The 144,179-nt window shown below is 36.3% G+C and overlaps 1 protein-coding gene across 1 annotated transcript; it reads left to right on the top strand.

Moving 5' to 3' along the window:
* The first annotated feature begins 135,239 nt into the window (after window positions 1-135,239).
* LOC128549232 (ribosome-binding protein 1-like) lies at window positions 135,240-136,121 on the top strand. Its single transcript, XM_053525752.1, has one exon. It carries the CDS (start codon window positions 135,481-135,483, stop codon window positions 135,868-135,870), a length of 390 nt encoding a protein of 129 aa, XP_053381727.1. The 5' UTR covers window positions 135,240-135,480; the 3' UTR covers window positions 135,871-136,121.
* Window positions 136,122-144,179: the final 8,058 nt, after the last annotated feature.

Raw genomic sequence — 144,179 nt, forward strand, 5'->3', positions numbered from 1 at the left:
TGTCCGGTCCTAACTTTGGTTCAATTTCAAACAATTTGACACAAATAATAAGCATGGATAGACAATGTGTCGTCATGCGCAACAACCAGGTCCCTAGCTCAAAGGTCAAGGTCACAGTCCTTGGTTGAACTTAGCCAATTTTCACTATATATATGCTGATAATGTGGTCTTGTGACCGGTCCATAACTATGACATGCATGGTCCGATTTCAAAATAATTTGACATAAATAATAAGCATGGATAGAACTATGTGTCGTGCACAAAAACCAGGTCCCTAGGTCTAAGGTCAAGGTCACACTTAAGAGGCGAAAGGTCACATACAAGAATGACTTTGTCTTGAGCATTTCTTCTTCATGCATGGAGGGATTTTGATGTAAGCTGCCTCAGTTGTATACCCTCATGAGAGAATGTCATGTGCAAGAACCAGGTCCCTAGTTTAGAATTACTTCCCTTTGTCATTACTATAAATAGCTTATATTGTAACTTTCTTATTACTGTAAGGATTTTTGTGTGGACTATGATTTTGTTTTTTTTTGTTTTGTTGTTTTAAGATTACCTTCCCTTTGTTGTTACTATTAATAACTTATGCATGTGACCTTTCTCATGTTGCAGGGGCATCCGTGTCTATGACACATTTCTAGTTTTACTTAGTTATGTATGATGGACTGAAGCACAGACAGAGTATAGCAAAGAACAATATTCTTTTCAACATTGATGTGGATAGAAATACAACAACATCATTCTTGATATCTTTCCAAGATCATTTCATTTAAGTATTCTTGTTTTCTTTTAAATTGTGTCCTTATGCAGATATCAACAACAAATGACCACAGTGCTTTTACACAATAACTCGCTGTTATATTGCTGTTCTTTTGGTTAAGTAGGCAGTACACCAACTTACTTGTTTTGCAATATATGCTGGCACCGTTATGCCTTCCTGTATCCGAAGGTTCAGAACTTGTTGTCTGTTGAGGTTTGATACCTCTTCCTGATATTCTTTCGGTTCAGTGTTGCTGCTATACCTATCAGGGTAAGGAAAGCTGCCGATGCTGCTACTGCTTTGGCTTCAAGTCTGGGCCTGTCCCCACAGTGGACCTTGACAGGCTTCTGGCCCATCCCCACAAAGGTCCATGTCAGGCCTCTGGCCCATCCCCACAGTGGACCAAGTCAGGCTTCTTGCCCATCCGCACAGTTGACCATGTCAGGCTTCTGGCCCATCCCCACAGTGGACCATGTCAGGCTTCTGGCCCATCCCCACAGTGGACCATGACAGGCTTCTGGCCCATCCCCACAGTGGACCATGTCAGGCTACTGGCCCATCCCCACAGTGGACCATGTCAGGCTTCTGGCCCATCCCCACAGTGGACCATGTCAGGCTTCTGGCCCATCCCCACAGTGGACCATGTCAGGCTTCTGGCCCATTCCCACAGTGGACCATGTCAGGCATTTGGCCCATCCCCACAGTGGACCATGTCAGGCTACTGGCCCATCCCCACAGTGGACCATGTCAGGCTTCTGGCCCATCCCCACAGTGGACCATGTCAGGCTACTGGCCCATTCCCACAGTGGACCATGTCAGGCTACTGGCCCATCCCCACAGTGGACCATGTCAGGCTTCTAGCCCATCCCCACAGTGTACCATGTCAGGCTTCTGGCCCATCCCCACATTGGACCATGTCAGGCTTCTGGCCCATCCCCACAGTGGGAGTTGGACCATGTCAGGCTTCAGGGTCATCCCCACAGTGGACCATGACAGGGTTCTGGCCCATCCCGAAAGTGGACCATGTCCGGCTTCTGGCCCATCCCCACAGTGGACTATGTCATCCCCACAGTGGACCATGTCGGGCTTCTGGCCCATCCCCGCAGTGGACTTTGTCATCCCCACAGTGGACCATGTCAGACTTCTGGCCCGTCCCAACAGTGGACCATGTCATCCCCACAGTGGACCATGTCAGGCTTCTGAAAGGCAGTAGGCAGATGCGGGAGTAGTATCTGTAAAAATAAACCTAAATTACAATGACTCATGTGTACCTGTTTTTTTTTCCCCAAGGTTTTCTTTAGTATAAATTTCCTGTTAGTATATTATACGCCAGACGGACAAAAGTGGGTTTCCTATTTCTTAGTATTAGTTTCCATTGGCTGACTCCCCTGATATTCGTAAAGTGCGACTCCTCCAAAAGACAAGTAAGATTTTTTCATGAAGTTTGAAACGCGTGTTTTAAAGTTAGGCTCACGCTTAAGCTGTGTGTAATATCTGCTTAATACGAATACATTGTCATCTGTAGGTTGTGGTTCTAGTGGTTCATAGTATACCTTACCGCTGGCTCTTTGTTTCATGCTATATTTGTCATTTTTGTATTCCACATTTCTTAATTACAGTACTCTTCCAGTACAAAAGAAGGTTTGACAGTGTTACCTTTCGAGCTGTCCCAAACACAAATATCATCAAAGAATTGACATTTCTTGTTTGTTTCAATATTTGATATGTTTCGCGTGATATCAACTAACATGTAACAGTTTGATTTATCCCCTGGTGGGACTTTTTCATGCCCGTGTTCTATATTTTTAATCAATTCAAAACATTCTGCTGCATTGTTCCACTTATTTGAAGGCTTTACATTTTTCGGAGTCGGAAGAATTACATTGTAGAATGTCTTTTTTTTCACTTTCATCAAGTGTATTCGTTTGTGTTTCATTTTCGGCAAAGGTTTCATTCACAGAGACATTTTCATCAACTGTTGATGGGGTGCTTATTTCAGACTGATATGCCATAGTTTCATTTTCAATGGGAGATTCAGTTTCATTCTCAAGTTCAGTATCAATGTATTTTATCGGAAATTCGGTTTCATTTTCAAGTTCAGTGTCATTTTCATTTTCATGGGTACTGTTCATTTCAACGTGTGTTACATTTGTCGTTTCCTTTATATACAACTGTTTGGTTTTCGTGACTTTCATTTCATTTCCTTCTTGGTCAAATACACAGAATGATGTTGTACATTTCCTGCTTGTTGTAACGGGTGTACTGATATTTGAAGGTTTGAACATTTCATTAGTAATTTACAATGCAACACGGGAACGAAATGATTTGGCATCCAAATTGCGCTTTGTCTGGGTCCCATCCTAGACCAGAGTATTGTCAATGGTTCCTTACTTTCAGTCTCATCTAACAGAAACATCTTAGTCAACGCTCCCGGTGCAGTATCTGAAGTTCCATTTATAGATGGGTACAGAGTTTAAATTGGATTTCCGATTACAGCCAAGAGAGCCATCACAGTCCAAATGCAGGAATACGCACCGTCTGTTCAACATGATTGAAGAGATTCCTCATAGTCCGGAGAATGATTTATGAGTTTGTGGTAATCGGCATGCAACGTGTACTTATCAGCGTGTATTGCCATTTCTAATGAAGTTCTTAATCTCAGTTTGGTTGTCAAATCTTCGTTGCCAGTAAGTGCTATTGATAATGAATTGAAAAGACAGATTCCATTTCCTGTTGTCAACGACAGAACACCAGAAGTGCTTAAACTACATTTGTTCATAATTTCCTCAGCATTTCTGTCTATTTTGATGAATTCAGAAGGAATGGTAGAATTACTGAAGTACTTGAATGCACCAATATACTGTTTCTCACGCCTGGCTGTGAATGCCAACAACTTAACACCATGACTGGATGACCACCGTGGAGAAGATAAAAGTGCAATTTTTATTTGAATTGAAACATAACATCATAATATTATGTGTAATACATTAATCTTAACATCTTTGTGAAAGCATGGTATATTTTACGGAAAACTGCGATGTTTTAGAAATTGGCTGTCTTTTTCATTGAATTCAGTTAATTACAGTAATGTAATAAATAAAAAATATTTTTATCAATTTTGCTCTATAAGATACTTTAACCTATTACCAAATAAACAAATCAAAAACATTTTTCAAAACTGTCTGCATAAATTTTATCTTAACACTACCGTCCAAACAGTGTATATTTAGCGGAAAACTGCAATGTTTTAGAAATTCGCCCTCGTTTTCATTAAAATTCAGTTTACTACTGTTGCATAATTAGTAAAGATATTTATGTCTCCCCCAGGAGACATATTGTTTTTGCCCTGTCCGTCCGTCCTTCCGTCCGTCCGTCCGTACGTCACACTTCATTTCCGAGCAATAACTGGAGAACCATTTGACCTAGAACCTTCAAACTTCATAGGGTTGTAGGGCTGCTGGAGTAGACGACCCCTATTGTTTTTGGGGTCACTCCGTCAAAGGTCAAGGTCACAGGGGCCTGAACATTGAAAACCATTTCCGATCAATAACTAGAGAACCACTTGACCCAAAATGTTGAAACTTCATAGGATGATTGCTCATGAAGAGTAGATGACCCCTATTGATTTTGGGGTCACTCCATCTAAGGTCAAGGTCACAGGGGCCTGAACATTGAAAACCATTTCCGATCAATAACTAGAGAACCACTTGACCCAGAATGTTAAAACTTCATAGGATGATTGATCATGAAGAGTAGATGACCCCTATTGATTTTGGGGTCACTCCGTCAAAGGTCAAGGTCACAGGGGCCTGAACATTGAAAACCATTTCCGATCAATAACTAGAGAACCACTTGACCCCGAATGTTGAAACTTCATAGGATGATTGGTCATGAAGAGCAGATGAACCCTATTGATTTTGGGGTCACTCTGTCAAAGGTCAAGGTTTACAGGGGCCTGAACATTGAAAACCATTTCCGATCAATAACTAGAGAACCACTTGACCCCGAATGTTGAAACTTCATAGGATGATTGGTCATGAAGAGTAGATGAACCCTATTGATTTTGGGGTCACTCTGTCAAAGGTCAAGGTCACAGGGGCCTGAACATTGAAAACTATTTCCGATCAATAACTAGAGAACCACTTGACCCCGAATGTTGAAACTTCATAGGATGATTGGTCATAAAGAGTAATTGACCCCTATTGATTTTGGGGTCACTCCATCAAAGGTCAAGGTCACAGGGGCCTGAACATGGAAAACCATTTCCGATCAATAACTAGAGAACCACTTGACCCAGAATGTTGAAACTTCATAGGATGATTGTACATGCAAAGTAGATGACCCCTATCGATTTTGGGGTAACTCCATTAAAGGTCAAGGTCACAGGGGCCTGAACATTGAAAACCATTTCCAGTCAATAACTTGAGAACCACTTGACCCAGAATGTTGAAACTTCATAGGATGATTGGTCATGCAGAGTAGATGACCCCTAACGATTTTGGGGTCACTCTGTGAAAGGTCAAGGTCACAGGGGCCCGAACATTGAAAACCATTTCCGGTCAGTAACTTGAGAACCACTTGACCCAGAATGATGAAACTTCATAGGATGATTGGTCATGCAGAGTAGATGACCCCTAACGATTTTAGGGTCACTCTCTTAAAGGTCAAGGCCACAGGGGCCTGAACATGGAAAACCATTTCCAATCAATAACTTGAGAACCTCTCGACCCAGAATGTTGAAACTTCATAAGATGATTGTTCATGCAGAGTAAATGACCCCTATTGTTTTTGGGGCCACTCCGTTAAAGGTCAAGGTCACAGGGGCCTGAACATTGATAACCAGTTCTGATCAATAACTTGATAACCACTTGACCCAGAATGTTGAAACTTCATAGGATGATTGAACATGCAGAGTAGATGACCCCTATTGATTTTGGGGTCAGTCTGTTAAAGGTCAAGGTCACAGTGGCCTGTTCATGTAAAATCATTTTTTGGAAATAACTTGAGAACCACTTGACCTACAATGTTGAAACTTAATAGGATGGTTGGACATGCAGAGTAGATGATCCCTATTTATTTTGAGGTCACTTGATCAAAGGTCAAGGTCACAGGAGCCTGAACAGTGACTTGAGAACCACTAGGCCAAGAGTGTTGAAATTTAGCGGGATGACTGGACATGCCAAGTAGATGATCCCTATTGCAGCCAACCATCAGTGTCTCTTTGATTTTTGCTCCTGACCCCTATTGACTTCTTGCCTATAGGACTTTGCATTGGGGGAGACATGCGCTTTTTTACAAAAGCATTTTCTAGTTTTATCAAATTTGCATTACAGTATAAGACACTCTAACCTTTGTCAAATAAACAAATCAAAAATATTTTCCAAAATAGCAAACAGTGCAGATCTTGATCATGATATTGTGCAGACCTTGATCATGATATTGTGGGTAATATAACAAAATCTGGCTTTTTTTAGCTCACCTGAGCACAAAGTGCTCAAGGTGAGCTTTTGTGATTGCCCTGTGTCCGGCGGCGTCCATCATCATCGTCAGTCATCAACAATTTGACTGTTAACACTCTAAGAGGTCACAATTTTGGCCCAATCTTAATGAAACTTGGTCAGAATGTTACCCTCAATAAAATCTTGGACCAGTTTGATATTGCGTTATCTGGGGTCAAAAACTAGGTCACCAGGTCAAATCGAAGGAAAAGCTTGTTAACACTCAAGAGGTCACAATTTTGGCCCAATCTTAATGAAACTTGGTCAGAATGTTACCCTTAATAAAATCTTGGACGAGTTTGATATTGGGTCATCTGGGATCAAAAACTAGGTCACCAGGTCAAATCAAAGGAAAAGCTTGTTAACACTGTAGAGGCCGCATTTATGACTATATCTTCATGCAACTTGGTCAGAATGTTAACCTTGATGATCGTTAGGTCAAGTTTAAAATTTGTGTCAGGTTGGATCAAAAACTAGGTCACCAGGTCAAGCTAGTTAACACTCTATAAGCTACATTTATGACCATATCTTAATGAAAGTTAGTCAGAATGTCAATCTTGATGATCTTTAGGTCAGTTTTAAATCAGGGCTAGGTGAGGTGAAAAACTAGGTCACCGGGTCAAATCAAAAGAAACACTCTAGAGGCCACATTTATAACTGTATCTTCATAAACTTGGTCAGAATGTTAACCTTGATGATCTTTAGGTCAAGTTCTAATCTGGGTCAAGTGGGGTCAAAAACTAGGTCACCAAGTTAAATCAAAGGAAAGGCTAGTTAACACTCTAGAGGTCACATTTATAACCATATCTTAATAAAACTTGGTCAGAATGGTAATCTTGAAGATCTTTAGGTCAGATCTTCAATCTGGGTCAGGTGGAGTCAAAAACTAGGTCACCCGGTTAAATCAAAGGTAAAGCTTGTTAACAATCTAGAGGTCAAATTTATGACTTTATTGTAATGAAACTTGGTCAAAATGTTAATCTTGATGATCTTTAGGCCAAATTTGAATCTGGGTCATATTGGGTGAAAAGGTGAATAGGTCACCAGGTCAAATCAAAGGAAAAGCTTGTTAACACTGTAGAGGCCGCATTTATGACTATATCTTCATGCAACTTGGTCAGAATGTCAGCCTTGATGATCGTTAGATCAAGATTAAAATCTGGGTCAGGTTGGGTATAAAACTAGGTCACCAGGTCAAATATAAAGCTAGTTAACACTCTATAAGCTACATTTATGACTGTATCTTAACGAAACTTGGTCAGAATGTTAATCTTGATGATCTTTAGGTCAAGTTTAAATCTGTGTCAGGTGGGGTCAAAACTAGGTCACCAGGTCAAATCAAAGGAAAAGCTTGTTTTCACTCTAGAAGCCACATTTATAACTATATCTTCATGAAACTTGGTCAGAATGTTAATCTTGATGATGTTCAGGCCAAGTTCAAATCTGGGTTATGTGGGGTCAAAAACTAGGTCACTAGAATAAACAAATCAAAAATGTTTTTCATAACTGTCTGCATAAATTTTATCTTAACATTACCGTCGCAAGCAGTGTATATTTTACGGAAAACTGCAATGTTTTAGATATTTGCCGGCTTTTTCATTAAAATTCAGTTTATTACTGTGATGTTATTAGTAATTTGTTTTTATCAAATTTGCTTTATAACATACTCTAACCTATTTCCAAATTAAGGAGTCAAAAATAGTTTTCATGAACTGAAGAGAAAGGAATTCTTACAAACTGGACAAACTCCGTCCTTGTAATACCTAATAGACTGTTAGGATCCGTGCAATGGGGATACCCATCGGTACCTGACTGTGGAGCCTAAGCCCTGTCATGCCATACCTACTTGCCGAGACACTAAAACAAATGCAGTTCTTTCGAGATACGTGTATATTAAAATATTTTTTAAAAATCTCGAAAGTGTTGCATTTGAGAATGTCTTCCCCCTGGATCCAGCATAAATCCAGTCTAAGCAGAATATGGCGGACAGAGTTTTTATGCTGTGTTGACTTAAAATAATTGTTTATATTTACCTGCATCATGCGGGATAACTCTTTTGTTTCATTGTATGACGATGTCCAAAGATCTAAAGCAAAACAGTTGTTGCATGTATAATTTATGCTAGAGTTCTCAAAGAGATCAAACTCCTGTGATGACAATTTTCCACATCTTGAATGAAACTACTGATAACATGAATTGCATTGAATGCAGTCAACTTTACTGTTCAATCTACAATTTCCACATGGCCAAACGGCAGATCTTTTGCTTACAGACTAATTTTGCGGTTTTTTTTGGAGTCATTTTGATATCACTCAAATTAGCAATAAATGTATGCAATGAAATAGTATGTAGCACAATGAGTGTACAACTAAATATAGGGCGTTGCTCGGAAATCGCAACATTTTATAACATTTCATATAAATGTTGAGTGCAAGTAAGTAACGAGTTAAAGTATTTTGTCAGTTTGATTTAATATATCAAAAGTTGCCCTTTGTATTTGTGGATTATAAAAGGTGATCAGTTAGGGAAAGACACTTCAGTTGATTATTTAGATTAAAGGGTTGTTAATTCAATCAATTGTTGATTATACTGCTATTTCTCAAATCGGCACTCGGGCATCATTATAGATAATTATCGGCCAAACACGTGGTGTTAATTCATGATAACGTGTTAAACAGCAGCCATCACATAGATAATTGGCGTAACACATGTTGCTGATAAGATGCCGGCATTTTGGCACTTAAAAAAAAAGCAAAGGTGAGAAGTTTGATTGATTGTTATAATTATGTAATATAACAGTTCCTTTGATTTAGCCGCCTGTTAATTTCTGAATATTTTTTAAATTTTTCAGACAAAAAAATAGTTTTAAAAATGAAATACACTATTAATATGTTATTTTTACCATTGTAAATTGTATTGTAATATTTTATCTTTATCATTATTATTATTATTATTATTATTTACCAGATTTTTATAGCACTGTTTTCATCTATAAAATAAACGTTCTAAAGCGCTGTACGAACTACATATCACAGAATGATATGGACATACAAATCAACACAAAAAATATATCAACAATAAAAGGTATTTAGCCTGAATTAGGTTTTACTCTACATTTTAATTGTACTAGGTATTTTAAAGAACAATAAACAATAGGAAATAATTTCCATTGCGAAGCTTGTTTTTCAGTGCAAAGAGTTTCAATAGACCTTGAAGAAAAAGTGAGTTTTCTATGATCATTTGATCATAAGCATAAGTCAGTTTGGCATTATTGCTGATCCATTATTTATACAACATTTTCAATATTTTACGAAACTTGCATTAATGCAGTTTATCAAAGTCATAAGGGATATAATTCAATTTGGTATAATTTTTAATCTATGGTAGTTACCTCCCATGGTGCGATTATCAAACCGATCTACATTATTTTCTTTTTTCACTTACCTGTACCAGGAAGGTCTAATACGTCTGTACCTAAGTTCTCCATGATCTTACTTGGGTTATTTTGATTTTAATTAAAGGTATTCTATTCAAAAATACGTTTAAAACTTTATTTTTGGTGTCTTGGGGGTAGTCTTGGGGTGTCTTGGGGTAATATGTTACAGTTAATATATATAATTTGGCATGGTCTAGACTTTTAGGAGTGCAAAAAGGGAAATAAATCTGTCATCAGAACAGTTATGAATCATGGTATGGAAACTTGTTACATGATTCTTAAGCCTGTTTAAAGTTTCGAAGGTATATCTATGTCAGTTATCTATCCGAACACCAGTGTTAAATGTGACATGTCTAAATGCTTCTTTCGACTTTTGAAATTTGTCTTTTATTTCATGTTAATTATTATTATAGTGACAAATGCAAGTCTAAATATATATTTAGAGATTTTCTTAAAGAACTGATTTTAATCATGATACTGGGCATGGATATAGACTGGCTATATTCACAATTTTAGAAGTAAAATTTAAAAAATCAATCATAGTCAAGAAGTAGTGATTTAAACCACAGGATTTATTCTGTGGTGAAAAAAAATAGTATTTTATAACTTTGAAAATAAACAATGTATGTACATTTCATGAAGAAATTTCACATGCGAAAAGGAGTTCTTAGTCAGTGTGTTAAGTCCGCACAGAGATTTACTTTTCATGCCAATACATATGAAAAAAAAGTTTAACTTAAGGTAAAGAAGGCGTAATGAGTGGGAATTTCAAAAACAAGTTGCATCCTTGATAAACTTGTTTAAATAATTGCAAAAGCTAATATCCACACGATGTAAATTATTTAAAAGATCAAATGCACACTTTCTACTGCAAAATTACATTTAAGTACATCCCTATTTGGTTGTGATGTTGCCGTTTTTTACCACTTTTTTTTATGGCGATTAATTTTGTTTTTGGGCGTCCATTTATTATTATAATTATTATTATTATACCAGATTTATAAAGCGCCCTTTTCATGATAAACACATTCAAAAGCATTTGACATATAGCAAACGCAGCCACACAAAATTCATCCTCTAGTACAGACACATAGCGATCTGACCAGAGGGAACAGATAGAGAGAAATCCTTTTTAGATACAGACTTGTCCGGCTAACTTAGTCTAACTCTTTGCGAATAGACAGTCTGGTTCTTTAACTTGCCTTGTATATAGCACTGATACACCCAAAGCCTTCTTTCCTGAGAAGAACCAGTACAGGCCTCTAAGTTAGGTGGGAGACACTCAAGTGCATCTCAACAATTTCCAGTGCCTGGACTGGGATTGGAACCCCAGACCTCTGGATTGACTGTCAAGCGTGTTACCACTAGACCACCCATTTAATTCTACAAAACTTATTTTTTCATTTAATATAACATGCCTGTTGAGACCAATACGGTAAATAATAAATTATTAATATGCACTATGACTATTCGGGGAAGGAATGCTTACTTTATGCAAAAATCATGCCAAAATCTTTCAATGAAATTATTGTTTTCAAGTGGTATGACTAAGTAGTGTGCAAAAACTGGAATTCATGTTACACACAAAAAGGCGTAATGAAAAAATGATACTAATTATTAAACATTTTACTGCTCGTTCTCTCTTCCATAGATTTTTTCTTTTTCTGAAAATGTTTCTAAAATGTTTTTGAATAGAATAAGATTATACAGTTAAGTTCATTTTCCTGGAAGTTGGGTGCTCGTTTTTCAAACAAGTTCACATTATCTCTTTGTATACATAGGATATATTTGCAGTCCTTATTGAACAGCTTTTTGCATTATTAATTGGTTTTAATCTGTTTCAACTGTTTTATAAATAGTTAAATACAATTATTTTCCCCTGAATTGGGAGATGTTAGTTCAAGCCTGACTAGCTACAGCATTCTATGAAGTGGGAAAGTTGTCCTTTTTTTATGGAGGGTATTATTATTATTATACCAGATTTATATCTACTCAGTACCTACAAAGACAGGTTGTGTAAGCAGACAGCTGTGACAAATTTAAGGTTATTGAGAATTAGAATTAACCCAACACAAATAAATTAATCTTTTTGCAATAACCTATTTATTTCATGTCCATACACTTATAAAGTCTGACGAGAACTTCATTTCGTTTTGACTGTGCATATTTCGACCAACTTAAAAGTCAGAATTAGCCGGTAATAATTATGCCTTCCTTTGAAGAAGGTGGGGTATATTGTTTTGCAGCCGTCAGTCGGTTTGTATGCTGGTTGGTCGGTCTGTCTGTCCATAGACCAATCCGTTTCCGGATAATAACTCAAGAACGCTTTGGCCTAGAATCATGAAAGTTGATAGGGATGTTGGTCATGACCAGCAGATGACCGCTATTGTTTTTGAGTTCAGTAGGTCAAAGTCACAGTGACCCAGAACACTTGAACAGTTTCCGGACAATAACTCGCGAATGCTTTAGCCTATAGGATCATAAAAGTTGATAGGGAAGTTGGTCATGACCAGCAGATGACCCCTTTAGATTTTGAGATCAGTGGATTAAAGGTCAAGGTCACAGTGACCCAGAAAGGTTAAACTGTTTCCGAACGATAACTTGAGAACATTTAGGCCTAGTGAAAGTTGATAAGAGGTTTGTCATGAACAGCAGATGACTTCTCTTGATTTTGAGGTCAATAGGTCAAAGGTCAAGTTCAAAGTGAAATGGAACAATTAAACTATTTCCAGACGATAATTTGAGAACACTTGGGGGTAGTATCACGAAACTTTATAGGAATGTTGATCATGACCAGCAGATGACCTCTATTGATTTTGAGATAAAGGTCAAGGTCACTGTGAACAGGATCAGTTAAACCATTTCCAGATGATAACTTGAGAATGATTGAGCCTAAGCTGACGAATCTTAATAGGGAGGTTGATCATGACCAGCAGATGAACCCTAATGATTTTGTGGTCAGTAGGTCAAAGGTCAAGGTCATGTTGACCCAGAACAGTAGAACAGTGCACAGTGACCAAATCATTTCAGTTCCTTGTGCAAGCACTGAATGCATCAAAGGGGGCATTTTGTGTTCTATGAGCTCTTATTGTTTGCTTTTGGGTTTTACGTCTATTTTTGTCAACATTTTAGTTTTTACAAGCACTAAACTCTTTTCCCAGGGTAACTTACAACTGTCCCATTAAAAAATATTAGTCACAGATAAAGTGACTGTACCAGACACCAAACCTATGACCTATGACAGGCAAACACTCCAACCAGCGTGTCATTCGGTCCGATATGAAGGGTGGGGGTAATTTTTGATCGGATAAATTAGAAATGAGACTATTTTCTAAGGGTCAGTTGTATTTGAAGTTTTCAAAACAGGAATGATTCTAAAATCTGAATTGTACATATTTGTTAACCATGGTTTAAAATGTTCATTTAAAAAGATGAAAACATTGTGGAAATGGCTGTATATGATGATGTTCAGAATACTTTTACCCTGGCCTGATTGTTTTTTTTTGTGTTAAAAAGGTACTGTAAGTGTATTAATATTAGCGGAGTACTAATTTTTGCGCTATAAGGGGGATCGGGCATGCGCTAATTCATGTCTAGCACTAAAATTAGACTGAAATGAAAGGCTTTCCTTATAAAAAGTAACATTTATCGTATTGAAAATATGGTAATTACAGTGCAATAGAACACTTAAACCTGTTTGATCATTAGTGCAAAAATCATTTATTTTTAGCGCACATGAGCCAAAGGCTCATGGTGAGCTTTTGCGACCACTCAATGTCCGTCGTCAGTCGTCCGTCCGTCAACATTTTCTAAAAAAAAATTTCTTCTTGTAAACCATTTGGCACATTTACACCAAACATCACAGGAATGATCCTTGGATGGCCCCGTTTCAAAATTGTTCAAAGAATTGAATTCCATGCAGAAATCTGGTTGCCATGGCAACTAAAAGGAAAAACTTTAAAAATCTTCTTCTCAAAAACCAGAAGCCCTAGAGCTTAGATATTTGGTGTGAAGCATTGCCTAATGGACCTCCACCAAATTTGTTCAAACCATGACCCTGAGGTTAAAATTGACCCCGCCCCAGGGGTCACTTGATTTTACATAGGAAAATCTTAAAAAATCTTCTTCTCAAAAACCAGAAGCCCTAGAGCTTAGATATTTGACATGTAGCATTGCCTAGTGGACCTCTACTGAAGTTATTCAAATCATGACCCTAGGATCAAAATTGACCTCGCCCCAGGGGTCACTTGATTTTACATAGGAAAATCTTCAAAAATTTTCTAAAAATAAACCAGAAGGCCTAGAGCTTAGATATTTCACATGTAGCATTGCCTAGTGGACTTCTACAAAATTTGTTCAAATCATGACCCCCAGGGGGTCAAATTGACCCCGCCCCAGGGGTCACTTGATTTTACATAGGAAAATCTTAAAAAAAATTCTAAAAATAAACCTGAAGGCCTAGAGCTTAGATATTTCACGTGTAGCATTGCCTAGTGGACCGCTACAAAATTTATTCAAATCATGACCCCCAGGGTCAAAATTGACCCCGCTCCTGGGGTCACTTGATTTTACATAGGAAGATCTTCAAAAAATTTCTAAAAATAAACCAGAAGGCCTAGATCTTAGATATTTGACATGTAGCATTGCCTAGTAGACTTCTACAAAATTTGTTCAAATCATGACCCCACCCTTGGTCAAATTGACCCCGCCCCATGGGGTTACTTGACTGTACATAGAAAAATCTTCAAAATTTTCTAAAAATAAACCAGAAGGCCTAGAGCTTAGATATTTCACATGTAGCATTGCCTAGAGGACCTCTACAAAATTTGTTCAAATCTTGACCCCCCCAGGGTCAAATTGTCCCAGCCCTAGGGGTTACTTGATTGTACATAGGGAAATCTTCATAAATTTGCTAAAAATAAACCAGAAGACCTAGATCTTAGATATTTGATATGTAACATTGCCTAGTAGACTTCTACAAGCTTTGTTCAAATCATGACCCCTGGGATAAAATTGGCTTCACCCCAGGGGTTACTTGATTGTACATAGAGAAATCTTCATAAATTTGCTAAAAATAAACCAGAAGGCCTAGATCTTAGATATTTGATATGTAACATTGCCTAGTAGACTTCTACAAGCTTTGTTCAAATCATGACCCCTGGGTAAAATTGGCCCCGCCCCAGGGGTTACTTGATTGTACATCGGAAAATCTTCCAAAAAATCTCTAAAAATCATCAGTTTGACATTTGAAACATGTAGCTCATATTACTTAGGTTAGCGATCCAGGGTCATCATGACCCTCTTGTTAAATTAAGTTACATTTTTTCGCCATTGTTCATAAACATGGTGTATAACACCTTCGGAGTAGATCGCCAGTTTTTCTTGTCGCGCTAATAACGAGTCTCGCCATAACATTTTACTGCTTTGAAAATCAAGTGTGAATTTGAAAACAAACAATTATCATCATTTTGCACTGTATACATGTACAAATTTACAGTATACAGATTAACACTGATGTAAACAAATGTAGATTTTATGTCATGCTGTAGGCCTATGCATGTTTATTTGCAGGCCAGTTCGATTTCATTATGAATACCAGTCAGTCGCCAGCCATTTAGTATTGTAGAGTTTTTCACACTCTGATGGGCAGTTATAAGCCAGATTGCGTGAATAGGCTTCATTCGCCATTCCATATTACATCGGAAATTGGTGTTTCAGATACCGTAAATTGGTTATTGTACCCCCCGACAGCAAAGTTGTTAGGGGGGTATACTGGTTTCAGGTTGTCTGTCTGTCTGTCTCTGTCTGTCTGTTCGTTCGTAGACACAATCTTGTGCACACCATCTCTCCTCATCCCCTTGACACAGTTTAATGAAACTTCACACAAGTGATCACTAACAACAGTAGTAGTGCATGGGGCATGTTAGGTTCTTTCAGAAAAAAAAAATTGCAGAGTTACGGGACTTTGTTTTTTGTTACTATACTATATACATAGACACAATCTTGTGCGCACCATCTCTCCTCATTCCCTTGACACTGTTAATGAAACTTCACACAAGTGATCACTAACAACAGAAGTTGTGCATGGGACATGTTAGGTTCTTTCAGAAAAAAAAAATGCAGAGTTACCGGACTTTGTTTTTTGTTACTATACTATATACATAGACACAATCTTGTGTGCACCAACTCTCCTCATCCCCTTGACACAATTTAATGAAACTTCACACAAGTGATCAGTAACAACAGTAGTAGTGCATGGAACATGTTAGGTTCTTTCAGAAAAAAAAATGCAGAGTTACGGGACTTTGTTTTTTGTTACTATACTATATACATAGACACAATCTTGTTCATACCATCTCTCCTCATCCCCTTGACACAATTTAATGAAACTTCACACAAGTGATTAGTAACAACAGTAGTTGTGCATGGGACATGTTAGGTTCTTTCAGAAAAAAAATTTGCAGAGTTACGGGAATTTGTTTTTTGTTACTATACTATATACATAGACACAACATTGTGCGCACCATCTCTCCTCATCCCCTTGACACAATTTAATGAAACTTCACACAAGTGATCAGTAACAACAGTAGTTGTGCATGGGGCATGTTAGGTTCTTTCAACGACAAAAATTGCAGAGTTATGGGACTTTGTTTCTTGTTAACATACTATGTACATACAGTCTGAATATGCAATCTTGTGCGCGCCTAATCTTCTGAACCCTTGCACACAATTTAATGAAACTTCACACAAGTGATCAGTACCAATCCTAGTTGTGCATGGTGCATGTTACGTTCTTTTAGATAAATATTCTGCATAGTTATGGGACTTTGTTTTTTGTTACTATATTGTATACATACAGTCCACATAACTATGCAATCTTGTGTGCATCAAATTGCAATGTACTGTGTCAGTGCATGCGGGGGGTACATTCATCACCTTTAGTGATAGCTCTAGTTTTAGCACTGCTGATACTGTGCTAATACAAGTACCCGGTAATAAGTTGAAAATACTCAATTTAAGGCGTTTGCGCTAAAATTTAGCTGCGCTAATATAAGTACAGTATGCTTGTATTATTTTCATGTACGAAACAATGAGACAACAAATATGATTAAAATAAAAAGTATGAATTTAGCAATTAAAAACAAAACACAAAAGCCTGTTGTTATCTCTAACCCCTCCCGTTTCCAGGGGCATAGGGACGATTTGAGCATTGGGGCAGTGGAGGGGGTGTCCCCCTCCTATGAACGGGGTCCGGGATGGCCCCGGGAAAATTTTGCATATAGCTAGAGTAAATGGTGCAATCTGGCGACTTCTTGGACTGCTCAGTATCTGTTGAACATACTCGGGTTTTTTTTCGAGTTTTCACCACTATTTACAGTTTATTATGTTTAAACACTGTAATGGCGGTACAATGTTAGATATGGACAATGTCTTGCCAGGGTAAAACCAGTAATGTCTAAGTAGGGGATCGAGCACAAGACCCTGACTTAAAGGGGTAATCCAATTCTTATAGCATTTTAGTCATTAAATGGCATTATAAAGGTAAAATGCAGTTCACTGGTTTCTTTGAACCATTGAGGATTGAATAAACGGAGTTCAGGGTTCTTTTTACCAAATGATTGATTTGGAAATGCAAAATTGCGAGGCTGATTGGCCTTTTATATTTTTATCTTGAAGCTGTAATACTTGTTAATTTAAGTAGATCTGTAAAATCTATGAGGATTTTTCTATATTTTATATAGGGATTTTTCTAGACCTCCAAAAAGGGCAGGGAGCTGCTAAAAAGGGGCAGGTGCATTTTGCGCGTTGCGCAACTTTATCTACAATGATCTTAAGGCAGATGTCCATGGTTGTAGATAATGCAATACAGAACTTAACAGTTTATGGTATTTTAAATCTAGAAGACTTGAAAGACAAAATAAATGCAAACATAAAACAAACTGCATGTATTTATTAAGATAAGCATGTTAAATATACAGCCATTATACATTCATTATAATACTGAACATATACAAACTTACAAATGTTTTTTTCCTTCTTTTTTCCAGAACAGTAGCCTCACTAATGCAATATAATAGACAACCATTATACATTCATTTATGATTACAATACTGAACATATTATAGAAACATAAAAATGTTTTGTTTTTTCAAGAACTATAGCCTCACTAATGCAATTCTTAAATGAAAAGATGCATATACATGTAAATCAGCATTTGTTTCAGTTCTGAAACATTGTATATCATAATTATATAGTACTGAGCTTATTAGTATTTCTACCTGATTACCAGCTTCTCCTTTAAATGATTAAATTAATATATTAGAGTAAATTTACTCATAACTACCACGGAGATAGATTCATTATTGAGCACTACAATGGTATTCCCTGATACTCAGATTCTTCTGGGTTTTTTTCCATGCCACCTTTTAACTTAATTATTATCTTTATTTCCTCCATAACTGAAGAGCATTTACATGATAAATATATAAGTACAGGAAAGGAACACATTATAAACACAATATAAATACGAACATTTGTCATAAATAACTATAAATGTAACGTAGTATTATAGTTACAATATACATACAAGTGCATTTGTCATGAGAAACAACAATATGGATATCAATATAATATATATAACCGATTAAAACCAACCAGATGAAAAAAAAAAAATAAAATAGCACACAGAATAAGCCTTAATCGAAACGAAACATTAAGACGACTTGGATGTGCAATGAAATTTAATCTCAAAAGTAGTTGATGATAACATCGCAGTCTTACGTATGATACGAAAGTGTAAGATCGCTAATGTTTCATGCTTAATACAAAAAGTAAGATAAAAAATGGTATATTTTAGTGACATATTAAATTATAAGAATAACCATCAACAAAATCACATAGCAAACATGTAATATAATTTGAGTAAAAATCAGATTGCGGTGTGAACAGCTATACAATAATTGGTCTATAAAGAACAGAACTTCTCATAGGCATGTATAGTTTTCTTGTTACAACACTTTTAAGTAATTGCTAAATGAGTCTGCAACAGTTTATAACTACATACAATTTGATGTCATGTTGTGAACACTAGTCAGGAAGACTTTAAAGCACGATACTCTGACTTTGTCGTCAAGATCAAAAGAAGACAAGAGGACCATGATGGTCCTGAATCGCTCACTTCTTCCCACATGACCCAGTTTTGAGTATGACATCGTTTTTTCTATTATTTGACATAGTGACCTAGTTTTTGAGCTCATGTGACCCAGTTCTGAACTTGACCTAGATATTATCAAGATAAAAAATCTGACCAATTTTCATGAAGATCCATTGAAAAATATGGTCTCTAGAGAGGTCACAAGGTTTTTCTATTATTTGACCTATTGACCAAGTTTTCGAAGGTACGTGACCCTGTTTTGAACTTTACATAGATATCATCAAGGTGAACATTCTCACTAATTTTCATGAAGATCTCATGAAAAATATGGCCTCTAGAGAGGTCACAAGGTTTTTCTATTTTTATACCTACTGGCCTAGTTTTTGACCGCACGTGACCCAGTTTCGAAACTGACCTAGATATCATCAAGGTGAATATTCAGATCAATTTTCATGAAGATCCATTGAAAAATATGGCCTCTAGAGAGGTCAAAAGATTTTAATAATTTTAGACCTACTGACCTAGTTTTTGATAGCAGTTGACCCAGTTTCAAACTTGACCTAGATATCATCAAGATGAACATTCAGACCAACTTTCATACAGATCCCATGAAAAGTATGGCCTCTAGAGAGGTCACAAGGATTTTTTATTATTTGACCTACTGACCTAGTTTTTTAAGGCACATGACCCAGTTTCAAACTTGACCTAGATATCATCAAGGTGAACATTCTGACCAATTTTTATGGAGATCCATTCACAAGTATGGCCTCTAGAGAGGTCACAAGGTTTTTCTATTTTTAGACCTACTGACATAGTTTTTGACCGCACATGACCCTGTTTCGAACTTGACCTAGATATCATCAAGATGAACATTCAGACCAATTTTCATACAGATCCCATGAAAAATATGGCCTTTAGAGAGGTCACAAGGTTTTTCTATTATTTGACCTACTGACCTAGTTTTTGATGGCACGTGACCCACTTTCAAACTTAACCTAGATATCATCAAGATGAACATTCTGACCAACTTTCATACAGATCCCATGAAAAATATGGTCTCTAGAGAGGTCACAAGGTTTTTCTATTATTTGACCTACTGACCTAGTTTTTGATGGCACGTGACCCACTTTCGAACTTGACCTAGATATCATCAAGATGAACATTTTGACCAATTTTCATGAAGATCTCATGAAATATATGGCCTCTAGAGAGGTCACAAGGTTTTTCTATTTTTAGCCCTACTGACCTAGTTTTTGACCGCATGTGACCCAGTTTCGAACTTGACCTAGATATCATCAAGATGAACGTTCAGACCAACTTTCATACAGATCCCATGAAAAATATGGCCTTTAGAGAGGTCACAAGGTTTTTCTATTATTTGACCTACTGACCTAGTTTTTGATGGCACGTGACCCAGTTTCGAACTTGACCTAGATATTATCAAGGTGAACATTCTGACCAATTTTCATGAAGATCTTGTGAAATATATGGCCTCTAGAGAGGTCACAAGGTTTTTCTATTTTTAGACCTACTGACCTAGTTTTTGATGGAACGTGACCCAGTTTCTAACTTGACCTAGATATCATCAAGCTGAACATTCTGACCAATTTTCATGAAGATCTTGTGAAATATATGGCCTCTAGAGAGGTCACAAGGTTTTTCTATTTTTAGACCTACTGACCTAGTTTTTGACGGCACGTGACCCAGTTTCGAACTTGACCTAGATATCATCAAGATGAACATTCTGACCAACTTTCATAAAGATCCCATGAAAAATGTGACCTCTAGAGTGGTCACAAGCAAAAGTTTACGGACGGACGCACGGACGGACGACGGACACCGCACGATCACAAAAGCTCACCTTGTCACTTTGTGACAGGTGAGCTAAAAAACCGCTGAACATTTCTAGCAATTGTAACTCTGGCGAAAGGTTACACAGTACTTCAAATTGTTTTACCCCTAACAGCTTTGACAGGTTTACCCATAATACTGCTCTTGAACTGTCTTTTTTCTTGCAGAATAATGCAATATGCAGAGCAATGGTTTCTGTAAGTAAGTCACAATTTACGCACTTTACTTCGTAATTTCTAGAAAAAAACTTACAAAGCAGTTAAATGCTGAGGCACATTGTATCTGATATGATTTGAACTGGCGACTAAACCTCCATAGAATACATGACTCATAATTATTTCGAATGTACTTGGAAAAAACCTGACAGACTGGCATCGCATAAAATTCTATGTTGCCAGTTGAATTCCACGATTTTATGAACGGCTGATTTTACACCTTTTTTCCACGCATGAGATGATGGAATAATTCCGGTGTGCATATAGCTTCTCAAGTAAGCGCTTAATCCGTAGCGCCCTAGTATTCTATATATGTCTGGGACAAAGCCCGACACTTTTCTTGGTTCCAACATATAGGACGTTAGTCTCGAGGCAAATACTTGTTTTATCTTAAATTTTGTATTTAGGCGACACAACAAACCAAAGAAAAGAAGTTTCCTCTTATCAATAATTGTGCTTATCGGGTATATGCCGAGACTACTTAAGATAATATCGGTTCTTGAACTTGTCGGTACGCTTTGAATATATTTGATGCATTGGCAATGGGTCCGTTCCAAGGGAGCTAATTGTGTATTTGTAATGTCACTCCATAATTCGCTCCCATACAATGCCCGCGGTAATACAACAGTTTTTCATATATTTTCTTAGATGTTAGTGGGTTTAGTCCATGTTTTTGTATCCCATACTCCACAGTGCTATAGAAAGTTTTACGAAGTTTTGTACAACTTTCGTCTATGTTTTCGTTTAAAAATAGCAATTTATTATACAACACTCCCAGATGTAAATAACGCTCAGTTTCATTAATTTCACTGTTTCCAAGTTTCCATACATGCGATATTTTACTTTTATCATTGAAAACAACAACCTTGCACTTGTCTGCATTGTATAAATAACGTTCATTTTGTCCTTTCAAAATCAAGGTATTTCTTATTTCTATGAATCATGAGAAGCTGATGGACTGTTGTAACATCCAATCTATTTCTAATGTCTGTTTTTGTGTGATTCACCTCAGAGAATACTCTCTCAACTTCTGCTGTGCTTACCGGTAGTACAACAGCAGCAATGCAGATTTTCTCCAGATTGTCACATGAATTTCCAGTGAAATGTCTTACTTTGGGAAACACTTTCATGAGCTTTGATGGTCCACCGATTTCATTTTGTTCAACATTTGACACTGCATTTTTCAAAGTATCCCATTCCTGAACAACATTGTCTGGGTCCATTCCAAAGTGTTCTGCAAGGGACATTACTTCATCATTGCTGTAAAATGTTGAGGCATCCTCCATGTTGTCAATGACATCAGACGATTCAAGTCTTACTTCAATATGTTCAATTAAATTGTTCAGGAACTCATGTTCAGCTGTTTTTACAGATTCTACTTGTTTCTCACTTGGTTCAATTCCATTTTCAGTCAAGATTTTTCTAGCTTTCTTCATACTGATTCCCTCAATGTCTTTTAGTTTATTGAGTGCACTTACGGTTGCCTCCTTTCTTGGTTTCACTACAGACAGATCAATGTCATTTTTCTCAAAAGTCATGGCCAGTGTTGTCAAGGGTTTAAGAGCATCACAGAGAAAGTGAATGATGTGCACAGATTCATATGACTTAAGTTTCTTTGCTAGTCCATTAGCACTAGGACCACTACCTACATGCACTCTGTCATTTCCTGTCTCAATAGCATTCTCTAGATCCATGATCACTGCTTGATAGGTGTCTCTCAACGAGATGACAGCATCCTGATGTGACAGCCACCGTGTGTGTGCTATCTGTTTCACTTTTAGCTCACCAGAGCACAAAGTGCTCAAGGTGAGCTATTGTGACCGGTCATTGTCCGGCGTCTGTCAGCGTCCGGCGTCCGTCTTGCCTCGTCCGTCAACATTTGCTTTGTGAACATTCTAGAGACCACATTTTTGACCCAATCTTTATGAAACTTGGTCAGAATGTTTGTCTTGATGATTTCTAGGTCAGCTTCGAAACTGGGTCATGTAGGGTCAAAAACTAGGTCAGTAGGTCTGATCAAAGGAAAAGCTTGTGAACACTCTAGAGACCACATTTTTGACCCAATCTTTATGAAACTTGGTCAGAATGTTAATCTTGATGAACTCTAGGTCAGGTTCGAAACTGGGTCATGTGGGGTAGAAAACTAGGTCAGTAGGTCAGATCAAAGGAAAAGGTTGTGAACACTCTAGAGACCACATTTTTGGCCTAATCTTTATGAAACTTTGTCAGAATGTTAGTCTTGATGATCTCTAGGTCAAGTTCGAAACTGGGTCATGTGAGGTCAAAAACTAGGTCATTGGTTAGCAGTGGAAAAGCTTGTTAACACTGTAGAGGTCACAGTTGTGACCCAATATTTATGAAAGTTAGAAAGTTTGGCTTGATGATTTCTAGGTCAAGTTTCAATCTGGGTTATGTGGGGTCAAAAACTAGATCAGTAGGCCAGATCAACTCTGGTGAGCGATGTATAGGGCCATCATAGCCCTCTTGTTTGGTACCAGTGTCATCTAGCAGCTTCTGAATACATTCAAGGGAACTGCTCCTAATACTAGAAGAGTGGTAATATTTGAAGATGTGACTGAGCAAGTCATCTGTGTCTCTCATCATTTTTATAGACTCGAAACTGTCTTTGGCTGCTACGGCTAGATGATGGTTATGACAGTTACATCCATCAGAGGCATATGCGACAAACTTATCTACACTCAAGTCCTCAATTACAGTCTTTGTCTCATTGAATATTGTTTCTGCTTTCCCATCAGGCACTCTCACGTCTTTAAGATAATCAATACAAGCTTCCCCACTGTCCTTATCAATGTATTTGACACAGAATGCAAGATGTTTCTTATTGGAAATGTCACTAGTCTCATCATTCATAATGGCATAGTCTGGACTTTCCTTTACCCTTTCATGGAGAGTTTCTTCTATGTCCTCAACCATACTGTCCATGAGTTCTTGAGCAGTGGTATTGCTGGTGTATGTGGCACTTTTACCTTGTTGGAGATACTGAAGATCAGGGCACTGAAGTTCTTTAGTAGCAAAATTAACTTTCTTCTGGTTGTGCTGTTGAAGTTGTCTGAACTAGTGGACTGCTTTCACTAAAAGAAAAATGAGTATGTTAAGTGCTTTGGTATTAAAATTATCTATGACAAGTCAAATATTTTATCCATTCACACACCTTTCCTACACAGTTTTTCATTTAGTAGCGTATTTTATGGTAGCCAGCCTTTCTGTACTTTCAGTACTTTGATTTAATTTTGGTTGCCGTCGTAAATGAATGAAATTATATCATGGCATCAATCGATTTGGTAAAAACTTTCGAGATTTTATTGACAACATATGTTTATAAATGTGTGAGAAATACATAAATACATTTCTTGTAATATGAAAGGTACTGCCAAAATAGAGAAACTGACAGTTTTCTGTTGTGTATCTTTTGTAACTGACGGGCGGACGGACCGACTATACATAAAGTCAAATTTAAATGATGTGCAAAGTCTTCATATTGCCTTCCGTGAATTTTGCGTTGAATTTAGTCATTATGATTGGTGCTTTTGATTTTCAAACAATACGTTTAAGTGTCAAAAATATTTAATTTATTAATATATTTTATGTAAAGACATCTAAAGATCCCGATTTGCGTTTGTGTTTTACTCAAGATATTCCTTTGTCGGCAGAATTTGAGACACAACATTAATTGCGATTTTGGCAGTAAGCAATTTAAAATGATTAACTTTCATTAACTAAATTAATGTATTGCCTAGAGTCTGCGGGGCGTGAAAATACAGCGACCTTGGTCGTTGCGGATTATCGATTTTGTACAATATCCTGTCACCAAGGTGATCTAGCAAGGTGTCAGCGGTATGACAAGATTCTGTGTACATATCAGTTGCCGATGCTCTTCATGATAAATGGAAGACCGCTGTATTTACTTTCAATTATATTTTCTAGCCTTTTCAAAAAATTACGAGTTTGGCATTTCGCCCCTCCTTGAAATATTGGGGCGGCAGGTGCTGCCCCTGCCGCCCCACCTCCTGCGCCCTTAATTTCTAAATTTTTTATACCCCCTACAAAACGAAGTTTGGAGGAGGGGGGGTATATAGGAGTGAGCTTGTTGGTCGGTCTGTCGGTCCATCGGTCACAGTGACCCTGAACAGTTAAACAGTTTCCAGATGATAACTTGAGAACGCTTGGGCCTAGGAGTTTTGGTACACAGGTGTAACATCATAAAATACAGGTCAAGTTCAACTTTGTAGTCAGTAGGTCAAAGGTCAAGGTCACAGTGACCCTGAACAGTTAAACAATTTCCGGATGATAACTTGAGAACACTTGGGCCTAGGATCATAAATTTTGGTACACAGGTGTAACATCATAAATACAGGTAAAGTTCGACTTTGTAGACAGTAGGTCAAAGGTCAAGGTCACAGTGACCCTGAACAGTTAAACGATTTCTGGATGATAACTTGAGAACACTTGGGCCTAGGATCATAAATTTTGGAACACAGGTGTAACATCATAAAATACAGGTCAGTTTCGACTTTGAGATTAGTAGGTCAAAGGACAAGGTCATGATGACTCTGAAGAGTTAAACGGTTTCTAGATAACCTGAGAACACTTGGGCCTAGGATCATAAATTTTGATACACAGGTGTAACATGATAAAATACAAATCAAGTTTAACTTTGAGATAAGTAGGTCAAGGTCACAATGACACAAAATAGTTAAATGGTTTCCAGATGATAACTTAAGAACGCTTGGGCCTAGAATCATGAAAATTGAAAGGGAGGGTGGTCATGACCAGCAGATGACCCCTAATGATTTTAAGGTGAGATCACAGGTCAAGGTCACAGTGACCCGGAAAATTTTTAATGGTTTTCGGACAATACCTTCAGAATGCTTGGGCCTAGGATCACAAAACTTAATAGGGAGGTTGGTAATGACCAGCAGATGACCCCTATTGATTCAAGAGTTCAAAAGGTCAAAGGTCAGAGTGACCCAGAACATTTAAACTGTTTTCGTACAATAACTTGAAAACTCTTAGGTCGAGGATCATGAAACTTCATAGGGAGGTTAATCATGACCAGCAGATGACCCCTATTGATTTTGAGGTCAGTAGGTCAAAGATCAAGCAAGTTTGGCTTTGGCATTGGCTTAGTTATGTGACAAGGCCATATTGTGGGGTATAATTCGTCACTCCTGTGACTAGTTTCATTTTTTGTGTCATTTTAAAACAGACTCTAAGCCATAAATTTTGATGAACATGGGTTCTAAATTTTTGTGTAAAAGTTTGGAAACGGCACCAATCTTTTATATTTTATACTTAAGTTCATTCAAATCACCCGGTTTTGTTTCAAGCTTAAGTTGAAAATGATGGTGATTAAGCAGCTATATCCAGCTATAATACTCTCGTTATTCCAATTTGAAAAAATAAACATGCTGATTAAAATGGTGGAAGTTAGGTATGAATATGGTCAAATCCTGACAAAAGATTATCCATATTTTTACTAACATAAATGAATATATATCATTTTTGGACTTCTAGCTTTGATGGAAAAGAATATATCAGAAATTATATTCAAAGTAGGCAGTAGTTTTTTGGAGAACAGAACAAAACAGACGTTATATTAATCCCCCACCACAAGTGGTAGGGGGTTATAGGAATGGTCTCCGTCCATCCTTCCGTAACACTTTCCTGTCTGCTCCGTATCTCCTAAACCCCTTGAAGGATTTTCATGAATCTTGGGTCAAATGATAACCTTATCAAGACGATGTGCAGAGCTCATGAGCCAGCCATGTCAGTTCAAGGTCAAGGTCACAACTCAAGGTCAAAGGTTTGAGCCTTCCTTTCGTGTCCGCTCTGTATCTCTTAAACCCCTTGAAGGATAATCATGAAACTTGAATCAAATGATCACCTCATCAAGACAATGTGCAGAACCCATGAGTCAACCATGTTGGCTCAAGGTCAAGGTCACAGCTCAAGGTCAAAGGTTTGAGCCTTCCATTTTGTGTCCGCTTTGTATCTCCTAAACCCCTTAAAGGATTTTCATCAAACTTGGGTCAAATGATCACCTCATCAAGATGATGTGCAGAATTGATGAGTAAGCCATGCCGGCTCAAGGTCAAGGTCATAACTTAGAGTCAAAGGTTTGAGCCTTCCATTTTGTGTCCATTCTGTATCTCCTAAACTCCTTGAAGGATTTACATTAAACTTGGCTCAAATGATCATCTCATCAAGAACTCACGAGTCAGCCATGTCAACTCAAGGTCAAGGTCACAACTCAAGGTCAAAGGTTTGAGCTCTGTATCTCCTAAACCCCTTTTAGGATTTTCATGAAACTTGGGTCAAATGATCACCTCATCTTGACGATGTGCAGAATTCATGGGTCAACCATGTCAGTTCAAGGTCAAGGTCACAGCTCAAGGTCAAAGGTTTACCCTTTCACTATCCATACCAGTGGCGGGGGATTTAGCTGTCTTTCAGACTGCCTTGTTTATATCTAACTTGGACATTTTGAGTCAGCCTTACATTAAATAAAATCATACATGCACACAATAATGAAATAAATAATAACAAATAGTAACAAATAAAATAATGCAAACAATAAGTCTATCAACTATTGCAATGATTTCAATTAATTTGATCTTAGCATAAAGGCTATTTTTTACAAAACAAAGCCAATTTATTAATTAGTAATTACTTTTGATTTATACTTGGATGTTGATGGTAATATTTAGGATTATTATACCTCACTATTACCAAAAAAAGAGATATTTTGACTATAAGAAACATTTTCAATTTTTTTGACACGTGACCAAGCGAAAGTGACTGTCAGGTCATGTGACCGCACTGATATTTTGAATGTCATATAAGGGCAAATAACTGCTTCAATTGTTTAGCCTAATGATTGTCTCCCTTGTACACAATGTCATATTGTAATGACGTCACTCTTCAATGTGTACACAGGTGATTACCGCGCTCAAGATGAAACTATTGAATGAAATGAAATGAAAACATTTTAAAAACTTTTTATGTGCTTAATTTTGTTTGGTATAATAAAATAAATATCATATGACAGCGTGGGTGACACTGATATTGTCAACCCTCGAAACAAAATGTCCCCACTTGGCTTTCGCCTCGGATGACATTCTGCCATCGGGTTGACAATATAATTGACACATGCTGCCAAATAATATTTATATAATATATTGTGCTCCTAATAAGGCATAAATTGGTCATATTAACGGTGTTGCATTTAGTATACATTTTCTATCATTTCTGTCTATGTATGTTTCAAACATTTCCAGGCAGACATGCTCCAACCTCCCTAACAGGAGTGTTTACCCACTTCCGTACTTAACCCCCCTCGGCTGGCCAATGCCACCTGCACTCTGAACTGGTGCCGCTCCCCCCACCCAAATGAAATACTTCTGGTACCAGGTCTGTTATACATACATTTCCTATTTTTAAAACAATAACTGACATCTGAGATATTCTTATACTGTTTTATAATCTCAAATCTCTTAATGCAGCTTTTAAATTTAGTGAATAAATAAATTCTGAATTGACGGTTGGTTCTAATTTTACTCTAATAGAAAGAAAATTGCATCTAAAACTCTTTTTCCACTAGCATTAAACAACTCTACATTTACAAGAGATGTCTGAAAAGTATTTGTTGTGTTTTAAGGTTTTTGTGTTGGCAGGGCAAAAACACGACAAATAAAGTATTTGTTTTCGTGTCAGCTGGGTGAAAACATGACAAATAAAGGATGACAATACAACATATTTATACCTGCCAACATGAAAACTCGACTGATAGATCTTTCGTGTCAGCCCCCTCTAAACGTCGAGTATTTCACTAAAAATGTGTTGTTTTCACCCTGCTGATACAATAACACTAAACATGAAAACTCGACATAAATGTGTGGCCCTGGGGCTGTGTTTTTAGTGCTCTGTGCTTCTGAGAAATCTACCCTTACCTATTATCTTTTATTGGGTTTTTGTGTTGTCCTGTTTTCGCCCCACTAACATACCAACACGAAATGGCAGAAATCAGCCACCATAGTGAGAACTGTGAAATGCAGAAGTTTCCTTATGTTTCATAGTAAGAAATGAAAAATAAGAAATGTAAAATGTGTCATTAACATTTCTCACTCCACACTTCTTTTTTTGTGTCGAAAGCAAGAAGTATGAAGTGAGAAATTCTCACTTTTCATTTCATAGTTCCTATTATGTTTCGTATAAAAAGAAGTGAGAAATCAGAAATTTAGTGGAATGGGAAAATTGAAATGTGAAGTCAGCATCAGGCTTTCGTAAATTTTCAAATATTTACATTTATTTCTCAGTCCAAACATTTACAAAAAAGATAGTGTCTTGTGTGTACTCTTTCGTTATCCTAAAAGAAATAACACCTAATGGATTTAGATGATAATTAATGTGAAATGACATGCTTTCTTGGGCACTTAATTTCATAGTTTGGGACAGAATGGCTTTCTCATGGGGACTTCTAAATTTGACAAGAGCTCGTTGAACACGAAATGCCCACCTTGATGCATTCAGTAATTGCACAAGGAACAGAAATTATATGCTCACTGTAAACAAACGTTCTACCATTCTGGTTTAATCTGACCTTGACCTTTAAGCTATTAACCTAACAAGAGATTACAGAGTGATCTTGACGCCATCCACTGAGTCATTTTTGAATGTTCCAAATTTCAAGACTAGCTCAAGGTCAAAATCAAGGTCAAATTTCATTTCGGTACAAAACAATGTGTATGTGGTCCAAATTTGAAAGCTGTGGCTTGAGAAATGTGGAAGTAGGTCACTAGATCAATTTCAAGGTCAAATTTCATTTCGGTAGACAGAACTGTGCATGTGCTTCAAATTTGGAGGCTGTAGCTTGAGAAATGTGAAAGTAGGTAATAGGTAAAAATCAATGTCAAATTTCAATTCAGAACACAAAAATATGCATGCGGTCCATTTAATTTGAAGCCTGTAGCTTCAGAAATGTGAAAGAAGGTCACTAGGTCAATCTCAAGATCAAAGTTCATTTCGGTACACAAAACTATGCATGTGGTTCAAATTTGAAGGCTGTAGCTTGAGAAATGTGAAAGTTGGTCACTAGGTCAATCACAAGATCAAAGTTCATTTCAGTACACAAAACTATGCCTGTGGTTCAAATTTGAAGGCTTGAGGAATAAGAAAGTAGGTCACTAGGTCAAAATCAAGGTCAAATTTTATTTCGGAACAAAATGCATGTGGTCCAAATTTGAAGGCTGTAGCTATAGAAATGTGAAAGTAGGTCACTAGGTCAAGATCAAGGTCAAATCATGTCAAGGTTCATCTTGCCACTCAAAACTATCCATGTGGTCCAAATTTGAATGATGCAAGTTATGGACATGAAGATTCTAAGTTTTTTCTCTATATAAGTCTATATGAACCATGTGACCCCTAGGGCGGCCCAAATTTGACCCTAGAGGGATAATTTGAACAAACTTGGTAGAGAACCACTAGATGATGCTAAATTACAAAATATCAAAGTCATAGTCTTTGTGGTTTAGACAAGAGGATTTTCAAATTTTCCCTATATAAGTCTACGTAAACCATGTGACCCCCAGGGCGGAGCCATATTTGACCCTAGGGGAATAATTTGAACAATCTTAGTAGAGGACCACCAGATGATGTCATATACAAAATATCAAAGCCCTAGGCCCTGTGGTTTTGGACAAGAGGTTTTTCAAATTTTTTTCCTATATAAGTCTATATAAACCATGTGACCCCTGGGGTGGGGCCATATTTGACACTAGAGAAATAATCTGAACAAACTTGGTAGAGGACCGCTTGATTTCGCTACATACCAAATATCAAAGCCCTAGGCCCTACGGTTTTGGACAAGAAGATCAGAAACCGTTTAACTGTTCCTGGCCAATGTGACCTTGACCTTTGACCTCAGAATCAATAGGGGTCATCTTCTGGTCATGGCCAACCTAACTATCAATTTTCCTGACACTAGGCCCAAGCGTTCTTGAGTTATCATCCAGAAACCGTTTAACTGTTCAGGGTCACTGTGACCTTGACCTTTAACATACTGACCTCAAAATCAATAGGGGTCATCTGCTGGTCAAGACCAACTTCCCTATCAACTTTCATGATCCTAGGCCCAAGTGTTCTTGAGTTATCATCTGGAAACCATTTTACTATTCAGGGTCACTGTGACCTTGACCTTTGACATACAGACCTCAAAATCAATAGGGGTCATCTGCAAGAGATGACCAACCTCCCTATCAACTTTCATGATCCTAGGCCCAAGCGTTCTTGAGTTATCATCCGGAAACGGATTGGTCTACATTCCGACCGACATCTGCAAAACAATATACCCATCCTTCTTCGAAGGGGGTCATAAAAATTAAATGAATGGGAATTTTACTTGGTCTTTGGGATTAAATTTTGTTGATCGGCTCAATCCACAAAAACTAGTCGCACACAGATATTATATAAATTCGCAATATTGAATATTTCATTTTGAGCGTGTCTTTAGAAACTGACTCACCAGGGAAAATAATAAAATTCACCAGGATTGTGTTTTTTAAGTATTTTCTCAGAAAACAAATTAATTAACGTAATTGGGATAGCAAGGGGATGTAGACACTTACTGAAAAAGTCCCCAAATGTATCATTGATTAGAATCGCAAAAGCATACGGCCTTTTGTTGTCATAATATTGGTTGTTTATACATGATAATTATTTATTTTAGAGCACCGAGTAGTTGAGGATGGAAAGCAATGGGGTGAGGCGCAGGTATATTTGTCTTTCGTATTTTTCTTGCCAGTTTAAAATTGCATTAACATAAAAACATAAGAACACAGGAAAACTAAAAGAGGAAACACAGCAACGACTAACAATATATTGATTCAAAATGTTATTTAAGTATTACGCTTTGTGGTAATAGTGCCTTTGTAAAAATATTTTCTTAAGTGTACATTTTAGTAATGCATCTGAAATACTTTGCATATACGACCATTTTGAATATGTTCTCTGTATTGGTCAGGTGAGATAGTAGACGTGGGTGTACTGACTCAAGGATGAAGTGCCCTTGTTCTATCTTATCTTAGTGGATTTCAGTCTAGCAATAAAGTAGTTTCTATTAGATATTATGAACAGGTGTCTGTTAGATATGAATTGGTACAAGTAGTCATGTATTCAGTATATATCAGCTTGACTATTCGAAGATTAGTCTAGCTATTCTACTCACCCTGGCATCTACGTTACACCTTGGTTAAAGTTTTGCATGCTAGTACATATCGCTATCATTTTAAGGCATATAGCTATGAAACTTATTTTTTATGCCCCCGAAGGGAGGCATATAGTTTTTGAACCATCTGTCAGTCTGTCCGCAATTTTCGTGTCCGGTCCATATCTTTGTCATCCATGGATGGATTTTCAAATAACTTGGCATGAATGTGTACCACAGTAAGACGATGTATCGCGCACAAGACCCAGGTCCGTAGCTCAAAGGTCAAGGTCACACTTAGACGTTAAAGGATAGTGCATTGATGGTCGTGTCCGGTCCATATCTTTGTCATCGATGGATGGATTTTCAAATAACTTGGCATGAATGTGTACCACAGTAAGACGATGTGTCGCGCACAAGACCCAGGTCTGTAGCTCAAAGGTCAAGGTCACACTTAGACGTTAAAGGTTCTTTTTTCATGATAGTGCATTCGTGTCCGGTCCATATCTTTGTCATCCATGGATGGATTTTCAAATAACTTGGCATGAAAGTGTACCACAGTAAGACGACGTGTAGCGCACAAGACCCAGGTCCGTAGCTCATAAGTCAAGTTCACACTTAGATGTTAAAGGTCATATTTCATGATAGTGCAATGATGGGCATGTCCGGTCCATATCTTTGTCATTCATGCATGGATTTTAAAATAACTACGCATGAATGTGTGGCACAGTAAGACGACATGTCGCGCGCAAAACCCAGGTCCTTAGGTCAAAGGTCCTAAACTCTAACATCGGCCATAACTATTCATTCAAAGTGCCATCGGGGGCATGTGCATGCACATGTCATCCTATGGAGACAGCTCTTGTTCTTCTGCTAGGTCAAATACCAATCTAACTGGGTCAAGTCCCATAACTCTGATATGTATTTTGGCCAAATTATGCCCCCTTGTTTACTTTGAAAATCCTGGTTAAAGTTTTACATGCAAGTTACTATCTCCAAAACTAATGCAGATATTAAATTGAAACTTCACATGTGTCTTCGGGGTTATAAAACTAGATTATAGCATCAAGTCCAATAACTCTGACATGCATTTTGGCCAAATTATGCCCCCTTTTGGACTTAGAAAATTTTGGGTGCTTGTGAGTACATACAGCTATTACTTAAAGGCATATAGATTTGAAACTTATTTTTTCCATTTTACTAGATCAGTTATCAACCTCACTGGGTCAAGTCCTATAACTCTGATATGTATCTTGGGAAAATTATGCCCCCTTTTGGACTTAGAAAATTCTGGTTAAAGTTTTGCATGCAAGTTACAATCGGCAAAACAAACGCAGATATTAAATTAAAACCAAGTGCCTTCGGGGTTATAACACTAGTTGATTGCATCAAGTCCTATAACTCTGACATGCATTTTGGCCAAGTTGTGTCCCCTTTTGAACTAAAAGCTTCTGGTTAAAGTTTTGCATGCAAGTTACTATCTCTAAAACTAATGCAGATACAGGATTGAAACTCTATAGATTTAAAGGTATATATATATATATCTATAGATATTTCAACATTTAGGATAACATTCCTGCTTCTGGGACAATGATTCTAATAGTCGAGCACTGGCTGTCTTACTAACAGTTCTTGTTTTTGTATTTTTTTAAGCTTTGAATTTATGAGAAATATTGTGATATGATGACTGTTTGAAAAGGCAGATATAATGATAACAGCTTAATAGTAAAAAAATATATATAATGTAAAAATTAATCTCGAAGGAATATAAAGATTAATTATTTCATTGGTCTTTTTACAGAAATATTGCGAAGATCTTGGCAAACATATAGCAGACATCAAGTCATAGGTGGAGGAAACATTTTAGAGAGATACGTTTATCATGTTGTGTTGTTTTATCAACTAAGTAGTTTCAAACATTATTGAGTTCATTGCTAGAACAATTCTGCGAAACATTCCAAATGGGAACATGTTTAGGATAGATGCAAACGGGAGGATCAAACTGTGTACACAGGTCCAATGTCACATTGAAACTAGCACAACTTAATGTATGTGGTCACTTCTCTCCCCCGGGGAAGAAACTGACTGGAGAAAAAAACTGATTGTTACACCGGTTCAATGTCACATTGAAACTAGCACAACTTAATGTATGTGGCTGGACAAGACAATAATCAATTAAGGGTTAAGGACTTGGACACTTTCTAATAAATTTGTCTCCTCCAAGAGTGAAAAATAAACCACTCAGAAATAAATATTTAATTAAAAATACCATCAAAGTACATACTTATTTTGTAAAGTCGAATTTTCAATACTTGTTTCGTAGAATGGTGATTTTTGCTCTAAATAGAATTACGTACCCTGTTATATACATATTAAAGCTATTTTTTTTTTATACAACCTTGTTCCCCTCGTGTATCAAAACCATATTTGGCCAGCATATGAAAATAATAATTATACACATTTTCTGTAAATATTGTGTTGATGCAAGGGGTGGAACAGTACCTTTAAACAAAAAATATAACTACAGGGTGTTCCCAAATGTAAACTAACCAATACTTTTTATATTTATTTTAAATAATTTGATAGTCACATATTTTTACATCTGTTTGTAACTCAAATAACATACAAATGTTTTCAAAGCGCGTAAATAGGTATGTTATGCAAACATGTATGGTAGTGAGAGAAGCAAATACTGTGAAATCATTATTATTTGTTGGGTTGAATTTTCATTGAATTTGACTTATCCTGGTGGTTTTTTGCAGTAGATTGGTAAATGTCCCTGCATGAAACACACCGGACAATCTGCTGCATGCCCTCTTCGCTACGCGCATCATGCTCCACTAGCGATGAGGAAGTTATTTGTTTTCCAGTTATTTTTATTTATTTTTTAATTTTTATATATTTTTCTTTTCTTTATTTGTTTCATCTTTTTCTGTGCGTTTATAATTATTTCTTTGAGACACATACTTAATGTCACACACATTCATTACTTCATGTTCTTCCCATTGTGAAAACTAAAATGATGATTATTCTATGTTGCGGACTAGTCCTAAACACCATAATAAAGAGGCAATATGTGCACACCAGTTAACCTGATCCTGATTATATTCTATCATCAGAAATAATGTTTGGCATTGATATGCCTGTGATGCATAGGTCAAGAACAGTAGCTTCTTGACAGGTCATATCAGTGACTGTTTCACATTCAGTATGATGCCATACAAATGATGTGTAAAGTCGCTTTCTGTGCAGATGACATATACAAATACGGCTAGACTTGAAAACGAACTAAAAGGTGCAGCGGAGCTAAGACTGGAAAAAGATATACAACAGGAAAAATCCTAAATTATACTGTCCTTTGTTTAGGGTCAAAAGTGGGTTTGGGGTATAAATGTAACGTAATGTAGTATTATGAGAAAAACAGGTCGATAACCGTTAAAATTTATTCAGTCGAAAGAAGGTTTTCATCATCATGTTGGTTTTCATTCAAATTCTCTGTGTGGATTTTACATGTAACTATATTAATGGGAACTTTTAATTCAAATTAAATATCACATTGTCGCTTTGGCGTCATTTTAATGAAAACATCGACTTAAATGTTAAGCTGTCTCCCCAAAATTGTACATCGCTATGGAAATATGGTAAGCCACAAGCAACTTGATGCATACTGACTGAACAGAATAGCTTTCGAAAACAGTCTGACAAACATGAAATCACGTTTCATCAAAAATATACAAAAAATGTTTCATATAATTATAGTGTATTCCCATTTCAATTAAGAAATGAAATATTTTTTTTTGCAAAATGAATAACAGAATAGGATAGACAAATCCATGAAACGCGTCATTCATGTTTAATTTGCCGATCCTATTCTGTCACTCATTTCGCATGAACACTGGAAAAATAAGGTTTGATTTCTTATATTTACATTTTATTTCTATTCAATTTGTAAACAAGACTATATTATAAACTGCACAGATTTTGTTCCATCTGACATTAAAATCAGCTTCCCAGCCATTCTGTTCACCAGATGGAACACCTGCGACATCATCTAAGGAACGTTCTCCCAGACTACGAGAACGTCGTCAAAGAAGCAGCCCATTATCACTTAGCAGCATTGATGTAACTTTCGCGCATTTCTTTTTGCTGTTCATAGGAAATGAACGTCATAATTTTCAATGGAAAAGAACAGGGTGAAAGTAAATATTGCATGTTTTACATTTGTGACAAAAATATATACTGAATATTCCAAAAAGTAAAAATGTTTATACTTTTTCATAACTGCTTTAATAACATAACGTTAGTTTTTATAATATCCCCATCAGTATGTTAATATAATGAAATCACTACCAGAAAGTCAAATCTGCTTATAATAAATTATCTGAATAAATGAAAATGTAGTAACATATTTATTTCACAACCCTATAGATTTAATCAATTGATTGCTTTTCCTTCTCTCACACGACGATACAACAGACACCAGCTTTGCACTGGGTGATTTAAATGCATTTGCGGTCTCTTAAGTATATAATGCAACATCCGAAACCTATGCTCTAAATACGCCATATTACTTTTGCATGATCCGATTCCTGGAATTGCTTCCCTTTAAGAAAAAAATATATATTATGTTTTATACAGAATCTACAGTGTAAAATCACAGATTGCCCATCACAATATAAATGAAAATGTTGCAAGCTCTTTTTGATTGAGCCTGTTTGTGGACGGTATTGGAAATGCACACAGTGCGGCCAACACACATTGCGTTTTGATATCGTGCACTCGGAGAAAATGTCCCAAGTAAGGCGACATTTTGCCTAAACTTAATGTTATCTTTTGACATTCCACACAGAAGGCCAATATATGAAATGATGATTTTTATGTTCCAGTGTGTATTTTCTCGTACATCTCCCCTATCTCTTGTTCAATTTTGTATTAATAAAATAAGGTCTTCCATTTCAGGCTAAACAAAATATCCACAGATTCCATACATCAATATAAACGTAGATGGTATCCTTAAGCTTCATTCCAATCTTGAGGTGAATAAAGCTGCTGGATCCTGATTTGATCAAGCTATTGTTTTGCAAGAACTGAGGGACTGACTGCCGATGTTTTTGTATCATCTTTCAAAAATCGCAATCTACTGGTTATCTTCTATCACACTGAACCATTATTCTAAAATTGTGCTAACAGTTTGATACAAGAAGATTTTCTGAGTTTCTACTATATACATAATAGGGAAAAGTGACCACACACCCTGGCTGCCATGTTCTTTGATGAATCAGAATAATTTGAACAATCTTGGTAAAGGACCATTTGTGTAAAATTATTTTAAAATCGGGCCAGCAGTTTTACACAAGATTTTTAATGTTTTAGGGAAAAGTGACCACATCCCCTGGCAGCCATGTTTTTTGATGAATCGGTAGAATTTGAACAATTTTGGTAATGGGTCACACATGGACCATTTGAGTAAAATTATTTTGAAATCGGGCCAACAGTTTCACACAAGCAGATTTTTAAATTTTCTACTAAATACATATAAGGGAGAAGTGTGTTTTTCAATGAATCGAAATAATTTGAACAACTGACAGACTGCGCGAATGCACAGGTGGTCTGCATCCATGCTGGTCGCAAAGCCACTATATTGGTTTTCTCATGGCGTGGCTCATTTGTGTCATGCGTAATCAAATTCATGGGACATAAAAAGGTGAATATTATTTTTTATTATAAATGGTTACATGCTTTTCAGTACAGTCTTGATGCACTATGTTTACTAGGTAAATATCTGTTATTTATATGGGAATGGAATACTGTCTGTATGTGAAAAATGTACAATTTCAAAATTGTACATCTTTGAGATAATTAGTGTTGTACAACAAAAACTACCGTCTGTAGAGGGCCTTAAAGAGTTTCTAATAGATTTAATATTCTATTATAAATTTTATGAACCAGTCTAAGTGTATAATAGCCAATTATGTTCAGTGTAAATATGAAAGTTGTTTTTTTTGGTAAACATTCATATGGGCAATTTAATTGGGAAACACTATTTTAAATATTTGCACAACTTCTGTAACAAAATAGATACTGAAGCCTGGCCAGCTGCAAGCTTACAATAATAGGCATTAAGTGGTTGAATATAGTTTGACATAATTTTGTTATATAACAAAAATATGAAACATGATCTATTGTTATCTTTAACGCCTCTATAATGCTAATGCACCCTATGTAATGCTAATTTAACCCTTAGCCTGCTAAATTTCTAAATGGACTGGTCTTTCATTCAATTTGGGCATGCCATTTATCATTTGAAGGGGTGTGTCACTGAAAATTTACTGACTGAATAGCGAACAGTGCAGACCATGATCAGACTGCACAGATGTGCAGGCTGATCTTGGTCTGCACTGGTCGCAAAGGCAGAGTCACTTGCCGCCAGCAGGCTAAGGGTTAATGCATTATTTTGAAAATTATGTGTAATGCTAAGGCTAACTTAATGCCAATTTTTCCCTTAAGTGATGCTAAATTAATGCATTATTTTTGCAAGTAATGATTAACAACCCTGTTTCATGTATTTGTTTTTTAAATTTGGCAAGATATCTTAAAATGTTCTTTTTTTTTTTTACAGGTTAATGTCCAGAGTTGATTTAAGTGGCTGCATCAACAATAATAGTCTTTACACATCTTACACTCTGGAGACAAAAGATAAGGGGCTGGATCCTTGTTGCACACTAAGAGAATTCACAGAAACAATCCAGGTTTTATTCCCTCATGTCACTAGACGGTGAGTTAAGTGTAAGGATAAGACTGTATCCACAATATATGATGGCATTAACATTAAACCTCTGAACCACCTGAGCTTCAAGCGGGAACTTCCACTTGATTTAGAAACATTAATGGAACTTTTGCCTACTGACTGTTTAACTGAAAAGCTGAATAATGACTCGGTGTGCTGTAAGCTTGAAACAAACTATTTATCAAATGGCAATGGTGTAGTAAAAACAATACAGCTTAACTGTGATAATACCTTCAGTGTTAGCATAGCCAATAAAACTGTGGATTTACAGTCAATTGGAATTGACAATACATTTCCTAGCACAAAGGATGGTATTTCTTGTACATTTAAATGTGTTGAAAAGATCCGACTATGCATTGGGGTACCTGTTACTACAAATACTGTCTGCACTAGATTTCACATTCTTGAACAATTTAGTGACAAAACTACTGGAATTAGTTCTAGGCGCCTGAGATCTGTAATGTGTTCACGTGTTGTGAAATTTAACGCTGTTTCTCAGACATGCCTCACATGTCAACGGATGACAAATAAATTGAAAACCTCTGAAGCTAATAAAGAAAACTGTACTAGTTCTGGCAAGCAAGATCAAGGACAGAAATCCTTAATTACAAAGACTAATATTAAACAATTAATTCCGAATGCACCAGACAACCTAATAGAGTTATTATTGAGCCAATTCCACAATGTTGGAGTTCATCCAAAAGGACGCCGGTGGAGCAAGGAAGTCATGAATTCTTGTTTACAAATCTACACAAGGAGCCAGTAGTTTACAGGCAAATAAGAAACAGCAAGCTGCTAGTATTGCCATCACCTTCATTTTTACTTACATACAAAAACAAAGTGAAACACAATGTTGGCTTTCATGATGAGATTTTCAGGTAATTATATTACTATAATCAGAGAATAGGGCTTTAGTTATGTGCGTCTGATTTAACTGAATACACAGGAGCCTGAAATTCTATACTATAATGCTCCAAAATGGCTAAATATGAAACTGAGGTCAGTTTTATATTTAGCCAATTTTGGAGCATTCTAATAGAATTTCAGGCTCCTGTGCTAAATTCCTAATTTTACTATGTTATTCAGTATGTATCTCCATATGCAGGGAGATATGAGCCATGCCCATGAGAAAACCAACATAGTGGGTTTTGCGACCAGCATGGATCCAGACCAGCCTGCGCATCCGCGCAGTCTGGTCAGGATCCGTGCTGGTCGCTAATGGTTTCTCTAATAACAATTGTCTTTGAAAGCGAACAGCATGGATCCTGACCAGACTGCACGGATGTGCAGGCTGTTCTGGATCCATGCTGGTCGCAAACCCACTATGTTGGTTTTCTCATGGCACGGCTCAATTATATTGATTTTGTTTCATTCCCATTCACTTTCCATAAAAACAAATTTTCACTGCAAAAATTTTTTGCCTGCAAAAATTCTTTTCAATTTAACAAGTCACCTCTTTGTACTTTGCCCAGATAATGCTTATCCATTCAGCATTTCATACAAAAGAAATGGTATGGGGAGACTTATGCTTTTATTAAAATCAATCTCTAGTTGGTTTGATGACTATGACTTTAACCTAGTGAACCCAGATGAATAGGTCATCTATCCATAACACTAATGTGCCTGTGAAGTTTAAAAAGAAAAAAAAACATTACAAAAAAGTATTGAATAACAGCAAAAAAAAAATCAGTGCATTTTCATTTTCATAATCTGTTTTGCTTAATGTAAGCATTTATAATTTCAGGTGGATGCATGCAGAAGCACGACGTCTTGAGTTGCCAGAACAAGCAATGGTGGGTGGGATTGTCATCGATGAGATGGCAATCCAGCAAAATATAGAAGTGGCAAACAATGGGGACATTATAGAATTAGTAGGGTTTGAGGTGTGGGAGAGGAAGGGAACATGTGTGCTACACTGAGAAAGGGACATCAAGAAAATTCACTTGGTACTCATATTTTACAGTTCATTTTTTTGGAAATATCTGGTTTTAGATTTCCATTTGCTCACTTTGTATCGACAAATGTACAAGCATATGACTTACACAGGCTTTTCTGGGAGGCAGTCAGCTGGCTTAAAATGTATGGCTTCACAGCAAGATATGTTAGTCTCGATGGGGCACAAACAAACAGAACATTTATGAACATGAACCTAGGCAAAAACCCATCTTCCATGATATGTGAAAATCCATCTCTATATGATCCAAGCTTAGTGTTTATTATGGATCCTTCTCATGTTATAAAAAAAGGAGAAATAACATATTAAAAAGTGGAATAACTAAATCTTCTTACAAGACTTCTGACTCTCTCCTGATGGTTCCATGATACAGTGGCAAATGTGGATAAATGCCTTCCAGTGGGACAGGTCTAATGCCACTTCAGATTCACAACAAGCTAAACAAATGAGCATCTGTTTCAAGCTCACAATCCAAAATGCGAAATAAGTTGGCTGAAGATGTGTTAAACTCTGAAATGTTAAATTTAATGTTGATTTATAGAGGCACTCTGTCAAACTCTAGTGCTTTAGACGGGGCCATTGAGATACTGAAAAGAACTTCCAAGATGATAGCAATCTTCAGGACAAGTCGCCTGTGCTTTCAGCAGATGACAATAGATTAAAGGACCTATTAGAAATAAGTGAATGGTTTGATAACTGGTCGGATTGTGTTAAAAATGAAAAAGAGAAAAACAAAATGCTGCTTTCAAGCCAGTGTCTTGAGGATATTAAGTCCTGCCTTATTGGTTTTTGTGAACTTTGTAAAGTACTGTTTGTTAAGAAAAGACACCAGGATTATTCCTGCTATGATAATTCTGACATTATTGAAAATCACTTTTGTCAGCATCGGGCTACATTCAATGGAGCAAATGCAAATCCCACAGCTTTGCAGTATAGAAGAAACTTAAACTCTATTATTCTAGGTCAAAATCTTGTGTCACAAAAAGCAATGCTGGTAATATGACAATAAAATCACCTCAGTTATCATTCACATCTACATGTAATGCCAGAGTTAAACGCCCACTGCCAGATTCATCAAGCTCTAAGGAATATACTCGTTTAAAGGTTATCAGAATGTAATTCAGGTTATTAGTTTACCTAACAGTTTATTGCAACTCACCCTGATATGTTTGTACAACAGTTGAAATCATCAGCAGGTTCTACATATGGCATTGTCAAGTAGCCCTTGATTTCATCTGGTTGAGGAATGCACACTTTTGGTGTAAAATTAATCACACGCAATCCATCACTGCTTCGAACTCTTCCCATTGCAACACCAAGTTGCCTGGTCTGAACATCTGCTGGCAGTCTACTTAACCTGATTAAATAACAACAGCAACAAACAATGGTAAGGCAACTTACATTTTCAAACACATGATAATGTGCTTCAACTGTAGGTTCTAAAAAGACCTGCATGGACCTCATAAGGATACACAGACATTGAACAAAGATTTAACACTTAATTATTCTGAGTGTAGGTTACAAGATTTAGTGGTCCTCGAAATGAGTTTTCAACTTATGGGTGAGTATATACGGTATTAATATATGAGCCATGCCATGTGAAAACCAACATAGTGGCTTTGCGACCAGCATGGATCCAGACCAGCATGCGCATCCACGCAGTCTGGTCAGGATCCATGCTGTTCGCTAACAGCTTCTCTATTAACTATAGGTTTTGAAAGCGAACAGCATGGATCCTGCCAGACTGCGCGGATGCGCAGGCTGGTCTGGATCCATGTTGGTCACACACCCACTATGTTGGTTTTCCCATGGCATGGCTCATATAATATTGTATTTGGTCTCCAAGTTTAAAGTAACAGTCTACCACCTATTCCTATTTTATAGCATGTACCAAAGTCTGCTGTCAACAGATGTGACACAAGTTTATATTCCCTGTGTACAATGTACAAGGCTGCCCAGGAGACAGGTGTAAAAGCCATTTCAAGCATTAAAAACATATCAAAAGTTTCTAAAACTACAAACCTGTCTAAAGTCATTCCTTGGGCTTTATGAACTGTTAGTGCATACGCCAACAACAACGGAACTTGTTCCCTTTTGGCTAGCACCCTGTTCTGTGTTGGGCTGAATACTGAAAAAAAAATCAAATACAGCATTCTTTTAACGTCACATATTATTAAAACTCTTTAGCATAAAACAAGGGCGGATCCCAAGGGGGGGGAGGTGTCAAGATATACACATTCATGTTCAGTGAGATTTTCTGTGATTTACCATATAACTTGAAAATTATGAAGTATAAAAGTATAGGGCCCATCCCTCTCTGCTGGATCTGCCAATGCAAAAAGAGGAAAGACAAGCAAGGTTAATTATTCTGTTTCTTCTACACTGACAAAATATTCTAATGTCAGTCAGCCATTTAAATATTGAATTAAACTAATATTTATAAAACTAGACAGGAGTTGTCAATAATTATGAACAATATGTCTGCTTTTTATTTATGGTATTTTACTTGGCTCAACAGTCTCAGGTTAACATGGCTCACTACATGTCTGTGGATCCTGCTTCAATCTCCAGTAAAACAAGCCCTGATAAACTTCAGTTCATTCCCTCACTCTCCTAATTAATATTTGATAGAAAAGAGTATATTTGCATTTCTATCAAAAATGAATATAGGAAGGTAGATTTTTTGTACTGTTAGTTAATATATGCAATGTTACATATGAAATATATATATGTATTACTGTAGATACATTTGTATTACATTGTTATTAAATTATATTATGTTTTATGTGTTGTACTGTAATATATGTGATATTACATTGTCATTGTACAGCCAATTAAGAGTGTAACAGAAAAAGGTTATCATACCTGAAAAAGTTACCTTTCCAATTGTGGATGTGCTTTTCAGAGTTGGAAAGTAAACTTGTGGTCCCTCTGCAGAAAAGCTAGTAACATAACCTTGAAGTCCATTAAACAGCTTATCTGAAAGGTTTCTTATAAGAACAACTGGAACAGTTTTCTTTCAGCCATAATTTTTTTGGTGCCGTCATCTCATGGAGATATTTGCTTTCTCCAGTGTCCACTGACAAATATTCCTTTAATGTCCCTGATTGTTGTTCAATCCTTGACCTATTATAACTGTTCACCAAATCATTTGTTGAATACAAATTTGTACTGTCCTGTGAATTTTTGAGAGGCCTTTCTAGACTTTTTATGTAATCAATTGTTTTCTTGTCAATGTTTCCCCCAACTGACACTTTTTGAATTGCACTTATTATGACTGGATCTGTTTGACGAACAACTTCCACTAAAGTTAGTTTATGCAGTTTCATAAAAGTTGGGCTAAAAAAACAATATTCTCCATTGTCATTATACATTTTATTGGGCACTGGTGAAAGCTGAAAAAAATCTCCAGAAACAATTAACTGTAGCCCACCTAAAAACTTACTAACATCTCTTAACTGAGTAACTATAGATACAAGTTGCTCAAACAGTTTTTTGCTTAACATAGATACTTCATCAATTATAAGCACATCTGTTGATCTGATGCGATGCAATGCGCCTTCATTTGCAACAGTATATTCACAATTTCACTAGAACTGTAGCGCCCATCATTAATGCCGCTCCACCTGTGTAAGGTGCAGGCATTATCAAAGTTGGTACATGCTATGCCAGTTGTGCAGGGTAATGGCAACAGATTTACCCAACGCAGTTAGTCGATGATAAACTCTTTAATCGTATAGGTTTGCCTGTACCTGCTGGCCCATTTATGAACAGATTGTGGCCTGTTATCGCCAGATTAACTGCCTCTTCCTGCAGTTTGTTTAGCATTTTTGCAGATCAAATTTTACTGTTTACATGCACAATATACAGTGATATATGGTACCAAAAATAAATCATCGCACATTTCGGAAGAAAACAGGGGTTATGAAAAAAGACAAGGTTCAATATCAACTGTCTCTTTGTGAAATCTTTTAACCGAAGTCGCTAAATAAACTGAAAAAATTCATCAGTGGATTGTGAAGGATTAATAAACGGCGTCCCACGTCGTGGACTTGTTTCATTTTACCACGCGCCAATAAACAGGTCGGGGGTCAGTATATAGTTGATTTACTACAGCCCAATGAAAACCGAGCCGTTACAAAATTGACGCGGAACATTTATAAGGTCATCGACCCTTGAAAAAGGAACATTGGCGGACAAGAGACAATTTTTAGCGACCGTTTAAGTGAAAACACAAGTGGAACAAATAATAATATGTTATAATGCACAAAAGTAATGCTTCAATACCAAACTTAATATTATTCGATTACTTGGTTAAATGGGTATATGGCTTGCGTCGTAAATGGTGAATTTATACGCCCAGAAGATCGATGTGGAAAATAAATAAAAACCAAACAGTACATCAGTGATGTTCCGCGCTGAGATAGGAAAGAAAAAAAAACCTTGTTAGAGGAATAGTAATTATAGAGAAAAAAAATTTTTTGATGGTGTGGATGTTTCTTTTTTTAGGTCTACGATACTGCTACATGTGACTGAATCTGCCAGAATCAACTTTTTTTTAAACGGTTTTTTTGACTCTTACTCAGTAGAATCCGTATGCACAGACAATTAAAAAGAAGACTTGTGACTTGGTGCCAGACAAAATTACAACAGTCTCAGCATAATGTTTGTTACATATTAAAGTTTATAAAGCCCTGATCATGTTATAAAAATATAGCAGTGCCTGAAAGTGATGATTAAGAATAGGTAAACACATCTATTGTCGCTTCAGCCACTTCTAATTCTACATGTAATGTAAAAATCAGTCGTACATAAAACTTCTACAGGCCTAAATATTGTTTTTACTTGGAAGAGACAGTTTTTTCCAAAGCTTTCGTGTTAAATTGCATACTGTGCAATGGCCATATTTCTGGATTCCTCACCATTTGTACTTGTTCTTGGCGTGACTCAAAAACATTAGTAAAATAAATAAACTTTCGATTACATTCTGTTTTGAAAAGCTTGCCAGAAGTCAAAACGGATTACTCCTTTTTAAGAAGTCTTTGCTAAAACGTAACTACGCTAACTGCCCAGGACATTTACTCACATTTCAGCCTTTTTTAGTATTTTGTTCAGTTTACAAGATCAACCACTGAGGATTGTTGCTTGATGCAATGACCTAAACAGTGAATGAATGATTTTCCAGAGGAACGGTCTATACACAACAAGCTGTATTTTATGGGGGTTTGTTAAAGTTCTTCAACATCTTTTACACTTCTATACTTGCTATTATAAGAAGATAAGACATTAATAGCATAATAAACTAAAATGGATCTATTTCATTCATAAAATTTTAAGGGAGAATATTGATTTGATTATAGGACCATTCAACAATAGGTGTATATATAGAAACGGAAATAAGTACATGACTACAATAATTGAATATCTCCTGTATGTATTTTTTAATATTTTCAAAATTATTTTTACAGTATTGGTGTTACATTAAGTTTGATTGCATGCAACAAATGATGAATTGTAGTCTAGTCTCATGTAGGAATCTTAGCTAGTTTATGTATTATGAAAAGACTAACTTTTTCTGCATGAATCTGTAAGATTCGGGAGGGAGTTATAACTTATCAATCGCTTAGGTCCGCTGTTAACAAAAAGACTCTTCTTAAGCTTAAAAAGTATGCTTTTCTTTACAGTCTTATATTCTGTAACCTTGTACTATCCTTATTAAATGACGTCTTCTAATGTTTGATGAAATTTTGTTTTGCAGAGATGAAAAGAACTATGAATTGAAAGGTAAATGGGAAATGAAACAGAAGAAATAATGTTCTACTGATCATCCAGCTGAAATCATTGCTGTGGTGTGGAATAGAGAAGTGCATGTCACTAACTCTGATATTGAGCAAATAACTCCATATTGCACAAATAATGTCATTTTCCTGCCCTCATGACCTGAAAAAAGTTAAAAATTCTAGTTAAATTACAAATGGTTCAAGAAAAAGTTAAACCTTAGTCAACTGGAGAAAATATTGGTTATTTAAAAGTAGTTTTTGTGTCTGACAGCTGTGAAGTGTTTGAGAAGATCTAATCTTAATGTGTCTAACAATACAGAATTTAACAAAATTTTCCAAAAAACTGATGACAATGAAATATTTAAAGAAATGCTGTTGAATGAATCTAGTGTTTCAACTACAAACTGTGGACATTAAAGCACAACATTTGGAGGAAAATTACAATAAAAAAACTGCCTTTCCGGTGAGTGTAGGAAGGATTTTTCCAGAAATGCAGAAAATACCAAGATAGCAGGAGAAAATAATTTGTTTACTGGCTGAATATAATATATTTTATTTCAAGAATAATCAGGTAATCCATGGTTATAATTGTGTTTTAAAGATATTTTACACTGACATGACTTTTTGCAGAAATAGCTATTTTTTTGCAAAAACTTGTGAGGTTGCCATGGAACACAAATTTGACTTCTTAAATTTAGATTTGTTGATCTGTAGACAGCGCCATGTTGTTTCTTGATATTATGCTAATCAGACTATGTTCTGCAAGAGAAAAATCTTTTATGTGTAACCATCAACAAAACATGTCATACAACAAATCTGTTATTAAAATGGCAGGATGTAAGGCAATAAGGGCAATCAGAAAATATTGTAGTTCTGAAAGACAAGAAGTATTATATAAATGTTTGTTTGTTTTTATAAAATGATAATAATTGACCATTTGTGGTTGTGTTAAAAAAACAAATGTATACTGAACAGAAGATGACTACTGAATGTCTGATTCTTTCTGGAAAAATTTACAAAAAACTACTCTTTTAAGAAATAGTGTATTGTGCCATGGTACATAATTTAAACTTTTAAATATTTGGATATCATCATATGTAAACAACATCTTCGTTTATGTTAATATGTTTAAGCTTGTATTAGGTTAGTGAATATATTGTCATATGTAAATAATTGCCCTCAAAAAAGCACATGTTATTACACAAGCCTTGCCTTTTTAAAATGGCAATAGTATGTAACTGAGAGGGGGGGGGGGGAGTTGTTGTTATCTGAAAAATTATGTATTCCTCAAACATATTACATTAATTTCACGGAATGATTTTGTCTACTCTCTTACTTTTAAATAGGGAACAGAGCTTTTGATGTAAATATATGGAAAACAAATTCCGATATCAATTATTACAAAGAAATTGCCAAAAATGTGAGTATTTTTGTAAGAAAATACCACTTGGCCATGGTAATGTTACGTATTTTTGTAAGGAAAATAACAACATCGTTGCATGCGAATGATTCATGATCAGTAATCTAAGTCTTTTGAATGAAATTTTAAGCAAACCACATGAAATAACAGTCTAATAATTATTATTTTTTCTGCATGATATTCTTCACTGTTAATAGAAAGGTCTATATAATAAGAGTTGAAATGCCTAGTTTTGATGTTGTCTAATTTGATATCAATCATTCTGTATCTTGTCAAAAGAAGGTCATTTCAAAACAGTTGTCTGGTAAAACTGTTAGGTCACAATAGAAAAATTCGAACAAAAAGTTAAGTGTATTTTTTTTTATTTAATTCTATGTAATTTATGCCAGATTTCATCTCAAAAAAACTGTTTTAAAAAGAGGTTTTTAAACAACAGTGGTTGCTATAGAAGAAACGATTTTTAGAACATAAATATTTTTATACTACATGAAAGCGAGACAAAAAAGAAATACATCCCATTAATGGATGATTTGGCTTTTGTTTTTATCATGTATTTATTTGATATATTAAATATGGTTGTCAGTATTAAGCATATACTGCCTCAATTTTGATACAGTTAGACAAAAACATGGGTGTCAAAAAGTGGGTAAATTCTCCATGACAACGAATGATGTTTGTTGTCAAATTGAAGATTTTTACTCAGAACGGGTCAATGTGTCGGATTAGCCCAAAACCCCATTTTTGACCCAAAATGCATTTGGACCCAAAAATAACCATGCTCTGTCACATATTTTTATAGCCCTTTTTTCCTATGTTAGCGTATTACAAAAGCGCTGGAACTTTACGTCAGTAAACAGGACGTTACGTCCCCCCATGACGTTACAAAACAGAAACAACGTAATAAGTTCCGATTTAGTTTTATCAATCTGCAGTATAGTTAAACGGTTATGTTTGTCCGTAAGTAAAAGGACATTTTTTGAATGGAGAAATATGTTATAAGGAACCACGAAAAACTTCAAGGTATGGTATTGGATTTAGTCAAAACATATGATACTACACAAATCTTCTGTACAGATTGTTTGTAGTTTCATCATACGTCATTTACTGCCGAGAGATGGAGTTTTCCCGCACGGTTCAAATCACCAGAATAATAAAGATCTCATTGTTTAACAATCGGATAGAAATATCGGTCCCCGAGGGCACTCGCATCGAGGCAGAAGAACGAGGCTGCCAGAGTTACCGCCCAAGAGGCTCAGGTCTGTTTCTGTTATATTTCGAGTCCAGAGCATAACTTCAAACCGTTCAAAATAATTGCTTCAAATCGGCATTATGAATAGGGGCGATAGATGATGTACAGGGCCACATGACATGATGGTAGGTCAACGTTCAATATCACAACTTAGTTCAAATGGCAAAAGCGGTGCCTTTGTTTTTTGTTTCCGATCACAACTTCAAAATTTCAAGTATTGCTTTAACTTAGGATATAGCATAGGTAATTAATAAGACGATTGGAGGCAGTGTGACATCCACACCACTATCCTCACATATACTTTTAGGTCCCGTCTCCCATCACACAAACAAAACCAACACACCAGTCACCGCCGCCACTCAAAGCACAAACTGTCCACATTGCACACTTCTGACTCACACACCCCCAAAAAGTAGGTTCTTATATTTTATGCCCGGAGAAAATTATAGTAGACTCCAGTAGAATAATAGGAAAAGAGACCGAAACCTTTGCCAAGTAGGGTATATAAAGGTTTTTGCATTCTCTGTCTGATATGGGTAAATATGGGAAATTTTAAAACACGCATTTAACATGATCACTGAAATTCAAAGATTCAGCTGATATAAAACATGTAAGGCAAATATGGTGATATTTCTTAGAACTCTTATTTGATGATAAATGAACTTTCATAATAAGGAACTGTAGAATTACATCACGATAGTTTCAAAATGTTTGCACTTGCCATACATTAATTCTAGACGTTTCATCTGAGGACAGAGGTTTCAATCATAATTGATTCAAAATATGTCAATTCAATTGTTTCTTTAGTTTTTAAAACTACTTTTACTCCATTTACCTGTGTTCCATTCTGCAAAAACCTAAAATAAACAAATTAATTCCTTAATTCATTTAAAGTAACATATTATTGATGTAAAATTGAAACAATGTGAAAACTTCGTGTTCATTTTCTAACGTTCCTGCCAAGTATGCGTTTTTTTATGTGTAAAAATAAATGAAAAATGTCAATGCTTTTCGCAAAAATAGCCATTGTAGCATACATAACACGAACTGGGTTCTTACCCTTTCTTTTCCTTTGAATAATTAAGCAGAAGCCAGTACAGAACTTTTCGTAATTAAAACGTGAACACATTAGAACGTATTGCATGTTAACAAAAGTTAGTTAAAACTATTGAAAGGTACAAAGATCTTTACTTGGTTGAAAAGCGCATCAAAACTTCATCAACTATGTATTTGCTACATGATAGATGCGTGTATGAATTAACAGGTTGGCTTTCTCTTAATATATTTATATGAGACATTCCTTTTTTTCAGTAAAGTATTTATTTAATTCAAGTTGCATGGCCATTAGGAAATGTACATACGTAAACGGGTAACGTAATATTTTTTACCAGAATTGCACTGTGACATACCCTTAACATATACATCTACTAGATAGGACTTCTTGTATCTGCACATTATTAAGTCTGAAATGAAAAACATGAATATATTGTTCATAAACAACTTTTAAAAGACTAATTTTATTCATGTGAAAATAAGCATGAATAATTGATATTAAAGGACAGGAGACTGGTGAAGTGGAAAAGACTTTCCAGATATAAGTTCTATAACCGTAAACTGTACGATGTCGAGTTGGATTGAAATTCTTATTCATGCTAAGATGTTGTTTCATGACCAATTTGCATAACCGGTAAGCTGATGGTGCTCCTTTAGAGCAGGAGGAAGATATATGGAATTGAATTGTCATTCTTGATTAATTGAGTAAAATGATGAGAAAATATGTGTAGGCAAAGGTTACTAAATTACCATATACACAATTGTGCACAAATTCAGTTTGTGCTGTGCCCTCTCGAAGTTTTTACATCAATGATCATATTCAAACGATCCAATGGATACTGTGAATAATGTTTACTTCAAAGATGATAACTCAACGATGAACTTGAAAAATATAATAGCTTTTTTTTTAAACAAACCCGATCTTGAGATATACTCCTTTATACTGAAAATGCAGGAACTCCAGTTAGTCTGCAATTTAGCAATTATGGTCAATAAATGTACAAAGCTATTTTTTCTATCCACTTAAAATTTAATGGTTTGGCAGTACATATAATTGAAAAAATGTCTTAACCTATTTTTGATTCAACATTACATGTAATCTAGTAAATTGAGGTTTTATCCTTCCACGATCAATCTCTCATTTTCAAAGTGACTTTATTAAACTATTGACTATACTTGATATTCATGAAATATTAAACTTTGTTTCGTATTTGGCTGAAATTGCAATAGTGAGAGAAAGCACGTTGTTCTAAATTTGCGATTACAATTTAAACAAAAGATATGCAGAGTTGGTTTTGGGAGTTTTAAAGATATTTGCCAAATTCAAACCTGGCATAAGAAGATGTGTTATAATAGCTGTTCTAAACCGGAAACAAATGTGCTAACTTTCAATTAAGGTCATAGCATTGTTAATTCTGTGTTAGTTTTTTTCTCAATATCTTCAGCTCACAACTATCATGATCCAGTTGTAACGAACTGAGAGTTAAAAAGTTAGTTTAAAGGGACATGATGTCTGTAAAACTGACAATAACATTATATACATCTATACTATGCCTTTTAGTCTGTTGTCATTGTCCAGATATCATTGATATACTATGTCATATATTGCACAAAACTGCATTTGGATATAAGGAGGTAATGTAAATGGTACAGCGTCGTTCTGCTGTACCTTGAATGTCACCAAACTAAAAAAATTATGAAAATAGGAAAAGTCACCTGCTATTCATAATTCAGTGTGTAAGTTTTCATAGATATATTTCTTAAACAAATATATTTAGTACAAAAATATCTTTCAAAAAAAAATTTCTTTTGTCACAGTGGTATCGAAAGTAACCGTAACTGATAAATATGAAGCAAAAAGTATTTATGGCAGCTATTATACGTTTCTCTTTTGGTGCAGTGAGTCTCCAGTTTATATGTGTTTAAAATGTTTACACGGTGGAACAGCTAAATAGGACAAATAAAGAGCTTAATTACAAGGACAGGGCCCAGTCGGTTTGAGACAGACTCGAGCTGAAAACTGCTACATGTATGAGGAGGGCCTTTCCGGATTAGATTGTTTGCTTCATAGAAGAGAATTTGAGAAGTACGAAGTGATTAAATTTGAATTCAATTACGTTTGGATCATGTGGACTGGTTCAATTTGATTTGTATTTAAAACAGTAAGAGAGGATGATTTAATACGCATTATCATTGGGAACACTAAATTCATGTTTGCAGACTACGTTGTACCCATTTAAATTTACTAGGGGTAGGGGAAGGACAAAGATGAATGTTAATGTCTCCGTATTTCTGACATTTCTTCCTAATGATATGGATATCATTGCTTGCCTTATATGTGTGTATGTTCGAAAACACACAAAGCGGGCATCGGTAATATTCAATTCTGTGTAATGTCAAGTTCATGTATGTAATTTGGTAACGTATATATATGTGCATGTACGGAGTATGAACACTACAGCGTCAAACATGAGTTTAAGAGTTTAAATAAAGTTCTTGTTAACGACATAGTCATATTGCGCTTGTGCTGTGTTTTCATATTTTTTCATTTTGAGTTGTAGAGGGTTGTTGTTGTAGGTGATTCTTGTGTAATATCTGTTTGTTACATATTAATTGGTTTCTTTTCTTCTAAACTAATTTAATTTCAAGTGCCTTGTATATACAAGAAAATTCTATGCAATACAAACAGCACCTTTATCAGTTACTAAGCAATTCAACTGCAATAACAATATAGTGTTATAGGTTCTGATGTTCTATAATAGGAAAAATGCCAAGGATCTCCGAGCGAAAGTTAATGCGATACTGTGATACTGTGAATGCCCCAACAAATCTAATTGAACAGCATAAAGCAACAGAACTTGAATAACCCCACTACAAAGAATTTCATATTTTTGGCAGGTAAATAGTAGTATTGACATTTGCGATGGCGGCCGTTCGAATTTTTCTTAAATTAAAAAGCTCCCAAAATGTCATCCGGTGGATTCTATTACTGAAGTCAAAAAACAGGAGGAACTGCAAAATACCTTGTGTATACCCTATCACAAGGTTTCAGCAGTTCAACTTCTACGGACTATAGTTGGATTGTGATAGTCGAAATTAAGCAGTACAACAATGCACGTAACCCTCAACATACAAATAACTCCCCATCCTGACCAATTACTTCATTTATTGTATGCCTAGTCTTCCAATCACATCTGCGTACAAAACACCCAAACCAAACCAAACCGAGACATAAAACACCCTCAGCACCCCCCCTACACCCCTCGACACACATCCCGAAAAATGTTCTTTAAATTTTACTTCTTCTTCCTCCTTTAATCTAACGATATTGCCCCGCTTTGCGTAGCTACCGTATTAATAACAAAAACATATTAATAAACAAATAACATAACTAGTATATTATATGGTGGCTTATTTCTGACATTTACGTTCTGGATGTATGTAACGCAAAACATTGATAGCGTTCCCGAGGTAACTGATGCATTGTTTCATCATAATTTAACACACTCTTAGCATCAAAGCGGAGGCAGAGTTATCAGCGACGCTGACAGTAGTAGCCCGAATGATCTGCTTGATTAGAGCCACCTTTTACGGGTAACGGGAATTGGTAATTCTACAAAGTGATGAATTTGACGAACATTCGCGGCGGAAGTTAGCAAGGCGCAATTGCGGCTAGGAAGAAGTTTCTCTACATGAGGACGAGAAACGTCATTCTGACCGCTCAAATTGTTATTACAATCGACGTTATGGCACATTTGAAGGGTAAAAAAATGGTCGCGTACGACTTATCTCTTAAATGCCTTCGTCAAAAACAATTTAACGAAAAACGATATTTCAGGGAAACTGTTTGACACTATGATTTTGTTAATTACAAAGTGGATGGCGCTGGTGGCCGGACTTGGCTAGAGAACATGTGTGTTGTGTAATATTGTCGTCGAGCGGATTGAGGAAAACTCAGGTGATCGATCTAGAGACCATCATGACCTATGTGTTTGCAGAAAAATATTATATTCGAACGCTTTCGTATGGCATCTTATCCTGTGCGCTCAAAATCGTATACTCCGAGTGCACAATTATTTCGATCGCACAACTGTTTTTATTCTCGAGAGCACACATCTTTCTCGAGCGAACGAAATATTTATCTCGGCGCACGAACAATTTTTTTTTTTTTTTTATGTAGAGTGCTAGAGATAAATTAATCTAAAAATGTGTCCCTAAACATACCACATATAAAAAGGACAGCAAAAGTATTTTTCAACTTATACTAAGGGGTTTCGTTTTGTTCAGAAACCCATCTTCATCTAATATGAGGGGTTGCAAGACACGCGAGAATGTCATACTACCCTGAACCGAAATCGTAGTAAAGGCCTTAAATTAATTCAACAAGTTCTGTCAGGATCCGCGTCTAGGCCAACCCTGTCAAATTTCAATCATTAACGTATGTATAGTGTAGAACCATTAAAAAGCAAAACATGTAGTTCCGAACAGTATGCCATTTTTAAAAGATTAACGATACACGGTGGTGCGGAAATAACGGGGGCCACACTTATACATGTCATATTTTTTATTAGAGTATATTCCTCATAATTCGATTTGTCTAGAATCCCATTGTGCAGCCAAGAAGAATATTTGAGCATATATATAATGTAATACACGCAATTGCCTAACATAACTTCTGGAATGGAAGTGTTGCACTATCCTCCCCAGAAAAATTTGTGAACAGTCTGTTGAGGATATCTAGTGGCGACTATAAAGCTTGCAAACAAGAAAACAGAGTAACCGACAACCATATTATCAGGGGTAACCATCTATAATAACAATATTCAGCCCTTGTACGCACCCCAACCCCTTTCTTTCCTCCCCCCCCCCCCCCCCCCACCACACCACCGCCCAAACTCTCCTGCAGAAATACAACAATGCCTAACAAATAAGGGGTAAACACTTCATTGAATAAACAAAGGACAAGAAAGTAAAGTGAAATGAAATAAAGAAATTTCATAACTAAACTCTTTTATTACATGATTTCCTGAATTCATCGAAATAATAGTGTGACGATTTATTAGTATAGTGACAGTGAAAATATCAAGTAAAAAAAAAAAAAAAAAAAAAAAAAAAACAACTCCAGCAGTTATAATGTCTCGGCCCATTACTCAATTGGTTCACAAAGCTAACCTATACATGTAGAAATAATTATTATTTGAACAAGATAACAGTAGTTGCAGCCTGATCTAAATCAGAAGATTTTTTTATACAGCTCTGATGCGCCAAGGACTTAATAAGTGGACAAGATAATGTATAGGCTACTAGCCGCTAGACGACTAGGATGATAAACTTCACGACGACAGGGGTGAAAGGAATGAAAAAATGGATGTTAGGTAAAGGAACTCTTCATAAAAGCCCTCCCCCAGGCCTATTTTGATTTGATATTCATTTTACACATAATTGTCTTAAATTGTACCAAATAACAATCTACATTTTTTAAGTAGGGTTGAAGGTGACAAGGGATAACCCCTAGGTCACAGGAGATGAAAATCTGGAAACAAACTCAGCAAAAACATGAACACATCAGTTTTGACCTAATAACAAGTTTAGACCCAGGTTCGAGCCTCTGTGTCATCACTATACCCTTACTACATAGTCGACTCATATGGCTCATAGCCTACTGTTCAAAATCCAATCTGGGTAGATGGATACCATCTGATGGTCCAGGGATCATATTAATAAAAATTATGGAGAAGAAATGTTGGAGTCAAAACAGCTTATTTTTATCAATTATTGGACGGTTTTCAACCCGAGTTGGATGCCTGTGACCCGGGGTATATACTACTATGTAACTTCTAAGTAGGTCTAGTCCTTGTAATCGAATAATATCAAGTTTGAGTATTTGCATACACAATAAGGTCATTGGCAGGTCCTATAAGGTCACCGGGTATTGTGGGAATGAACTGGAAAATACGTCAAATTGATCAGTTTCTGTACGGCTTTAGACCCGGTTTGAACCCCTGGACCATGAATAGTACATAATTTATATGATCGTGTGAAGTATAGGTCCTAGTGAAAGATTGACACCACGTTCAGGTCCCTAGTGTAGCCAGAAGAGTCAGGCAGGTTGTAGAAGGTCACAGGCAGTGTTAGAACTTTGAAAATCTGCTTATTTGACCCACGTCGGAAGGTTTTCGTAAAGTCCGGTATCGATTGATGCCATGTACGATCCCATCGGATAGACGTTTTGGGTTTGGGGTGAGTTCGAGGGCTCTAATCTGCGGTACCTACCCTATACCATATCTAGATATGTGGTAGATGGTCTAAGCTACTTACAAGTCAATATGATGAAATCAGAGCTCAGACAGTATCAGAAATTACCAACCTTGTTATAGCAGTTAGGGTGCGCCAAGAATAAGTGGCCCGGCCGGAGGAGCGAGAGACGTCCCCCATGGTGTTGTTGGAACTTAGTGAAGATTGTATTTTTGTTTTCAGGACTGCCTTGATGCCTGCGAAAAATTCATATTTTGAGAATATTACGAACGAACTGACCTCATGACTTGACCCCTAGCCGACCGAGGTTCGACCTGACCTTGCACTGTTTCTCGAAGTAAGAGTACTGGCTTTTCCTCTTTGCATTATTTAAAATCAAGAATTCAAGTTATGAAGATATAGTTCTCTGAAACGGCCACCCTTCTATTAGTATATGAAGAAATATGCATATTTTCACCAAAAATGGTACATTTTAGACGGTCCCCCCGACGAAACCTTGGCGGTTAAAAAGCTATTAATTACATATAGTTTAGACATGTTTAGATTTTTTATAAAAGATATTTAATTCAAAGAGCTTGTGTTGGAACATCGACAATATTTTGAAGGTTAATGAAAAACACGAACTTTTTCCGTATGGAAAGTACAGAAATACATGCTCTTTTACCCTAAATTACGTACATATACGGACGAACAGATGTCTTTTGTGTCACAAAACGTCAGGAGATTTATAAAGCGATAAGTCTTGAAAATCTGATATGACTAGAAAATGCGAAACGTTATTTTATGTGAAATATAGTACCGTCGGAATTTAGTGCGTGTTTCAACCAGCCAGAGGACTGTCATAGAAATGTGTTTTCGGTGTATTGGATTAATAATACCAAAGAAGATTTATATCGATAATTTGTCCAGGAATTATAATCCCAAGCGACAGGCTGCGAAAATGCGAGTGGTTACTATTCTCGCAACTATGTCTAGGGATTTCCAATTTCACGATGCGAGGTTTTTAAAAAGGGACAAGCGAAATAAGAAGATAATTGTCGCCCTCTTACCTCGCGAGGATTGTTAATATATCGCATGTAAGTATGTTTTCGGACAAGGCGACCAGCGACGATATTATTCGCGTTGTCGCGTGTTGGCGAAGAAGGTGTGAGTGACAAATTTAAGGGCCCACCGACGAACAGGATCGTAAAGAATGGGGACTTTTCTAACAAGGGTATTTACCTGTAAGTAAGGAGTTGTTAAGAAAGTGAGGGGTGCCTCGGATGGTTTATTTATGTGATCAGCATACCGCTAATCTTGTAATAACATGCGGTGTATCTATTGTTCAATATAATCAATGTTCAATTAGTGTGTGCCTGTGTGTACAACCTTTGCCGAAAGGTCATACCAAATGTAAATTAACACAGTTCAATTTACAATTCGACAAAAACAACACGTGAAAACATGTTGGCTTCAGTATAAATACTTTGGTAATAATTTGAGTGTAAATACCTGGTGACCAACAATGTTTTTTTTGGTTTTTTTTTTTTTTTGTCTAAACTGACTTCTGTATCTAGCGAAACTCGTACCTGGTGTTCTAAATATTATCCTTACACACGGTGATTGGGGCTTTAAAAAAAGTTTCAAATAGAATGTAACAAACTTGCATCATTAAAGAAATAAATGAACAACGTCATGCTAAAGAATATAAGATTCTTTCACTGGTTATAGGTGCAGATGAGAATTTCCGGCCTCGAGGGTAACTGTTTAGGCGGTAACGAGGTTCCTACCGAGTTACCGCCTAAACAGTTACCCGAGAGCCGGATATTCCCATCTGCACCTATAACCAGTGACAGAATCTTTTTCTTGCATACCGATATCAAGATATAAAATAAAAATAAAATCAGTTGAACGGCTTTTCTTATCGCAGCGTATTTAAACAAAGCACGGGAAATCAACGTCCGTAAACACGAAAGACGTCATGACGTTTCAAAGACAAATAACAATGTTTAGTTCCGGTTTTGTTTTATCAGTTCCAGCGTAACGTTATGAATTTTTGATAAAATAACGTGTTTTGAATCGAGAAATATACTATCAGGAAAAAAGAGGAACTGTCAAGGTATTGGGTTTTTACTCCGTTTTTCGAAATAAAATATAAATAACTACATAAATCTTCTACATATATATAGTTCGTAATACGTCATTTAAAGCACGAGAGTCATCTTACACCCCGGGGTGTAAGATGGATTTTTCCAGCACCGGTAAAAATACCGGAAATCCCCGTCTGGTATGCAAGAATAAAGTATATCTAACGTATTGACGTATGTCCGGTCGTCTGATCCGCAGACAGGTTCAATGTCGTTGGCGCAGTGAACATGAGAAATTTAGTCACAAATGACGCGGAGAGGATCAGTGGTGGGCTGAGCAGTGGTAACCGGATGTGTTGTGATAGTTGTTGGCTGTGTAGTGGTAATCTTGGCAGTAGTGACTTTTGTTGCCATTAATCCTGTTAATAGGTATTTTATATGAAGACTAAACAACTGGTGTTCAGTAAGTGTTCAATTTTGAAAACAAAGTACTTAAATGGGACATCTCTCTTTCAGACATACAATTACGAGAAGAAAAATGCAGATGTCAAGAACTACTGACAAACATTATTGAATTGGGCTAAAGAATCAACATAAAGAATACCTTTTCATTCTGTTGATTCATTCTGTTAAATTCGAATGTATTTACTGAAAGTAGACAACACGGACGGAATAAGTGGCAAAGGAACAAAGCTGGGATTCGTCTAGGAACAGTCAGCACAAAACACCCCTTGGTTGTTTATATAAGTTGAGCACGTCATTTTTAATCCCCATCATATTCGAAGAAACGTTCCGTAAAACCATCGTGTTGGCTTCCTCACACGAAGAACTCAACACCCCGAGTGAGGCTCGAATCCACATCAGGGAGAAGCTAGTGATCTGAAGTCAGCGACCTTAACCACTCGGCCACGGAGGCCCTCATAGTAAAAGTGTCTTTACACGGCATTCAAATTTTTTTTTGTTGGATTTAACGTCGCACCGACACATGATAAGTCATATGGCGACTTTCCAGCTTTAATGGTGGAGGAAGACCCCAGGGGCCCCTCCCTGCACTATTTCATCACGATCGAGCACCTGGGTAGAACCACCGACATTCCGTAAGCCAGCTGGATGGCTTCCTCACATGAAGCATTCAACGCCCCGAGTGAGGCTCGAACCCACATCGATGAGGGGCAAGTGATTTGAAGTCAGCAACCTTAACCACTCGGCCACGGAGGCCCCCCGGCAGTCAAATTAGAAACTGGGAAGGAGTGGACATATAGCATTCCGTGCATCTCAAAGGGAATGTTTTAGATATGTAAAAGTGTTGTATTTTCATCATAATATAAGAAATGAAATAAGAAAATTGGCGTATCATCAAATCTTACGGTGTTTCTAAATAACATCCATTTAAAAATTAGACTGTGATACCGTTTAGCAAACTGATTTAAATTTCAATTGAATTTAAATACCAGATCATATTTTTAATAATTACACTTACTGAACCTTTTGGGTAGCCTCTAGCAAATCTGAATCATTAAGTAATATACATCACATAAGATTTACAATACTTAAGTAAAAGTCATGTCTCTTGACGTAGACTTTTTGTATAGATAATAAAATTATTTATTCAGATTTTTCAGTGTATTATTGAATTGGACTGAAATATATCTTAATATGATTTTAATGTGAAAATATCTAATGTCAAATATCTTTAATACTCAACAAACAATATTAAAAAAATCTCACTTTAAAATCATAGGAAAACATAAAATAAATCCATGTTTGTTTAACAGGCTTTTGTTTTGTTTGGGAAAAATAAAACCTCGTTCCCAATCAAATTTTTTTACCATTTAGGTTTAACAGAAAAAAAAATTTTTGAACGACATATACCAACAAATAAATTCTATAAATTTAATCCGTTATGATAGTTCGAAAAGATATTCTTGTGAAATGAAGTTATAAGGGCACAAAAACAAATTTTTTATTTGATTTTAAAAATAATTCACAACAAAATGATTTAAAGAATGTGTTTGGGGAAATTTTTTTTTTTTGGAAAATAACTATATTTCTCTTACCAAAGAAGCACCGTCCTTCTCCAGCGTTATGCGGGGGTACTGCTACCACTGGCTTTTGAAAAAGTAGCTTTTAACCGAAAACATATTAGAGATTTATGTTTTTGAATTTTTAAAGGGGTGTAAGTATGAAAAAATTTTTGGTTATTGATATTTTTAAAAGGGTTTTTTTTTATGGAAGAACACTTTTGCTTATGTACGTTCCATAAAATGTCAACCCAGCCAGCTGTAAGATAAAAATGTAATTACAGATCTGATGAGAAAAGCGCCATTTCTACAAATATTTTTTGGTGTTTTTTACGACTGTGTTGTCTTAAAGGTTATTAAAATAATTATCTTGATCATGCACCATTTTAAAGAAAACAAAAATCGTTAGGGTAGTCCTGTTCTTTGGGGACCCGGGACATATTCCATGCTATACTGCTGAAACTAAAGTTATTACCAACTGCATTTAAAAAAAACTGCATTCCCCGAAACGTAATTCCGTTTAATAAATGCATACAAAAAAACCCTTAAAATTTGTTAAAAATAGAAGTTAATATTTTTTTATTTAAATAATGTGTACATTTTCGAAAACAAGAATATTGAGAACTTCATTTTAAACATAAAAACAATTATTTTTTTGTATTTCAAAAAAAAAATAAAACCCCGTAAAAGCACGATTTTAGCGGGGAAAAAATTTCTTAAATTTTGAAGTTTTGGTATGTTCCGAGGTTACTATTCCTAAATTGTAAAAAAATGGAAATCCTACTTAAATTTGAATTATACTAATAAAAAATATTTACCGATGTTTAATTTTCGTGAGATAAAGGGCATCGCGAATATACAAAATTGCAAAAAAATCTATTTTAATTTTAAACTTTTATTAATACATTTATGTCCCGGGGTCAAAAAATTTTAAATGTTTTTTATTTTTAAATTTGTATTTTTTTACCAAACCGGACAGATCTTGCCTAAATTTAGAGGTTTGTATCGGAAAATTATTTCTATCTCTCGTCTCATTAAGGGTATCCTGTCGAATCTCATCTTGCTTTTACTGGAAAATTTTTGTATTTGCCTTTCGTTTTACACGCCCATTGTTCTCGTATGTTCATGTAATCAGAGAATTTCTGAATTTGTTCGTCGCCTGGTTTTAAAAAAGGTTCCTTTCAGTTTCACCACACACTTCATCCAGTTAAATTTTAATTAGTCCCGTATACAATCTCCGTCTATACCAGGACCGTACGAAAAATAGACACAATCTGATCATCGTTCTTTTTCTTCTCAATGAAATTTCCCGGGCCTTTTAGAGCATTGTCGCAAATAAGTACAGGTTTCGTCAGAACGTTTTTGTTTCTTTCGCAGACTGAGTTGATGTGATTGTTATAGCCCCTGTTGTTGGCATTATTATTATCTCTCAACCAAGACGGTGATCGTGATTAAGGCTGGTGTCTAATGATTATATTTGGTTCTGTTTAAAAGTTTTCACACTGAAATTCCCTAATCCTACATTTAAAAGTCAGGTCATCCTTTATTTTGGTAAAATTCTGTCCCCTGCTGGGGAAGACAGTTCATTTTCCCAAAAAATTTACGTAGCAATATTTTATCTAGTCAAAGAAAAAAATACTATTGTCATAAAAGGGTTGGATTTAGTTTTAGTGATTACTTCGACTGCGTCCTGCTTTGAAAGCAATATGACTTCTTAAAACCCTTTACAAAAAGGGTTATTTGAGTGAAAAATAGAAATCTGGTTCAAAAGTTCATTAGTTTTCTACTATGCCCTTTATTCATAAAACGTTTTTATTCTTTAAACACTGTTGCTGTTGACGTCATACCCTTGCAAAATTTTTATTCTTTGTTTTTAGTTATTCTCTACTCAGGCAGAAGTAAGTAAAATAATTTTGACACATTTATAACTTTTTATCCTTTTCCCGGTATAATTTTTTTATAGAGTATAAATATTTTCAGTCCAAAGACGTTTTCGTTTTCGTCTAAATATATATTTTTGCCCCTTACATTTTTTTGAAATTTTAGAAAGCAAAGATGTGTTTTTTCATGCGCCACGTCTCATTTGTGCCCGATGTTCCAGAATAACTCTTCTAGATTTAAGACTCCTTTTAGTCCATCAATAAGGGCAACGACCAAAGAACGTTTGACACGTTAATGAATTTCAAATAATGTTTACAAATCAGCATGTGCAGATCTCTCAATCTTGGGCAAATATCTCAAAAACAAGCACATGGACCTAAACATTTTTATTTATCATATTACATAATATGTTTATTAACGACTGTGCGAAGTTTCATTAAAATCGGCATTTCTATTCGCGAAGGTGTTATCAAAATTGTGATTTTCCCATAGACTCCCATTTTGAATACTTTTGTAAAGTCCAATCCTACTCAAATAGCAACCCGGAGTGCTTACTGAGATTTAATAACAAACGACAGTTTCGTTTGTGTAGAAGACCCTTGGAACCTTTTTTACGACCTCACAAAAGAATGCAAGTTTTCTTACATAGTTAAAAAAAGGAACCAACGCTGACAAGGAAGAGGATTTTAAAAAACCCCCGTCTTTGGGCCCCCAGACCAAGGGGAAACCCTACCTATCAGTCCTAAAAGAAAACTCCTACTTTTTGATACGCCTATATCACGCTTTTCCCAAACCTTTTTCATTTAACACACTTCGGCTCTCTTTTTTTTTTTAATTTTTTCCCTCTGATTTAAAATGGGAAAAAGTGGCCTCTAAGATTAAACCCGTGTGCTTCTCTGATTTGACCTACCTAACTAATTTTTTATTAAAAAACCTATTTTCCTTCGCTGGAGTAAATAAAGGAAAAATTATTACCAAGTTTTAGAGTGCAATCCCAAAATTAGATCTAATAGGGGTGTACAAGGTTTATTAATTTTAAACCAAATGACCGGGTTTTTTTACCTGACGAAAATTTTTAGCGTAAAAAGACCTGTTTTTTGTTCAAAATAAAAGTCATAGCAAATCAAAATTTTCAAAACCCGTAACAAGTTGATTTTTTTACCGTAATTTCATTTTTCGCTGTAAAATGACTATAAAAAACGTTCGAACATGCAAATTAGAATCAACTGTAAAACATCTTAAAGCTGTAAAAATGAAAATGTTACAGCTTTAAATTTAAATATGGCTAAAAGTTACAGCTGTAAAGTTTATAGGTGATGAAATAGGGGGCATTATTTTAGGGGAAGAAAGCAAGGGTAAAAAAAAGTTTTAGAATAAATTGTGATTCCACAGAAGTGGAAGCTATTATTATAAAAAGCAAAATAAATGATATATAACGAAAAGAACAATATGAAATATGTTTACAGTATTGAAATTGAAAAATTCAAGAGTTGCAAAGTATAAACTATGTAAAATATCTCGTTTATAGAAAAAATCTTTGCGAAAATATATTAAACATTTTGTATTTTCTTTTAAAATCATTGCTTCAAATATATTGTAAAAAAATAATGTCTGTGCTTACACGCCTTGTACTTATATTAGATTTTAAAAAATTCACTTTCTCCATAACAGTATAATTCCAAAATTTGGACGATGTGGTGTCTCTCTGAATTTCATTTATATCCAGCCTAAATGCTTTTAAAAAGGGCTAACATACTCTTTTCCCCCAAATTATTTTTCAGTGAAAAAATTTTTTTAGAAGGCAATTAAAAAAAGCTGTAACTTTTATCTTTAAATTTTTTTCAGCTGTATTTTTGAACCTAAAATATTTACCCTTAAAATGCAACTGCTTTTTTTGTCATTTTCCACTTAAAGTCTTTAGAAATCCCGTGTTTTAAAAAAAAATTTTTTTCAGAGTTTCAGGTGTAATTTCGTAACGAAAATAGTAACCCGGGGTTTTTGTTTAATTTCTATGTTTGACATAGTAACCTGGTTTTTTTACCCCAAATTATCCTTTCCAATTATCACACATTGTATAATAGTATAAATACAACTTTTGTGAGACAAATTTAAAGGAAAATTGCATCTAGAAGTATTTTTTTATGCTTTTTCCTAGAACAGTGTTGGATTTTTTCAGGAAAAATCAAACAAAACCCGTCTTCACGTAGGTCTTGTAGAAAATGTTGGTTGGATTGTTTTAACAATGTTTTTTCTGGGAGTTGCCCTATCTTTTACCAAAAATTCAGTATCTAACTTGTCCGAGATTTGTATATCTTCAAATATTCAGGCCGTAGACTAGACCGAACATTGGACTTCTTAAGTGTAAACAGGCCAATTGTTGCAGATGGCACAAAGGTACCAGGCAGTCACAAACCACATAACAAAACAACAATGCAAAAGGAATCAGCAACAAAAAAAAAACATTAAAACGTTAATTCAAATTTTTTAAAAATTTGAGGAACTACCTATTTTTATCGCTTACAACTGTCCCCCTTCAACGGGCCTTTTGCGTATACAATCTAATAAAAAGTAAACAAATAATTTTAAATCACAGAACGTACATGTAGTCAGTGACGAGATTGATATCTGATTCAAATCGGGGAAAGGGAGCAGGTAGAAACCTTCGACGTCCGGACGGCCAAAGACAACAGCCATCAAGAAAAAAGTCCCGTTAATTTAAGGGTTATTTCATCGGGGTGCTCGCTTAACGTGCGTGGGTTTTGCCCCTCGATCAGGAAATCTCGGCACGAGTTCTTTCATTCTTTGCAAAAACTCTCGGGAAAAAAATGTCACGATGGATATTTACAAAATTCTGCAGCCCAACAAAAAAAGGAGCGCGTTCGAAAAATCCAAGAAACTGCTTAAGTTTACCCTGAATTTTTAAATAAATTGAATAAACGTTTTCGAATTAATAACAGGTGATAGACGGGGTTCCTTTTTTGACACAACGGGAAATGTTCAAACCGGGGGATGGGCCCCCAAAAAAGCCCAAAGGCCATTTTTGCCAAACGTATGGGAAAGTGAAGAAGGTATTTTATGCTTTTTTTCCATGAACGGACCTGCTATACAAGTACCTGTTCCCAAAGTAAGAGTGTAACTGCCAAATTTACAAAACCGTTGTTCAAAGGGAACTAAAACAGATACTTTAAAGTACGTTTGACCCAAATGGAAATAAAGTACATTTCACTTCTTCATGACAACGCATCCTCACATAAGGCTCAGATTGTAAAAGATTATTTGAGCAAAAAAAAAAAAGATTCGAGATTTTGAACATCCAGCCTACTCGCCAGACTTGGCACCGTGTGATTTATTTTTTGTTCCCAACGAATAAATGTCTCCTGGGAGACGCTATGCTTCGCGGAAAGCCCTTGGATCACTATTTGCCAGTATATGAGACTTATACCAATTGAAGACTACCAAAACTGTTTCCCATAACTGGATAAAAAGACTAAACTTGTGTGTAAATTTCGAGAGGAGAATAGTTCGAAGGAATGAATAAATTTTGTTGTAAATCATTGAATAAAAGTAATAATACGATGAGTTGCATTATTTTGAAACACCCCTTACCTTAAAATTGTAATCCGTATCATTCCGTACCAATCCCACGGTTCAGGTACGGATCGATTCGGTTACTACGTTTCTACCCGTGGCTAGGGGTAGCTATCTGCGCCGTATGTGTGATGAGGTAATAAAATACCTTTTGAGCGTAGAACGCAACCAAACGTCTTTTGTAGCCAAACTGTTACACATGTTACAGCTCATTTCTAAATTTGGCCGAAAAACGTCTTCAGTAGTGTTATTAGATGTAACAAGGATGTTACAGGATGTTACATGTTGTTACTTACGTTACGCGTGTCTAAGAAGAGGCGGCTTTTTGTAGTCAAAATGTTGCACATGTTACCACCTCAATTTTAAAAAAATTGACCGAAAAAAAACGTCTTTATTAATTTTATTAGAGGTAACAAGGATGTTACAAAGATGTTATATGTAAAGTTACTTATGTACACTGTCTAAGAAGAGGCGTCCTTTTGTAGTCCCAAAAAGTTACACATGTTACACCTCATTTCTTAAACTTGGGCGAAATACGTCTTAAGTAGGTAGTGTTTTTAAAATGTAACAAGAATGTTACAAGGATGTTACTGGATGTTACTTATGTCACGTGTGTCTGGAAGAGGGTCATTCTGTAGTCAAAATGTTACCATGTTACACCTCATTTCTTAAATTTGGCCGAAATACGTCTTAAAAGGTGTGTTAATATAGATGTAACAAGGATGTTTACAAGGGTGTTACATGGATGTTTCTTATGTTACAAAGTGTCTGAGAAGAGCGTCCTTTGTGCCAAATATTACACATGTTACACCTCATTGCTTAAATTTGGGCCCAAAAACGTCTTTATTATGTTATATAGAGGTAACAAGGATGTTACAAGGATGTTACATCGATGTTACTTATGTTACAGGTGTCTGAAAAGAGGCGTCTATTTGTAAACAAAAAATTACACATGTTACACCTCATTGCTTAATTTGGGCCCAAAAAAGTCCCTTTTTTAATTTATATAGATGTAACAAGGATGTTACAAGGATGTTCACCAATGTTACTTATGTTACAGGTGTCTGAAAGAGGCGTCTATTTTTAGTCAAAATGTTACACATGTTACACCTCATTTCTTAAATTTGGCCGAAAAACGTCTAAAGTAGTGTTATATAGATGTAACAAGGATGTTACATGGATGTTACATGGATTTTACATGGATGTTACTTAATTTACATGTGTCTGAGAGGAGGCATCATTTTGTAGCCAAAATGTTACACATGTTACACCTCATTGCTTAAATTTGGTCGAAAACGCCTTTATTAATGTTATATAGAGGTAACAAGGATGTTACAATGATTTTAACATGTATGTTACTTATGTTACGTGGTGTCTAAGAAGAAGCGTCCTTTTTTAGTCAAAAAGTTACCCATGTTACACCTCATTTCTTAAATTTGGTCGAAATGCGTCTTAAGAAGGTAGTGTTATATAGATGTAACAAGGATGTTACATGGATGTTACTTATGTCACGTGTGTCTGAGAAGAGGCGTGTTATTCTAGTCAAAGTGTTACACATGTTACACCTCATTTCTTAAATTTGGCCGAAATACGTCTTAAGTTTTGTGTTATATAGATGTAACAAGGATGTTACAAGGATGTTACATTGATGCTACTTATGTTACATGTGTCTGAGAAGAGGCGTCATTTTGTAGCCAAAATGTTACACATGTTACACCTCATTGCTTCAATTTGGCCGAAAAACGTCTTTATTATTGTTGTATAGAGGTAACAAAGATGTTACAATGATGTTACATGTATGTTACCTATGTTACGCGTGTCTAAGAAGAAGCGTCCTTTTGTAGTCAAAATGTTACAAAAGTTACACCTCATTTCTTAAATTTGGCCGAAGAACGTCTTTTTTAATGTTATATAGAGGTAACAAGGATGTTACAAGGATGTTACACGGATGTTACTTATGTTACATGTGTCTGAAAAGAGGCATCAATTTGTAGTCAAAATGTTACACATGTTACACCTCATTTCTTACATTTGGCCGAAATATGTCTTCAGTAGTGTTATATAGTGTAACAAGAATGTAAAAAAGGATGTTTTCATGTATGTTACTTATGTTACGTGTGTCTAAGAAGAGGCGTCTTTTTGTAGCAATTTAACTTAAAAAAATGTTACACCTCATTTTTACATTTGGCCGAAATACGTCTTCAGTAGTGTTTATATGATGTAACAAGAATGTTCAAGGATGTTACATGGATGTTACTTATGTCACGTGTGTCTGAGAAGGGCGTCATTCTGTAGTCAAATGTTACACATGTTACCCTCATTTCTTAATTGTCGAAATCGTCTAAAAAGGTAGTTTATAGATGTAACAAGGATTACAAAGGATTTTACTTATTTACATGTGCGAAGAGGTCATTTTAGCCAAATATACACTGTTACACCCTTTTCTTAAATTTGGCCGAAAAACGTCTTTATTAATGTTTAATGAGGTAACAAGGATGTTACAAGGATGTTACATCGATGTTAATTATGTTACAGGTGTCTGAAAAGAGGGTCTATTTGTAGTCAAAATGTTACACATGTTACACCTCATTTCTTAAATTTGGCCGAAATACGTCTTAAGTAGTGTTATATAGATGTAACAAGGATGTTACAAGGATGTTTGATGGATGTTACTTATGTTACATGTGTCTGAAAAGAGGCGTCTATTTGTAGTCAAAATGTTACACATGTTACATCTCATTTCCTATATTTGGCCGAAAAACGTCTTAAGTAGTGTTATATAGATGTAACAAGGATGTTACATGGATGTTACTTATGTTACATGTGTCTGAGAGGAGGCATCATTTTGTAGCCAAAATGTTACACATGTTAGACCTCATTGCTTAAATTTGGTGAAAAACGCCTTATTAATGTTATATAGAGGTAACAAGGATGTTACAATGATGTAACATGTATGTTACTTATGTTACGGGGTGTCTAAGAAGAAGCGTCCTTTTGTAGTCAAAATGTTACACCTTTTTACAAACCTCATTTCTTAATTTGGTTTGAAGTACGTCTTAAGTGGTAGTGTTTTTAAAAGATGTAACAAGGATGTTACATGGATGTTACTTTGTTTCATGTGTCTGAGAAGAGCGTGTTTTTCTAGTCAAAATGTTACCATGTTACACCTCTTTCTTAAATTGGCCGAAATACGTCTTAAGGGAGTGTTATACAGATGTAACAAGGATGTTACAAGGATGTTTTCATGGATGTTACTTATGTTACATGGGGTCTGAAAAAGGGGCGTCATTTTGTAGCCAAATTTACACATGTTACAAACCCCTTGCTTCATTTGGCCGAAAAAAACGTCTTTTTTTTTGTTGTATAGAGGTAACAAAGATGTTACATGATGTTACATGTATGTTACCTATGTTACGCGTGTCTAAGAAGAAGCGTCCTTTTGTAGTCAAAATGTTACACATGTTACACCTCATTTCTTAAATTTGGCCGAAGAACGTCTTTTTTAATGTTATATAGAGGTAACAAAGATGTTACAAGGATGTTACACGGATGTTACTTATGTTACATGTATCTGAAAAGAGGCATCTATTTGTAGTCAAAATGTTACACATGTTACACCTCATTTCTGACATTTGGCCGAAATACGTCTTCAGTGTGTTATATAGATGTAACAAGAATGTAAAAGGATGTTCATGTATGTTACTTATGTTACGTGTGGGCTAAGAAGAGGCGTCTTTTTGTAGCCATAATGTTACACCCTGTTACACCTCATTTCTTAAATTTTGGCCGAATAGTCTTCAGTAGTGTTAAGATGTAACAAGGATGTTCACAGGATTTAAAATGGGTGTTACTTATGTTACTGTGTCCTGAGAAGAGGCTCTTTTTGTAGTCGAATGTTACGCTGTTACACCTCATTTCTTAATTTTGGGCCCAAAAAACGTCTTTATTGATGTTATGTAGATGTAACAAGGATGTTCAAGGATGTTACATGGCTGTTACTTATGTTAACATGTGTCTGAAAGGAGGCGTCTATTTGTACTCAAAAAGTTACACAAAGTTTACAACCTCATTTCTTTAAAATTTTGGCCGAAATACGTCTTCAGTAGTGTTTATAGATGTACAAGGGTGTTACAAGGATGTTAAAATGTGTGTTACTTATGTTACGCGTGTCTAAGAAGAGGCGGCTTTTGTAGTCAAATGTTACACATTACACCTCATATTTTAAATTTGGCCGAAAATCGTCTTTATTAATGTTATATAGAGGTAACAAGGATGTTACAAGGATGTTACATGGGTGTTACTTATGTTACGTGTGTCTGAGAAGGAGCGTCTTTTTGTAGTCCATTTCTTAAATCAATCAGAAGTGGGGCATTAAAAGATATTACATGATCTTTATTTATGTTACTTAATGTTACGATTTGTTACTTGAAGTTATGCTTGTAACAAATGCAAAGTATGTCACGAAATTGCGCCAACTTTGTGCTCTAGGTGTTCATAAGTATTTGTAGTAGATGCAGGTGGCGCTCCATATAACTCATTAAAGTGCGCGTACATATCGTCTATAGTAAGATTGATTGGATCCCTATTATTCTGTCTATATTGCGATTCGACGTCTTCCAAAATTACTTAGGACTGGACTTTGCTAGTTTTGAGACGCGTTTGTCATCACTTCGCTGAAAAAGTTTTTTTTTTCTGTTTTCGCTTGATATTATTATACTTAAATAATAATTTCTTGCCTTATTAAACTCCAGACGGGCATTATAGCATTCTCGGTTAAACCATTTCCTTTTCATTTTCGACAGATTATTATCCGGTCTGTTTATTTTTCTAGTTTTCCCATTTAGAGCGTTTTCCTGCATATGTATAAGAGGTGAATAATTCAATCGACTGATCAATGGTAGCCGCGTGCAACATATCCGATATTTGATCAAGTAGTACCTTTTGCTGTAATAAATTGTTTCTTAATAAATCAATACGCGCAATATCCCATGATAGGCTATATATAATTCTTGGTTGTTATCATTATTATCACTATAAAAATAGGCGTTCCTTACTTTTTTAAAGCAAATATGAAGAACTGGACCGAATTTCGTGGGTTTGATTATATGAATACGTAATTATATCGCTTTCTTTGATGCTTAACAATTTCAACTGTTGCGTCCATATTTTTAAATAATTGAACGCCTACTTTTTATCACTTAGAGAACCGTTACTATTAAAAAAGTTTTTTGTTTTGGGGGCTGTTGTATAAGCGCTTCCCATGCGTATCAATCTTGGTTTTTAAATTTATCGGGGAAGGTATCCTATAAGCTACAGATCATTATCATTGTCAAAAATCATCATATGTAAAAAAAAATCGACTCATTTGGTCCCCAATTAAAAAAAACTTTACCTTGAATTCTATATTTCTCTATTTCTATTTAATTGCTCGAACATATTTTTTTTCATTGCGGTTAATTTATTTTTGAATCATGGGGGGTATAAGTGAAAACAATAAACACGTCGTGTCAAAATTAAACATAAATTTTACCAAAAAATACCACATTGCTTTTTTTCTATAAAGTAAATTTTTTTGCACACAGTTCCTTTTTGTAATAGACGTTATTCCCCAGAAAACGCCCCCCCTCCCGTGTTTAGCCGTTTTATTTCCATGAAATGATAGGCTTATAGCCTTGAAATTTAGATAAAAATATGTTTTTTTGATACCCCAAGTTTCTTTAAAATTTTTGTCATGTTGTTTTATTAATCCAAAAATCGGGGTTGCAATCTCTCAACAAGTCCGTTTACTTTCTAGGATATTAAGTCCAGTTGTTCTTTCGCGACCCTCCCTATGAATGGCACTTGCTTGTGGTGGGTTGTATTCATTATCGTTTATGAACAATTTTTCTCCAATGAATTTAACCTTTTTCCTTTCTGCTTTTCCGACTGTAAAATAGGACAAGTAAAAAATCGAGAGAATTGTAGCGCTTTAAGCTCTAAGCCTTATGGTTTGTAGAAAAAGTCCAATTTTGACCTGGGCCATAATTAAAAGGGTAAGGTAAAGGTCCTTTTTAGAAATGTTGTGGAGACACGATTTAAAATTACGGCCTTTCCGGTCTATTCTTTTTTCCTCAAGGGGATCCAACCGCCCCCCTCACTAAGACCGGGAAGGTTAGCTAAACGTACAAAAAAACTGTTTTTTTTATACATAAAAATTTTGATGGTGTGTTTTTTTGTGTGTTTAGATTTTAGCCGAAAAAGAACAGGCTGAAAAGAAAAATTTTTGGGCCAGCTGAGCGGGGTGGGGGTGGTGTTTCGGGGGCCTGCCTCCCTGGAATTTTTTTTAATTCAGCGCTTCATTTCCTGCATTCTGGGGCATTTAGGAATTTAAGGACACCTTTTCCCCTGCAATTTTATATACAAAATACTCCTTATTTTCAATTTTTTAAGGGCTAACCTGTTAAAATGTGGAAAAAATAAAAATTAAGTTTTCTTAAAGGTAAAATTTTAGTTTCTTCGCTAATTTAAAATTAATATGAATTACGTCGAGGTCGTATTAGAGCTGCCACATCCTTTGAATGCAATCCTATGTTTCTTTTTTGAAAAACCGTTTTTCCTTTTCTTCTTTCCTTTCTTAATTTTTTTTTTCCCGGGGGGGGGGGGGGGGGGGGGGGGGGGGGGGGGGGAGGGTCCGGTCAAAGGTCACAATGCTCATCTTATCACTGTGTGACGGGGAAGCTAAAAAAGTAAGCAAAAATGAAGGGTAGGGAAAAAACAGAAAGTGTGAAAGCAATTTATTTTGTAACAAAGGGGCGTGTCTTAAAAAAGTTGTTTTTTGCACTTTTAAACTTTCCGTTTTTTTACATGAATTTTGTTTACTTACTAGGTTTGTTTCTTTTCACATAAAGCATCATAAGGGGGATTATGTCGCATCATTAGGGTTTTAATTTTTTGAAGTAAATCCTGCGATAGTTTCACTACATTTTTTCATTCAAGTTTTGGTTTTATGCTGTTTGTTCAGTGCTCAAGAGCTTTCAAGACAAAACAATGAAAAAAATTAGCAGATTCCGCAAAATAATATTTCATTCCCCACCAACGTATTCCTGTATTATATCCCTTGATGTATCCTTAACGAATTACTTTTACAAAAAAATATAGAAATGAAAGCTGTTGTTTGTTTCCTAATTCTTACTTCATGGAATAAAAAAAGTGCGCAATATTATTTTTCTTATCCATATAAATCGTTCCCATTTAAAAAACGGTTGAATATATAAATTTTAAAAATTACCTAAAAAAAAATTTCCAAAATAGTGTATGCAAAAGTTTTAGAATCTATAATTAACGCGTAAATACGACCCCTAAAAAAAAATTTGGTCGTTTTCGGTGACACAGAAAAACCTGGGTGAAGAATTTTTTTTCTTCGATAACCCAATCAATTACCCGCTACGCATACTTCAACATGCTGGGGGTGCGAGTATAAAAAAAAAAAAAGGGAACTGTAAGAAAAGGAAAATGTTTGGGAATTTGGGGGAATTATTATAAAAATATGCTGGGCAAAGGCGACCAGGTTTCTGGTACCCGCTACTTAATTCAGTTTTATATTTCGAATAAAGAAAACACTACGTATTCAGTTGAATGCAGACCAACATTTGAAAATTTTAGAAAGATTTTGAACATTAAAACGAGTTTACATATGAATAGAAACCTTGATGCTTTTTTTCCATATATGGCAATTGAAATAGTAAACTATCAACTGCATTGACATAATATAATATCTAGATATAGAGCTAACCATATTTTTAAAAATGTACGAATAATTTCTGTGTTAAAGATTGTATTTCACGCTCTTATTGTGTTGATTAATTCAAACCTTATGGCTGTTTTCTAAACCTTTTTGGTAATAACTGAGAATTAAATCGGTTGCATTTTAACGGAAACTCAAAATCACTAAAATGTAAAGACAATGAAGATATTGATTTATCAGTTCAGCTTCATATTTCTACGGAATACCAGCAACCAAATGAAGTTAATAAGGACCGCAATTTGTTTTTGTGCAATATATAGCGTTAAATTCAGCGTCGTATTGACACAACGTAAATATGTACCAGTTTTGTGCGTAACATCACAGGTGATTAAAGGTTACTTGCTGGTCGTGTTAGAATTCTAAAATAAATCTATGCATCACATGTAGCTTTCAACAACACATGCATTCATCTAACAGGTGTCGTTTAAGACAGTGTGGAATTCTGTGCGATATTTTTTTTTTTATCTTTTCTATTATACTTAGAAAGGAAAGTGATGGTGGTCGTAAGTAACCTGTTTAGATTCGCGAACAGATTCGCTTTAGCTAAGAAAAATATTGATAAAGTTATCTGGCTATCTAGTTAATGTTTGCGATTTCCCCCCTAGTATTAAAAAAGATAAATATAATTAAGATTCAAGTTTTCACATAACTATGTGCTAAACGCGAACAAATTGGTGTTATCAGTTACTCTAGCATAAAACTGCAGTTCTTGTAGCTTTTCCGGGGTGTTTAAACAGGAGAGAAAACGTGTGTTAACAGGATGATTCTCGCGCTCACGTGCTGTTATAACACCTTTTTATATATGCGCGTTCCGTGGCAAAGCGTAAACGTCATTCGGCCCAAAAATGGATAATTCAAAACGAAATGACGTTAACGTAAAAAAAAACAACTCAGACATTCCCGCACAGTTCGTGGAAAATTATGACGTTGAGTGACATTGTATTCATTTATCATTTTTACGCGTTTTATGCTAGAATAGCGTTAGCGCATGTTCATTTGGTGTTATAACATCTGCTCTAACGGGCTCGGGCACCAACCAATCCCTCGGGATTCTGCAGATGTTATAACACGAAAAAACATGCGTTATCCCTACATTGAACAATCGGATACCATTTGGAAGCCAAGGGGATGGAAGGACTGGTTGACGGTCCAATTCCTATATGCCCCCTCCTTCCCGAGGGTGGGGAGGGAGCAAAAAACACGGACTACCTAATATTCTTTTTATTTGGCTTTTACGGCGCACCAACACAATATAGGTTATATGGCACCAAACAGGACTACAAATTTTGGTTTCACATCTCATTTACATCGAAATAAAAACGAGGTATGGAATCAAAATTTGCATACCTGCTGGAATCACAGAGTTACAGCAAAACCAAGTGTTAAGACCCTATTAGTCGCCTCTTACGATCATGCAAGGTAATAAAAAAGTTGTTCTAGGCAGGTCTAAACGCTTACAGAAAAACCTGCAAACTGTTTGTATGGATGGGACATTCAGTCAGATGTCATAAGTAGGGTATGAACCTGAAATGAAAAAAAAAAATCTCCCAAACAGCTGCATCTTGCGGACATATTGACACCGATTTCTTTGATGAAATCGGCTGCAGTTTATAGTCCATCAATAGTTAGGAATTTGTAAGGCCCCAACAGCTGTAATACATAGCGCAACTCTTCCATTATTTTGAACAATGGTTCCTCTTTAGCAGTCTAAAAAATTGACAGAAACAGAAAAATGCTCATAATTTTATGCAGTATTAAGTATAAAAATGCTATGAGCAAGTGTCATGATAGTGCTAGATTGCTCGACCCTTTTCCCCCGTCACATACAGGTATAAACTGTGAAGGATTTCCTGTGATCTAATTCTGGACTCAGATGGTTCAGCTTCTTCATCTCATCAAAGAACATTCTGACAAGTTTCATAAAGATAATGCGTGATGACATTTAAGATGATCCAGTTTTGAACTTCATCTTTTAAGAATGAATCTATGATGTAACCTAGTGTCATCTGCATCGGTAGGCATTCTTCATTAATTGTTCGAGCAACCTAGTTTTAAACCAAAATTGACAAAATTTTCATCTTGACCTTAATTTCGTAGACAAGAGGCCTAAGTCTTTCAATTGAAGAGGTTCTTGACCTTTAAAACTTGCTCCTAAAAGAGGCCAAGCGGAACCATTTGAACAAATGTGAGATGAACATTCAAGGATGCTGTAACAGACCAATACCGCAAACATGGCGGAAAGGTTATTTGATATGTGAAGCAGCTTTTTCAAGTATAACTAAAAATAGTAAGTACATAAATTGGATGACTATATTCATATTTTCATGCAGTTGTTGCATTTTTGCTTGAAATGAGGACAAAGAATTTTTTCTTTGTTTTGGGTTTAACGCCGTTTTTCAACAGTATTTCAGTCATGTAACGACGGGCAATTAATCTAACCAGTGTTCCTGGATTCTGTACCTGTACAAACCTGTTCTCCGCAAGTAACTGCCAACTTCCCCACATGAATCAGAGGTGGAGGGCTAATGATTTCAGACACAATGTCGTTTATCAGTCATGGAGAACATACGCCCTGCCCGAGGATCGAACTCACGACCCCACGATCAGTAAACAAAAGCTCTACCTACTGATCAGAAATGTTTCTAGGTCAAATGAAGTGCAATTGGAGATTAATAATACAGCCTTACTTTTGCTTAGAGACAGGAATCATAAGAATACGCAATATAGAAAATGTATTTAGTTCTGGAAACAATGTTTGGACAATATAGACAAAAGGAAATCATGGTCTTATTATGCTAAGTACCGGAGAGAAATCGAAATTTAGGAACTTAGGAGGGTCACACAAACAATTCAGATTAGATCTCATATCAATAGGATAAACAAGAGCTTCATCAAGCGGGGCAATATACAATAAGACAAGAGGGCAAGGTGGCCCTACACCGCTCACCTGAGAACGATGGTCAACAAAGATAACTGTGCATAAAAATGTTAACAACTGCTTTCTAGATAAAGTGGAGATCTCAAACTCAAAGCAAACATTATGAGCATGTTTCATAACGACTGAACTTGAAATGTGGCCTCTTAGAGTATTCACTAGGTTTCAATTTGATTTGTCCGGGTGACCTAGTTTTTGACCCCCAGAAAACCCATTTTCGAAACCGACCGAGATATCCCAAGACAAACATTCTTACAAGTTCTCATGATAATAGGGCTTAAAATATGGCTTCTACAGTATACACAAGGTTTTTCTTTGAATTGATTGGGTGACATAGTTTTTGATCCTAGATGTCCCAGTTTTGAACTCGACCGAAAAGTTATCAGTGGAAACATTATGACATGTTTTCACATCAATTGGACTTAAAATGTAACCTCTAGGATGTTCACAAGGTTTTTCTTTGGTTTGAGAGAGTGACATAGTTTTTGACCCCAGATGACCAGTTTGGAGCTCGACCGAGATATCATCAAGACAAACATTCTAACAATTTCCCTTGACAAATGGACACAAAATGTGGCTTTTATTGTGTTCACAAGGTTTTCTTTTGATTTGACTGGGTGACCTAGTTTCTGACCCCTGATGACCCAGTTTCAAACCCATCCAAGAAATCACCAAGGCAAACATCATGATTAAGTTTCATGACAATCGGACTTAAAATGTGACCTCTAGTGTTCATAAGGCTTTTCTATGATTTGACCTAGTGACCTATTTTTGACCCTAGATGACCCAGTTTTGAACTCGACCGAGAAACTATCAATAGAAACAATATGACATGTTCTAACAACTAGTGTGAAGGACAATTGGTCCACGTTTCATGATAATGTGATAATGTGGCCTCTAGAGTGGTCACAAGCTAAAATGTTGATGACAAACGACACGACAGACGCCTGGCAAATGTTAATTACAACAGCTCACCTTGAGCACTTCGTGCTCAGGTGAGCTAAAAAGCAGGTTGGGGCAGGGTGACAGGATAGGAAAGGGCAAGAAGGCAGTGTTTGGGAGTGGGCCGGGTGCTGTTTATATGTAGATTGTTGTAGTCTGCACATTGCCTCCTCGTCACCTGCCTATATTCCAAGTTTCAAGTCAATACCTTTAATATTCTTAGGTTATGCTTTGGAATGAAATATGGATAGATTTGACCTTGACCTTTGACCCACCACCCTAATTCATGCACTTTGCACATTGTCTCATCACCATCTACCTACATTCCAAGTTTGAAGTCTATAACTTGAATGGATAGTTAGTTATGCATAGTGGACAGATTTTACCTTAGAGTTCAAATTGTGACCTTAATTTTGAACCTACAGACCTAGTTCATGTTCTCTGCACATCATCTCTTCACTGCCTAACTGCATGCTAAATTTGAAGTCAATACCTTGAATGGTTAATACGTTATGTCCTGGACACAAATTATGACAGACAGATTTGACCTTTGAGCTCAATTTGTGACATTGACCTTTGATCTACAGACCCACTTTATGTGCTCTGCAATAGTATCTTTGCCACCTACTTTGTGATCACCCCTCGTACATTCAAGCTTGAAGTCAATACCTTTTATGGTTATTTAGTTAGCTCGGGACACAAAATATGATGGAGTTTTGAGCTTTTAGCTCGATTGTGGCACTGACCTTTGACCTACAGAGCCTGTTCAAGCGCTCTGCTCATTGTCTTATCACCATCTACCTATATGCCAAGTTTAAAGTCAATATCTTTGTTGGTTATAAAGTTATAATCTGGATATGAATAAAAGCGATGGACAGATGACAGACAAATGCAAACGCCATCACATAATTCGTCCAATTTTTTTAAACGGGCGTGAAAATGCCTCTATTGTTAGAATAATGCAAAACAAGAGGGCCATAAAGGCCCTGTATCGATCACCTGACCTATTGACCTAAAGATCATCAAGATTAACATTCTGACCAAGTTTCATTAAGATATGGTCATAAATGTGGCCTCTTAAGTGTTAACTAGCTTTTCTTCTGATTTGATCCGGTGACCTACTTTATGACCCCACATGACCCAGATTCGATCTTGACCTAAAGATCATCAAGATTAACATTCTGACTAAGTTTCATGAAGATACAGTCATAAGTGTGGCCTCTAGAGTGTTAAAAAGCTTTACCTTTGATCTGACCTAGTCACCTAGTTTTTGACCCCACCTGACCCAGATTTGAACTTGACCTAAAGATCATCAAGATTAACACTCTGACCAAGTTTCATTAAGATGTTATCATAAATGTGGCCTCTACAGTGTTAACTAGCTTTTCCTTTGATTTGATCTAGTGACCTAGTATTTGATTCTACATGACCAAGATTCAAACTTGAACTTGAGATCATCCAAAATTAACATTCTGACTAAGTTTCATGAAGATACAGTCATAAATGTGGCCTCTAAAGTGTTAACAAGTTTTTTCTTTGATTTGACCTAATGACCTAGTTTTTGATCCAAGATGACCTAATATCGAATTTATCCAAGATTTTATTGAGAGTAACATTTTGACCAAGTTTCATTAAGATTGGTCCAAAATTGTGACCTCTATAGAGTTAACAAGCTTTTTCTTTGATTTGACCTGGTGACCTAGTTTTTGAACCCAGATGACCCAATATCAAACTCGTCCAAGATTTTAAAGAGGGTAACATTCTGAACAAGTTTCATCAAGATTTGGCCAAACTTGTGACCTCTAGAGTGTTAACAAGCTTGTTCTTTGATTTGACTTGGTGACCTAGTCTTTGACCCCAGATGACCCAATATGGAATTCGTCCAAGATTTTATTGAAGGTAACATTCTGACCAAGTTTCATTAGGATTAGGCCAAAATTGTGACCTCTGTAGTGTTTCAGGTGAGCTAAAAACAAAAACATTAGGCTGGTGTGGCAGGCACCTGGGTAGAACCACCTACCTTCCTCAAGACAGCAGGGTCATCATATGGAAGAACTTCACACCCCAAGCCAGGTTTGAACCTAGTGAGGGGCAAGTTATCCTACGTTGGTTTAATCCCTGTACCATATCCGTACACTCATATTCGGGAATCATCAGTTGTGTACGGAGATTTGCGGGAAAGTATAGATTTCACTCTGTATTTTAGATGCATTTTCGTCCAGTAAATATGAAGTTTCTCTTTCGCACTTCCAAACATAGGATAAAAAGTGATTTTGATTCATCTGAAATTTTGGAAGGTGGTCAGTTTTGTGTAAATTAATACTATGCTCTGTTTTCTTGGCTATACTGAACATGTATATAATGAATACTTTCATTTTCTGATAGATCTACTCAAACTCGTCATTCAAGTTTGCTAGTAAGTTTCGAGAGTACAGGGACCAGCGGCTGTATATGAAAACAACAGCTGTCGGAGGACAGCAACGCTCGACTATTCAACAGCCTTGTCAATTGAATGAATACAAAAGTCGATAAAAAGGGGCATAATTTTGTAAAAATGGGAAAAAGGGTTATGGAACCTTCACAGAGCTTATCAGCTCATAAAGTGAACACGTGTGTTAAGTTTCAATCCTTTCCCATAAGTGGATACTGAAATACCAGCTTACATACAAAAACTTAACCAAAAACTGCTAAGTCGAAAAAGGGGCATAATTTTGAAAAAATTGCAAAGTAGAGTTATGGGACCTACACAGTGCATGTCAGATCATGACAGCGAACAAGTGTGTGAAGTTTCAATCCATTCCCATTAATGGGTACTGAGATACCAGCTTACATACAAAACCTTAACCAAGAATTTCTAAGTCGAAAAAGGGGCATAATTTTGACAAAAATGCAAAGTAGAGTTATGGGATCTACACAGGGCATGTCAGATCATGACAGTGAACAAGTGTGTGAAGATTCAATCCATTCCCATAAGTGGGTACTGAGATACCAGCTTACATACAAAACCTTACCCAAGAATTTCTAAGTCGAAAAGGGGACAATATTTTGTAAAAGAGCAAAATAGAGTTATGGAACCTGTCCAATGTAGGTCAGTTTATCATAGTGAATAAGTGTGTGAAGTTTCAATCCATTCCCACAAGTGGTTACTGAGATACCAGCTTACATACAAAACCTTAACCAAGAATTTCTAAGTCGAAAAGGGGACATAATTTTGTAAAAATGCAAAATAGAGTTATGGAACCTGTGCAATGTAGGTCAGTTTATCACAGTGAATAAGTGTGTGAAGTTTCAATCCATTCCCACAAGTGGTTACTGAGATACCAGCTTACATACAAAACCTTAACCAAGAATTTCTAAGTCGAAAAAGGGGCATAATTTTGTAAAAAAGCAAAACAGAGTTATGGAACCTGTGCAATGCAGGTCAGTTTATCATAGTGAATAAGTGTGTGAAGTTTCAATCCATTCCCACAAGTGGTTACTGAGATACCAGCTTACATACAAAACCTTAACCAAATCGGGACGCGGACGCGGACGCCGACGCATGGGTGAGTCCAATAGCTCTACTATTCTTTGAATAGTCGAAAATACTCCTAGATCGATCATTTTTCGCCAGAAAAATCTAAGTACATGTATGTACTACATTGTACAGGTGTTGTTAAATATTGCACAAGGAATTTTGGATGTTTTGGAATGCACTACACTTAAACGTAATTTAAAATTCTGGAGATAGAATACATCTATTTAAATACAGACTGTGAAAACCATTCTTTCCTTCATTCTTCGTACACAAATGATGTTAAACGAATACGAATGTATATTACGGGTAGAAACAGTCTTTGAAGTCAGCAAGCTTCACAACTCGGCTATTGAGGTTACTAAAATTAAGTACAGAAATAACTAAACAAAGATGATTTCAACAAATTTTATTTTAATACAATAAAATCACTGTACTTCTACAAATAAACAATCACATTTGTTAACACAATCATATCATAACAGAAAAAGTATGAGTGAATCAAAAATAGAACAATAGCAAAAAAGCGGGAATAATACAAAAACAGTTCATAAAATCGCTGCTCTTCTACAAACAAGAGCTGGTAAAACACGAAATGCCCCCCTTAGATGCATTCAGTAATTGCACAAGGAACATAAATTATTTGGTCACTGTCTACAAAAGTTCTACTGTTCTGGGTCAATGTGACCTTGACCTTTGACCTACTGATCTCTATAGGGGTCATCTGCTGTTCATTATCAACTTCCCTATTAAGTTTCTTGATCCTAGGCCTAAGCATTCTCAACTTATCGTCCAGAAACAGTTTAACTGTTCCAGGTCACTGTGACTTTGACCTTTGGCCTACTGACCTCAAAATCAACAGGGGTCATCTGCAGGTCACGACTAACAACCCTGTAATCTTTCATGATCCCAGGGCCAAACGGTCTTGAGTTAATATCAGGAAACCGTTTAACTGTTCTGGGTCACTGCGACCTTGACCTTTGACCTAAAAAATGCACAAGGGTCATCTGCTGATCATGATCAACTTCCCTATCAAGTTTCATGTTCCTAGGCCCGAGCCCTCTCGAGTTATCGCGGAAATGTTTAAATTTTCCGAGTCACTGTGACATAGGGGTTATCTGCTGGTCATGAATAACCTTATCAATTTTCATGGTCCTAGGCCCAAGCAATCTTGAATTATTATCCTGAAACAGTTTAACGGAAACGATGAATTATTATCCAGAAACAGTTTAACTGTTCCGGGTAACTGTGACCTTGACCTTTGACCTACTGACCTCAAAATCAAAAACATCTGCTGGTCATAACCAACCTCCCTATCTATATTCATGATCCTAGGCTAAAGCCTTCTCGAGTTATCATCCGGAAACCCGTTTAACTGTTCTTGGTCACTGTGACCTTGATCTGTGACCTACTGATCTCAAAATCAATAGGGGTCATCTGCTAGTTATGACCAACCTCCCTATCAACTTTCATTATCCTAGGCCTATAGCGTTCTTGAGTTATCATCCAGAAACGGATTGTTCTATATACCGACTGACCAACAGACCGACATCTGCAAAACATTATAACCCTCCTTCTTCTAAGGGATAATAATAATTAAACAACAACATTTCTTTACACAATCATATAATAACAGAAAAATATAACTTCTGTATAAATCTACAAAAATATATACGAGTGAATAAAAATAGTGCAACAGTAAAAAGTGGGAATAATACAAAAACAGTTGATAGAATCTTTAAAGGAAATGTAAAAAAATTCCAATCTAAAAAGTCCTTTATCATTATACAGTATATCCTCTCTAGAGCGGCCTTCTCTTAAGTAAACACCTCTCTATAACAACATCATCAAAATTTCCCTAAGCTAAAAATACTATTAAATTCATCTCTCCAGAGCAACAACCTCTACATAACAGTCAATATTTTTATCTCCCAAAGGGTGTTGCTCTACAGAGGTTGCAGTGTATTTACATCTTGACAAATAGTATAATTATATATTATTCTTACAAAGGTGACAATATTACAAGAAAATGATTTTAAAAGTCACAAAAAATGAATATAATAAAATACTTGCTTTTACTCCTCTGGTTTCAGTAACTTAGCAATATTTTTAATACTATATTGATCAAAATATTGGAATTTCCTTAAAAAAATGATGGCCACTCGACCAAATATATAAATAAATTCAAGTACCCCTGGCTATTTAAACATATCTGTCTTGAAAGACTTATTCTAGTTACCTAGAAACAAGGTCCAAGATGATCAACCAGATTTTATTAGGAAAAACATCCTGAAAATGTTTCAATCAAGTAATTACAGAAATAAGGAGAAAAATGAGGAAGTGTAAATAAATTTAAGGTGGGGACGCAGAAAAACACCGACACGAGTAGGATAGCTCTCCATATACTTCGTATAGTCGAGCTAAAAATGGGGCATAATTTTTTCAAGATGCTATTGTGCAAAGTTATAGAACCTATGTATTGCATGTCAGGTCATCACAGTAAGCAAGTGTATAAGTTAAACTTCATTCTTAGAAGAGCTTAGATACCAGCTTACATACAAAAACGTAATGAAAAATTGCCAAGTTGAAAAGGGGGCATAATTTTAATAAGCAAAATAGAGTTATAGAACCTATGCAGTGTAAGTCAGTTCATCACAATGAATAGTGTTTGAACTTTCAATCCTTTCTCACATGTGGTTACTGAGATACCAGCTTACATACAAAAACTTCTCCAAATTTGAACACTGATGCAGAGGAATGGACAAGTCAAACAGCTCTAACTATTCTTTGAGATCTAAAGGGTAACAAAATTTATTTAGAAAAAAATCTTTAAGAAAACTCAAACTCAACAATTGATTGGAACTTTTAGTTTGGTGATAACTCTGTCTTACCAGGCTGTGCTATTTCTATCATATACAACTTAAGACAAGAGAAACTGAAGAATTTGATGGTAGACAGCTATTAGGTCATAATACACATTAGACAGTGAAATTGAAGGAATAAAGATATTTCCTTGCCAAAACATACACCTAATGTAAATTTTATTTTACTTCAACAATTATAATGAAACTACATTAGCTATTGACTTTAGTATAAACTGATTTATTATCCGGGCTAAGTATAAATCCTTCACGATAACTCAAACGATAACATGTTTGATAACTATGGTTTTTCTTCATTAAAACGTTCAATACAGAAAATATTTTTGTATAACATTATAGTATGTAATTAACTTCTATCATTGACAATGCTTCAACGATGCATGAGAACCATAACAATCAAACGATAATATAGTAAATATACACATGATGCTGTTTAAATTATCGTGCGGGAGTAGTAATTATACATGTATATATTTGTTTTGAACTATCAACTATATAAAACTAAAAGGCCTGAATGATGATCCTATATCACTCACTTGATGGCCCATAGGTACCAACTATAATCAGACAATCCTGTTTATTGTCAAAAATAAAAAATAAACTAGAAATGTGTCCATGGGACACAGATGCCCCCACTACATGACAAAGAGCTCAAATTTTTTCCTAGGTCAGGGGCCATAACTCCTACAATACTAAATGAATCTGGATGCGAAACCCCAGGTGCACAACTGCACATGCTGACCAACATTCCTATAAACTTTGGTGACTCTAGGTCAAATACTTTTGGAGCTACGAGCGACACAACATTAAAATGACCAACTTTTAACTAAGTCAGGGGCCATAACTCCTACATGACTGAATGAATCCGGACGCTAAACCCCAGGTGCACAACTACACATGCTAACCAACATTCCTGTAAACTTTGGTGACTCTAGGTCAAATACTTTTGGAGCTACGTGCGACACAACATTAAAATGACCAACTTTTTTACTGAGTCAGGGGCCATAACTCCTACACGACTGAATGAATCCGGATGCGAAACCCCAGGTGCACAACTACACATGCTGGCCAACATTCCTGTAAAGTTTTGTGACTCTATGTCAAATACTTTTGGAGCTAGGCGCGACACAACACTAAAATGACCAATTTTTACAATGTCAGGGGCCATAACTCCTAAATGACTGAATGAATCCGGACGCGAATCCCCAGGTGCACAACTACACATGCTGACCAACATTCCTGTACAGTTTTGACTCTAGGTCAAATACTTTTGGAGCTAGGCGCGACACAACATTCTCGGAAGGACGGACGGAAGGAAGGACGGGCGGATGGACAAGGGCAAATCTATATGCCCCCACCTCCCCAAAAGTGGGGGCATAAAAATCACATGTACTGTTTACATGTTTAACTAGAGCTATCACTAAAGGTGATGAATGTACCCCCCGCATGCACTGACACAGTACATTGCAATTTGACGCACACAAGACTGCATAATTATGTGGACTGTATGTATATAGACTGTATGTATACAGTATAGTAACAAAAAACAAAGTCCCATAACTATGCAGAATATTTATCTAAAAGAATGTAACATGCACCATGCACAACTAGGGTTGGTACTGATCACTTGTGTGAAGTTTCATTAAATTGTGTGCAAGGGTTTGGTAGATTAGGCACGCACAAGATTGCATATGCAGACTGTATGTACATAGTATGTTAACAAGAAACAAAGTCCCATAACTCTGCATTTTATGTCGCTGAAAGAACCTAACATGCCCATGCATAACACTTTTTGTTACTGATCACTTGTGTGAAGTTTCATTAAATTGTGTCAAGGGGATGAGGGAGATGGTGCGCAAAAAGATTGTGTTTATGTATATAGTATAGTACAAAAAAAAAAGTCCATAACTCTGCATTTTTTTTCTAAAAGAACCTAACATGCCCCATGCACAACTACTGTTGGTACTGATCACTTGTGTGAAATTTCATTAATTTTGTCAAGGGGATGAGGAGAGATGTGCGCACAAGATTGTGTTTATGTATATAGTATAGTAACAAAAAAAAAACAAAGTCCATAACTCTGCAATTTTTTTTTCTAAAAGAACTTAACATGCCCCATGCACAACTAGTGTTGGTACTGATCACTTGTGTGAAGTTTCATTAAATTCTGTCAAGGGGATAAGGAGAGATGGTGCGCACAAGATTGCGTCTACGGACAGACGGCCAGACGGACAGACAGACAACCTGAAACCAGAATACCCTCCCCCCCTTACAACTTTGTTGTCGGGGGGTACAATTAAATATGTTCAATATTTGAGTACTGAAAGGTGAATAAAGTGATAATTTCTATGTACAAATAGTTGTAATGAACACTTTTTTAAACTACACAGTAAGATCCTTAAAGCTCAACTGTCTAAACAACACAATTGTCCATAATATATAAATTGTTTCATATACAAAGACAGTATCATTGAATAAATTTGTTATCCATAACTACAATATATATGATTCTAACATGGCTCGATTTGATTTCCAGTTAAACATAGAAGACAATCAAGCTCTGTATATTCTATGATAAACAACGGTTGACGCGTAGACCGGTATAAGAGCATTATGACGTCAAATGCCTCATGACTTCCGATATATTACTCCTAGCGTAAATGAAGTCCAGCATAATATTTATTAAAATGTATCAATGAGCATGTCAGAATGAAAGCAATCAAGGCCTTCTTGTGATTTGTCATCTAATTTACCACGGTTCATTGTTCAGATGCTTCAGTGTTCAATTCCTACACATCTGAACTCTGAACCGTGGTAAATCAGACGATAAACCACTTGAGGCCTTGATTATTTGTTAAATAATGAACAAAGTACAATAATAAAACACCGTTTAATTCATTTGTAATGAAATATAGTCATGAATTAAGAATTTTGTCCATAGGACATACTGCGTCATCCTCTTAATAGTAAAGTTTTTAGTACAGACCATCTTCTGACTTCACAGGAAGGATGTTCCACTAAATGTTTGAAGCAAATTGTATTCCGATAAGTTTTTGTATCTCAGCAACTTTGAAACCATTCATTCAGAATGTGTGAGGAGTTGAACACATCAAATTTCTTCACTATGGCCTATTTTGTGAAATTAATTAAGTTCAAGTGCCATAGTTCTAGACAAAATTATAGCCACAGAAAATATCCATTATGTATGGACATCTTCACATCAAGATCCTTCATCTCTGAAACTTTCAAGTATCATTTCAATAGTATTTGAGGAGTTTGACACACAAGATTTTTCTTTGTATTCTATATAGCGAAACTATCAAAGGGCCATAACTGCAGTGAAAACAGTTATAGCAAGTTTCTTCCTTTTTGGTCAGCTGCACATCAAGCTAGTTCATCTGTGAAAGTTTGAAAAGAATCAGGCTAACAGTGCAGGAGAAGTTGGAGACATAAGATTTCAGGACATACTGACAGATGTACGGACAGCAGCAACGCAATAAATACACCCCCACATAAATGTGGGGAGTAACTACTTCAATGTTTTCTCCAGAGACAGAATTGATCAGGTTTTGGTTTTGTGTTGCAAAGCAGTAGGCACAACCATGCATGTACTAGTACATTCTATATCAAAAATGCACTAGACACGCTTCTCACAAACAGATTGCTGTTTGTATTGAGCCACGTAAATGCCAATAACTGATGCTAGAAGTATATCAATTTGTGTCAACAGGAATTTCCAACAGAAATGATGTATGTTGAGGGACATACAGAATTTATTCTATTTATTTTTTCTATGGAAGCAAATGTGATTAATAATAGTAATAAATCTATTTTACAAGTTGTTTTAGATACTGACAGATGATATCCTATGTCTTAATTAGTGCTTACGAAATATGGAAAAGGGCAAGATAATGATGGCACTAAAAGATCTTCTATGCTAACTTCTATTCAGTTAAATGCAATTACATTTAGGCATAACATGGTAACTATTGCACATACAACTGAAGAGTTATCCTGTTAATTGCACCACAGTCCGATCATTATAGGAAATAATCTATCGGCATTAAGTCGCTTGATTTTAATATATATCTTATCATTATTTACTCATTTGTCCTTTTAACAAAGCACAATACTGTTCACATAAATAAACAGCATTTTACTGGTACATAAAAGTCATGAGATCTTTGGTTATTTAACCTTTACACACCTTTTTCACCAGTTATACAATGCTGATGATTCACCGACAGTAACAATGCATGATAAATTAAGAAAAACAAGAGGGCCATGAAGGCCCTGTATCGCTCACCTGACCTAATGACCCTGAGATCATCAAGATAAACATTCTGACCAAGTTTCATTAAGATATGGTCATAAATGTGGCCTCTAAAGTGTTACCAAGCTATTCCTTTGATCTGACCCCGTGACCTAGTTTTTGACCCAACATGACCCTAATTCGAACCTGACCTAAAGATCATCAAGTTCAACATTCAGACTCAGTTTCATGAAGATACAGTCATAAATGTGGCCTCTAGAGTGTTAACAAGCTTTTCCCAGACCCAGATTTAAACTTGACCTAAAGATCAACAAGATTAACATTCTGACCAAGTTTCATTAAGATACGGTTATAAATGTGGCCTCTAAAGTGTTAACTAGCTTTTCCTTTGATTTGGCCTGGTGACCTTGTTTTTGAACCAACATGACCCAGATTCAAACCTGTCCTACAGATCATCAAGTTTAACATTCTGACTAAGTTTCATGAAGATAGTCATAAATATGACCTCTGGAGTGTTAACAAGCTTTTCCTTTTATTTGAACTGGTGACCTGGTTTTTGACCCCACCTAATTCAGATTTGAACTTGAGCTTTAGATCATCAAGATTAACATTTTGACCAAGTTCCATTAAGATATGGTCATAAATGTGGCATATACAGTGTAAGCTAGCTTTTCCTTTGATTCCTAGTTTTTGATCCTACATGACCCAGATTCAAACTGGACCTTAAGATCATTTAATATTAACAATTTTTACCAAGTTTCATGAAGATATAGTCATACAAGCAGCCTCTACAGTGTTAACAAGCTTTTCCTAAGATTTGACTGGTGACCTAGTTTTAACCCCAGATGACCCAATATCAAACTCGTTTTAAGATTTTATTGAGGATAAAAACTGAATCAATTTTCATCAAGACTGGGCCAAAATTTGCATCTAGAGTGTTAACAAACTTTTCCCTTTGATTTGACCTAGTGACCCAGTTTTTGAAACCCAGATGACCCCAAAATCGAATTCGTCCCAAAATTTTATTAAGGGTAAAAATTCTGACCAAGTTTCATTAAGAATGGGCCAAAAATGTGACCTCTAGAGTGTTAACAAGCTTTTCCTTTGATTTAACCTGGTGACCTAGGTTTTGACCCCAGATGACCCAATATCGAACTCGTCCAAGGTTTTATTGAGGGTAACATTCTGACCAAGTTTCATTAAGATTGGGCAAAAAATGTGACCTCTTAGAGTGTAAACAGTCAAATCGTTGACAACGACTGACGGACGGACAGACGGACGACCGACACAGGGTGATCACTAAAGCTCATCTTTGAGCACTTCGTGCTCAGGTGAGCTAAAAACTGGTGTAATATGGATCAATATTCAATAAATTCACAATAGTTTCACACATATTATTTGACCATCCGGCTAACCATTTTATGCTGACAACATAATGCACAACATGTATAAAGCATGCATAATATGGCTCTGACATAGGACATTGTTGCAATACACATTACACTATCTCCTGAGCGCAATCTGAATCGGCACCATACGGTTTGCAAAGATGTGAGAATATGGCTCATGTTAGATTTAAATTTATTTTCTGGCTGTCATTATTCTGCCTGGCTAGTACTGCTTCGGTGGACATGAGTCTGGATTTTTTTACGAAGCATTGTCAAGGAGGATCGATTATGTAATTCAAGAAACAAAGGATATAAAATCCGAACTGGCGGAAACAAAATCTACTGTGAACAGACTAGAAAACAAGACAGAAGATATTCATGCTGTATGCTATCACTGAAAGGGGATTTGTGGATGAAAAGAAATGGATGAGACAAAAAGTTAAGATCATTGAAAACGAAATGCGTAAAGTCGTAAATCAGATAGAAAACAAAAACTATGGAAAAAATGTCTGAATTTCTGTTAAATTACAAACAAGCGGGCCATGAAGGCCCTGTATCGCTCACCTGACCTATTGACCTAAAGATCATCAAGATTAACATTCTGGCCAAGTTTCATGAAGATATGGTCATAAATGTGATCTCTAAAGTGTTAACTAGCTTTTCCTTTGATTTGACCCGGTGCCATAGTTTTTGACCCCATATGACCCAGATTTGAACTTGACCTAAAGATCATCAAAATTAAAATTCTGAATAAGTTTCATGAAGATACATCATAAATGTTGCCTCAAGAGTGTCAACAAGATTTTCCTTTGATTTGACCTTGTGAACTAGTTTTTGACCCCACCTGACCCAGATTTTAACTTGACCTATAGATTATCAAGATCAACATTCTGACCAAGTTTCATTAAGATATGGTCATAAATGTGGCCTCTACTGTGTTACTAGCTTTCCCTTTGATTTGACCTGGTGGCCTAGTTTTTGATCCTACATGACCCAGATTCAACCGGGACCTTGAGACCATCATGATTAACATTCTGAATAGAATTCATGAAGATACAGTTGTAAATGTGGCCTCTACAGTGTTAAAAAGCTTTTCCTTTGATTTGACCCGCTGACCTAGTTTTTGACCCCAGATGACCCAATATTGAACTCTTCCAATATTTTATTCAGAGTAATATTCTGACCAAGTTTAATTATGACCTCTAGAGTGTTAACAGTTAACAAGCTTTTGCTTTGATTTGACCTGGTGACCTAGTTTTTGACACCAGATGACCCAATATAGATTTCGTCCAAGATTTTATTGAGGGTCACATTCTGACCAAGTTTCATTAAGATTGGGCCAAAATTGTGACCTCTAGAGTGTTTTACAATCTTTTCCTTTGATTTAACCTGGTGACCTAGTTTTTGACCCCAGATGACCCTATTGCGAACTCATCCAAGATTTTATTGAGGGTAACATTCTGACCAAGTTTCATTAAGATTGGGCCAAAAATGTGACCTCTAGAGTGTAAACAGTCAAATTGGTGACAACGACTGACGGACGGACGACCGACACAGGGTGATCACTAAAGCTCATCTTTGAGCACTTTGTGCTCAGGTGAGCTAAAAACTGGTGTAATATGGATCAATATTCAATAACTTCACAATAGTTTCACACATATTATTTGACCATCCGGCTAACCATTTTATGCTGACAACATAATGCACAACATGTATAAAGCATGCATAATATGGCTCTGACATAGGACATTGTTGCAATACACATTACACTAACTCCTGAGCGCAATCGGCACCATATGGTTTGCAAAGATGTGAGAATATGGCTCATGTTAGATTTAAAATTATTTTCTGGCTGTCATTATTCTGCCTGGCTAGTACAGCGTCGGTGGACATGAGTCTGGATTATTTTTTACGATGCACTGTCAAGGAGAATAGATTATGTAGTTCAAGAAACAAAGGATATAAAATCCGAACTGGCGGAAACAAAATCTACTGTGAACAGACTAGAAAACAAGACAGAAGATATTCGAGCGAACATGTTGTATGCTATCATTGAAAAGGGATTTGTGGATAAAAAGAAATGGATGAGACAAAAAGTTAAGATCACTGAAAACGAAATGCGTAAAGTCGTAAATCAGATAGAAAACAAAAACTATGGAAAAAATGTCTGAATCTCTGTTAAATTACAAAACAAAATTGACAAAGGTTCTGAATCTCTGTTCAACAATAATATCAAGGAAGTTGAAGAAAGGTTCAAACCACTCAAAAGTGATGAAAACAGGACTATTCAAGACTATTTCTGAATCTTTAACAAATTATAGAAGAAACAGACATGAATCTTTAACAAATTATAGAAGAAACAGACAATCAGTGGCAATAACAAAATACCCACTGTTTTCTCTCTTGACAGAAATGGTACAGAAGTTTGAAAACAAATTTACAACGTTTGAATCTGATATTCAATCTTAATTTTCATTTATGAATTCCTCTATGAAAAACAAAGAATAGTTGTCAGTCTAGGTTACAAACAAAGACTGAATTGCAAAACATGACTGAAGATTTGGACTTGAAAATCAAACTAGAAAATAAAATGAACATAAAAATGATAGAAGTAAAACAAGACATAGAAGAAAATTCAAACCATTCATTGGAAAAGATCAACAAAGTACAAACTATCCTAACTAGAACAAGTTCAGATCTGCAAAGTGGGATCATCACTCGACTCAATAATGCAGAGAGTTCATTAATGTCAGTATAAAGGGATTTGTGGATGAAAAGAAATGGATGAGACAAAAAGTTAAGATCACTGAAAACGAAATGCGTAAAGTCGTAAATCAAGATAGAAAACAAAAACTATGGAAAAAATGTCTGAATCTTTGTTAAATAACAAAAACAAGAGGACCATGATGGTCCTGAATCGCTCACCTCTTCCCACATGATCCAGTTTTGAGTATGACGTCGTTTTTTCTATTATTTGACATAGTGACTTAGTTTTTGAGCTCATGTGACCCAGTTTTGAACTTGACCTAGATATTATAAAGATAAAAATTCTGACCAATTTTCATGAAGATCCATTGAAAAATATGGTCTCTAGAGAGGTCACAAGGTTTTTCTATTATTTGACCTATTTACCTAGTTTTTTAAGGCACGTGACCCAGTTTCAAACTTGATCTAGATATCATCAAGGTGAACATTCTGACCAATTTTCATGAAGATCCATTCAAGGGTATGGCCTCTAGAGAGGTCACAAGGTTTTTCTATTTCAAGACCTACTGACCTAGTTTTTGATCGCAGTTGACCCAGTTTCAAACTTGATCTAGATATCATCAAGATAAACATTCAGACCAACTTTCATACACATCCCATGAAAAATATGGCCTCTAGAGAGGTCACAACGTTTTTTCATTATTTGACCTACTGACCTACTTTTTGATGGCACGTGACCCACTTTCGAACTTGACTTAGATATCATCAAGGTGAACATTCTGACCAATTTTTATGGAGATCCATTCACAAGTATGGCCTCTAGAGAGGTCACAAGGTTTTTCTATTTTTAGACCTACTGACCTAGTTTTTGACCGCACATGACCCTGTTTCGAATTTGACCTAGATATCATCAAGATGAACATTTAGACCAACTTTCATGAAGATCCATTGAAAAATATGGCCTTTAGAGAGGTCACAAGGTTTTTCTATTATTTGACCTACTGACCTAGTTCTTGACAGCACGTGACCCAGTTTCAAACTTGACCTAGATATAATCAAGATGAACATTCAGACCAACTTTCATACAGATCCCATGGAAAATATGGCCTCTAGTTAGGTCACAAGGTTTTTCTATTATTTGACCTACTGACCTAGTTTTTGACGGCATGTGACCCACTTTCGAACTTGACTTAGATATCATCAAGGTGAACATTCTGACAAGTTTTCATGAAGATTTCATGAAATATATGGCCTCTAGAGAGGTCACAAGGTTTTTCTATTTTTAGACCTACTGACCTAGTTTTTGACCGCACGTGACCCAGTTTCGAACTTGACATTAATATCATCAAGATGAACATTCAGACCAACTTTCACACAGATCCCATGAAAAATATGGCCTTTAGACAGGTCACAAGGTTTTTCTATTATTTGACCTACTGACCTAGTTTTTGAAGGCACGTGACCCAGTTTCGAACTTGACCTAGATATCATCAAGGTGAACGTTCTGACCAATTTTCATGAAGATCTTGTGAAATATATGGCCTCTAGAAAGGTCACAAGGTTTTTCTATTTTTAGACCTACTGACCTAGCTTTTGATGGCACGTGACCCAGTTTCGAACTTGACATAGATATCATCAAGATGAACATTCGGACCAACTTTCATACAGATCTCATGAAAAATATGGCCTTTAGAGAGGTCACAAGGTTTTTCTATTATTTGACCTACTGACCTAGTTTTTGAAGGCACGTGACCCAGTTTCGAACTTGACCTAGATATCATCAAGATGAACATTCTGACCAACTTTCATGAAGATCTTGTGAAATATATGGCCTCTAGAGAGGTCACAAGGTTTTTCTATTTTTAGACCTACTGACCTAGTTTTTGACGGCACGTGACCCAGTTTCGAATTTGACCTAGATATCATCAAGGTGAACGTTCTGACCAACTTTCATGAAGATCTTGTGAAATATATGGCCTCTAGAGAGGTCACAAGGTTTTTCTATTTTTAGACCTACTGACCTAGTTTTTGACCGCACGTGACCCAGTTTCGAACTTGACCTAGATATCATCAAGATGAACATTCAGACCAATTTTCATGAAGATCCATTGAAAATTATGGCCTCTAGAGAGGTCACAAGGTTTTTCTATTTTTAGACCTACTGACCTAGTTTTGACGGCATGTGACCCAGTTTCGAACTTGACCTAGATATCATCAAGGTGAACATTCTGACCAACTTTCATGAAGATCCCATGAAAAATGTGACCTCTAGAGTGGTCACAAGCAAAAGTTTACGGACGGACGGACGACGGACACAGCGCGATCACAAAAGCTCACCTTGTCACTTTGTGACAGGTGAGCTAAAAAATCAGAGAGGTTTTGAATCTCTGTTCAACAATAATATCAAGAAAGTTGAAGACAGGTCAAACCATTCAAAAGTGATGAAAACAGGACTATTCAAGACTATATCTGAATCTTTAATCAATTATAGAATAAAGAGACAATCAGTGGCAGTAACAAAATACCCACTTTTTTCTCTCTTGACAGAAATAGCACAGAAGTTTGAAAACAAATTTACGTTTGAATCTGATATTCAATCTTAATTTTCATTTATGAATTCCTCTATGAAAAACAAAGAATAGTTGTCAGTCTAGGTTACAAACAATGACTGAATTGCAAAACATGACTGAAGATTTGGACTTGAAAGTCAATCTAGAAAATAAAATGAACATAAAAATTTGTAAAAAAGCGCATATCTCCCCCAATGCTAAGTCCTATAGGCAAGAAGTCAATAGGGGTCAGGAGCGAAAGTCAAAAAGAGAATAATGGTTGGCTGCAATAGGGATCATCTACTTGGCATGTCCAGTCATCCCGCTAAGTTTCCACACTCTTGGCCTAGTGGTTCTCAAGTCACTGTTCAGGCTCCTGTGACCTTGACCTTTGATCATGTGACCTCAAAATAAATAGGGGTCATCTACTCTGCATGTCCAATCATCCTATGAAGTTTCAACATTCTGGGTCAAGTGGTTCTCAAGTTATTGATTGGAAACAGTTTTCCATATTCATGCCCCTGTGACTAATGACCTTTAACAGAGTGACCCCAAAATCGATAGGGGTCATCTACTTTGCATGACCAATCATCCTATGAAGTTTCAACATTCTGGGTCATGTGGTACTCAAGTTACTGACCGGAAATGGTTTTCCAAAATCAAAAGGGGTCATCCACTTTGCATGTACAATCATCTAATGAAGTTTCAACATTCTGGGTTAAGTGGTACTCAAGTTATTGATCGGCAATGGTTTTCAATGTTCAGGTCCCTGTGACCTTGACCTTTGACGGAGTAAACCAAAAAACAATAGGGGTCAACTACTCTACATGACCAATCATCCTATGATGATTCAACATTCTGGGTTAAGTGGTTCTCAAGTTATTGATCGGAAACAGTTTTCCATGTTCAGGCCCCTGTGACCTTGACCTTTAACAGAGTGACCCCAAAATTGATTGGGGTCATCTAATTTGCATGACCAATCATCCTATGAAGTTTCAACATTCTGGGTCATGTGGTACTCAAGTTACTGACCGGAAATGGTTTTCAATGTTCAGGCCCCTGTGACCTTGACCTTTAACAGAGTGACCCCAAAATCAATAGGGGTCATCTACTTTGCATGTACAATCATCCTATGAAGTTTCAACATTCTGGGTCAAGTGGTACTAAGTTATTGATTGGAAATGGTTTTCAATGTTCAGGCCCCTGTGACCTTGACCTTTAACAGAGTGACCCCAAAATCAATAGGGGTCACTTACTCTACATGACCAATCATCCTATGAAGTTTCAACATTCTGGGTCAAGTGGTTCTCTAGTTATTGATCGGAAATGGTTTTCAATGTTCAGGCCCCTGTGACCTTGACCTTTGACGGAGTGACCCCCAAAACAAAAGGGGTCGTCTACTCCAGCAGCCCTACAACCCTATGAAGTTTGAAGGCTCTAGATCAAATGGTTCTCTAGTTATTGATCAGAAATGAAGTGTGACATACGTACGGACGCACAGGGCAAAAACAATGTCTCCCCCAGAGGTGGGGGAGACATAATGATAGAAGTAAAACAAGATATAGAAGAAAATTCAAAGCATTCACTGGAAAAGATCAACAAAGTACAAACTATCCTAACTAGAACAAGTTCAGATCTTGAAAGTGGGATCATCACTCGGCTGAATAATGCGGAGAGTTCATTAATGTCAGTGTGCACAAACCTTACCTCCCTTGAAAGGCAACAATATATTGTATATTAACTTACTTTTGGTACTCAGTATGCATACTTTAATGTACTTGTTCAATGAGAGGAAATCAGAATCTGGTCGAAAGAGCCATGCTGTTCGACTGAGGGAAGATGGCTTACGCGATGATATATGGGACACTTACTGGAAGCTGAGCTGTATATGATTTTGAGGTGTAATTACTCAACAAAATTAAACTGTACCTCAGCAGCTTTAAAGCAGAGCCTTAACAAGAAAATACTGGAGGAACAGTGAACAGTGAAGTAAATGTATTTTGGAAGATATCCAGGTGCAAAAACTTTCGGTTCTGAAAAAACAGAAATTATTCTGTGTACTAGAACTGGAAAGTGCCTGGCAAAGTCGAGCGATGCAGTTAGAGTCCAGTTGGACTCTCATAAATTTTTCAAGCTAGAAAAGCTAGCATTGAAAAATAGTTCTATGGACAATTATAAATTTTACAAAAAATTAAAATTTGCAAAACATTGTAAGAAAAAATGTTAAGAGAATGTAGCAGACACTTCCATAAAGTATGACACATACTTTGTTTTATATTGTATGCAAATACCTTCTGAAATAATAGGGAAAAAAAACCAACAGAATAACTCTATCTTTTACCATTCATTCAGGATTGCTTGCCAAGCATAGTTATAATCTAATGAAATTGATAGCGGATATGGTAAAAAATTAGATTTTCACGCAATTTAGCCATACGCATATAGGTTTGATCGGTCATGTGACCTCATTAGTTCTCCTATATACATGGTAATGGTCTCAAATTGTACCCAGGACATATACCTACACATCTATGTAATAAATCATAATTCTAGCGAATGTTCTTGTAATTAAAAAATTAAAATGGATTTTCAACATTAAATAAGGGTTGAATCAAATGATTATGGCTCATTTGAAATAAAATTATATACGTTAAAATCAATCCATATCTGGGACAAGGATGTCCGTACGCATAAAAAAGCAATGACAGTATTGTCTTACGGACTGAGTAAGGCCTCACCTCAACACTTAAGAGCCCAACGCCATTGTAGTCAACCATACATCATAGTTATTTGTACCTTTATTTGTATTTCAGATCTGCTCTAAACAAACTGTATCTGTGCAGACAGAGACAAGGTTGGTGTCCACACTGCTTGTGGAATAGGAACATTAAGAAGATTTGTAAAGTTTAATGAATTCACACGCTCACACGCATGCAAGTACGCACGCATTCTTTGAAAGGAATGCCATTGTGGAAAATTATTTTACTTTACGCCAGAATAAAGCAGTATAGGTGGATCTAGCGCATAATTATAACCAGTTACATTTCAGGGATATGACCTGCTTTTACATAGGTGTCCAAGTAAGGTATATGAATTTGAACAACAAAATTACCCATCTGACAATCACCAGATGAAGTACAGAACCAAGCAGATGCAGGCTGCAATCTGGTAGATTGGTTCACAGACCCACACGATCTGGAAAGAAACGATAAGTGTAATCACATTGTGACTATATCAACGCGAATACATTGTTGCAGAATCGCATTAAAACCGGGTTAAGCCCTTAGTAGTGCTTCTGTAATAGACCGTTCCAAGGCGGTAGGGGTAGGGTACATGTTCACCCATCCCCTTTGTTTATTACTTATGTATCCTTTTTTTCAATGTTTATTCTCATGATGTTTTTATGCTTTCATGTGCTTTTGGGTTGGATACATGCATGTTTTTTGGAGACATATGCTGGACTTTATTTTTTGAATACTTTTAATGTATACGCACGTAAGCAAGTATGCACGTACACCTTGGAAGGAATGATATTATGGAATTTAAATTAAACTTCAGCCGTAATAGAGCATTTTGATTAGATAGAGCGCATCATTAAAACGTTACATTTTAAATAGAGATAAGACTGCTTTTATGTGGGTGTCCAGATAAGTTATCTGAATTTGTTATAGGGATAAACGATATAAAAGAAAGTATGATTCCATTAAATAAAATTAGAAAACAGAACGGCAAAAACCATAATTAAAATCTTTACACTCCCAGTCCCTTCAATATAAAATTTGAACATCAATATTACGCATATGACAATTACCATATTACAATTGCTTTTGCAGATGAAGTACAGAACCAAGCAGTAAGCGGAGATGACTGCAATCACGATGTGGATACAAACGGTAAGTCTAACCACAATGTGACTATATAAACGCGAATACATTGTTGTGAAATCACGTATCAAGGTAAAAACCAACAGTACAATTTTTAAACTTCACGTGCCTTCAATACAGAATTTGAAAAACAATTTACCTATCCGACAATCAACAGCTATTTACCGATCTGACTATCAACATATTATTGTTTTTTTGCAGATTACATACCGAACGATGAATTTGAAGAGGACTTAGATGAAGTCATTCATCTTCTTTAGATCAGCTGATCGTACCTGGACTTGGAAAAATTTCAAGAACAAAATTAATGTAAAGTGGACAAATTCGATGCTGTCATCCATTTTTCGATGTCACTTCCAGTTCGAAATGTCATATCTCAAGCAATTTTTTACTTTTTAATTAGGTCATCAACTTGTTAATTAGGTCAGCTAGGGTCATGAAAACAAATTTCAAGAAAAAATGTGAAGTTGACAAATTTGATGCAGTCGTCCATTTTTCGATATCATTTCCGGTTCGAAATGTCATATCTCAAGCAATTTTTGACTTTTTAATTAGGTCATCAACTTGTTAATTAGGTCAGCTAGGGTCATGAAAAGAATTTCAAGAACAAATGTGAAGTCGTCAAATTCAATGGTGTCATCCATTTTTCAGTATCACTTCCGGTTCAAAATGTCATATCTCAAGCTGATCTTGGTCTGCACTGGTCGCAAAGGCAAAATCAGTTGCCGCCAGCAGGCTAAAGGTTATGGCTCTGGAACAAGTTCAAAACACACAGGATAAGGAATTTAAAGGGTCGCTGCCAGATGAACAAATGGAATTGCACAAAACATTATCACAGAGAAAAGATAAACTAGAATGTGTCTGTAGGACACAGGGTGTGCCCCCCACTGGTACAATTGTCACAAATAAGGTGAAATAATTCAAATGTCTGCAGTCTTAATGGGGTATAGCCTCAAAAAAATATGAGAAGGATTCATTATTCTATACCATATACTTTTTGAGCTATGAGCATCAGAAACAAAAAATCCACTATTTTGGCTATTTCATGGGCCATAACTCTGTAATAAATGCTAAAATTCTCAAGAAGGATGCCAAGTGCGCAAGGTCACATTATGATAAAGACTCAAGCAAGGTTTCATGAATTTACATTAAATATTTTCTGAGTGAGGCACATAATTAGGTGAAAATGTGCATTTTTTACTATATCAGGGGCCGTAACTCTAACAAGAGGGCCAAGATGGCCCTAGGTCGCTCACCTAAGAAACACTCCATAACAGTGTAAAACATGTTTGACCTAGTGATTTCATGGAAACAAATATTCTGACCAATTTTCATTAAGATTGGACCAAAAAATTGGTCTCTTGCGATAAAACAAGCATTTTCTTAGATATGACCTAGTTTTTGACCCTAGATGACCCATGTTCAAACTCGACCTAGATTTTATCAAGGCAATCATTCTGACCAAAATTCATGAAGATCAACTGAAAAATACAGCCTCTATCACATACAGAAGTTTTTTCTTTGATTTGACCAAGTGACCTAGTTTTTGACCTCAGATGACCCATATTCAAATTCGACCTAGATTTCATTAAGGCAATCAACCTGACCAAATTTCATAAATATCAACTGAAAAAAACAGTCTCTATCGCATACACAAGATTTTTCTTTAATTTGACCTAGTAACTAGTTTTTGACCTCAGATAACCCATATTCATAACCGACCTAGTTTTCATCAAGGCAATCACTCTGACCAAATTTCATGAAGATCAATTGAAAAATACATCCTCTATTGTATACACAATGTTTTTCTTCGATTTGACCTAGTGACCTAGTTTTTGACCCCAGATGACCCATTTTCGAAATCAGCCTAGATTTTATCAAGGTAATCATCTGGCTAAATTTCATGAAGATCAGTTGAAAAATACAGCCTCTATTGCATACAAAAGGTTTTTCTTTGATTTGACCTAGTGACCTAGTTTTTGACCCCAGATGACCCATTTTCAAACTTGGTCTAAATTTCATCAAGGCAATCATTCTGACCAAAATTCATGAAAATCGATTGAAAAATACAGCCTCTATCGAATACACAAGGTTTTTAAGTGATATGACCTAGTGACCTAGTTTTTGACCCCAGATGACCCATTTTCGAACTCGGCCTAGATTTCATCAAGGTAATCATTCTGACCAAAATTCATGAAGATCAATTGAAAAATACCGCCTCTATCGCATACACAAGGTTTTTCTTTGATTTGACCTAGTGACCTAGTTTTTGACCCGAGATGACCCATTTTCGAACTCGGCCTAGATTTCATCAAGGCAATCATTCTGACCATAATTCATGAAGATCAATTGAAAAATACAGCCTCTATCGCATACACAAGGTTTTTCTTTGATTTGACCTAGTGACCTAGTTTTTGACCCGAGATGACCCATTTTCGAACTCGGCCTAGATTTCATCAAGGTTATCATTCTGACCAATATTCATGAAGAAGAATTGAAAAATACAGCCTCTATCGCATACACAAGGTTTTTTTTTTATTTGACCTAGTGACCTAGTTTTTGACCCGAGATGACCCATTTTCGAACTCGGCCTGGTTTTTATCAAGGTTATCATTCTGACCAATATTCATGAAGATTAATTGAAAAATACCACCTCTATCGCATACACAAGGTTTTTCTTTGATTTGACCTAGTGACCTAGTTTTTGACCCGAGATGACCCATTTTCGAACTCGGCCTAGATTTCATCAAAGTTATCATTCTGACCAATATTCATGAAGATTAAATGAAAAATACAGCCTCTATCACATACACAAGGTTTTTCTTTGATTTGACCTAGTGACCTAGTTTTTGACCCGAGATGATCCATTTTCGAACTCGGCCTAGATTTCATCAAGGTTATCATTCTGACCAATATTCATGAAGATTAATTGAAAAATACAGCCTCTATCGCATACACAAGCTAAATGTTGACAGACGACGGACGACAGACGACGGACATCGAGCGATCAGAAAAACTCACCTGAGCATTGCTCAGGTGAGCTAAAAATAGGGGTTGGACTCAAATGAAAAATAGTAGGTGCGCAAGTTCATATCATGATAAAGACACATGCAAGGTTTCATCAATTTATATCAAATACTTTTTTAGCTAGGGGTGTCACAAGGTGAAAATGTGCATTATTGACTATTTCAGGGGCCATAACTCTAGAAATAGGGCGCGGACCCATATTAAAATATGAGATGCTCAAGTTCATATCATGATTAAGACTCATGCAAGGTTTCATGAATCTATATCAAATACTTTTTGAGCTAAGCCTTTCACAAGGTGAAAATGTGCATTTCTGACTATTTCAGGGGCCATAACTCTAAAAATAGGGGCGGAGCCAGATGAAAAATAGTAGGTGCGCAAGTTCATATCATGATAAATACTCATGCAAGGTTTCATCAATTTATATCAAATACTTTTTGAGCTAGGCCTTTCACAAGGTGAAAATGTGCATTTTTGACTATTTCAGGGGCCATAACTCTAAAAATAGGGGGCGGAGCCAGATGAAAAATAGGAGGTGCGTAATTTCATATCATGATAAAGACTCGTGCAAGATTTCATGAATCTATACCAAATACATAATGAGCTAGGCCTGTCACAAGGTGAAAATGTGCACACAAAAAAAGAAACGACGGCCTGATGAGGCGGACCTTGATCTATAAATTAGTGATCTTTGGTGGCAGGGATACAGCAAGTTGTCTCTACTTGATGTTATCAGTAAATTAAATTTAAATAACCTTGAATATTGTTGGAGATATACCAGACATCATTTTGTTGCATTGTGTGTGTGTGGTGGGGGGGAGGGGGGGGATGATTTAGGACAAACTGATCTGAACAAATTGATATTATATTGTAATATGACTAGCAACGCTTATATTGTCACAACAGTATAATACTGACATCACATCTGCGTGATATATAGTACTATGTATGCATCTAGAAATATTTAAATAAATTTAAATTTCAAATTTAATAACATATTTTACTTAATAGCATATTTAAAATGAAATGTCACTTTGCACAACTCCTTGATTAATTAATACACATACTTAGTTGATCATTCGCTTTGCAGAGTATTTTCAAAATTAAACGAGACCTACCTTGGAAGTTGAAGTTCAATTTGAATTCTATGAGTTGATAGAAGTATAGAGAGACCAAAAACACTAATAAACACTATTTAAAAGACATTTAAACTACTTTTAACGTTAAATTTTTCACGACCGCGTCGCAAAATACTAAACCATCTGCCATGCGGTAAACACACTGATGCCCATTTGTGGAACACAATCTCATTTAATGACGAAAACAATTTTGAACGAAATAGAATTTGCCATCATTTTCACCCAAAGAGAACTCTTCCACAAAAAGTATTATCATTTCCGGTCCTGAAATGCATGAGACATCATTGGAGACTGCAGTGCACAAGTACAATTGATGGAAAGCTTGTTTGTACAACTTTTGGCTTAGAGAATTAGGCCAGGACTATGCTGGACCAAGGCGAGAATACTTTAGGTCAGTTTGTGTCCAGTGTCTTAAGATGTAAAAAAGCATAAGAAACATAAGCCCTAGTCTTGGACAAAATATGATTCAACTTTCTTCTTATATAATTTTCAAATTGTCATATCTTTGCCATATGCTATAGCATGTTTGGAAAGTCCTTCAAAAATTTCAAATGAAAAGGCAAGTTCAGCAACAGCTACAAAGGGATTGAAAAGCAAGACCAGCAAAAGCTTCAAGGGAAAGGCAATTCCAGCAAAAGCTTCAAAGGTAAAGGCAAGTCTAGCTAAAGCTTCAAAGGGAAAGGCAATTCCAGCAAAAGTTTCAAAGGGAAAGGCAATTCCAGCAAAAGCTTCAAAGGTAAAGGTAAGTCCAGCTAAAGTTTCAAAGGGAAAGGCAATTCCAGCAAAAGTTTCAAAGGGAAAGGCAAGTCCAGCAAAAGCTTCAAAGGTAAAGGCAAGTCCAGCTAAAATTTCAAAGGGAAAGGCAAGTTCAGCAAAAGCTTCAAAGGGAAAGGCAAGTTCAGCTAAAGTTTCAAAGGGAAAGGCAAGTTCAGCTAAAGCTTCGAAAGGAAAGGCAAGTTCAGCTAAAGTTTCAAAGGGAAAGGCAAGTCCAGCAAAAGCTTCAAAGGGAAAGGCAAGTCAAGCAAAAGCTTCAAAAGGAAAGGCAAGTCCAGCAAAAGTTTCAAAGGAAAGGCAAGTTCAGCTAAAGCTTCAAAGGGAAAGGCAAGTCCAGCTAAAGTTTCAAAGGGAAAGGCAATTCCAGCAAAAGTTTCAAAGGAAAGGCAAGTTCAGCTAAAGCTTCAAAGGGAAAGGCAAGTCCAGCTAAAGTTTCAAAGGGAAAGGCAAGTCCAGCTAAGTTTCAAAGGGAAAGGCAAGTCCAGCCAAAGTTTTAAAGGGAAAGGCAAGTTCAGCTAAAGCTTCAAAGGGAAAGAGAAGTTCAGCTAAAGTTTCAAAGAAAGCTTCGAAAGGAAAGGCAAGTTCAGCTAAAGTTTCAAAGAAAGCCTCGAAAGGAAAGGCAAGTTCAGCTAAAGTTTCAAAGGGAAAGGCAAGTTCAGCTAAAGCTTCAAAGGGAAAGGCAAGTTCAGCTAAAGTTTCAAAGGGAAAGGCAAGTCCAGCCAAAGTTTTAAAGGGAAAGGCAAGTTCAGCTAAAGCTTCAAAGGGAAAGGGAAGTTCAGCTAAAGTTTCAAAGAAAGCTTCGAAAGGAAAGGCAAGTTCAGCTAAAGTTTCAAAGGGAAAGGCAAGTCCAGCTAAAGTTTTAAAGGGAAAGGCAAGTCCAGCTAAAGTTTGAAAGGGAAAGGCAAGTTCAGCTAAAGCTTCAAAGAAAAAAGGCAAGTTCAGCTAAAGTTTCAAAGGGAAAGCAAGTCCAGCAAAAGCTTCAAAAGGAAAGGCAAGTCCAGCTAAAGCTTCAAAGGGAAAACATCTTAGAAAATGTATTATGTGATGGCCTATTTGTTTTATGCTGAATATGGCTGATGTTATCAAATTATTATTTTAAATGTTTTTTTCTCAATGGTTCCCAGATGAGCTATATTGGTACATCAAGACCATCTTGTTGATACACCTTCATTGTAATTGAATGCTTTAACTATCATCTGTATTTTTCAGCCTGTTACCAACAACAATCTGGATCAACTAGATATGATAAACAAGAGCTGTCGGATGACAGCGCCCTCGACTATTCAAAGAATTGATTGAAGAATGGGGTCAAAATATTTCCATAGATTTTCAGACAAAAGAAAAAAATGGATTCAGCAAAAAATGTTCCTGTATTTGTGGATTTCGATTAGTCTTGCACTAAATGGCAATGTGTGACCATGATGGCAAATATGTTATTAAGTTATATGTTAGGCAAAATATGGACTTGTATGAAAAATTTAACTAATTTCCAAGTCCAAAAAGGGTCATAATTCAGTCAAAATAGTTGACAGAGTTATGTACACTTGCCTACAGATGGAAATCATGTTGATATACTAGTGTTAAAAGTTTCAAAGCCACAGTTCAAATAGTTTTGACAAAAATTTTGAAGTCGAAAAAAGGGCCATAATTCAGCCAAAATAGTAGTCAGAGTTATGTACTCTTGCCTACAGATGGAAATCATAATGATAAACAAATGTTTAAAGTTTAAAAGCCATATGTCAAAATAATTTTATAGTCTTGACAAAACATGGACATATACCAAAACAGAACCAATTTCCAAGTTCAAAAAGGGCCATAATTCAGCCAAAAAAGATGACAGAGTTATGTACTCTTGCCTATTGATAGAGACTATAATACTGAACAAGATATAAAAGTTTCAAAGCCATTTGTCAAACACTTTACACAAAATATAAACTGGTACGAAAAACTTAACCAAGATTTCTAAGTCAGAAGGGGCCATAATTCAGCCAAAATTCTTGATGGAGTTATGTATTCTTGCCTACAACTGGACCTGGTGATGGTAAACAAGTGTTGAAAGTTTCAAAGCTTTATCTCAAAAGACTTTGTCAAAATGTAGACTGGTACGAAAAACTTAACCAAGAATTCTAAGTCAAAAAGGGGCAATAATTCAACCAAAATGCTTGATGGAGTTATGTACTCTTGCCTACAAGTGGACGTGGTGATGGTAAACAAGTGTTGAAAGTTTCAAAGCTTTATCTCAAAAGACTTTGTCAAAATATGAACTGGTACGAAAAACTTAACCAAGATTTCTAAGTCAAAAGGGGCCATAATTCAGTCAAAATGCTTGACAGAGTTATGTACTCTTGCCTATAACTGGACATGGTGATGATAAACAAGTGTTGAAAGTTTCAAAGCTTTATCTCAAAAGACTTTGTCAAAATGTGGACTGGTACGAAAAACTTAACCAGGGTGTGACGCCGACGCCGACGCCATGGTGAGTAGGATAGCTCTACTTATTCTTCGAATAGTCGAGCTAAAAATAAAATAAGACACAAACATCTTGAGAAAGGTGTTGATTTTGGAAGAGAGAAAGCAGCCTTTTTCAATGTTACTGCATGTTGCTTCAAAGGGAAAGGCAAGACCAGCAAAAGTTTCGGAAGGAAAACATCTTGGAAAATGTATTATGTGATGACCTGTCCATTTTATGCTGAACATGGCTGATGTCAACAAAATTATTATTTTACATGTTACTGTTTATTTTTTTTTAAAAAGGTGTTAATCTCAGTGGTTCCCAGATGAGCCAGCTATACTGGTACCGGGTACATCAAGATCCTCTTGTTGATACACCTTCACTGGAATGGAACGCTTTACTTATATATATATCTGGGATGCATACACCTCCCATTTTCAAGTGGAAAAAGGAAGTTGTCTTCTAGGGTTAAATTGAACTTGCATCTCCTGTGCATATGTATTGTAAATAGTCCTGCCAAAATGAAATTAAGCAACAAATTTCCTTAATTAAATTTTCAGATGTCTGCAAAAACTATTTACAATCGGTCTGGGACAGCACCATACAACAATGCATTAAAGGTACCGTAATAATTCTATTTATAGCCCATGCTCTAATAAGCGCCCACTCCCGACTTTTCGGGGGAAAAAACGGCCATTTTTTTCAGAAAAAATCAAAAATACAATGTTATCTAATAAGCACCCATCCTATAAATCCAATGAAAATAATCCTACCTTTTAATTGTTTAAACAGCGAATTTTCTTATTTCCATTCTGATGTAAGATCGCACTTCACTTTTCTTATCTTTAATTCCGTATATTTTATATGTACACGGTATTTCAATGCCCCCATGTTCAGACATGCATGTCAGTATAGTTCCGATAGAATGATGATTTTTAGAAACATGAAAACCTTTTATGGCTGCTTTTACTGACACTAACACACATACCGCCATATACTACATGTACTGTGTATTGACCCAGGTAAACATGTGCTTATGCAAAGGCGCGCGCTTTTCTTAATTACGTCACGTCACTAGTCTGGCATTTCAAGACAGGGGTACCGCAAGGGAAATTTAATCAATACTGGATTCGAGACATTTGATCTTTAATAGGATGTTGTTAAAATTTATATCTTGTGTATCTGGCCTCTTGTAAATCATAGAAACCGCCTAGTCCTTCATTCTTTTCACTTTGGAAAGCCATAGGGAAACACTAGTCGTATTTAATTAATTGCTGCTTAAAGTACCGATGTAGTACGTTCGTTATCGATTTCTGTGCGACCATCACATAGTCGCCGACACCGGTATGTTCGAAAATAAATGTTGCATCAATTTTGAATGATTGGTTGTGATTTGTCTCTAATATTCGCCCATCCCTAACTTTTGAACAGACCAGTTTTCTAATAAACGCCCGGGCTATAAATAGAATTATTACGGTAAATGTTGTTGCAGCAGAGGGGAAGCCATTACAGTACAGAGGCAAAGATGGAAGTGCACGGCTGTGTGCGTCAGTGATTGCGAGTCTGTGAAGAAATTGGTTTGCTATGATCAGGCCAAGTTCCGCAAGTTCAAGGTAAGTTGCTTATAAATTCTATGTCTGGTTGAGTGAAAGAGCTTACTAAACAAAAAGAACATTTATTAACCACTTAATTGGATATCACATTTTGAAATTACAGTCTATGGCAAAAGATAAAAATTTAAAATTGAAACATACAGGCTTTAAGAAAACAAACAAAATCAATGATTTTTATCTTATTAAGGTTGCAATGGTGCCACACTTCTACTGAGGGAGGTGATAAGAAGGCTGGAAGAAAGGCTGCCAATTCTCATTGTGACAAGCTCTACAAAAGTGTTGGTGTCAACTCTGATGGATGTTCCTGAAGGGCATGTAGAAGAAGGCAGACTGGTTATAAGGTCGCCACCAGCAGAAAAAGTGGAGATCTCTGCGGCATTGCAGTCTCCACTGAATTATTTATTTATTTTTTGGATTTAACGTCGCACCGACACATGATAGGTCATATGGCAACTTTCCAGCTTTAATGGTGGAGGAAGCCCCCAGGTGCCCCTCATCACGAGCGGGCACCTGGGTAGAACCACCGACCTTCCGTAAGCCAGCTGGATGGCTTCCTCACATGAAGAATTCAACGCCCCGAGTGAGGCTTGAACCCACATCGATGAGGGGCAAGTGATTTGAAGTCAGCGACCTTAACCACTCGGCCATGGAGGCCCCCCTTCTGGTTAAGGTCATTGACTTGGGTCACTTGCCCCGCGCCAATGTAGGTTCAACGTTGTTGGTGCTTTGGACTCTTCATTTGGGAAAGTCAACCAGCTGGCTTATGGAAGGCTGGTGGTTCTACCTAGATGCCCTCTCGAGGCTGAAATAAGCTGGAAAGTCACCAAATGACCTAAAATTTTGTCAGTGTATATTTAAACCCAACAAATATGAAACAAATGTCTGAGATGGAACTGTTTTCGATACTTCGGTAAGATATTCTGTTTAACTAGTAGGCCTGACATTTTATCAGATATAGAACTAGAAATGTGTCCATGGGACACAGATGCCCCCACTACATGACAAAGGACACACGTCAACTTTGGGAAAACAATACGCGCGACAAAACATTAAAATGACAATTTTTCCTAGGTCAGGGGCCATAACTCTTACAATACTGAATGAATCCGGACACGAAACCCTAGGTGCACAACTGCACATGCTGACCAACATTCCTGTAAACTTTGGTGACTCTAGGTCAAATACTTTTGGAGCTAGGTGCGACACAATGTAAAACTAGAGATGCTTTTGAGAAAAGCGCATGTCTCCCACAACTGCCCCTATGAAAAATGTTAGTTTCTCTAGATGTTTTAGACGAGTGGATCTAATTAGATGGTCTGGATGAGTGGATCCAATCAGTAATTCAAGGGCCATAAATCAAAAGTGCCTGGGCGGATTTGGCTAGTTATCGAACTTGGGTAAGGTCTTATGGCCAAACACATTTTGTTCAAGTTTGGTGAAGATCGGATGAGAAATGTTCGACTTAGAGAGCAGACAAGAGTAAACAGACAGATTTTTTCGGTAATTCAAGGGCTGTAACTCTAAAATGCCTGGACCGATTTGGCTAGTTATCGAACTTGGCCGAGGTCTCATGGTCAAACACATTTTGTTCAAGTTTGGTGAAGATCGGATGAGAAATGTTCGACTTAGAGGCAGCGGACAATAGTATAAAGGCCGATTTTTCGATAATTCAAGGGCCGTAACTTCAAAATGCCTGGACCGATTTGGCTATTTATCGAACTTGGCCGAGGTCTCATGGTCAAACACATTTTATTCAAGTTTGGTGAAGATCAGATGAGAAATGTTTGATTAAGAGTGCGGACATGAGTAAAAAGGCCAACAATTTTTCGATAATTCAAGGGCAGTAACTCTAAAATGCCTGGACTGATTTGGCTAGTTATCAAACCTGGCCGAGGTCTCATGGTCAAACACATTTTATTCAAGTTTGGTGAAGATCGGATGAGAAATTTTCGACTTAGAGTGCGGACAAGAGTAAAAAGGCAGATTTTTCGATAATTCAAGGGCCGTAACTCCAAAATGCCAGGACCGATTTGGCTATTTATCGAACTTGGCCAAGGTCTCATGGTCAACACATTTTGTTCAAGTTTGGTGAAGATCGGATGAGAAATGTTTGATTAAGAGTGCGGACATGAGTAAAACGGCCAATTTTTCGATAATTCAAGGGCCGTAACTCCAAAATGCCATGAACGATTTGGCTAGTTATCGAAACTGGCCGAGGTCTCATGGTCAAACACATTTTGTTTAAGTTTGGTGAAGATTGGATGAGAAATATTCGAATTAGAATGCGGACAATGGTAAAAAGACCGATTTTTGGTAATTCAAGGGCCATAACTACAAGACACCTGGACCGATTTGGCTAGTTATCAAACTTGGCCGAGGTCTTATGGTCAAACACATTTTGTTCAAGCTTGGTGAAAATCGAATGAGAAATGTTCGACTTAAGAGTGCGGACAAGCTTTGTGACAGACACACACACAGACAGACTGGAGTAAATCAATATGTCTCCCATATCACTGTGTGGTGGGAGACATAATGACCAATTTTTAACTAAGTCAGGGGCCATAACTCCTACACGACTGAATGAATCCGGATGCAAAACCCTAGGTACACAACTGCACATGCTGACCAACACTCCTGTAAACTTTGGTGACTCTAGGTCAAATACTTTTGGAGCTATGCTCGACACATTAAAATGACCAATTTTTAACTAAGTCAGGGGCCATAACTCCTACATGATTGAATGAATCCAGACAGGAAACCCCAGGTGCACAACTGCACATGCTGACCAACATTCCTGTAAACTTTGGTGACTCTAGGTCAAATACTTTTGGAGCTACGTGTGGAACAACATTAAAACAAGAGCTGTCGGAGGACAGCAACGCTCGACTATTCAACAGCCTTGTGAACTGAATGAATACAAAAGTTGAAAAAGGGGCATAATTTTGTAAAATGCAAAGTAGAGGTATTGAACCTCTGTACTGCATGTCATATCATGACAGTGAACAAGTGTGTGAAGTTTCAATCCTTTCCAATTTGTGGATACTGAGATACCAGCTTACATACAAAAACTTAACAAAAAACTGCTAAGTCAAAGGGGCATAATTTTGTAAAAATGCCAAGTAGAGTTATGGGACCTTCACAGCGCATGTTAGATCATGACAGTGAACAAGTGTGTGAAGTTTCAATCCATTCCAATTAGGGGATACTGAGATATCAGATTACATACAAAAATTTAACCAAAAACTGCTAAGTCGAAAAAGGGGCATAATTTTGAAAAAAAAGAGAGTAGAGTTATGGGACTTGCTTAGTGTATGTCAGATCATGATAGTGAACAAGTATGTGAAGTTTCAATCCATTCCCATTAGTAAGTACTGAGATACCAGCTTACATACAAAACCTTAACCAAAAATTTCTAAGTCGAAAAAGGGGCATAATTTTGTAAAAAAGCAAAACAGAGTTATGGAACCTGTGCAATGTAGATCAGTTCATCACAGTGAATAAGTGTGTGAAGTTTCAATACATTCCCACAAGTGGTTACTGAGTTACCAGCTTACATACAAAACCTTAACCAAAAATTTCTAAGTCGAAAAAGGGGCATAATTTTGTAAAAAAGCAAAATAGAGTTATGGAACCTGTGCAGTGTAAGTCAGTTTGTCACAGTGAATAAGTGTGTGAAGTTTCAATCCATTCCCACAAGTCGTTACTGAGATACCAGCTTACATACAAAACCTTAACCAAAATCGGGACGCGGACGCGGACGCCGACGCATGGGCGAGTGCAATAGCTCACTATTCTATGAATAGTCGAGCTAATGACCAATTTTTTACTAAGTCAGGGGCCATAACTTCTACACGACCGAATGAATCCGGATGCAAAACACCAGGTGCACAACTACACATGCTGACCAACATTCCTGTAAAGCTTTGTGACTCTAGTTCAAATACATTTGGAGCTAGGCGCGACACAACACTAAAATGACCAATTTTTACAAAGTCAGGGGCCATAACTCCTATACGACTGAATGAATCCGGACCTGAAACCCAAGGTGCACAACTACACATGCTGACCAACATTCCTGTAAAGTTTTGTGACTCTACGTCAAATACTTTTGGAGCTAGGCGCGATGCAACATTCTCGGAAGGACGGACGGATGGAGGACGGACAAGGGCAAATCTATATGCCCTCCCCAAAAGTGGGGGCATAAAAAAACATTGCTAGTGAGCAGACATTTACAGAAAGGATCAGTGTCTTTATTTCATTTCTAATTTACATAGTCTTCTGTGATTTTGTTATAATTTTCCCAAATTAACTTCAGCAGTAATTAATGTAGGAAATAATGTTACTTAACTGTACTTTATTAACTCATGATTGTATTTTGTTAGCTGCTATTAGTAGAAAATTGTTAGTATAGTTAGGCTGCTAGTAGCACTAACAAAAGACAGATTTTGTATGCCACAGTATAGCTGTTAGCGCTAGTAGCACTAATAAAATACAAGGTTTGTATATCATATGGCATCCTTCTATTATGTGCGCAGTTTAAACTGTAGGTAGGTCTACTGTATTTGGTGTCGACTTTATATTGCAATTTTAGGTGTCTCAATAAGCAAGGTAGGGCATGGTATGTCAGAGATCCAGGTTTGAATCTTGGTCAGATTTGCTTATTTATATGTCTCCGCCAGGTTTTTCATGATGCGCGGGAATTTCAAACAAGAGGGTCATGATGACCCTGAATCGCTCAACTAAGTAATATGAGCCACATGTTTAAAATGGCAAACTGATGCTAAAATATTAGAAAGTAGGCCAGTAGGTCATATTTATGGTCACTGAAAATCAGTTTTAAGATAGGTGTTCAAAGCTGTACATGTCATCCAAATTTCAAGGCTGTATCTTAAAAAAACAAGAAAGTAGGTCAGTAGGTCAAGGTCACAGTCAGGTGACCCCTAATCACTTGCGGTCATCTGGTAATTATAATTAAGTAGTCTAGGAAATATGATCTATAATTTTTCTTAAGTATTTATTCCCATATAAGTCATATAGCAAGAAACCCCCAGGGCTGGGCCTCTTTCCACCCCAGGAGAATAATTTGAACCATCTTGTTAGACATCCACTAGGCAATGCTACATACCAAATATGAAAAGCCTATGCCTTGCAGTTTCAGGCAAGAAGATTTTTAAAGTTTTTTCCTATATAAGTCTATGTAAACATTGGGACCCCCGGGGCGGGGCCTCTTTTCACCCCTGGGGCACAATTTGAACAAACTTCATAGAGGACCATTAGATGATGTCACAAGCCAAATATCAAGGCCCTATGCCTTGTAGTTTTTGACAAGAAGATTTTTAAAATTTTTCCTTTTGGTTGCCATGGCAAGCAGAGTTCTGCATGGAATTCAATTCTTTGAATGATTTTGAAAGGGGTCCACCCGAGGATCGTTCCTGTGAAGTTTGATGTACCGTATTTTCCCGTATTAACGCCCCCGGGGGCGTTACATTTTCCAAAGAGGGGGCGTTTATTTGAGGTAAAAAAATAAAAAATGAAATTTTTTTACAAAACTTAAAAACATCGTTCAAACTAGCTGTAAAGTGTTTCTGTGTTGTTTAATCCCCCCAAAACGTAATTATTTGGCATCCAATTTAATGCAGTGTGTCTTTTATGCATTTAAATACGGTACCTCGTGTATTCCATGTCTCGCTTTTTGACACGCTCGCGACACTACACATTACGTCATGACCCAAACAGCTGTGTACTCCGATAACATTTTCCTTAGTACATGCGGGTAGCTAATTGCGCAATACACAATGTCAATGGTTTGACACGCTGCTGTGCCTGCTTTTAAATTAAACGTTCTTAAAACTGCCGAAGAAAAGGGTATATCGTAAACACATTGCTGCAAGTTTGTTTAAAGTCGGCAGGAAGCGTGTGCGCGAGTGGTGTAAAAACAAATCAAAAATGTATTTACCGTTTAATTTTCTGTTACGTACCGTACTTAGTACAAATGTTTTGGACTTACGGTACATGGACTGTTTAAAAGTGTGTTTAATTTTTAATACATTGGACTTTAGTACTGTAAATCACTTATTATGTGGACTTATAAAAATGAGGTAGGTGATTTTTTCCCGTTCTTGTTTACTTTTTTTCCCTCCAAAATGGGTGGGGGGCGTTAATTAGAGGGGGGGCCTTAATTCGGGAAAATACGGTAATTCTGTCCAGTGAATTACAAGAAGAAGATTTTTTAGAAAATGTTGACGGACGGACGACGCACGATGGACATTGAGCGGTCACAAAAGCTCACCATGAGCCTTTGGCTCAGGTGAGCTAAAACTACTTTAGTTTCTTAAAATCATATCTTTTTTACTAAGTTTTTACTAAGAAACAAAAACTTTATAATGTGTATGTCGAATACCGAAGAGGGAAAAAGAGAAAAAACATAGTTTCGCGACCATGGCAAGGTAGATCAAAGATAGAGTAGGCACACACTTCTTCAAGTACAGACCCTTCAAGTACAGGACGACAAAGCATTCCGGTGCCATGTGCACTAGGAAGTTTGGGCGGTAAAAAAATGTGGCCAGTGTGGTATTCTGACCAATATACCTCCACAAATATACAACTTCAGCATACTTTTTTTTTAAAGCTACTAAAGTAACCGAGGGAGAAAAATCCTTAAGGCCCGACCGGGGATTGAAACCGGGTCATCTGGGTGACAGTCCAACACCTTAACCATGTCGCTAAAGGGTTAACCAAACAGCAAGGCTGTTGGAAGTGCCTACTATCACTACACTCCTCCCCACTTTATCACTGAAGGCTTGGTCCTTATAGTGCAACTGTAGAGCAGGGCATCAACTGTTCAGTTTCCAACAGAGTATAGCCCTTGCATAGACCGCATGCTCTTAATAACCTTCCAGATGCACTAAGCCCATAACTTTCCAATTTACCTCGTCCCCAATAAAGTTACAGAGTGTAAAAAAGGCCTGACAGGGGATTGAACCCGGGTCGTCTGGGTGACAGTCCGACACCTTAACCACGTCGCTAAAGGGTAACCCAACAGCAAGGCTGTTGGAAGTGCCTATTATCACTACACTACTTTACCAGTGAGAGCTGATTTTTTCTTAAAATAAGACAGAAATAAAAGCTTGTGATTATAAACTTGATATACAGAGGTCTGATTTCAATATTAAACTCTAACAAGAGGGTCATGATGACCCTAAATCACTCACCTGAGTAATATGAGTCACATGTTTCAAATGGCAAACTGATGCTAAAATATTAGAAAGTAGGTCAGTAGGTCACATTCATGGTAACTGAAAGTCAGTTTTAAGATTGGTATGTAAAACTGTACATGTCATCCAAATTTCAAGGCTGTATCTCAAAAAACAAGAAAGAAGGTCAGTAGGTCAAGGTCAAAGTTAGGTGACATGTTATCACTTGGGTAAATCAGGTAAATATAATTAAACAGTCTAGGAAATATGATCTGATAATTTTTAAAGTATTTTCCCTATATAACTCATATAACAAGGGACCACCAGGGCAAGGCCCAGAGCTCCAGATAAGCTTTTGGTGCAATTGGGTATTTACCCATCATTTTTTGTCTGAATTGGGTATTTGAAATTTGAATTGGGTAAAAATAATATCATTACCCAGCCTTTTCAAAAGTAATTGGGTATTTGCTAAAACCAATTGGGTATTTTACCAATCTCGCACTAACAAATGAGTATTTTTTGCTTACAGTATACATGGTATATATCATCAAACAGGACTGACTAAGTATTTTAATGGCGCTCTTCAATGTTTAATACAAAAATGTATTTAAAATTGTAATGAATGTTTCATACTGTTGTTTTCTTTTTCACTTTTAATGCAGTCAGAGATCAGTTCATCCACACTATCCCAAACGATAACCACAATATGCATTCTCCTAAAAGATGTCATCCAGTATTGGTGACACTACATCGTCACAAACAAATAACTGTCGTTGTTGAACAGCAAAATATCCCACTAATTTGTTTGTTTGTTTGTGCTGCAACAATGTTTTTTTCTGCAACCTCTTTTACATTTTATCGGCGTAAAGAAATTGTTTACAAAGCGTCCAAATAACACAGATCAGCCGACTGAATGGTCCTGTAATTTTTCCGATAAATTGCAACCTGTTCTGCGGTAACGTATAACCAGTCAGTCAAATCTAGTGTTAAAGTCTCGTTCCCGTTCTAGTTATAAGGAAAATGCGATACGCAAGCGATTTTTTACGAATTGGGTATTAGGAATTTTACTTGCGTTTCAGTACGCACACTGTATGAATTCAATTGGGTTTTCTTCAATTATAATTGCGTAAATACGCAAATACGCAGCTTATCTGGAGCTCTGGAAGCCTCTTATAACCCCAGGGGCATAATTTGAACAATCCTGTTAAAGGTCCACTAGGCAATGATACATACCAAATATCAAAGGCCTAGGCCTTGAACTTTCAGACAAAAATATATATATATTTTTTTCCCCCTATATGAATCTATGTTAAACTTGGGACCCCTGGGACAGGGCCTCTTTTCACCCCAGGGTAATAATTTGAAATTTTTTTGTAGAGGAGTACAAGGCAATGCTACATACCAAATATCAAAGGCCTAGGTCTTGTAGTTTCAGGCAAGAAGATTTTTAAAGTTTTTTCCTATACAAGTCTTTGTAAAACTCAAGGTCCCCGGGGCAAGGCCTCTTTTCACCCCAGGGTAATAATTGGAATAATTTTGGTAGAGGACCACAAGGCAATGCTACATACAAAATATCAAAGGTCTAGGTCTTGTGGTTTTAGACAAGAAGATTTTTAAAGTTTTTTCCTATATAAGTCTAAGTAAAACTTGTGACCCCTGGGGCGGGGCCTCTTTTCATCCAAAGGCCACAATTTGAACAATCTTGATAGAGGAACATAAGATGATGTCACAAGCCAAATATCAAGACTCTAGGTGTTGCTGTTTTGGACAAAAAGATTTTTAAAGTTTTTCCTTTTGGTTGCCATGGCAACCAGAGTTCTGCATGGAATTAAATTCTTTGAATTTCTTTTTTTAAGGGGACCACCCAAGGATCATTCCGGTGAAGTTTGGTGTAATTCTGCCCAGTGGTTTTCAAGAAGAAGATTTTTTTAGAAAATGTTGACGGACACAGGATGCACTACTGATGACGCACGACGGACACTGAGCGGTCACAAAAGCTCACCATGAGCCTTTGGCTCAGGTGAGCTAAAAACTGCAACGACTTATGTGTCTTAAGATTTATTTTAGTTGGCATTCTTTCATGTTTTTGACTGGCAAAAAAATCAGTTTTTACACAAAAATCAGGAGATGCACATTGTTGCGGGGAATTATTTTAGGATATTTTATACATACCAGTTTATGTTTCACAACAATCCTCAACAAGAGCTGTCCGCAAGACAGCCAAGCTCGACTATTCGAAATATTGTCCCAGAAGCAGGAAAATATTACCTAAAAAGGTTAAATATCAAGAGTTTTAAGTTCAAAAGGGGGAATAATTTGACAAAAATGCATATCAGTTATGGGACTTGCTGCTATCAACTTGTTTTATAACCCCGAAGGCACATGTGAAGTTTCAATTCAATATCTGCATTCAATATCTGCATTAGTTTTCAGGAGATAGCAATCTGACTAAAGTACATATCCTATTATGCTACGCATAGGATCTGAGAACGACCTATTCATTGCCTCGTTCTGACGACCCTTTCGCTAGCCAATCAGAGCCTAACTTACAACATCTTGCAAATCTACCTGTAGCCTTGACTTTTGATATTTACAATTTTTATGTCATAATGTACCAGATAGCCGGTTAGCTCAGTCGGTAGGCCACTTGCTTAGAAAGCGAGGGGTCCCGGGTTCGAGCCCTGGAATGACTGCACATTTTTCTTACTCTTTGACATTCGAACAAGTAGTCTGATTGGATAAAATAAAAATAGCAATACTGGAAATCCAAAATATACAGAAGACGAATGTGAATGGGTCGTTCTCAGATCTTCGTTTAGAAGATCAAGTACTTTAGTCAGATTGCAGGAGATAGAAACTCGCATGTAAAACTTTAACCAGAATTTTCAAAGTGCAAAAGGGGGTATAATTTGCCCAAAATACATGCCAGAGTTATGGGACTTGATCCAGTGAGGTTAGTAATTGATCTAGAAAAAGAAAAAATAAGTTTCAAATCTATTTGCCTTTTAGAAATAGCTGTATGTACTTGCACGAAAAACTTTAACCAGAATTTGCTAAGTCCAAAAAGGGGCATAATCTGGCCAAAATGAAGGTCAGAGTTATTGGACTTGCTGCTATCAACTAGTTTTATAACCCCGAAGACACATGTGAAGTTTCAAATCAATATCTGCATTAGTTTTGGAGATAATAACTTGCATGTAAAACTTTAAAAAAAAATTTCTAAGTCTAAAAGGGGGCATAATTTGCTCAAAAAACATGTCAGAGTTATGGGACTTGACCCAGTGAGGTTGGTAATTGATCTAGAAAAAGAAAAAAATAAATTTCAAATCTATATGCCTTTTAGAAATAGCTGTGTGTACTTGCACGCAAAACTTCAACCAGAATTTTCTAAGTCCAAAAAGGGGCATAATTTGGCCAAAATGAAGGTCAGAGTTATGGGACTTGCTGCTATCAACTAGTTTTATAACCCCGAAGACACATGTGAAGTTTCAAATCAATATCTGCCTTAGTTTTGGAGATAGTAACTTGCATGTAAAACTTTAACCAAAATTTTCTAAGTCTAAAAGGGGGCATAATTTGCTCAAAATACATGTCAGAGTTATGGGTTTTGACCCAGTGAGGTTGGTAATTGATCTAGAAAAAGAAAAAATAAGTTTCAAATCTATATGCCTTTTAGAAACAGCTGTATGTACTTGCATGCAAAACTTTAACCAGAATTTTCTAAGTCCAAAAGGGGGCATAATTTGGCCAAAATGAAAGTCAGAGTTATGGGACTTGCTGCTATCAACTAGTTTTATAACCCCAAAGACACATGTGAAGTTTCAAATCAATATCTGCATTAGTTTTGGAGATAGTAACTTGCATGTAAAACTTTAACCAAAATTTTCTAAGTCCAAAAGGGGGCATAATTTGCTCAAAATACATGTCAGAGTTATGGGACTTGACCCAGAGAGGTTGGTAATTGACCTAGAAAAAGAAAAAATAAGTTTCAAAGCTATATGCCTTTAATTGATGGCTGTATGTACTTGCATGCAAAAACTTAACCAAGGTGTGACGCCGACACCGACGCCGACGCCAGGGTGAGTAGAATAGCTAGAATATTCTTTGAATAGTCGAGCTAAAAATGCCTTGTCCACTCAACTCTTGAAAGGACTCGTATCATGGATTTAATTTTTTTGGTACACAGGTATATATAATAATAGAATGCAGGCCAAGTTTGATTTTGGCTTAGGTCCAATAATTTTTCATCAAGTTATGGCCCCTCTTTGACTTACGGTAAATTCAACAAAAAATGCCTTGCTCAATAACTTTCAAAACAGGCTCATTTGGGGGCATTTGTCATCTTCTGTGACATCTCTTGTTTAATATTTATTTAACAAATAATCAAGGCCTTCGAGTTGTTTATCGTCTGATTTATCACGGTTCAGATGCGTAGGAATTGAACCACGAGGGCGTTAGCCCGAGTGGTTAAATACTGAAGAATCTGAACGATGAACCGTGGTAAATTAGACGATAAATAACGAGAAGGCCTTGACTGTTTTCATTCTGACATGCTCATTGATATATTTTAATAGATATTATACTGGACTTCGTTTACCAGAGGAGTAATGTATCGAATGTCATGCGGCAATATGACGTCATAACTGACTTCATAATGCTCTCTTACCGGTCTGCGCGTCAACCGTTGTTTATCGCAGAATATATAGAGCTTGGTTTTCTTCTTTGTTTAACTGGAAAACAAATCGAACCATGTTAGAACATAGATTTACCTACACAGTATGACAGAAGAAAGGTTGGCTGCCTAGAAGATTGGGAGGAATTAAGGAAGCCGATACTTCATGCTTTCCTAGAACGAGCAAGTTTTGCTTAAAAATCAGTGTGGACAATGCCAGAAAGAGTGTGCCCAAGTGTTCAAATGTGTTGACTGTGTGCAGTGGCAATCGTTGTGTAAAGACTGTCTCCGTTTGCGACATGGACATCCACATTTGCACATGTTTGAGATATGAAAGGTAAAATTAATGTTGTTATACAAGACCATACCTGCTTTTAATCTTAAATACCATAGTCCTGATGGTCACTTGTGTTTAAGAATTAAAAAAACAAAAACAAACAAAAACAACAAAAAACAGTTAAACATTAACATTTAAAACATGTAAAAAATTAAAAATCTTCTGTGGTTTGTGATGGCCCGGATCTTTAATACATGTATTAACATCTGAACAATTCTTCACAAAATTACTCAAAATTTATTTTGATTAATTTATTCTGATGAATTTTTATCATAATGTAGATACAGGAATTTCGCATTCAATGTGTTCTTCACTTTAAATTGTTATTTGGCCTATTCAGCAGACCTGTCCATAGATCTAGGAAAAAATGCCAATATTGAATTTATTTCAGAACATATCTTTCATTTAGCTACTTTGAGGAGACACCAGTTTGGCACAATTTTCATTGTTGTGATTCTATGAAGCCATTAATTGTCATAGATGGTAAAGGATAGTGCTTCTCAATGACAATATGTGTGATTTGTCTACATTCTTTTTGTGTATTATAATTAAATTATTTTGATGAACTCGAGACAATCAATATATCAGATTGTCCACCTTTAATGTCACTTTTCTTGAAAAGACGCTAACAAACTATTTACAATGATGTTATTTACAAAGGGAGGTACTTGTACCAAGAATTTTCTGCGTGGCGCTTAAGTGTTTTGTTAAGAATTTGCCCATGTGGATTAAGCTTCCATATTTTGTTTATCTTATTTGCAGGAAGACAACACAACAGAACAATAGAATTCTGTAAATGTGAACGAGAAGCTGTAAGTCTGATGAGGTACCGGCTATGGCCAGCTTCTACAAAATTCCCCAGGGTAGCCATACATTTTGATTTGTTGTACTGGTTAAATGCCCTACTACTTGAGAGCCATGTTTCAGTGAAAAGTTTTTGTGAGGCAGTGAAAGTCAGCTGTTCGAAACACTAGCAAGGATATGTTCATTCTCAGGTTTGTTTTTAGTATATTTATACAGTCATGTTTATATCCAAAACCAGTTGCTGAGATGGCAGAGGCTTCCCGATTGGCCGCACCCATGAATTTGGTTGGTTGGCGTTAAACATACTATGTATGCTTACATACTGTACAGACATGCTGTTAGTATTACTAGCAGCCTAACAATACTCACAAAATTCTACTAGTAGCAGCTAACAAAATACAATCGGGTGTTATTAACTATTTACTTTAATATTTAGCATCTGCTGTAGGGTGTTTGGAAAAAAAATACAGAAAATTACTATTTTTGTACCAGGCCAATGGCAAATAATATGTTTTTCAGTTTAAAAAAACAACATGCTGTACATATAAAACCTAAAACATTTCACACACATTCAGTATACCAACAAAATGCATTTATTCAATGATGGAAAATAGAGACATTTTTAAAACTTCCTGATAGACAATATACAGCACATTTTCCCCTCCTCCCAATTTTAAATGCCCTTAAGGTACCGCATTCCTAAAACAGTGGAGGACACTTAACTTAGAACTTATGCAATATTGTTTTTTTAAGATATCAATTAACTTGCATTTATTTAAGGAGGATGAGCCTAGGAGAGTGAATGTTAGGGGAGAAGAGGTATGCTTGAAAAATGTGTACGTCGAAGACACCAGCGGGAAGGCAAAGGTGACCTTATGGCGGGAGATGGCTATGTGGACATTAGGCCAGGGGATCACATCCACATAACAGATGTTGTAGTAAACACAGCACTACATCTTTGTCGACAACACAAAGGACCACAGTTGAGGTATCATGTCTGGTTGTACTTTGTAATGAATGCCTTAAAACTTCAGAATATATGCTGAACTATTATCATGAATGAATTAATTATTGGAAAGGTACAGAACATATATCATTTGATTTGGTTCAGTAAGAGGAACTTCTAAATGTTCAAACTGAAAACTCTTCTCACTAAAGGCTCTCTATAAAGAATACACTTATTTCATCCTAGCTCAGGTAGCTGGAATATGATTTTATGTTGATTATGTCTTTATTGGTAATTCAGGGTTTACTTCCATGGTAAATCAGGGTTTTCTTTATAGTCAATACGATTCAAAAGTATTATACCGTATTTTCCCGTATTAACGCCCCCGGGGGCGTTACATTTTCCAAAGAGGGGGCGTTTATTTGAGGTAAAAAGATAAAAAAATGAAAATTTTTACAAAACTTAAAAACATCGTTCAAACTAGCTGTAAAGTGTTTCTGTGTTGTTTAATCCTAAAACGAAATTATTTGGCATCCAATTTAATGCAGTGTGTCTTTTATGCATTTAAATACGGTACCTCGTGTATTCCATGTCTCGCTTTTTGACACGCTCGCGACACTACACATTACGTCATGACCCAAACAGCTGTGTACTCCGATAACATTTTCCTTAGTACATGCGGGTAGCTAATAGCGCAATACACAATGTCAATGGTTTGACACGCTGCTGTGCCTGCTTTTAAATTAAAAGTTCTTAAAACTGCCGAAGAAAAGGGTATATCGTAAACACATTGCTGCAAGTTTGTTTAAAGTCGGCAGGAAGCGTGTGCGTGAGTGGTGTAAAAACAAATCAAAAATGTATTTACCGTTTAATTTTCTGTTACGTACCGTACTTAGTACAAATGTTTTGGACTTACGGTACATGGACTGTTTAAAAGTGTGTTTAATTTTTAATACATTGGACTTTAGTACTGTAAATCACTTATTATGTGGACTTATAAAAATGAAGTAGGTGATTTTTTCCCGTTCTTGTTGACTTTTTTTCTCCCTCCAAAATGGGTGGGGGGCGTTAATTAGAGGGGGGGCCTTAATTCGGGAAAATACGGTAACTATTTTGTCACTACCCGATTCCCCTTTTCTCAATAATAACATAAACATGTTATTGTTACAAATACCGTGTGTGAGTAGTACCACTGCAATTGCATATATAAACTAAGTGTGGTATGTCATTTTTCTATTATCTGCAGGGAAGCTGGGTCAAGTAAGAAAAGCTGGGTCAAGCTGCAGGGAAGCCGGGTCAAGTCACAGAGAAGCTGGGTCAAGCCGCAGGGAAGCTGGGTCAAGCTGCAGGGAAACTGGGTCAGGCCGCAGGGAAGCTGGATCAAGCCACAGGGAAGCTGGGTCGAGCTGCATTAAGTAACAATTTTGTGCTGAAAATGTTCCTGTTATCATACTGCCTCATGCTTTATCACATTATCGTTAATGGCCCTGACGTTAGCGCGGGAAATTAAAGTCCGTAAACAGAAATGACATCATCGCATTTCATGGAGGTAAAGTTTTAGTTTATCATCAGGAGCGTAACGTCGTGTATTCTTCATGAAATAACTTATTTTCATTACTAAATTATGCAATAAGCAAGAAAGTACAATTGTCAAGGCATTGGATTTTAATACGGTTTATAGCCTCTTATACAAATAATATAGAAACTGAAAAGCTGAAATTTATTATGCCAGTAGATGCTAGAAATCAAGTAGCCTCCCTATAAAAAAGACGCACTAAAGCTTTCTCACTATATTATAGGTAACATGTAATAAATAAGTAAATACATGGGAGAGTGGTACCTTTGAGTGATGTTCATGAAGGTTTTTTGTTTTTCTTTATAATTTACTTGCCCCATCACAGGCTTACATTTTAAATGTTATATCTATATATATTTCAGAAGTCTTGCAGAGTGGTCTCGAAGCCAAAGGGAAAAAACATATTAAAGGCATCAAGAGTGTTTCACCGCTACTGGCATTAGATTAGTTCGGCATTGTAAAAGGGACTGTACCTGACTACATGCATAGTGTTCTTCTTGGTGTCACAAAAGGAATGCTGACTTTATTCCTTTCTCCAGCAAACAAAGGCCAACCATACTATATTGGGAGTAGAGTAGATGAAATAGACGAAAGATTGGTGGCCATGAAACCCACAGATGAGATTCCGAGGCTTCCTTGAAATCTCCAACAGCACTACAGCCAGCTGAAAGCAGCTGAACTTCAAACATGGTTACTGTTTTATTCGATGCCTTGTTTATCTGGTTTTCTTCCTTCTGTATACATTGATCATCTAGCGTTAATGGTGGAGGGCATTTACATTTTGTTAGGAGACTCCATCGATGAAGAGTCCCTCAACAGAGCAGAGGGTGTTCTGAAAGACTTCTATGAACAATATGAACACATGTACGGAAAAAATAATGTGACACTTAATGTCCACAACATGGGAATGCACCTTGCATGGTATGTCAGGTATCTAGGCCCACTCTGGGCATTGTCGTGTTTCCCAATTGAGGATATGAATGGTTCGCTGCATGGTACAGGAAATGTTTGTGCCCAAATACTTAGAACCATACATGGACAGAAAGAACTGGCTTTTGAAGTACGGCGAATGCCAACTTGTTCATTAAAGGAGTTCATGCAGAAAATGGTTAGCAAAGGCCGAGCTGTTAAAGTAAAATCTAAAGCTTCAAACTGTGATATTGCTGGTGTTATAATGAGGTAGAACAAAAGCTTAAGAATCTTATAAATACACAGTCTGTAGGGAAAGTGTTTAAAGTATTGAGAATTATCATGAATGATCAGGTTTTCTACTCGACTGAATATACAAGAATGGATAAAAGGATTTCGTCAACAGTTCGTTTTGAGAACAGTGGGGAAGAAACTGATGGTATGATTCAGTTTTTTCTATACCATCAGAACAGCCAAAAATGTATTGCTGTTGTAAAATCTTTGAATAGCGAGACTTCATAAAGAGATAAGTCACTTACGTAAAGAGCAGAGAAAACAGGACACTGAGGAAATTCATGTATTTTATGTTGAAACAATTAAAGAAAAGCTCCTGTTTCTGTGTGGGAATGAAAATGAACAATGTGTTTCAAAACTACCTAACAGATATGGCCAATGCTCCTAAGGCACTAACAGGTTTTCACAGATATCCTTTGGTATTCCTGAGTAAGGAAAAGTGGTATATTAATGGAAGGATTCTTTCATATGTTACACTTGTATCTATTAAATTAAATTTTTACAGTAACTGTTTTGGGTACATTATGTGCATTTGCAAACTGTGGGTAATCTGAAATTTTTTATCTGTCAATATAAACAGCAACAGTATACCAAATGTACTTAAAATGGGAAACTAGCATGGTATACTACGTTTTTTTTCTATTCTTATCATGTATACTTGATCCTTTATTGTAACACAGTCCGTCATATAATTATATGACACCCACCCCACCATATTTTCTATATACCACTAGGAAAACCACCTACACGTTATACTGCAACAAATATGACAAACTATACTACGTTTCTCCATGGGCAAAACGTAAGATTCATGACTCAAGTTAGCAATTGTGTCCAATCACAGTTTTCTGTTTTGACGTTACAATGAAATGATGATAAAATTGCGTTCAGCATAGTTCAATATATTAGATTTAAAGAAGTTGTCATTTTTATAATCAAAATAATAAACATGTTGCTATATTTTACCAGTGAATAAAATATGGGAGGCTGTTTGGATGCAAATAATTAAATCACTCACTGCAGCCTGTACACGCTCGTGATTTAAGTACTACACATCCCAAGTCCCATCCATATTTTATTTCCTTGATGAAATATAGCAACATATGTATTATTTCTTAAATGAAACTTTTGTCATTGTCAAAACTAGTCTATGTACACCTGAGGATATATTGATATTTTGTATATAATTTTGTACATTGTGCATGGGCCAGAGGCCTTCATGCAGAATAGACTGAATTGAATTAAATGTTTGAAATGTAGAATTTTTTACTGTACTGAATAAATATTCATTTTACAGAGTAACTTTTGTTGCTTCAGTACTGTTTCTCCATACATTAGATATAAGTGAATATTTAACAGCACACTAATGTGAAAAGTCCTAGCTATTAAAATTTCCAGGAACATTCCAGGACTTTGATAAAATTTGCGTGTCTCCAGTACAAACTTCTTAATTAATTTTGCAAATGCTATAAAAAGTCCTAGGTAACTCTTGGTTTTCCTGGAAATTGCTATATCATAGTCCTAGGTCTTCCTGGTAATTGTAATTATCAAGTAAAAGTCCTGGAAACTCCTGGTATTTTCCTGGTCCTGGCTCCAGGATATTCCAGGATCCTGGCTTTTCCTAGCTTTTCCTGGCAGCCAGGATACTGAACCCAGGATTTCCTGGGAGTCCCAGGAAATTCCCAGGATTATCTTTCACCTAGGAATAATATCTGCACAGGAAGGAAGCTTATCAAGTCACAGAGAAGCCGAGTCAAGCCACAGAGAAGCTAGGTCAAACTGCAGGGAAGCTGGGTCAAGTCACAGAGAAGCTGGGTCAAGCCACAGGGAAGCTGAGTCAAGTCACAGAGAAGCTGGGTCAAGCCACAGGGAAGCTGGGTCAAGTCACAGAGAAGCTGGGTCAAGCCACAGGGAAGCTGAGTCAAGTCACAGAGAAGCTGGGTCAAGTCGCAGATAAGTTCAGACTTTGTTTAGGCCAAGTTGTTTAAGGTACCAGGTGCAAACACAAGCATGTACAGGAAAAGACATGGAAGTGAACTATCTATTGCTTTGCCAACAGACTTAACCCATTTGAGCCTAGCGTATACTTTAGTATACATTAAACAATTGTGGAAATCGCATATAAATCTATCTGGCTGTGCTGACAAGACAGTGATAAAATGGATATGATGGGTAATAAGCTAATTTTATCACCAATTAACAGAAACAGCGGTCATTTTTCTGAGAAAAGCCTGTATTTTTCTGGTAAACAAAACAGAAAATGTAGGTGTGTCAATATAATAATGACATTATTGCACATATTATAAACAATATTATAAACATTATCATTTGAGTATATTGCAAAAGATTTACTTATTTTTCATAATTGTACATTTTAGCAATGCGTAGGGTAGTAAGGGCGTATTTATGACTGACCTACTTTCGCTACTAAATGAACACTTCTTGTTTTATTTTTCGCAACAGGAGAATCTATTGATAGAGGAGAGTATGATTCCCTACTATGGACGGCATGGAGCTAAGCAGTTTATAAGAGGAAAGCCAATTCGTTTTGGCTACAAGATGTGGGCACTCACAATACCTCTTGGTTATTTGTTGCAATTTGAACCATACCAGGAAGCTACAGGACACCAAGCAGCTGACACAAACCGCCTTGGTATGGACGGGGTAGTAGTGATGGACTTGCTTGTTGAACAACAAAGACAATGCGTATCATTTGACATTTGATAATCTTTTCACATCACTTCGATTGAAAGATGAGTTATCAAAGTTGGGCATAGCATGTACTGGAATAGTACGTTCCAACAGGGTAGAAGTTTGCCCATTACGATCAGTGAAGGAAATGGCAAAAACAGAGAGAGGAACGTATGATAAGGCCTATGATGCAAACAATGGATTGATTGTTATAAGGTGGAATGACAACAACATCATCAACGTGGTTTCAAATGTGTATGGTGTTGAACCTGTACAAACTGCATCTAGATGGTCAAGAGCGGAGAGAAGAAGAATACAGATCGAACAGCCAGATGCGATACGCCAGTACAATCAAACCATGGGAGGAGTTGATCGAATGGATCAGAATGTAGGAAAATATCGTATCTCTATTCGATCAAAGAGTGCTGGTGGCCAATATTTGCCTACTGTATCGACCTCACAGTTCAGCAGACACGGCATTTGTACAGATCAACTGCAGCAAGTAGGATTAGACCACTGGATCTACTAGGGATACGACGAGAGTTGGAAACTGTGCTGTTTGCTGGTGGCAGAGGGCGTGTACATCCAGGACGACCATTGGGATGACCAAAGGCGCTAAGTAAACGTGTGTTACATGAGATCCATCTTGGTGGTAAAGACCATTATCCTTGTTCTTTAAAAGTGGTCAGATGTGCTCTTTGCGGTAAGTAGAGCAAGACAAGGTGCTCCAAATGTGATGTTGGCGTCCACCAGAAGTGTTTCGAACAGTTTCGTGTGATCTAAACGCGATCAGTGCAATCATACTCGAGAATGGTACCCACGCGTCAATGTGGAATTCGCAAATTTGCACTCCCCTAGCATGGGTGTAAAATTCTTTTTCACACAACTCGCCCTGCAGGACTAGTAGCTAGTAAAATCAACTTGCCCTTAGTGGACAGTCACTCGCTCTAATAATTGACATTTTTAATACTGTCACGTTTTATGGGAGGAGTATTATGTACAACACAACAAGCAAATTTCAAACATGCTAGTAACACATAGCTCGTACACTACGTTTCCTTTTTGATAATTCATTTTTGTTACGCTTAAATTTCCTTTTCACACCAGACATTTTTCTTTCACTAATTTTGTCATCTCCACCATCAAGTTGCTCTCCATAATAACTGCATCGATAGTAAAAATAATCACAGTCTAACCCCTACCGTAGTTTCCCAAAGTGTCAGGAAAGTATTAAACATCAGTTATTTTCATTTTCTCAAAACTTATTTCCCGAAAAATAATTATTTTGAAAAGTGCCCTAAAAATAATCACCATCCACCTACCCGTCTTGAAAGCGAAAAAAAAGTTAACGATCATCGGTAATTATTCTGTTGATAAACTAAGTAATTGGCCTGTTTTCATCATCAATTAACATCCTCTCAAAGAGCTAAAAGAAGTGTGTCGGTATCATGACCTCTGAAGTGGAGATCAAAGCGGTATTGTTGCACGAGATTGTCATGGCATTACGTCATATTACAGTTTTCGCGTCATGTGACCTATTTGCCCTCAAGGAATTTACATTCGTTTGAGAAGAATATTTTATAAAAAAAAAATACATATAAAAGATTCATTTAAAACTTATTAAAAACCATAACAACATCATTTTGTTTTATTTTAAAACCACATTTCTATTTACGTCCACGAGGTCACGTACCCTATTTCGCCGCACTAACAGAAACCTTTTTACCAAAAGAAATCGTTTTACTCAATGTATTTAAATTACTGCCGCTTTTTCATTATTTAAGATTTTTTAATTCTGTTTTTTGTTCTTTCTGGTCAAAAGTCTGAATTTTATGCCCATAGTATGTATTACTTATTTTCTCTTAGAAGAAATCAGTAATTAAGATTGCGCTGTTTGAAATTTAACAAATGATTATATGAAAATTCGACCGTTTTCATACAAATTGGCTTACGTTTCCGTCGATATTTTATTAAAATCTTAGTAGAATTCAAATTGTATTACTTCTCAAGCGATGTTGAAAAACTGAAGTGATAATGTTAAAAAATGAATGCACTACGCGCGTTTTTTTTTTGTGTACGTATCAATAAACATAAGTAACGGAGATACGATAGGTCGCACGTGCTCTTGGAATGGAAAATTACCGGCATGACGTTTTGATATCGATTCGCGGGTAAATTCCAGTCAATCAAAGTAGCAACTGAACTATCTCAAAGTTTGTTGACGTTCAAGATGTAATTTCTGAATTTCATTAAAGCTACGACGTAAAAACCACTCGCCCGATCGGTCGAGTATACAGCGAGATCCACTCGTCCTATCCAGACTTTAACTCGCCAATGCGAGCGGGCGAGTGGAATTTTACACCCCTGCCTAGCTGCCACCTTACAGCTCTACCTATTTTGCTCCTTTCTTGAGATTACTTGAGATTACCATTATCTGCATAAGCCAGAGGTTAACCCTGCCCAAATAAAATGCACTATAGTATTTAAAGCATTGTTTATTTTAGACAGATGATCACACTGACAATGTTGCCTGTATATTGTTCTATGAATGAATGCAATGAACATGATTCTTCAGATACACAGAGAACAATACAGTGGGGATGTGTGATGTTTGTAATTAGAGTGATAATGTTCCTGTGTTTCTGCACAACAAACTATCTAGATTTGTGAAGCATTGTCTTTGCCCGATTACAGGCAAATTTATTCATAAACAGGAGGACCATGATGGTCCTGAATCGCTCACCTCTTCCCACATGATCCAGTTTTGAGTATGACGTCGTTTTTTCTATTATTTGACATAGTGACCTAGTTTTTGAGCTGATGTGACCCAGTTTTGAACTTGACCTAGATATTATCAAGATAAAAATTCTGACCAATTTTCATGAAGATCCATTGAAAAATATGGTCTCTAGAGAGGTCACAAGGTTTTTCTATTATTTGACCTATTGACCTAGTTTTCAAATTTCATGACCCTGTTTTGAACATTACCTAGATATCATCAAGGTGAACATTCTCACTAATTTTCATGAAGATCTCATGAAAAATATGGCCTCTATAGAGGTCACAAGGTTTTTCTATTTTTATATCTACTGGCCTAGTTTTTGACCGCACGTGACCCAGTTTCGAAACTGACCTAGATATCATCAAGGTGAACATTCAGATCAATTTTCATGAAGATCCATTGAAAAATATGGCCTCTAGAGAGGTCAAAAGATTTTTCTATTTTTAGACCTACTGACCTAGTTTTTGACCACAGTTGACCCAGTTTCTAACCTGACCTAGATATCATCAAGATGAACATTCAGACCAACTTTCATACAGATCCCATGAAAAGTATGGCCTCTAGAGAGGTCACAAGGTTTTTTTATTATCTGACCTACTGACCTAGTTTTTTAAGGCACGTGACCCAGTTTCAAACTTGACCTAGATATCATCAAGGTGAACATTCTGACCAATTTTCATGAAGATCCATTCAAGGGTATGGCCTCTAGAGAGGTCACAAGGTTTTTCTATTTTAAGACCTACTGACCTAGTTTTTGACCGCAGTTGACCCAGTTTCAAACTTGACCTAGATATCATCAAGATAAACATTCAGACCAACTTTCATACAGATCCCATGAAAAATATGGCCTCTAGAGAGGTCACAACGTTTTTTCATTATTTGACCTACTGACCTACATTTTGATGGCACATGACCCACTTTCGAATTTGACCTAGATATCATCAAGATGAACATTCTGACCAACTTTCATGAGATCCATCAAAATATGGCCTCTAGAGAGGTCACAAGGTTTTTCTATTTTTTGACCTACTGACCTAGTTTTTGAAGCACATGACCCTTTCGACTTGACCTAGATATCATCAAGATGAACATTCGACCAATTTCATAAGATCCATGAAAATATGGCCTCTAGAGAGGTCAAAAGGTTTTTCTATTTTTAGACCTACTGACCTAGTTTTTGAGGGCACGTGACCCAGTTTCGAACTTGACCTAGATATCATCAAGAGTGAAAATTCAGACCAATTTTCATGAAGATCCATGAAAGTATGGCCTCTAGAGAGGTCACAAGGTTTTTCTTTTTTTTGACCTATGACCTAGTTTTTGAGACGTGACCCACTTTCGAACTTGACCTAATATCATCAAGGTGAACATTCAGACCAACTTTCATGAAGATCCATGAAAATATGGCCTTAGAGAGGTCACAAGGTTTTTCTATTTTTGACCTACTGACCTAGTTTTTGACTGCACGTGACCCAGTTTCGAAACTTGACCTAGATATCATCAAGGGAACATTCTGACCAATTTTCATGAAGATCTTCAAATATATGGCCTCTAGAGAGGTCACAAGGTTTTTCTATTTTTAGACCTACTGACCTAGTTTTTAACCGCACGTGACCCAGTTTCGAACTTGACCTAGATATCATCAAGGGGAACATTATGACCAATTTTCATAAAGATCCCATGAAAAATGTGACCTCTTGAGTGGTCACAAGCAAAAGTTTACGCACGCACGCACGGGCGGACTGACGGACGCACGGACGGACGACGGACGCTGCGCGATCACAAAAGCTCACCTTGTCACTTTGTGACAGGTGAGCTAAAAAGACTGAGACAAGTGAAAACACCAAGGAATGTTTCTGTGTATAAGATGTGGATTCAGGAACTGAAAATGTAGACCTTTATTGACAGGATTCCAAATTGTACTTGCTGTGACTTCAAAAAATATAAATGGCCTTGCAAGCATATTTTATGCATCCTGACAACCAAGAACTGCAGCTGAACAACCTAAATAAAAAGTGCACAGAACAACCCTGTTTTGTTCTTGATTATGAAACTGACAGAACAACAAATGAGTTAGATATTGGTTTTGGCACATGCTTAGATCAGCCCAAAGAAAATGATGTTGAAACAGAGGACACTTTGAGAAGTAGTTGTCTGACATCATTAAAAATTATCCAATCTAGCTTATATAGCTTAAAGGGAAACTAAAATGGAAAAATATACTGATTGTGAGAAAGGCTGTTTAAGTGGCCTTCCACTTGATTTCAAGATACACACAATTTTTTAGTTAAAACAAATACATGCATGACTTTCTCTGTCATGCCGCCAATAACAGGGACTACAATGGAAATAAGAGGAACTATGTTTCTCTTTTTGTGTTATCCCTGGTATTGGTGTGCATGGTTTCGAATATTTTGTATGATTGTAATTAGTCTGCTTGCCACCATATAGTTGTTATATTATTACATCTGTATTATATTACCACATTTTGTGCTTGATTTGTGTACACTTTTACCAAATAAAATCTATCAACTGATCTTTCCATATCGTAAATGGAAAAACAAGAAAAATAAGAACATACACAAACAGAAGAAAGCATGTACAGAAAAAATTGATCACAACTGTACAATTGTCAATGGACTTTTTTAAAGTACCATGGATGAAAGTATGTTATAATTTATAATTACAGGCCAGCAACTATAGAGAACAATACAGTGGGGAGGTGTGATGTTTGTAAATACAGTGATGTGCTCCTGTGTTTCTGCACAACAAACTATCATGATTTGTGAAGCATTGTCTTGCCCGATTACAGGCAAATTTATTCATAAGAGAATGAGACAAGTGAAAACAACCAGGAATGTTTCTGTGTACAAAATATGGATCCAGGATACGATAATGTAGTGACCTTTATTGACAGGATTCCAAATTGTACTTGCCTTGACTTCACAAAATATAAATGGCCTTGCAAGCATATTTTATGCATCCTGACAAACAACCAAGAACTGCAGTGGAACAACCTAAATAAAATGGAGAATGGAGAAATCAACTGATTGTGATAAAGACTATTCAAGTGGCCTTCCATTTCGTAGATGAAAAAAAAAACCCAGAAAAATAAGAACATATACAAACAGAAGAAAGCATGTACAGAAAAAACTAATGACAACTGTGCAACTGTCGATGGACTTTTTGATATTCCAGTTGTAAGATACCATGGATGAAGGTATGTTTTTATTTATAAATAACACAGGCCAACAATTGTGGCCAAGAACAAAATTTCAAGCAGAAATGATATTAAATCCAAAGACCTTCTAAATCTTGTATTCTATGCAAACAAGCAGGATGGCCTTCTCAACATTATCTTAGCGCTTGCATCTATCTCCCCAAGGAAGACCAGTTATATATTACATGGTTCATACAGAATATCCAGGGCACTCGTTTGGCCATTTTTGGGGCCAAATATGGGTACCATTCCCCTCCTAAAATAATATGTTTTTTTCCCCTTTCTCAGAAGAAAATTCCCCTTATGATAGGTTGTTTGACACAAATAGATATGAACTCTTTCTTTTAATATTATATAGTGCCTCTAAGGAAGATTACTGTTGCAATATAGTCACATCAGTTAGGAATGATTGAAAACAGTATTAATAAGTGTGAAAAGTAGTTACATACATAGCTTAAACTTCCCCTTTTCGTCTTAAAATGTTGAAAAATTCCCCTTCCTGAGGGTATGAGTACCTGTCCCCAAAAGGTGTCTAGTGCCCTGATATCAGAGACAAAATTCAAGTACTTTTCAAGGACTTTTTACAATTTTTCAAGCACTATTTTTTTTCAAAACCACGACCTAATCTGAACAACTTTTATTATGTAATGCAAAAATAAAACAACCATCACTTGTCACACTTTTGAAAATGACGTAATTCGATTATTAGATTGATGTGATTCACTATTTTGCTGAGGTTTAACGCTTTTCTTGTGATTTTTTAGCGCGCTCCTACTAATGATACCTCAAAATTTTGTCACACAACGTACAAATACACTTCGTTCTGTCTGCTCTATAGGGCTTCAGCCACTGTTTATATTCGTCTTTTGTCTCCCGCTTACTTGCGTAAACATGTTTGTTTTTCTTACTCATTTTAATTCACTGGAAATACTCGCAAATAGCTAAAAATTGCGAGTTATTATTCCCCGTATTTTTTTTTAAACGGAAACGGAAACATGCAAACGGTGATATAGTAGAAATAGCACTCTGTAAATATCGATAAAATGTGGCCGTAGACCACTATAATAGCATACGGGTGACCCGGTCCTGCAATTTCACGAATTTATTTTCATTTTCTCCGATTTATTTTAAGCCTTAAATTCTTTTAGCAAAGCAAAGTTATGGAAAGAATATTTTCAAGGAGTGAAAGGTTTCCAGGTTTTTTAGGGGTTTTGTCATTTTCATGGAGTTTTCAAGGACTACCATCGAATTGAAGGACTTTTCAAGGCCTGTGCGAACCCTGTATTAGTAATATAAATTACAACTAGAGCTATCACTAAAGGTGATGAATGTACACCCCCCCACCCATCCCCCGCATGCACCTGACACAGTACATCGAAGGTGGTCCACTTTATTATCTGTCCGAGTTTATCATCAGTAAAATTAGTACATAGAACTGCAAATGGATTTAAGTAAATGATATCATTTCTATCCACAGAAGTGCACAGCCCTATCGGTTACTGTAATCATCATCATGGTTAACAGTTGAGGCAGTAGGAGTACATGATGGGAGGGCTGAAATGTTAACAACAGAAGGCAAGTGAAGTCCAACATGATTGATGCTGAAATTTTGCTTTAAGTCCTGATGGGGAGGCCGTAGATGTAGAGTACTGTACAGCTGATGGTCCTGTGGAATTTAAGCTCACACGCCAAGGGTCTAACGATGTTGTGAGCATCAACAAATTGTGAAAATATATGCTTGGGTAAAGGAGACTTCTTATTTTCTTACAGGGTAATAATTATGACAGATTGATATTTGCCATGCAGTGTTATCAAGTTGCCAAATTACTTCAAATAGTTCCCCTGGGTCAATTAATCTGTCACTACTGAACCTTACCTCTTCAACAGGAGATACAAATTCATACAATTTGCTTGTCTTATAACAACATATTGGTAGAGTTTAAAACTGGTCTTGTGCAGTAGAAACCTAGGTCACTGCGACACCAAACAGAAGTCAGACGGGCACAATGACACCAAACCAAATTCAGATGGGTTTAGTGACACCAAATAAAAGTCAGATGGGCACAGTGACACCAAATAAAAGTCAGATGGGCACAATGACACCAAACCAAAGTCAGATGGGCACAATGACACCAAACAGAAGTCAGATGGGCACAATGACACCAAACCAAAGTCAGATGGGTTTAGTGACACCAAATCAAAGTCAGATGGGCACAATGACACCAAATCAAAGTGAGATGGGCACAATGACACCAAATCAAAGTCAGATGGGCACAATGTCACCAAACCAACATCAGATGGGCACAGTGTCACCAAACCAAACTACGACAGATGTTGAAAATCTCTGGCATACACAGCTGAATAGGTTCTCTGACAGTAAGTATTGTTATATGTAAACATTCAATACATGTGTAAGGGCCTCAGAATGTTTTTAATTCTTTTTCCCTTCAACTCAATATTCAGTGTTTACTATAAATACTGGTTAATAGGATAGGGATGTTAAATTAATTTAAATGGTAGACACTGGTGTGTCAGCAATGGTTGATGACCATTTTACAATAAAAAATCTGCTGAACAAAACCAGAAAATAAACAATGACTTCACTTTTCTTTTCTATAAATGTTAGTGTTAAAAGGTTGGTTTAACATTTCACCTTGAATTTGTTTGGTGTAAAAGAATCACAAGAATGACCATCAAACAGAAAGTTTTTAAAAATTGAAAATATCAAGCATGAAACGGAAATCTAAACAAAAGAAGTTTGGAGAATGTTGCCCTAAAATTAAATAAAGATACTGATTTAAAAGCCCAAGTACTGATCAGCAACAATAGTTTTGCTATGTTGGTTTTGTTTATGTGATTCATTATTTGAAAGTTTTCTCATTATTTTTTTTTTTGCAGGAGCAAACCAGCCCTTTCAAATACAGCGGCCTCTTGCTCACAATCCTAATGTTAGTGACACACTGTCTGGGGCGAGGTCATCACTGTATTCCTATGAGTATGACTCCTTCAAATCACCAGACCATCATAGGTAGTTCGCGCCTTACAGAGCTGACAAACTCAGAACACCAGAGTTTACTCAGCCAAACAGCTGCGCTGAGACTGCCTGTTCCTGTTCAGCAGAAATCAAGGAGCTTAAAGAACAAGTTGCATTCTCTAACCTCAGACTTGAAGCAGCTCGAGTAACAGTCAAGGTCAATATATTATAATTTCCAATCCAATTTTATATTTCAATTTTAAAGCTTGAGGCATAGTACATCTTGGCATACTAATGGGTTAAGTGCTGATCTGTTGGATTCTGGTGAATCATAGATATCTTCAGTCTTTATTATTTATAGAGTTAAAATAAATTTCATTACCACCAAACCTAAACTATTCCTTATCTTCAGTGGTATTGTCACCGTCTAATCAATATCCAGACAGTTTAGTGATTAGTGTTACTGCAAGATGAAGACAACACAATAGAGTTAAATATTATTACAGGCTTTAAGTCAATCTAAAGAAAAATCAAACTGTAGTGAAGTAATAAACTTTTTAAGTTTCTGCTCGCAGTTTAGATCTGAAAATCATAAAGTTTGTTTGCAGACTATAGTTTTTTATGTGTTTTATTTTAGAACCTGAGGGATGGAGCATCTGTGAGTGTTGAGCAGGAGGCGATATTCCCTACAGGGATTTCAAAGGTAAGATTAAGCTAAAAACCCCAGGTGTTCTGCCTCTGCTCCAGACCCAGGTGTTCTGCCTCTGCTCTAGACCCAGGTGTTCTGCCTCTGCTCCAGACCCAGGTGTTCTGCCTCTGGTCCAGACCCAGGTGTTCTGCCTCTGCTCTAGACCCAGGTGTTCTGCCTCTGCTCTAGACCCAGGTGTTCTGCCTCTGGTCCAGACCTTGGTAAAACCTGGCAAAGTCAGCTGGATGACATCCTTATATAAAATGGTGTTTTGAAGTAACATAGCTTAAAAGTTCTTGAAATTGATACATGGTGCCAGTAAGAACAAGTGCAAAACACAAGAACAGTGACTGTAGTCCCTACTGACGTTATTGCAGAGTTAGTTCTCATTGCTTCATTTCTAAAACTAATTACAAAATGCATATGGTCTCTGGACACAGCCCGGTGAGCATGCATCTCTTTTAACCATACTACTGTGTACATTTTATAAAATTTCGTCATACTTTAAACCATATTCTTGTTATTTCAGACTGAAGTGACAAAGAGGGTGGATGAGACAACAAACTTAACGGCCGCCGTGAAAGTGAAAATGCCTATGGTTTTTCACAAAGCATGAGCTTTTAAGCTGCTCGCTGAAGGGCCAAAAAAGTGGCAAGTCTGACCATCTTCGACAGGCCTTTGACCAGACAAGAAAAGACTTTTTGACAGGTACCTATTGAAATAGTAATAGGGTCATTTTATGTGAAGATATCCAATCCAAAGAGTGAAAATTGCAGACTTGGTTTGATCTGTTCAAGAATTCATCATGATTGAAATATTTGCATGAGTTGCAGTTCTTAGAGCAATCGTATTCCAGAGATGCAGTACTTGCAACAAGAGTGCTGAACATTAAATTGAATCTTCTCAAACCATTTTCTATTCATTTACAGCAAAAGAAACTAGAACAGGCCGCAGAAGAAATTGCAATATGTGACTTGACAGAAACAAATAAGTAAGTTTTAGTACTCTGAGGCTCTAAAATAGTAAATAATTTGGTAGGTTCTATGGACTTGGACAGTATACTGTGACCAGTTCTATATTTTAGATAAATTTTTATTATGAAATTCGTTAAAATAACATTAAGTCATTATTTTATCAGAGTGCCCTTACCTTTCTACAGTTTATTACTTATCTAGAAATAATTATACGCCTGTAGATAAAGAATTATATGAAATTCAGTGTAACTATGAAACAAAGCATTCTTAAGCCGAGAAGAGAAAGTAACTTTAGGGTTCTAAGTTAAGATTATGTTGATGCCCTGATCACTGTGATTTCTAATTAAGGCATTGCGTTAAATGATTAAGTTGGTTGTAAGAATTTTGTGTGTCTTGTATGACAAAATTCAAAATTGTGCCGGCATTTTTTTCTTCTTTTGGCTATTTTTGTTTGGAACTTACTATACAGGCATATCTAAATTAAACCATGACCTTTCTTGTTATTTTCAGCTTTGTTTTCCTTGTCAGTGTAAGCATTATGTGATACCCAAGATATTGTTATAGGCTACAAATTTTGAGAAACCAAAGGAAGGTTTATAAGAAAATATGAGAAATAAGTACCTACATATTGAGAAATGAGAGGGGATAGATGTTTAAAGCAAAATTTTGATGTGCTATCATAAACATTCTATCTAAAAGGGAGATTTGTAGATTTATGCTTGGGGATAAGTAAAGGGGTAAAGAGACAGTACAGTGAGTTGAAGTTATTTGGAGTATAAGAACCAGGTTACAAGGAGTGATTTCAGCAGTATGTATTGAATCATGATTCTACATTATCCAGATTATTGTAAATCTAGTGATTTACCAGTATAGTTACCTCTTTGTTTCGTTTTGGAAGGGAACACTAATTTGGGGATCACTCTATTTATTAATTTATAAGGTTCTAAAGACTCAAACTTTTAGTACTTATTCTTCTTGTAAATAGTCAAATGTTTTAACTGTAATGTTAGTCACAGTAATTGACTCAGAATGTCAGCATAAGTTACTTACAATATGCAGATTGTAAAATGTAAATATCTTTTGATAAAGAGAATGTTTTAAAATGGCATTTTTGAGTCTAGACTTTGAAACATTGATTACATCCTACAAAAAGTGTATAAAACAAGAGGGCCAAGATGGCCCTAGGTCGCTCACCTAAGAAACACACCATAACAGTGTAAAACATGTTTGACCTAGTGATTTCATGGAAACAAATATTCTGACCAATTTTCATTAAGATTGGACCCAAAAATTGGTCTCTTGCGATAAAACAAGCATTTTCTTAGATATGACCTAGTTTTTGACCCTAGATGACCCATGTTCAAACTCGACCTAGATTTTATCAAGGCAATCATTCTGACCAAAATTCATGAAGATCAATTGAAAAATACAGCCCCTATCACATACACAAGTTTTTTCTTTGATTTGACCAAGTGACCTAGTTTTTGACCTCAGATGACCCATATTCAAATTCGACCTAGATTTCATTAAGGCAATCATCCTGACCAAATTTCATAAAAATCAATTGAAAAAAACAGTCTCTATCGCATACACAAGATTTTTCTTTAATTTGACCTAGTGACCTAGTTTTTGACTTCAGATAACCCATATTCAAACTCGACCTAGATTTCATCAAGGCAATCACTCTGACCAAATTTCATGAAGATCAATTGAAAAATACATCCTTTATTGCATACCCAATGGTTTTCTTCGATTTGACCTAGTGACCTAGTTTTTGAACCCAGATGACCCATTTTCAAACCTGGTCTAAATTTCATCAAGGTAATCATTCTGACCAAAATTCATGAAGATCAATTGAAAAATACAGCCTCTATCGCATACACAAGGTTTTTCCTTGATTTGACCTAGTGACCTAGTTTTTGACCCCTGATGACCCATTTTCGAACTCACCCTAGATTTTATCAAGGTAATCATTCTGACCAAAACTCATGAAGATCAATTGAAAAATACCGCCTCTATCGCATACACAAGGTTTTTCTTTGATTTGACCTAGTGACCTAGTTTTTGACCCGAGATGACCCATTTTCGAAATCGTCCTAGATTTCATCAAAGCAATCATTCTGACCAAAATTCATGAAGATCAATTGAAAAATACCGCCTCTATCGCATACACAAGGTTTTTCTTTGATTTGACCTAGTGACCTAGTTTTTGACCCGAGATGACCCATTTTCGAACTCGGCCTAGATTTCATCAAGTTTTATCATTCTGACCAAAATTCATGAAGATTATTTGAAAAATACAGCCTCTATCGCATACACAAGGTTTTTCTTTGATTTGACCTAGTGACCTAGTTTTTGACCCGAGATGACCCATTTTCGAACTCAGCCTAGATTTCATCAAGGCAATCATTCTGACCAATATTCATGAATATCAATTGAAAAATACAGCCTCTATCGCATACACAAGGTTTTTCTTTGATTTGACCTAGTGACCTAGTTTTTGACCCGAGATGACCCATTTTCGAACTCGGCCTAGATTTCATCAAGGTTATCATCCTGACCAATATTCATGAAGATTAATTGAAAAATACAGCCTCTATCGCATACACAAGCTAAATGTTGACAGACGACAGACGACAGACGACAGACAGATGACGGACGCCGGACATGGAGCGATCAGAAAAACTCACCTGAGCATTGCTCAGGTGAGCTAAAAATGTGTGATAATGTACATACATTTCTATTCATGAACATTGAGCAGTGACAGTGAAAGGACAGTGTATAACAGGAAAATGACTAAGAAATGTGGCAGAGATATTTAGTTGTTTAAAACAGTGAAAATGCATTTTCAGCTGGACTTTTGTTGTATATAACAACTTCAGTTAAATTGCTTAAAAGTATAATATAATGAAAGATATACTTTCAAGTTATCACAACTTAATTGCCACATATTACTGAACTTTTATCACAATATTTGGTCTACAACATTTGTAATAATAATAATAATAATAATAATAACGACTTTATTTATAAAGGCGACACAGTTGGGCAAGCCCAGTCTTCCCTGTGAGCCTCTTGAAATATGTACATGGTATTTACAACATGATAGTAATGGCATAAAACTAATTAACATTTTAAGTTCAGCATTAAAACAAAGACATAAATTAAACATGACAAGAAGTATAATATTATGTACATGAATGATAACAGCTATCAGTGTTCACCAGAGAACCTCCACTGTAAGTAAGCATGTTTAAATGACTGTATGGAAGAGGACTGGCGTATTTGTAGTGGAATGGAGTTCCATATATGTGGTCCAGAGTATGACAGCGATTTTCTAAAGAATTCTTTATTTGGCTTTGGTATGTGTAAAAGGTCATCTGAGTGTGATCTAAGAGTGAATGCATGAGAGCAGCTGGATTTTGTGAAAAGATGTTGGATGTTACTAAGCTTGGTGACTGTTCATGTTGAGATTTATAGACAATTATGGCTTTTTTAAATTCCAGTCTTTCTGGGAATGTCATCCACTTAAGTTCTTTGAACAGCAATTTGGATGGTGTGTCAAAATCTTTGTCTAGAATTATTCTGGCTGCTCGCTTTTGAAACTTGATGAACAGATTTTGAAGCTCAAGATTGCAATTTCCCCAAATTGTACAGCAGTAGTCTATATGCGGCAATATATATGCATTGTAGAACATTTTGCAAAACACTGATACTGAGATAATGTTCTATACGCATGAGGAGGTAGAGTTTTGAATTACATTTCTTAAGTGTGCTATGAACATGTGCTTTCCAGTTTAGGTTACTGTCTACATTAACACCCAGCAGTTTTTCACATTTGGAGTAAGCAATAACTTCATTATTTAATTCAAGCTTTTGGGATGATTGTTGAATTGTATTTTGTTTGTAATTATTTGCAGTTATGAACATCAATTTTGTTTTTTGAATGTTGTGAAGCATGGCATTTTGTGAGCACCAATTGTGAATTATGTCTAAGTCAGATTGAAGGTTTTTGTATATTACTTTTACATCAGAGTCTGTTGTGCTGATGGTTGTGTCATCAGCAAACATATCTGTTTCTGAGTGTTGTATATATAAAGGAAGGTCATTAATATACATAATGAACAGGAAGGGACCTAAAACTGAGCCTTGTGGAACTCCTGAGGTTATCTCCATTGAATCAGAGTACTTTCCAGACACACATACTTTTTGTTGGCGGTCTCTGAGATATGACTGAAGCCACTTGATCGAATTGCAGTCGAATTGATATGCTGACAATTTATCGAGCAGCAATTGAGTGATTGACAAGGTCAAATGCTTTGCTTAGATCAAGGAAAATTGTGCCAACAGCTTGTCCTGTGTCTATTGCCTTGATCCATTTTTCTGTAATAGATATTAGTGCTGTTTCACACGAGTGATTATTGCGAAATCCTGACTGATTTGTGTGAATTAAATTATTTTCTTCAATGTATGATCTAATAGAAAGTGAAACATGGCTCTCTAATATTTTTGACAGTGCAGGAAGAATAGTGTGTAGTAGTAAATTTGTGTGTAGTATAATATGTTTTCTTTTGTATGTATATCTTAAATTTTAATATGATAAAACTTGTTGTTTCATTATGTCAAAGGTTATTATTCAAATGTTATTTAATGTTACAAATTTGCAGGAGCAAATTCAGTGAGAGAGGGTGAAAATGTGACCAGTTCTATATTTTAGATAAATTTTTATTATGAAATTCATTAAAATAACATTAAGTCATTATTTTATCAGAGTGCCCTTACCTTTCTACAGTTTATTACTTATCTAGAAATAATTATAGCTAAACATTATGTGCATTTGATTTGGTCTGCTGCTTCAAAAGATATTCCAGACAGAATTTGATATGGTAATAATTTAATTAGTAAGTGTTAATTAGTATCAGAAAGTAATAAGCCACTGGAGTTGACAAGTACTGGTCAGGTTCTAATGTATGCATGTGTGATATGATTGGTTGGAGTATGAGGTATGTGTGATGTGATTGATTGAAGTATGAAGTGGGCGTGAATGAAAATGTTGCAGAGTTTGGAGGGAAAGTTGAAGGAAGTCAGTTTTGAGTTTGAGTTAGATTTAGATTTTTGTTTTAGGCACCGGAAATTAGTCAAAATTGATATTCTAATATTTTAGGCAAGAAATACTTCGAGAATAATAAATTATTATGTACTATGAATTGATAAATTGGAATTACTGAAAAGTGATATAATATTATTATTTAGAACGGAATAAAAGAATATTAGAACTCTACCACTTGTTTAATAATAGCTAATTTCCCCGAGAAAAATGGACCCCGGTTATAATACTATAGATTTTTACAATAAAGCTTTTGTCTGATTCCAGAAAACAGAACAGGTTTATACAGAGCGTAATAGCTCATCACAAGTTTATTTTAAGAAAATGAAAATTCAAGAAGATCAATTATTATAGCTCTAAATCATAATATTTATGCTAATTGTGGTTTATGGGCTGGAATATAATTTTTACTTGCACAAACAACTTAATATCCATTTGTGTTCTGTTTTCCTTTTTGTCTAGATACCTGGATTTTAATTACATACTACAGTATATTAAAAATAATGGCAAATATGTAGTTTGAATTACAGAAACTGCCATATGAAACATCCAGCAAAAATAAAAAAAGCAAGTGAAAAGATTTTATACTTAATACTTAAATGTTACATGTATGATGTACATGTACGCCAATATAAGTTTTAAGGATAAATCTGCATCCTTTTTCAGTAGGCTTGAGGACACTGGAGAGCTTGTTCAGTCAAGCATGCTGACATTGTTAGGTGATGAAAAAGTCTTCATATATCAAGTATTGTGTCTCTGATACTAAGAGATACCTAAGATATTTATATCCAACTTTGCCTGATTTTGATGACATGATGCATATTATTAAGTAGAACATGTCATGAAAGTCTGTCAACAATATTTCAGTTTGATGCCCCTAAGGATATCTAAAAATATTAACTGAAGTTTTGGCATGAAAAAGGTAAAAATGTACCTGTTTCAAACATCACTTCTGTCATCAG

This window comes from Mercenaria mercenaria, chromosome 16, assembly GCF_021730395.1.
Source record: "Mercenaria mercenaria strain notata chromosome 16, MADL_Memer_1, whole genome shotgun sequence".
Classification (NCBI taxonomy): domain Eukaryota; kingdom Metazoa; phylum Mollusca; class Bivalvia; order Venerida; family Veneridae; genus Mercenaria; species Mercenaria mercenaria.

Coding starts and splice junctions, on each gene's coding strand:
- LOC128549232 (XM_053525752.1), top strand. CDS start 135,481: ATGACACCAAACCAAATTCAGATGGGTTTAGTGACACCAAATAAAAGT.